We start from the raw sequence: 102,057 nt of genomic DNA, 5'->3' as shown, positions 1-102,057 counted from the left end.
GGCTTTGGTCCCCGTAGGCGCGGCTGATCTCACTGACGGCGTCTCACCAGCATCACTTGCCAGGGTGACCTGGAGCGCAAGGAGATGGCACCTGCCTGTGACTACCAGCTGCCTGCTCAGAGCCGGAGGTGGTGGAGTGGTGTTACTCTTCCCTGGAGAGCCCTGTCACTCCCTGTTTGAAAGACACTGTTGAAAGACACTGTCATCTCACATGGGGACCGAGATCAGAAATAAATGAACACCCCATTCAAGCAGCACAGGAGCAGCCTGAAGGGTGAAAAGTGAGCTTGGTCCTTGGAAAAAAGGGCCAGGAAAAGCAAAGCCAGGATGCAAATAAAGCCCAGTGGTTTAAACGGGACAAAGTCCGTGGTGGTCTGCAGGGCCTGGCAGGGCAGAAGGAGGAGGAAGATGCTGGAGATGAAAAGCAAATCGTTGTGTTCTGCTTTGCAAGGCAAGGGGCCAGGGAGAGCCCGAGGACCAGAAGAGGAAATGGTGAGCTGCTGTTAGGGAGCACAGGCAGGGAGATGTATGAAAACCGTTGCTGGTCACTGGAGGGAAGGTTTAGGACCAGCTGGGAGGAGAGCTAAGTACCCACACAGATTGCTTGGACAAAGGCTGCTGAGTCTCCCTTCCTTTCAAGGTCTGCTCGCACAGACGCCTGTCAGGAACGGTATGCGTGTTGGGAGGCTCACTTAGTGTTTGTGAGGTGCTCTGAGGACCGGAGATGTTCTTGAGATGCTGAGCAGCACTTTAGCAGGTAATGGATGCAGCCTCTTGGAAAGAGCTGTTTACACTCTTACAGCTCTGCCTCAGGCGTTTTTCCTCCAGACAGATACTGCTGTCTGAAGGAGACAGACTTCTGCTTTGAGCATACAGGAACAAAGATGAAAGGTGGGAATATTCATGTCTCAGAGCTATTTGCTCAGTCTAGCAGCCTGTCTGCGCATTCAGGGACACCATCGCAGCATCTTAGAGACTGCAGAGCCATTGCACTCTGCCTTATGATGGAAAATCAGTCTGTTACATTTAAATCTTCATCTGATCCCAAGTATGTGCAACACTGGGTGTAAAATTGCTCTCCTCTCCAGCCCCTCCATTTGGAGATGAAGGTGCCAGGACTCCTGAATACCATGCCCACAGCATCTCTTTCCTTCAAGCAAAACAGCGTTGGGTAACGTGAGATTGCAGGCACTGTCTCAGGCACTGTTCGTTCAGTTCCAACATCCAGTAAGGCCACAGGACAACCTGGGCCTGAGCTCTCTCTCCACGCCGAGCCACTGATAGCCTTCCTCTCCTGGCTTTCAGTGCTTTTTTAGTGCCCCCCTGTCTGGGGGCATCCTGGGTTTATTGGTGCTGATGGGGGAATTCTGATGGCCTCCGCCTGGTCACTCTCACTCACTTCGCGTGCCGCATGGAAGGGTATAGTTTTGCTTGGAAAGCAACTGAAAAAGGCATGACACTCTCTACAGCTGTCTGAGGAGCTCTTGCTTCACTGCTGGTGGCAAATAAACCAGCCTGTATGGCAGGATGGGTAAAGTCCCGTGGGTCTGCTGAAGGGCAGAGTACAACTGAGAGCAATAGGATACTGCTCACCCAGCAGTGGCTGTCCCAGGCCACCAGCTTTGTGTCCCGTTCGTGGCAGAGAGCACAGGCAGGAGAAGCGCAGGCAGGCACAGCTGCTGGTGGTTACCATGTGTGGATGTGCACATCTCCAAGGTGAGGGTGTGTAAGGACCTGTCTGGGTGCTCATTTTGGCGCAAGCTCTTGCAGGGAAGAGCAAGCACAGAGCTGAAAGCTGAAGGCTGCTTTTGTGGGGACACAGTGACAGAGGAGTTGAATTGAGAGGACAGAGAAAGCTCAGTAGCACGGGAAGGTACAGGGAGCCCAGGCAGTGGGGTGACCTGCCCTTATGTCAAGAAGTGAAGATGACACTCACTGCCATTGCTGTCGGAAGGAGTGGACACCAAAGGCCGGAGCCAGTGCAGTGGTGGCTTTATGGGGGTGTACAATGTCTGCGGGTGGCAGAGGGACACTTGGGATCCCCCAGTGCTGCTGGAGGAAGGAGGACAAGGTGGAGGGTCATGGCAGCCCTTCGCCATACTGTCCCGAGGGCTGGCTGAGTAACAGGGGCTTACAGTGACAGCACCCCTTTGGCCCCAGCAGGTGCCGTGGGGAATGTGAGGAGGCAGCACCAGGAGGGACTGCCAGGAGCTGCTGATGTACTCCTGTATTCCGCCTGTAAGACACTGCTAGGTGTAGCTGCCTGTCAGAGCAACGCAAGGGGGACCTGAATTTGAACGTGTTGGATTTAAATTAGCTTTAAAGGGAAAATCTGCACCTGAGGAGGTGCTGCCCAAGGAGGGAAAATCTCTAGCAAACAGTAAGGCAGCTGTATTGTAGAGGATCACGCTGAGCGCAGAGCAAACCCAGCAGGACTCGCAAGCCCACCAGGGTCCATGTCCCCCTCCCCAGACACCTCCTTCACCGCTCAATAGACAGGCCTGGAAGGTGAGTCCTTATAACCTGTATTTTAGATCAACCTGGAATGTTTCCTTGAAGGGAAGAAAGTTTTGGTATGGTTTTACCAGCTGGCTGGTTTTACCAGCTTTCCCCCCACTTTTCATGTAGCTTCTGCCAGTTAGTGGCTAGGACTGCTAGCTAGAAGCCAGCCAGAGCAGAAGGGGCGAGGAGGAGAGAGAAAAAGGGAAGGCGCACAGGTTGTTAGAGAAGCTGCGTCGACTAGCTGTAGGCAGAAGCCTTGCTCTAACCTCATGGTGCCTGTGATGCGGTTTCCTGGCTCTGACTGTGCTCCCGTCAGTCAGCCATACGCTGATACCAGTCTTACATCAGGATGGGGGTGGTGGAAGCTCCCACCGAGCGTAGCTCAAGGAAACTTCCAGTTCATGGCAATCGCTAGCCTAACAAAGACTTTTTGCTCTACTGGGCATCCAGGTTCCTAGACTCGGCTGAGGGCAGCTGCCAGCCGAGGAGCTGAGCAGCTCGGGATGGGGGAAAGGCAGTTTTGCAGCACAGACCCCAAATTCTGCAACAGGACAATTCCTCAAACAGTAGGAACCCTTTGCTGCTTCTTCCTCATCTTTCGGGCTGGTGAGCAGCACATGGAAAGCAAAGCTGTCCTGGCTATACCCATAGCTTTGAGACAAGCCTGCCCTAGCACAATGCTCCCCTTCTTCCCACATGCCATTACCCTGTCCTCCTTATTTTTAGCTCTTCCATCTGCATCCCAGCATGCATCCTTGTACCAAAAACGCACAACCAGAATAAAACCCAATATCCCTTAGCTCCTGTTGCCTGTAACTCAGCCCCCAGCAGCAAGATACTTGGCCACAGCCGCTGCAGAAAGCCCACGGAAGGAAGCACGTTCATAGCACATCAGCTATACTGTATACGTGGTTAAAAATTTAGCTACTTTTTGCACGTCAAAGTGAGGAATAGTCCATGGGAGGCCAGATGGAAATCCCCCTTGGGCAGCAGCACAAGCATGCCGTGAAATACACACAAGTTCTCGCCTTTTCTGAGAATTGAGCTTCTCGGGAGCGGGGCGTGCATTACCACCTCTCCCACAGGGCGGATCTGAGGTTCAGTGGAAGGGAACACACGAGATGGGGCCAGCAGAGGCAGCGAGCTCGAGTCCCAAGGGTAGAAAAAGAGCCCTGCTGAAAATACCGGTTTTGCAATCAACAGAAATGGAAAAGTAGGTGACGGAGGGAAGAAATCAAACTAGCTGGAATTTGGAAAAACTTAGCTCAAATACATATGTCCATTGCTTAAAGGCCAGAAAGGGCAATAATGCCTACCCTCCAGTGCTAGCCTAAATTGAGTCGAGCTCCAGCGGGTCTGACCATTCATACATTCAGCAATGCTCAGCTTGCGTTTGGCACAAACATTTAATAGCAGAATTCAAAACTCAGTATGTTCCATTTCAGTCTTATGTGGAAAATTAGTGCAGGTGGTAATCTAATTGTACAACAACATGTTAAAAAAAGTTTATTTTACATTATATACATTAGGGAACATATTTCAAAGCATTACCAATCAAAACAATAATGCAGGCCATAAATCACTTTAAATTTAGTTTGGTTTTAGTGTATATTATCACAATAAAATATAAAGAACATATACAAAAAAAGAAGTCAAATGTGTGCATTTTGCTAAAACTTGGCATTTACATACTCCATTGGAAAATAGCAATCAAAAATACTTCTGATCAAAACTAAGTTCCTGTGATGCGTAGTAACCATTGTATTGTTTGAATGAGGTAGTAACTAAATTATTTTGGCCATGTGTTAACATCCTAAATCAAGAAGTGTGAAAATGGTTGTAAGGCCAAAAAAAGTCAAAATGGCAACATCTTCGAGCCATTTCCACAATGTGGAATGTTGCTCCTTTTCATTGTGATATGAAACTATTTAGTAAGACAAACAGTAATATTAATTTTTATCATCGTATACACTAATAATTCAAACACCTATTGCAGTGTTACAGCCAGGTACCACTAGTCTGGGACTGACACCCATCCAGAAAGTATTGTTTTCAAGCATAGAGAAGTAATCATAAGGACAGGTTTAATTAAATATAAAAATACAGGTGTTTAACTGGTTTGTTTCACAAAGAAAACTACCCGAGTAAACTAAAAAAAGGAACTTTGAAGCCCAAGTCATATCCACAAAGTCACAGCTTACCTTTGTGACTAAATACATCACATCTCAATACGTTGTGCAAACATGAACACCAGTGTGTTGCATCAAAATTAAAACAAGATTGTAATCTGATTACAGCCTTGGTTACAATTTCTAAAAGGTAAGATTTATTTGTATTAGTAAATTACATAAAATAAAATACAATAGTGTTGTTAAATGTACTATATTTGTTGCTAGCATCCCACTTTATAATAAACACAGGAGAAGTCCTTAAAATAGTACCCCGATTTCATTTTTGCATCCTCAGTGACTTTTAACATCTGTACAGGTAAGACACTTGTACTTAACAGGAGGACCGCTATCTACAGAAGGTGTAGGTCTTCAGCAAGAAGTTTCACTGAAAAATACTGCATATGTACAAAGATTACATAACAGTAAATTAAGCACTTCCGTGCTATCATGATGCTTATGTGTCCATACCACAAACAATTCTCCTCTTCCTCTCATGCCACAATAAATTATAAAGCAACTGAAGTCGGGTTACTGCAGTTTTTGTGCAATTTCAGCCAGCCACGAACGCTGCTGCAGCGGGAGTGTTCTCTTGTCGCGGTGAGCTGCCTGCCGTGCACTGGTTTCAGTAACTGTTCTCGTGCCCTGCCAGGATATATAAATTGCTGTTGGCTGTTGGGTTATCCGTCGGCCTACTCTCCAGCACCACGACCCTAAAATGAAAAGAAAAAAGCCACAACGTCAAGTAAGCCTTCATTTAAAAACATCCCTGGATATAACTGTAAATATTCTTTCCCGGGATCCATCTGACCGGTGATCATTTCTCTGTCCCTGGATGCCTCTACTCTAAAAGCTGTGCAAAGCAAGGCCAACCTCAAAGCTAGCTCAGGGTCTTTGTCCAGGCAAGGTCCTCAAGAATCTCCCACAGCCTCTCTGGGCTCCTACTGCAACGTTCAGCCACCCGCACCGTGATGTTTACCCCTCTTTTATCCAGCTGGAATTTCCCTTGCTGCAATGTATGCCTGTTGCCTCTCGTCCTTTCCACGGGGGCTTGTGAAGAGGGTCCGTCACTCCCCTAATGCCTGGCCTTTTGCTTCCCCAGAGCTTTGCAGAGCCAACCCATTAGTCAGGCTCCAGTTCTGGAATTCAGTCTGCCCTTTGCCGTTGGACATGACAGATGACCAAAGTGGACTCTTCTGTGAGCATTTCTAGTCCTTCCCTGAGCCCATATAACCTAGATCCACAGCAACTTTCTCCAGCTCTGAAAGTCCCAGAGACAAGGAACTGCAACCTGAGAGAGTTCTCAAGGAACGTATTGCTACATGCAGGATCTTCTCTCTTACTCTTTTCTTGCAACCCACTTTTTGGCCAGCATCGGAGACAGAAGACTGGGTTAGCTGGACCTACGTGACAACTGCAAAGACCATAAGGGATGTCCTAGATCAGGCCTTTCTCTTCAAAGGAGAGACATTAGCAGTCACAATTCTGTTTCACAAACCATTTGAGATATTTTAATCAGACAAGAACTGCTAAAACTGTTAAATGGACCAGGATTTTCATGATTGAATTCTCCTCCACAAATACCCTGAAGTGAAGGTAGATTGTGGGAAATTCAAATCCATCTATTGTGCATTCACCCAAGGAGAGGTTGCTTGCTTCAAAACTATTGCTCAGAAAACCTACCCTCTGCTTAATGTGCACCACAAAGGGAATGACACCAACTGCCATGAGGCATTCCCTGCTCACCAGGAGAAAGCAACATGCAAGGTCTTATTGGACTGATGTCAATTTTTTGGCTTCTCAGAACCCCAATTCCATGTGTTATGGGAAAAAGGTTTCACAGCTCAAGCACAGCATATGACAGAGCTGCAAGCAAAATGGTATCTGAAGAAACTGGAATTAATGTTTATTGCAGTACAGAGTCTTTAAACATTGTCTCAGACTTGGGAGACTATTAGTGCAAGCCAGAAATAGATGGAACCGTATTTGGGGAAAGAGGACATTATTTTCCCAAGGCACTGATTTACAATGTCATGCTCTATTGTGAAGTCAGACTTGTTTTTAAATTGAACTGTGCCATCTCTCAACAACTAAGAAAAGCTGAGCCCCAAACATACCTCACTGGAACAGAGAGGGTAAAACCCTCCGGTCAGAGATGACTATTACTTACAACCACCTATTACCAGAAAGCTATCAGAATCCTCAACCCCCAGCCAGGAAAAATTGCTGGTAGGTAGCAGATAAAGCACCATTCACTGCTGTTGATTTTATGGGTAATTACAGGGCTGTACATCAAGCTTGGAGAAGCAAAATATGGGGAAAGCCTTTCTTTGGTTGATGTGAAGCTTTTTTGGTAGTTCCAAGATGCCACAAGAGCGCAAGTTTACTGCAAGTGGCATAAGACAATTCTCAAAAGAAAAATTAAAACCTATCTTTGCACTTCATATGAATACATTACTGGTGAAACAGTCACATCAGCATGCACTCCCCAGAAAACAAAACATCTGCTGTTTTCATGGCTGTTCCAGAAGTACAAAGTTCGACAGCAGGGCAGAGAAAGTTGAGGAAGTCAGTGACGCTCCTAAAATAGCAGTTACTGACTCGGCAACTGGTATCTGATGGGTCAGGCAGGCACGGTGTTAGCGTCCTGCAAAGCAGATGCCAAAGGACAGCTACACTGGGAATTATCAAGAGCTCTTACAAGACCTGAGCTGTCATGTTGGGAGGACAACTGGTAGAGCTCCTTTCTGGGGGTGAAAGTCAGATATTTAAATTTTTAAGTAGTTTTTGCTTTTGTCTCAAGAAGGAGATCTTGATGAGCTCCTGCAGCAGAGCATCTGAAAGTGAAGTTTTCACCAAGTTAAATAAAAGAATTACAGCACAGAAAGGAAGACACTCCTGGAGACTGTGACTGCAGCCAAATAGGACCTTGCCAGCATGGCTGAGTACTTCTGGAAGCCCACAAACACATTCAGAAGAATTTTTATTTATTTTTTTTTAAGAAGAGAAGTAAATCTGAAGGGCTGAAAGGTAGACATGGACACAACGGAATGAGTAAGATGGTTAGAAAAGGAAAGACAAGAAACAAGCAAAAAGAACTTCTACAAAGTAGGAAAAACACACATTATTCTTCTATTTTGGCATGCCATGTTTACTTCTCTTCATACCTGTCAGATCCCAGAAGCCTGAATATCCTCGTATTATCAGAAATTTCTTGTGTGATCTAGGCAATAAAAACAAGACAAGTGTTTACATGTTAAGTGCACAAGTGTTTTTGTTTTTAGAATCAACCTAGAGAAAAGAATTGACTATGACTGATGCTACCATTTACTGCCGATTTAAATCGGGTTGAGAATTTAATGCAACTGCAACTTTTAAATGAGATCTAAATTTTCTGTAATTCCTGCCACAGTATGTGAATTCCTCTGGTAGCAACAGCAGGGCTCAGCACTGCACAGCATCCAAGCTACCAGTGCAATTCTCTTTACAGCCACGACTAGAAAAGGTAGCTGTAAGGATGCAGTTTGCGTCACAGGAGATATCCAAAATAGGTCAGGTAAATCACAGATAAAATGCATTTTGTTGAAATTATGAATGACAGTTAATGATGCAGTAAGTTCATATTCTGAAAAGCTTAACAGACAAACATAATCTAATTTCTGGTACTTATGCCCACTGTGAAAAAATAACATAGTATTTTGACATTTCAGACTAATGCAATAGATCTTTGTTTACTGTGAGTGAATTGTACTTACGTGATACATCTTTACGATCACATGAATACCAAACCACTAAAGAAAACATCATGTTAATAAAGTTAACCGAAGCCCACTACATACTCCAAAGGATATCAAGTCACACTGTGAACAGGCAGCACTGTTTACAAAGTTCCTTTTCTACACAGCCACATTTCACATTCTTGAGGAAAGAGATTCTTCTCTCCTTCCCAGATCCTAGTATCGTTAGCTGACTTAGTGAATTCACTTCTGGCACACAGAACTTGCAAGAGAATTGTAATTCACAACAATGAAGTTCACCGCTTTAAGAAAATTACTTCCTGCTTTTTGTGGGGCTGAGTCTGCACAATCTTGGCCCAAAGTTTGAGTGTGTTGTCTCAGAATTCATGCAGTTCCCTGTTTCATTCTTCCCACTCAATCAAACCACTGTGGAAGGCCATGGTTGTTGAAGGAAATAACTTTGCAAGCAGCTCAAATCATCCCCAATTGGACAAGCTGATATTAGATTAGGGAATCTGAACTAATAACGTCTTCAAGGACAAACGTGCTGCAAAGTCAGGTTCGTCAGGTTTTTGTCCCATGTAACTGCTTCCTACATACTACATAGTATAACAACTCCCCAAAAGTAATGAATACAGTCAAGATCTGGGCCTGGTAATGCAGGCTTTTCATATTACAGATGAAAATGAGTTAATTTTTTTTCTTAATAGCTGTGGCTAGTAGTAGGAGAGCCAGGAGAGATAAGGAATTTAAAATGTCTGAGAGCTTAGCCTAGATACACTCTACAGAGAAAACGTTCTGAGGGGCTTTGCTTTCTGACAACAGCTCAGTTCTGCCTTCTGCTCTTCATTTAGGGGCTGGCCTTGGCTTGACAATAAGAAAAGCAAGAAGACAGCATTCCTTATGCTTTACATAAACAATACAGAGCATCCACTTGTGCTGCAGCACTCTGGGGCATGTCCTCTAACAGCTGGAACAGAGCTACTGAGTGCCAACAGGGGCAGTAATCCACAGAGCCTTGCAGAATGCCGCTAGCAGGAGCCTAGAGCTGGAGAAGTGCCTAGCAGCGTCATCTCCTCCTCATGGTCTGTGCTAACAGCAGGGTGCTGCAGTTCACCGCTATGAGTTCTTCGGAGAAGGACAATCATGCCTGGGGATCAAACACGCACAAATACCACAGGAACTATTTGCAGACTTGGAAACAGGGATTGGTCTTTGGTCCAACTTGCCACAAACTTACTGACAGCACAGATTAGGTCAGCTGTGGCTTTCTGCAAATAAATGTAGTTGTGTAACAATGTGGAATATCTAAGTTTGGCATGGTGTGACTATGTGTACCTAAAAATACAATTAGTCAGAATGAGCTCAATTTCCCAGCCAATGCGACATTGATGAAACAACTAGTGAAGTTTTTAAACATTCTTTAATAACCAAATTAAGAGACTCATTAAAATCCTACAACGCACAGCATTTCCACTAACACACAGATGCATAAAGTTTGCAGCAAGAATAAAAAAGGAGTTGGGAAGATACTTTTAATATTTAACTATGTCCAAAAATCACATCAAACTGGCTGCAAAAAGGAGCTACACAGAATTTTTAGAAAAAAGTCCTTAGATCAATCTGACATTTTCTGCTGGGAATGGAAAATACTTCTTGTGAAAGCTGGGCACTAAAATCTTCGAAGTACTCATAAGCCAAGGGAACACGGAAGAGACTAAAACAATGGGCAACTCATTCGACACTGTGACAAAAAGCTAAAGCTCGGCTAAAGTGGAGCGTGCAAACCCTGCCAAAGCCCAAATTTTGGTATCCACGTGTGAGGGGCTAAAGGGTCTTCAAAGCAATTTAAGGTGAAGAAGATTAATGTTACCAAGAAATAGGACTTCTATGGCATCATGGCCCAGTCTCTTATTGCCTTCTGCTTTGTTATGTTAAGACCTGACAGGGGCTCATGCACAGCTTCACTAATTAGTTTGTAGCTTATGAAACACACTTAGAATGAGACTCCAGCTTCCAGGTCTAACCTAGGAACTTACTGAAGTGTTTTACTCTTTTTCAGACCACATGTTATGCATTTATCCTCTACTTGGCTTATATTAGAAGCTAGAATTTGTAGTAAAATGCAGTACTCACCTCATTTGACCTAAAACTCCTTCCTTGCATGCCATGTTTCCAAAACGCTAGCACGCTGTCTTGTAGACAGACTGGTAACAAAGAACACTGGAATCAGTTTTGAGGCACAATATCAACTCACATGCTTTTGGCCTTAAAAGCAGGACTGCAATCTTGAAATTTGTGCGTGTAAGTTTTATTGTATCACGTTCACCCACACAGACTGCAAAACGTCTCACAGGAATCTCTGAACCTGCCTCAAAAATAGCTGCTGGACTCGATGATCTCAAAGGTCCTTTCCAACCATGAAGATTCTATGATTCTATGATTTATTTGTTTAATGAACAGGGTTTAAAAACATTCCCACCCAACAAGAAAAAGCTCTAAAACTGTCCTTCTGTCTAGTCCTAAACATGTCCTTTCCTTTGAACGGGAAACCCCTCCTCCTTCTAATACTAGCAGAAAATACATATTGAATTTTAGCAGAAAGGTTACAGGGACAGGATACTGGAGTAGTATTTTTCCCTTTCCCAGCAACTATTGGCTAATATAGTCCTTCTGCAATAGCAACACAAAGCTTTATAAATCCCTCTACTTCCCAGCCCCTCCCCTTGTTACAAATGTGGTGACAGACGCCTGCATTTGAACCATGAAAAGAAATGGGTCTAGGGCCTTCCTCAAAGCAAGGGCAACTGTTTCAGGTCCCCAGGAAGAATCTGTCCCGCCTGCATCCAGCATCCTGCCTCTGGGTAGGTATGCAGGAAAGAGCACTCCCTGGAGAACAAGCCAGAACAGGACACTCCATAGCTTGGTTGTGACAAGCAGAGAGAGGACTACAGCACATGCAGAGGTCCCACAGTGAGCACCTTCCTTCCCCCCATTCCTAACCAACAAGAGCCAGAAAAGTAATGTCTTCCACGACAATACTTATTTTTTTTGTCCTCTTCTTTGTGGGACATTATATTTGAAGTGCCTGAAATTTTAAAGCTTTTCCTCAGAAGAAAATTCCCTCCAACTCATTATTATTTTTGTTTCCACTCTTCCTCCTTTTCTGGTGTTACGCTCCGCTCCGTCTGTGCGCACATCCCTCCTCATCCCTCTTTCAAAAGCATGTGACGCAATCCAAGTATGTAACCACTGGAGAACGGGCGAAATAAATGTATTCTTTCTGTTTCACAGATCGAATTCATTCAGATTCTTCACAAGAAAACAAAATTTACATAAAGTATCATATAATTTAGTCTTTGAGCTGCTTTATAAAAATGGACTGTATGAACACACATGCAAAATGAATTAGCCATGAGTGATTCACTGAGTTTATGTAGGTTGTTAAGGTATCCTTTTGAAGCTGAAGGTCTCCATCATATTCCCAAGACATTTAGCCTAACCCTGGAATCTCCACTGATTATTACTCCATTCCATCTGCTTCCAGGGAAGCGCATTACATGGCATGCTGAACCTTTCACTGAGCCTTCTCACACAAAGCGAAATGCATGAGATAGTCTTTCAAATGCCAAAGACTTGAGTTAGTATCTATAGAATACCTTGAGTTGGAAGGGACACGTAAGGATCGTCGAGACCAACTCCCTGCTCCTCACAGGACTTCCTCACAGGACTAAAAGCATGGTCCAGATACTCCTTGAACTCTGACAGGCTTGGTGCCATGACCACTTCTGTGGGTAACCTGCTTCAGTGACCGAGCACCTTCTGAGTGTTGATTTCCCTAATGGCCAATCTGAACTTCCCCTGATGCAGCTTCACATCATTTTCTCATGTGCTATAACTGGTCACCAGAGAGAGGAGATCATCATCTCCCCCTCCGCTGCCCCCGCTTGAGGAAGGTCTAGACTGCAATGGAGGCACCCCTCAGGCTTCTCTTCTCCAAGCTAAACAAACCAAGTGACCTCAGCTGCTCCTTTTAAGTCTTGTCCTTGAGACAAGGTCGCCCTCCTCTGGAACACTCTAACGGTTTGATGTCCTTCTCATACTGAAGCACCCAAAACTGCACACGGTACTGGAGGTGGGGCTACTACACCAGTGGGGTGTAAAGTGGGACAATCGCCTCCCTTGACTAGCTAGTGATCCTGTGCTTGATGCATCCCAAGCCAGTTGGCCCTTTTGACTGCTAGGAGACACTGTTGACTCCTATTCAACTGTCCATCAACCCAAACGCCCACATCTCTTTCGGCGGGGCTGCTCTCCAGCCTCTTGTCCCCCAGTTTATATGTATAACCAGGATTAGCTCATCCCAGGTGCAGAATCCAGCACTTTCTCTTGTCAAATTTCATATGGTTGGTGATTGTCCAGCTCTCTAGTCTATACAGATATTCAATATTAATAATGAAATCCAACTTACCTATTGATTCAATCTGAAAGTCAAACGTGAGCTCCGATGACAGCTTGCGGCTGGATTTTAACCTGCCTTGCAGATTCACTATTTTTATGCAGCCTAGAGAATAAACAGAATATGTCAACCAAGAGTTAATCCCCAATATACAACCTAATTTGAAGACAGGCAGTATGCATGTACATGCATAAGTATATATTTATTTAATACTAAAACTTACAATCCAAACACACCAAAATGGTATCTCTCTCCAGCTGTGTTACATGTACAACACTTGTCTCTGTAGTGTCTATAAAAAAATGACAGTGTTAGTTCATAACATAAATTACCATGGAATTTGAAATGGAAGTTCCAGATATTGAGACAGTTTAATGGGTTAGTGTGTTTTTTATCTACTTAAAATAATCATCTTACCAGCGACATTTCTTTTCTCTTAGAGAGGCATGTCCACTTATCCAACATGTTGACTATGACGGGAAAACTGAAGCTGTAATATTAAAGTATGGACTTAATCCAGCCTTTTCTGAGTCATGTCACAAAAGCAAACTCATGTGTACATTGCTCTCCCTTCATTCTCTGTTGATGTCATTTAATATTGCTGTTGCAAAAAAAGGCAGATATATGAAACTGCCCACACTGAACCTGAATGCTGTTTCATTTGATTTTTCTTCTGCCTTTATTTCTAAATCTTGCTAGGGACTTCTGCGAGTACTTAATTCTTGCTGCTATTTTCAGACTTTCCATCCCCAGATCTTCCAAAAATAGGGGATTATTTCCTTCTCCAAACTCTTAAAAGAAGGGTTACCTTCCTCTCTCTGCATTACAGCTGCAGCAGTCTCCATCACAGCAAACAGGAGGATCTGACCCACAAGTGATTAGTGGACACGTCAACTCAAAAGAGAAGTGTAGTTTTGGTCCTTTGTTTGTTAAGGTTAACATTACACAAAAAGCAGCTCTTACTAACTCAGCATTACTGCCAGCAATTCTGTAGGCATTCTTTTGTACAGAAAAGAGAAACTCATTAAATTTGTTCGAGATGTTAGAGATTAGAGCATGTTACCTAAAATACAAAAGCAGCTTTCAGTTCAATAATAAAATCCACGGTCCTGTTGAGAAGCAAAAAACCTCCTCAAGGATGATGGCTGTTTATCTTGGAAGGTATACATTTATGATTTTATCCAGTTTCTAGTGCATGATCTTAACCAAAAGTCGATGTAGCCATGATGAAAGCATGCAACAGAAGGACTGGAAGATATACATCTGTGCAACCACATTATGCAATGTGCAAACATGCACTGCACTGGTTGAAGCTAACACAAGAAGGATGGCAAGGGGGAAAAAAACCCCTGCAGTAAGTCTCTGCCAGCTAATTTTTTAAAAACGTCTTTATGAGACATTTACAAAAAATGTCCAATGTCAAATAATGAAAACTACTATTTGATGGAAGCTATTTGTGACCATATGGTACACATTTTCCTCATTTAAAAAACTGAAAAATCTGTTTTATTGCATTATCACTCTCCTGCCAGCAGGGGACAGGAATAAACCAATACAACATGAGGCTTTAAATTAGCGTCAAACAAAAAGGAGAAAATAACAACAGGACAACAAGAGAACACACAAGTGATTCAAGGAAGCTAAAGTACTGGTTTTGGAAGGCACAATGCAATGTTAAATTTTTCACAAAAAAAAAAAAAAAAGAGAGAACCAGGAAGGGATTACTATTCTTGCATTTACACACAGACAATTGCAGACAATACAGAGAGAAAAATGACAACAGGACATTGTGTGTCAAAGAATTTCTCTTCAGCATGCTATTTTTATGGATTCTACTGAAGTCATGCATATGTATGAGTTTGAAAATAAAATGCACTAACTCTGAAGTAGGCAAGTACATTAATTGGCCATCCACTGATCACTTTGTCTCTTGCAACTATGTTTTAAACTGTGTCAAAATCTGACGGGCTTTTCAGCAGCGAGAAGGTCAGCAGGCACCTTCCTAGTGGAAACTGTCCTACTTAGTGAATTCCACAGTATGCAATCAGCCGGACTCATACACGCGTATATGCCAGCACAGGGCTATGTATAAATTCATCATCCATCAACAAGGGCTCTATGCCTAGTAATAGCAAAGCTATTTACTGCTTTTAAACCTGCAAGCCTATGACTGCTGTCAGCTCACTACCGTGTCTAGGTTTAGGGGGAAACCTTGCAAGTCTAGGAAAGTAGTTCTTAGCACATTTCCTTCTTAAGAGAATTTCTGTTGTTGCTCAGATGGTGGCTTTCTCGCTCACAGCACCCAGACCACTGACGGACAGGTACTTTTTTTCCTGCTACCAGTGGTCCTAATCCCTCTCGCTTTCCTTAAACATCAGAATAATATAAATATGCTCTCTCTCAGCAGGAGGCTGATAACACCATTTCTAACCACACTGGCTTATTGCGGGAGAGCCAAACCACACCTACAGTGATGTTGACAGAAATTGCTCTGAGTACAATTCTATTAAATTCCATTAAATAAACAGAAGTCACAGTGCCAGCGTAGAGCACAGAACAGCACAGTGGGTAATAGTCAAGTACAGCCTGATTTATGGAAATACAAGAAACCACAACTCCAACCTCTGCTATACTCAAAATCTCATGAAATCAAATCAGTTCAACAAGTAGAAACATCCGAGAAAAAGTGCATGTGCAAGCAGGTACAACCAGATACCCCTTTAAATGGAAAACTTAAATTGATCACTTAGCCTTAACGATTTAACCATTACTTTCCTCAGAGGAAACTACCTCTCTAGTGCTTCAGATATAATAGAAGAGCAAGGAACATTTCTGAACACAATTACAACAGCACACAAACCTGTTTCTGTAAACCATGAGGAGGTAGAATTTGGGTTGACAGTCTCAAACTTCACCACCTGGTTGAAGTCTCTTCCTCTACTGACACCGACACAAACTAAAGGGAATTCCTGCTCAGGGACTACCAGCATTTCAAACAATCTCAGTGGACAAGGTACAGGAAAATCTATGTGCTAGATTAAAAAACAAAAACAAATATTAGAAGGGAAACAAGTTTAGTCTGAGTTGCTATTAGCTATTTAAACTGTACAGTAAATTTTATGCCATATATTTTGTAACATGAAGTTTACTTCTTTCAGATAACAGTAACTGATAGATACAAAAAGCCCAAGTTAAGAAGTTTAAAGAGTCTTCATGCCAATTCAGTTAAATAAGGTAAGATGTCTTTCATCACGTGTGTCCTGTGCAGACGCACACAGATGACAAGAGTGCTACACCCGTCATTGCTCTCCACGGCTACGGAGTCTCTACGTCTTGTTTCCCATGCTGACCAAGCTATAGTAGCTGCCTCTCTACAAACATGAGTCCACCCTGGCTCCATCTCTTCAGGTTGTGTCAGATGGGGTGGTAAGACCCATTTCTGGGCACCTCCAGTGTCACAAAGCATAGAATAAGTGGCCACCTTCTCTCTGGTATGGGAGCAAGCCTGCCGTTAACCCCTGTTAACACTCTACTCCGCCATGCCTCAGTCTGTCAGCAAGAGTTTTTTTAACGTGCAACTAAAAAACAATGCTCATGGAGAGAAGGGTTTTGTTCTTTAACTGAAGTGCACCACAAAACCAAGAACATTCCTATTAATATTTTGAGCCAGTTAATACATATTACACACGTAAATAGCTACTTTCAATGTAATTTAAGAAAAACCAAGAAAAAAGTCTAATAACTCAAGAAATGGCTCTTAACAAGTCATTACAAGATAAATAGAATGGAATATGGGAGTATTTCACCTTATCATAATATTACCTTGATTAACATAAATTTTTGCATTGGTTCAACCCATTCTAACAAAACAATGCTAGACTGTAGTGCTCCACAAAGGTACTTGTGGCCTGTGTAGGGATTCCTCACTGCCAAAAAAGGAGAGGTAGAGTACATTAGTGTACTAAGCAAATACAAATTATAAACATTTTCCAACTAAGTAACATGCCATACACTTTTGGAAAACACCCACCACCACCACTCTAATCTTTTATACATGGAAGCTGCTGAAAAGTCAACATTCACACTATAAAAATGGTGACAGTAAGCATGCTTCTATCAGGCATGAACTGCTAGTAGCTGGTACCAAATAAGCCATAATAAACACGACTCTTACAAGAGCGCTGTGGTACGTTTCACCTCTCCAATTCAAAATAAAGTTAATTGTTTGGGGGTTTTTTTGGTTTGGTTTTTTTGTTTGTTTGGTTGGTTTTGGTTTTTGTTTGTTTGGGGTTTTTTTGTTTGGTTGGTTTTTTGGGGGTTTTTTTTTAGACCAGTAGGTGGGATTTACTATTTTAGATAGTCTTAAAAAAAACAGCTGACTGCACACACATTTGAAATATCGTGCTTCACCATATTAGTTTGCCTGAACTATCTCCACATCATCATAAGAAGCTGTTAAAGAATGGCTTTTCCTGTGACACACAGTCAGGTATGCAGCAAGCACTGAACAATCACTGTCACTTGAGAACCGCTCAGCTGCCTTCCAAGCACTGTCACAGCAAGTCTGAAATCCAGGAGCTCTGTATTTCTGATGAACATTTCTAGATCAGCAGGAAATTCAGGTTGGTTTGTGTTTTTTTTTTTAAAGTGCGATCATCTATTTCCACCCAACTGCTCCTCTTCTATTGTTTGTCAGAACTCAATGAAAAATTGAAGGAGAACAATTAAGTTGTGAAATTGAGCACTGTGAAATCTGAAGTTTCCCAACTTTAATTCTATATTATTGACAAAATTCCACTCTTTAAGCACTGTTCAGTTAAGACAAACAAGTGTTACTTTGCACTTTGTACAATAACATCTAAAGACCAGATTTTAAAGTGCAATAAAGTGACTGTGGGCCATCAGTCAATTAACAACACAGTTCAGATAACGAGCTTCTACAATCCAGTACTATCTACATAAGTGAAATATGCTCACACTACCTTACTGCCAAGGAAATCCACTCCCAATCCCTTGGCACCTTAAACATTAAAGCTTAATTTCATTAATCCAAGTTTTCCCTCAGCATCAGTCAAACCAACAGCAAACTGCAGCAAGTAATGGCTTGGTGTGACCCTTGGTAAGGCTGAACTCAGGAGCAGAAACCAAAAAACATGCAATTGCCAACACCTCTAAGGTGGAAAAACAAGTCCGGAAGTTCTTTCTCTGCCTCCTGTGGCAATGCTACTTCCCTCAGGCCAGAAGGAATGGAGGTTCAGGCTGCACAGGCAGGAGACAGGAATCTGTCGTTTCTCCCCTTAGACCTGCCTTTTGCAGCTGCCCTTGTTGCCATCACAAATTATCACTTACGCCTCTCATGGAAGAAGGACTGCACGCTTATTAAGCTAAGCTATCTCTGAATGCCAGGACCCACAGCACGCTTGTTAAATTCTGTGCCTGTTAGTACAGAAACTGTAAGATTACAGAGGAGCACACCACCAGGTTTCTCATTTCATAAACACTGTCCTGAAAACATATGGACTTCCAAATTTTTGCACCAGAAAGCCAGCATTTGTACCTACTCTGATCCCTGCCACTCCACTCCTCCGGCTGTTCCCCTCACCATCTGTTAACATTCACACCTCGACTAGATGCCTCAGTGAGGGCAAGGCCTGGACCTACACAGTACATGTCATTAACACCCTACCACACCCTACAGCATTTGTATCCCAGAAAAAGTCAAGTTTTAACAGGTGAGCTGGACAAAGAAGCGCTAACAAACATCAGATGTTTTAGCAACATCAGGGAGATTTTTGTCAGGGTAAGTGCTAGATCTCCCGTATAATACAACTCCTCACACCAAACATTCAATTATGGGACACCAGGTGAAACATGTCTGCACTACGTGGGGACAAGAGCTTGACCCCAAAAGATCATCCACAATAACCTTTCAGGGTTTTTTTTTTTGTTTGATTTGTTGGGTTTTTTTGTTTGCTTAAAATCTGTCTGCCCCCATCCGCATTCTAAAACGTGTCTTAACACAGTGCATTTTTGACACTTCAGTAGCTGGCACTTTGAATACACTCCAAACGCTTCAGAGACAACACTGTCCTCAATGAATTGAAAATACTCCTTGCTTTTTATCAGCCAATATTGATAACTGGAACTTGTGCTAGGAAGTGAGGCTACTTAAGCCTGATAACTGCTTTATGTCACTCCATCAGGTTCTTCCTGAGGGTTCGTTTAAATTTGACATGCATTCTGCTTCTCTGCGTTTCCTGAGAATTGTCTTTGAATATAAAGAGCAGAATGGGAAAGTGTTCAGCGCTTAAATGCAAGGCCTAACCTGAACGAGCTCACTGTCTGCAAACACATAGTTTCATAATAATGACAAAAGTCTCTTCAGCTCCTAAATCTGACTCAGTAATCTTAATACCACCCCCATTTGTACTACTTTTTAGCGTTTATTCTGCAGATCTTTACTTACCAACACAACACTTCTGACACCATTTAGTGTCAGGAATTTTTGTAGACACTGCAAACTTCCTACAAGACATAAATACAGAATTATTGATCAACTAAAACAATTTAATGAATTTGCTTTTTAGAGAGTTGTTGGTGGGAAAGTTCTATTTGTCCCATGGAAAAGATAAAAATATATTTATTTGTATATTTCTTCTCCAAATGATATGCCTAGAACATACCTGGTGATCCCTCTGTTAGCACTGAGATGCTGCTTAGTTATACAGCATTACAAATGCAGTTAAAAGTCAGGAAAGGAGAGGAATAGGTACTCCAGTACCTTCAAGCATCATTTACCACTATGTCTTGTTATTTAATTATATGCATTTATATGCATGCCTGGATAGTCTATTGTACTCCCATAATCATTCTTCTTTGTAATGCTGTAACTCACTGCATCTTGTGCTGGATACTACATAGACAACGTAGAGGTCCACTCTTGTTCCAAAGATGTTATAGTTCAAAGGCAACACACGTGGACCCAAGGGGTGTGGGAAATGATGCTGTACTGGGTAGCTTGCTAGGCCATGGTCCTTGCAAAATAACAGCTTAAGTTTTGCAAAACTTTTCATAGGCAGCACAGCATGCATTTCAAGAGAAGGCCTGAAGGAGGTCTGGAAAGCAGCTTTGCAAGATCTTTTCTCATGTGCAGGGGACACTCCCTGAGAAATCATGAAAATAATTATCAGGGAAGATGATGTTGTTTGCTGGTAGTGGGAATCAGTGCTTTTGTACAGACTAGAAGATGACAGACAGTATGGAGATTGGCCACAGTAGTCTTAACAGTGAAAATAATTAGTTTCATGCTGTAGAAAAGATAAGAATAAGTGGACAGATGCTGCAGTCAAAGCTATGAATTATGAAAATACTTGCACTGCATTTCAAATGAAGCAGTCCAGAAGTGACTGATCATGCAGCAGGACTGAGCAACACGAAAACTGAGCACTGGCCACAAATTTTGGTTGGAAGAAGTCATGGAAGGTTTGAAAGGAACTGCTCAAGGACATTCAAGGGAAAGAAGCTGGAAAGGAGACCTATCACAGACATTTTCTGCTACTGAATGTTTGCCTACCAAGTATCATAAACTGAGCTTAGACTGTTTTGCCGATGAATATATGAATGTCACAAATTACTTTGAATTCTATTTTGCTTTGTATTTTCTCTGCTGAAAACTTTGCTTTTAACATATCTACATTTTTCATGTAACACTCATCATCACAGTATATCCAGGAACTTGCTGAAGAATACAGTTTGTGGTCTGGTAGGAAAAAAAAATTATGCTCTTCTACTTACTTCAACTTCTGCTGCTTAATAATTCTGCCTGGCTAGATGTTACTACCCTGATGATTTACAACAAGGGGTAAAATAGCAAAATGGATTATCTAAATGAGTCTCTCCTGACTTCAAATGACTGGCTCGGCACTCACACATTCAGGTTGTGCTGCGTTTTTGTTGGGAAGTGACATGAGTGGACAAGAAATTTTCTGACTCCTCTGCAACTTAGGTGAGGTGTCATTCCAGGCTGAATGTAGTCTGGACATTTTCCTCCCATGATTCTTATGAGAATTATGGTTATTAGTCCACTGCTGATGCAGTCCTCAAGCCAAAGTCACCCAACCAAGGTTAGTTTGGAAGGGAGGAGCAGAACAGTGGTGCAGGCACAGAGAAGACAATTCAAAGCACAAATTATCTCTTAGGTAATTAGAATTCAGTCTCTAGGAAGAAAACAGTTTTCAGAAAAGTGTTGCACCATTGTGTTTGCAGATGACCGAACAAGAAGCTTTTCCAGCACCCAAGAATTAAATGTTAATAGGTTGTTAAAAGAATCAAAGGTAGTAGAAAACAGATCTTCCAGAATACAATTTCCTAACAGAAAGCCTATTATATGAGAAAAACCAGTGATTCACTGTGCATTTTAAGAATCAAAGGTTTCTCTGCAAACTAGATTAGTGTTACTACCTACCTCCTCTTGGATTTCAATGGGCTCCAAAAGCTTGTTTGGCAGCCAGCACTGCACCCAGTCTCTGGGATTTTGTATGCAGTTGTTAGTAAATAAAGTTGGGGGGACTGCATGTACAATGTGCTGTAGGCATCTGGGGACAAAAGTACTTTCTACACTGGCCTGCAAAAAAATGACTTGCCAATGATGAATGTCATACCTGTACTCCAGTTCTACTCTTCCTAGTTTTCAAAATAACCCATGAGCAGTAAGAGATTCTCTCTGCGGTAAGAGATTACACATCCCCACTTTTTTTTTTTTTTTAATAGAACGGAAAGATAGTGCCCAGAGTAACTAATGTAGGATCACCATTTCTACTTGCCTGCAATATCACAGGTACAATACTGACCCTAGATTTTGTTTAGGGTCAAGTACAACCATGATTTACCATACTAGACTACACCTGAAGAGAGCTATGCCCAGAAACAAGAGGCTTCATTACAAGAAGATAAGAGGTACCAAACCCCATTTCTTTAGTAAGAGTATATTCACATATTGATTTGTGTAAATTTAGGGGTCTACCCTCTCGTTAATACCCATGAGTTATTAACGGCAATCTGTGAACAGAGCTACACATTATTCGGTATTCCCAGAGTTTCACAAGCATATCCTGAACTCACAGAATTAAGATATTCTGATATATCTGGTGATTTGTATTTACCTGGGAAGTATTCGGTCAGGAAGTTTATGTGCTGGAATAGCAACAGGTAACTTTTGCATTTGCCTTGCATAATCAAAGAGTCCTGGAAGATTATGGGAATAGAGCTGAGAAGCTTTACCTAGAAATTAGAAAACAAAACCACACTTCAAATATGAACCCAAATGTTTACCTGCACTACCATTCCAAGACAGCACAGTAACTTACCGGATATTGATAACAAGCAATTGTTCATGACATATAACCATGTACACCTTCGAGGAAATAGCTGATAAAGGGAAAGAAAAACAAAGAAACAAAAGCATTCACTTTGATATACGTAAAACGTGAGCATATTAAGTTGATCAATTAATATCTGCATAGACAACAGGATAAAATTAACATTGACTTGCTTTTTGTAGCAGAAATTAGCTTAAGCCAAGTAATGTTTACCTGGATTGCAGAGTTAATTCAGAGTAAATCTTAGGCACACACACTATATTCAACATACATATTAACATTTAGACAATTAGCACATTTTATATTCACGTCTTCAAGTATACTATAATTAGCCCACAAGACGTCATTATAAAGACCAATCCATCCTTTTTCAAAAATTTTAAAAACCACCAAACTTTCTCCTTCAAATGAGAAAAGCTTAACAACATAAACCTCAGTAAACAAAGCATGGTCAACAAACCATAGCCATTCTAAATCCTGTGATAGTCCAAATCTCTTGAAACAATTAAAACTTGCACTTGAAGGGACTGTCCATCTACATATGATTACACATTTCAAGTGATCAAGGAACGCAACAAATTGTCAAGACAGAACTGTTATTTGACAAATGCCTCAATTACTAGAAAGATGCAGCTGAAACCAACAGGAAATCCTTTAAAAAAAAAAAGGAAAGATTAAAAAAAATTATGGTACTTTTTTCCAGCCCCCTCACATAACTTCTGGAGCTTGTTGCCACAAGAGGTCATGGAGGTGAAAAGTATCAATGGGGTAAACCAGGAATTAGACATACCCCTGTCCAACAAGTCCACAAATGGACACAAACAGCAAATAGGCAGGGATCCTTCAACATCCCTGATTCAATGATTCTAGTGGAGTCTGAGAATGGACAGCAGAGTAGCCAAGTTCAAGTGCCTTTCCTACTGCCACTTTAGGAAATAGACTATTGGGCTAGACAGACCACTTGGGAGGACATTTCTTTTGCTCCTAAAAAAACACAACCAAAAAAAACCAAACACCCAAACAAAAAATTCCCACCAAACAACAAAACCCCCCCACCAATCTCACTGCTGGTTTATTAGAAAGATTTGAAGAGATCGGTAAATTAATTGAAAGATTTTTCTGCCAAAGAGCAAGAGATTCATCTTGAAGCTGTGCTAACTCCTGGAAATGTATGTTATCATTGCTTTGTTCGTTAGTGAAACAGAATGTAGTAAAAAATAACCATGGATACTACTTTTGCTTTTACATTGAATTGTATCAGACCTAGAGAGTAAAAAAAATAAAATGAAGTGCACCACAGAACTTGAAAATGCTATTAAAGCCCTATTGCCTGTAATCATAAATAACAATGTAATAAGTGGTTAGCATGGCGGGTGCACTTCGATTCCCAAAGTCTTCTCATAACCTAAACACACTGTAAGAAAAACCTATGGTAATAATCTACCAGCCTGGCTGCATCCAAATTTAAGTGTGAAAGTTGATCTTCTGTAGCTGCACAAGCATATTGTTACTTAGTAGGTTTGGATCTGAGGACTAGAGAAGAACAGCAATACTTCATATTTGCAGGTTGATTGACCTCAACTCATTCTTCCTGTTCCACACGTGACTGGCTGTTTTTACAAGCATCTGTTCTTAAGTGCTTATTAAAACATTTCCCTAAAAGCTCAGTAGGCGATGCACTACAGAACGCGGTGCTTATCAAAAACAAAGATGGATATGAGAGCACGAGTTTCATTACACCTATTCTCCTTGCCAATTAAAAAAAAGGTGCTAACAAAAACCACCAAATAAAGAAAACCCCACCAAACTCAAACAAAACTTTCTTTGGTCTACCTGGCCTACAAGAATTATTGTATTAGTGATATTTCTCAGGGTAGGTTTTACACCTGCGGTGTAGCAGCAGGGAGGTACCTGAGCTAAGTTTGAACTAGCTAAACTCAAGCACCGGTACGATTATGGGTCACATGGAGATCAGTGCAAGCTAGCTAGGCTGCCTTCTCAACACAACAGACATATCTACAACGTCTGGACCCTGGAAGATGAACAAACACCAGTGCCTCCAGCTTACAGTGTGAAGGCTGTCCTTGCAAATTCCTCCATCTTGATGGCAGATGCATAGCTCCCTAAATTAGGGAGAGGGCAGGAAAGAAAACAAGTCTCTTAGAGATTAACAAAAGAGCTGGAGAAGTCACCATACAGAAAAGCCTGCAACTGGCATTTCCCCCTCCCCACCATCCCCTCAAAAAAAACCCCAAACCTATTTATAAGATTCAGCAAAGACAGAGTTTTAATTGGGATTCAGTATGCTGAGTCTCATCAGCAAAGCTGCTTTTGAGACCAAAAGAATGAAATCTAGTGTATAAAAGATCTCCTTCCTTCCCTGTAGCTGAAACACATTTGGTGCAAATACTCTATCTTGTAACAAAGCTTTAGAGAAAATAGAAACTTTCATCCAAAATACATCAGGAAAATTCCATACAATTTAACAAATCATTTAACTGCACAACAATGCACCACAATGAAGGTCAACACATTGATATATGCAGATCTCCTACTTAAAAACTGTTCAGCCTACAAAAAGCTTAAACATGACTGAAAGGTGTCCTCAATAGTAAACATTTAAGGTAATTCCCAGTGTAGCTAGTGCCTATGTAATTGCAGTAAGGACAATTTTTACACGGATTATACGACATTAATCTGAGTGGCTAAAAAAAGTGACAAAGATGTAATTTTTTTCCAAAATACCAAAACAGAAATATACCTGCTCCATTGATGTTTCATGAAGTTCATTGAGGTTCAACGTGTAAATACCTTCTTCTGCACCAAATATCAAGTACTGATCTGCAAACACAAAAAAAAAATCTAGAAATTCTGATTTAAGGAAGGCGTGTTTTTTAAGAATATGCAGCTCTTTACCAAAAAAAAAGACTTAAAACCATTACATGCATTGAAACAAACCAACCTAAAACAGCTATGGTGTTTTAAAGCATGGAAAATTAATCTTGCTAAGGAAGCTTAAATTTGTGGATGGGGCTGTTTTAAGACACTAGGAAAGATCAGTCGTCTTTTTTTTGTGACTAACAGTTGGAATAAAAACCCAGAGTGATACAACCATAAGCAAGAATTCATGTGAATAATTTCCTCATATACAGATTATCCTCCTTAGACATTTCCATATGTTTTGTGACATATTCATCGTCTTCTTTTTGAGTACTTCAGCAGCAGTATTGACTGGAACTCAGTACTGGTTTTCTCAGTGCTTTGGGGGGTGCCTCATCTCTTGAACATAATTAATACCCTGGATTCCATTTAGGTATGCAAAAAAGACATCTCATATTGAGAAGATGTCAACTGCAAAAAAACTGATTTCTGTAATTTCCGTTTCTAAAAAAACTTAAGTATTTTCTTGCATACTGGCTCAGTAGCATGTCTACACAGCCTATAATCAAAAGGTGAAACTCAGGCAATGCGAGTACAATGTTACCAATTACCTCTTTCATCAGGCTATTTAATAAAGCACTAAAATGTATGTAAAAATAAAGAGAATTGCAGAAACACCTGTAGGACCAGAAGGATTTATGGGGGAGGAAAAAAAAACAAAAACAAAACATAAATCAAGTGAATGATAAAGAAATCAATTTCAACTAGGGCCTCCAAAAGTCATATTTTTTAAAAATAAATTAGGATTGGCATATTTTGGACCAAAAATGTTGAGAAGAGTCTTGAATCAAAACAAAAAAAAAAATTTCTTTTTTACTTTTGATATGTAATTTATTCTTTTTAATCAAAGCTGAAAACTGCACCCTGTATACCTTAACATAATTAAAAAAACCCAACATTGAACTTCAGACAGCAGTGACATAATTAAAGAAGAACTTCTGCTTATATGAATAAACCTATTTTACCATATGTCTATTTTAAAAGGAATAATCTTGCTCATCTTAGCACTCTTGAAATCGAAGGAAAGAACAAAGTGGGTAAAATATACATAATATATTACCTCTTGTATCTGGATTTATCCATGATGTTGCACAATGAATTTTTAATGGACAGCCATTGAAAACCTTTGAAAAGCAAGCACCCATCTGTAGAAGTGAAAACAATTAAAAATTAAATGAAACAATGAAAAATTAAAATGTGACATTTCCAATAGGATTATTTTTACTTAAAGTAGTAACAAAAAGTTAAGAGTAATTTCATTTGCTATGTGGAAAATAACCTCATACAGACAAGTTGACAAAGGGATTTTTTTATTTTTTTTTAAGTGATTTTTCCTTTATGCGTAAGACCTTTCTGAACAAACATCCCAGAATTAGCATTTTGGAATTAGCTCTTAAATTAACAGCCTAAGCACATGTGTACTACATGTACTACAAAGGTGACAAACCTCAAAAAGGTTCCTGAATTTTGTGACTTCAGAAAGCCTCAACAGAGAAACATTATTCTTGCCATACTTCACGTATTTAAAATAAAACTCCAAGTCATGCAACAATCAAATTTTTTGTCTCCAATTCTCTATTAGTTGTTTCAAATTAACTCCTTTTCAATATTGATTGCTTCCTTCCCAAAGGGAAACCTCTGGCAGAATATCCCGCTCCTTGTTCAGTATAACTCTAATAAACTCAGTTTGCCTATCAAGTAAGTGTCATGCATAGTATAATATAATCGATCTCTTCATCTTCCTCCTAGTGAAGCGCAACCATTTGCAGGCATTTATAAGAATATTTAGTAAATTTGCTTCAAGATGACAGAAAAGCAAAAGCCCAGGGCTTCCTCCTTTCCCCTCAAACATAACAATTACCCATACTATTTTTTTAAGAAACAGAGTTGATGATTGATAGTACTGTAGATGAAAATGAATGATGCAGTAGTAAACAACAATTAGTAAAATGAAATGATATAATTTATCAAATAATGGTCAAACACAAGAACCAGTCATAGCCAAGGGCTGCCATCCTGCATATAAGCAGGTGTCGCCTTTATGCAAAGCTACATACTCTGTAATACGGCTACAGAATGGCAATGTTTCCACTTTATGTTAATACTATGTGAATTATTATCAATCTATAACCTGAATTAACCAGATAGCTCTTGTGTTAACATTTGGAGAGGTTTTTTTGTTAACCTGTTGCTGAATAAGGAAGTCTGCGCACATTTCAGTCATTTCTGAACATAGTTTAGTTCAATAAGAAAAGAAAAAGAACTTCATAATTAACCCTTTAAAATGAAAAGCAGCAGAAATTAGACTCTTCTTTGTGCTTTGGACATCTCTCGCTCTTGCATCACTATAACGAAGTCCATGAGTTTGTCCATACATACTTATGTGAGGCAAGCATCAAATTCATTAAGGTAATCAGCAAACCATGAAAGACCCCATTGCACAGAGACAAGGGGAAAGACTTCAGCACTGCTAGTACCGCTGCAGAAATCCGAGTACCAAAGCAGGGAGCTGGCTGCTTGCTAGACGACGAGATGATCCTTCTGCAGGCATTAGAACAGCAGTAAGGGAAAAGATAGGCATGAGGCAGGAATATGAGCACATACTGATGACTGAGTGACCTCAAGGCAGTGACAGCTTCAATGTTGTCAAATCCCTTGGCAACAAGGAGTTTGAAAGAGGAATGATGTAAAGAAAAACAATAAAGGGATTTTTTTGGGATTTATGGAAACGTCATCCCAAGTGTGCAGGGTACTGAAAGGCCCTCAACAGAAAATACACAAGATGACATTTGCAGCACTGACCTCCTAGAACATTGCCAAGTGTTTCTGAGCCTCCCATAACCAGCTACACAATTCTCCTTGACCTGAGAGAGATGCTGCACAGTGGAGGGAAGCTGCGCTCACTGCTAAGACCTAGCTGAGCTCTGCAATGGGAAGTTGGATAAGAAAGGAGGAGACAACAGAAATCTGAAGAGACTAATCATTTTCCTCTGGCCATTCTCAGCCCCAATCTCCAGGAAGCCTGCAGAACCAAGACACTGCTGCAAATGCCTCAGAAGGCTAAACGGAACCTAAGGGTATCATCTCTAAATAGCAAGTAAATCTCAAGGATACAGCTGAGAATCAGACAAATTATTAAACTGAGTCGCTAGTGGGGAAAAACACCATAAACACGAAATAAAAGGTTGAAGCAAGGCTGCTTAATCTGACTGCTGCCATGGAGGCATTTAAGTCCTAGAGGAACTTCAGCAGGCAGGGCATTCCCTCATTAGTAGGATCTAACGGGTCTCCCTGTGCTGCAAGCCACCTAAAACAGCAGGGAAAAAACTACCAAACTGGGTTATTAAGAAAGTTGAACAAAACATCTAGTCACAGGCAACCATGCACAGATACAATTTTAAACAGAGCCCCAGAACATCAAACTATTTTACAGGACAGTGAGGACGCAAAACACCACTCGGCAACACACTTAACAACAACAAATCAAAAAAACCCAAACAAACAAGAATCAGAACAATGATGTCCCACAGAAAGAGAACAGAAGAGATTAAAATATTGTCAAAGTTTTACTTGCAGTAGCAGCATAATCATTAAATAAGACTCCCACTTGATGTTAGGATGCAAAACGTGCTCCACAATAGAGGAAAGTAAAAAGTCCAGTAATCCCAATGACCTGGGAGAAAACCCTTTCCTTACTCAAATTTTTGTTATTTGGCAACCAATGGAGACAGCAGGTTGAGGGCAATATGTGAGTGCCAAATCAGTCTTGAACACTGAACAAGAAGGTTAGAAAGTTTGTTGTACATAAAAGGTGGGGTGTGATGAGTGAAGAGGAAGAGAGGGGAAAGAGTTTCTAACCTGAGGACCATCAGAACCAGAGAATTAGTGTACTACAAAGATGCAGGAACATGTGGAGAACAGTCCAACACTCAAAGACTCATTTGATCAGCTTCAAAAGTTTTCCTATTTTAGTCTGTCTCTTTTTACAGCTTCATTATATTAGCAACTCACAGTCATACTCTGATGGCCTGTCGTTGAAGTTTGTGGCAGAAGTTCAACATGTATGACTTCATTTTGAGCTATTCTATTTTCTACCTTTTTTCTCATTCCAATCACTGAATCTATCTTATTTCCCCTCCCCAGGATGATTTGGTTCTTTTCAATGCTAGGAGCACTTCCAAATTTCTGTCATCCGCTAGTTTAAAATACACACTCCTAGGCCACACATTTAGTTTAATATTTAGTTTATTAAAACAGGATTGACCTCAATAAACAATGCTGAACATATCAAGAATTCAGAGCTCCAGAACAATCCTGTGCATTTATGCAAGAGATTACAGTTCTAAGGCACAGAAGCGTGACATCTACCTTAACCTGTCCTGCTTCTCTAAAATGGATAGGAAGCAAAAAATAGTGTCATTTGCACTTACACATCCTTGTGATTTCTGAAATACCATACCTGTATGGCTTAACATTTCTAAGAGATACTAGCTTTTATATTTTTTAAAAATACGACAAACATTCAAAAAAGGTACTCTCTCAGCTTCAGCAAGAAAACATGTCCTGCCTCCAGCACGCATTTGGTATGACTCAGTAATACTCACATGTACTTTAGGTGTGGGAGGAAGGCCGTTACTAATTGGTTTCTAGAAAATAAAAGTTAAAATGTTTACATCCACATGTGCACATATGCATGAACATGCATATTCTCACGTCACAATACAGTATAACCAAAATACAAGTCTAAAATAATTTTTTTTTCAGAATGCAGTTAACAGCACTTGATAAATAGTTGAGCGAAATTATATAAGGAGAAAATAAAAAGCCAATACTTGTATCTACAGAAGAAATAGATACAAAACCCTCCCCACAGATTTAAGACGGTAAATAGAGTTGCATATTTCTACACTACACTAAATGGAAGGCACTAGGCACCTACTGGGACACTCCGCTTTGTCCAATGCCACATGTACCAGATCTGAAAGCCATGGCTGAGCTTTGGGTACAGTGCCAGTTTTAAGCATGAGGTTAGGCTACAGACCCCCCCTTGCAACTGATACTTCCATAATTCTGTGTGAGTCTGCTAACCACATGTCTCTAGTGACCACACACCACAAACTACCTGTATAATTTTTTTTTCATTAAAACCTCTACTATGATTCCCTAATACCTGCTCATTGAATGTCTGCATGGTCTATTGTGCAACATTTTCACATTATGATGATACCTGAAAGAATACCATATCCAGTATACAAAGTTGAAGCAATATTGCAGCAATTGTTCAATATTACAAGCAACGTTAAACTCTATCAGTCAGCACTAGACCCACTTTCCTGTACCAGTATTAATTTCTCTTAGTAAATACATACTTCCGAAGAAATTAATTTTATAGGTAACGCAGGAAACTTCAAACACACAATTTCGAATGCCAAGTTCAAAGCAGTTCAGGAAATCATGCTTTCCAAACTACTGCCAGTATTACTGGCACTTCCTTAAACCAAAACAAAAATGCATACAATGTTTCTGCTTTATTTTCTCTTAACTTCTCTCAAAAGAGTGACATTTCCAACCTCATCCTCAGAAGAGGCCCCCAAAGAGCGCAGTTTCACATTATATTTAATCTGATCTAACTACAGATGTCCCACTCTCTCCCATTTCACATTCCCACTTTTTGCATCATAGTAACTGAGTGACCACTCTGAAAGCCATTTGCTGCTTTGATTGAAAAAACTCACTCGGAAGAGGAGAAAGAAATGCAGGAATATTCCCTTTCCTCAGTTTACAGCTGAAGGAGACTACACATGGTATAAAACTGCATTCTCTCCACGAGTGCAACTTCACATGAGTACACGTAGCTCAAGTCTGACACTAAACCCAAGCTGCTAAACCCCGAAAAATCCAGAGGTCCAGAGGCCAGCAGCTTGCATATCTGGACCCTCAATCTACATTTCTCCATCTTTTTTTCCCCCTGAACACCACAAAGCCTGTATGCCTACATCTGGGATAGGAGGACGACTCATTCAGGAAGAGCCCCGATTCAGCTCCTTTCCCAGGGCCGGCCAAATCCTCCAGCAAGCCATCAGATGGCAGCACATTCCTTAATTTCCTCATTTGCTTAAGTAGTCATTGCTCAGTACAAGGCATTATATCTCAGTCATAGGATCTCACTCTCATTACACGTCTCTCAAGTATGTGAATACAAGTAAATCTTGTACATCCATGACAGTGTTAATTTCTAATGAAAATTAAATACTGACTCAGACTTCAGCTTAAGACTATATCACAACCAGACAACCTAGCAAAACTGTGCTTTGATTCAAAGTAAACAAGATGCCAAAGATGTGTGCCCTCTCCTTTTCATTGTGCATGCAGTTGAGACTTTAAAATAACACCTAGAAGCCTAAATACTTACCAGTATTTCCTTCTTTTCCTTTCTTGAAAAATTAGTGTCTCTAGCTTCATTCTGTTGATGTGGTGACCCCTCTCTTTCACCATTTAATTGTACAGAAGTGACTCCATTACCTAGAAAGATTAACATTTTAAAATGTGTTCTTCTACCTCCAACTCAAATAGCAGTCTAGCCTAAAAACAATTTTGAAGGACCAAAATTTCCACTTATGTCAGAACATGTTCCAATACCCTAATCTATTTCTGAAGCACACATGTTCCTGCATGTGCACATATAACCATCTCTAAAGCTACATTCAATCTCAGCCCATGGCTTTTGGTAATTAATATAACAAATCTAATGTGGGCATAGAAAGGGATGTGGTCACAGTTATAATGGAAAATGTATTTAACATATCTGAATAAAAACTTGGCTATAGCTAATGTTTCAATTATTCTTTATAAATAGCCTTAAGGCATTTCTTAGCACTGTATGCTTAAGCATTACGGTCAAATCTGTAACACAGGAACAAAGCAGGTAGGCAAGGAAGAACTAGCACGATCTCAATTAAAAGTCAGACATTAAGCTTGCTTAAAACAAGCCAGGCCAAGACAACTTTTAAAGCACCAGACTTCAACAAAAGCATAAAAGGAATCGCCTGCTATACTACCCAGCCCAGTTCATTACCTACAAAAGCGAACTTTGAAAGCAAAACTCTATTCTTCATACGTCAAATGACAACAACAATTGACATTCAGGGCCAGAATTTGAAACCTACATACAGGAAAACTTTTTTTATTCCCTGCGACAATCCTGATAGACTACATTGTAAGCCCGTTGCTTAGAAAAGCCATTGTGTCACTAATGGCATCAGCAGGAATTGTGTCAGTGACTTTACCGAAGGTACATTTGACCCTCTTAAGACTTTAAATGTGCTTTCTTCGTGCATTTTGGCTTTCATGCACTTTCTGTTACTTGCCCACCACAGAAAAATTACTACAGTATGTTTTAATGTGTGCATAGGTGAGGATGTAGAAATAAAATCACATTAGATTATTTAAGAAATATTTGTATGTTTCTTGGTGTCACTTTTATTACCCAAAGCATTAGATTTCTGTGGAGGTAATCGAGGAGGTGGCGGCCTGGGTGGAACCTGAGATGCAGATTTTGCTGGACTCTCTGATGTTGGGCATCTCTTGATTGTCCCTTGACTATCATTTTCAGAAGATTGAGTTTCTTGGGGGATAAAGATGGATTTAGGCTGAAAAAAACATAGTAATAATAAAACCATAGTGAAAAAAGATTTAAAGTATCCATGCTACTTCTCAATGAGAAAAAAAACCACACGCAATATTTGGATCCTAGAACCTTCACAAGTAAATTGCATAATTGACATGTTCTGCCATGTAAATCTCTTTCAAAAAAACAAACTAGAAGGAAATGCATAGGAATAAGGAAAACCTTGGTATGGACAAATATTATGATTTTGAATTCATCCTTTAAGTCATGCATTAAACAATTATTTGGCATGTGGAAATGTCACTGTTTATGACTACAGATAGCCAAACCAGACATTTAAGTAGAAAGCAGGGAACATTCAATGACTTGGACAGAACTTTGTGTAAAGAATCTCAAATAGGGGATGTAACCACAAAGGCCAACGTCGTCTAGACACTGGCTGTGCTAATGCTGCTTGTAAAATCCTTCTCAGTAATGCAAAGATAGTGCAGGAGGGTAAGTACTCAAACCTGCAGGTTTTGCCTGGCTGGAACTGACAGCCAGACAAAAAAATATGAAGTTTTTTTTCCTTTTTATTTTTGCTCATATTAAGACAATATCAGTGTGAAAAGATTCACTTGCTCTTCAAGTGGTAGTAAGCCACTGATCCAGACATGCCTCTGAAGATCCCCGTTCAGACACGGGAAGTTAGCAAGCAGATGTTTTATTTGACAGCTCTTTATTAAAAATTAAAGGCTACGAACATATAGGTCAACCCTCTGGATATACCCTTGACTTAAAATTTGATTCAAGTCTTCAAGTCACAGCTCAAGTGACATAAACATCAGTATAGCCATTTAGACGCTTCTGCATTTGTTTATTTAAAGTGCCCTTTTACTCTGGGCAGCAAAATCCCCCTCGCTTACCTTTGGTGGTAAAGGAGGTGGCACTTTAGGTTTCATAGTAGCACTATAAAGAAAAGAAACAAAACAGATTGTTATCCAGTGTAGCTCTTTGAACCTCATATTGCACTGTTCAAGAGGATACAGGATTTTATAAATGCCATACCAATAAACACTATTAACTTGTCAACAGCACTATTATATCCAAATAACTGCATTCATGAATACTTTTAAACATTGTGCTATTGCTGTGCATACCACGGATGGTATCCAAAACCTCAAGTATCACAGACCATCCCTAGAGAGGGCAAAGTGGCAGGAACTGATTTAAGATACACATACTTGAGCAGAAAAAAAGCAGGGATATGCAGAGCAAGCCTGATACTTACTCTGTTGAGAGAAGCAAGATTTAGGTTATGAGTGAGCTTTTCTAAAGGGCCATCTGGAGGTATGTAGGGGAAATAGGAGTTACAAGAAAAACATATTCCTTGAAAAATTTACCACTGACTTCTTCAGAACAGCCTTACACATGGAAAGCAAAATCCATCTGCAATGGACAGCTAGCCTACCATCTGGGTTGTTTTGTGGTTGTTTTTTTTCTTCTGTAAGTTTCTTTTTCCACAGAAATCTTGTGAAAGACAACTTTAATGCAAGAATAATTCAAAAGCTTGGCTCAACAGTTCAAGATATCAGCAGGAAACAAGAAAGCTGAAGCATCAGGAATATTCTTCCTCTGCTGGTTCTGTGTTTTAAAGAATATGCTGCATTTTTAAAAAATCCTAAATACCTAAATATTTTGTGTTTTTATAAACTCTTATGCTCTCCTGTTTCCTAATCTTTTAGAACAGAAGATTATTTCCATTAAATAAGTCAGGAATACAGCTGTGAAAGCTTGACATTCTTGCTCAGTGTTTTCCTTATTTTTAAATTATGTTTCAAATTTTTGGGAAAATGTCCAAGTAGTAAGATATCTGTTTGCTTGTTTACAGATCAACAACTTGTCTGCTTTGCTTCATTCTTTTCAGGAGGTTCTGTCCTGGCATCTTATCAGTTGCTTTGATTTCAGAGAAGCTGGAATGGGACTTATGAGAACGGGTTACCCTGCGTCGTGCACTTCAGCGGCTATCGTGGTGGAAATTATCTTCTCTTCATAACATGGGACCAGGCTTAAGACCTCAGTCATTTATGTCCAAGCTCCATTTGTAGTTTCTTTCACATTCTTCCCTGCATCTCAGACAGCCGTCACAGTATTATTGGTCAGCCAAACATTAAAAAAAAAAAAAACACCAACAAAAAAAAAAGACAAAGATTTGGCATAAGTGTGACAGATGTTTGTACAAAGGACTGCGTGCCCTGGTTTCAACCGCAAGGTTTATGTGCAGTTTGTCACTGTTGATCATGCAGGGCAGTGGCCCGATAACTTCTGCTTTCCCAGCTTCCACAACCAAGAAGGTCAAGCATCATCAGCTTTGCTGCACATGAAAGAAAAAGAAATTTCAAAACAATCAAAATTGTTAAATGAAGACAGGTAATTTTATATTGGTGCCTGAAGCATGTGGATTTTCTGCTGCTATGAATCACCCAGCTTCAGAGTCATGCAGTTGCATTAGTTTGAATTGGAAGGTGTACAACTGCTTCATTGTTTTTTTTCCCTGGATCTGAAAGGGAGAAGTGACCGATATCACATGTGCTTTTCAATTGCAGCTCCATCTCACAGAATAGAAATCAAACAAAAGCCTTGAATCTTCAGTGGGCTCCAGAGAAAGGTATCCAAGACTGAGCTAACGAACAAACATACTGCAACAGAGCTTTGGGCCTGAGCAGATACCAAGGGGAAAGGCACAGATGCAGAATCTGTCTGATCCGAGGTTAAGGCATTCAAGGCTTACCCCTATGCTTACAGGAAATTGTCAGGCCCTCTCTCTGTAGGGCAAGAGTACTTAGGATGAACTATGGGAAGCAGTAAAAACTGCCAGGACCATTGGTGACTGTCCTTAGGGTTAGATGAATTGGAACCTCTCTGGAAGCTATCAGGTTCTTTCTTGCTTAACCTGAAAAAGAAAATCCACAGAAACACGACAGCAATAGGAGCAGCTAAAGCAAATGCTGTCTGAAAGTTCCGATGGACCTTGTGCAAGGCACAAAGATCCCAAAGCACTGGATAAAGAAATCAGTGGAAGCACTTCAAGACAGCAGGGATCAAGAGGTTCCAAACCCTGGAACATTACTGAAGTTGATGATACTGGCTGCAAACAGAGCAAGAAGTAGGGGTGGGGGGAAAAAGAAACATTAAGCAAAAATGAACAGACAGACGCAGAGCTGTACACAAACATCCAGAGATTAGTACGGAGTGAGGAACCAAGCTGAGCTGGCTTGCAGCAGTGCAGATATTCAGAGCATCTTCACTGCAGGCCATCAGAGTGGAGCTGGAAGTATGGAGCTACAGGGGACCGTTACATCCTGCAGTGCAGGAAGCCTGAGTTATCATTACCAAGGTCTACCCTGCTATGAGCAAAGCGGGTTCTCAGCTTGGTCCAAATGCAGAGGAGCAAATCAATGAGGAGCATTATCAACCTCTTCCTCTCAAAGAAAATACATGGGAGCTTCATATTATTGACGAACTGCATAATCAAACATGCCTTTAAACAAACTGCTTAATAATGAAATATGAAGAATTTCTTAAGGAATTAGCAAGGGAATAAAGCCTGCTAAAAACTGAAAAAAATAATTTTTCTTTTATAAATACCACTTGCGTCAAACAGCAAACATACTTGTGTTTCGAGAAGTTGATCATTAAACAACCCAAGTTTAATGTACTTGTCACCTAGCTGACAGACACTATCAGTAGCTTTGCCCTTCTTGAAGGGGGCTGTCCCTCATGCTCAGTACAGTGATAAAATCTTTGTTATAAAAGAACAGCAGTAAAATAACTCTAGATTAAAAAAAAAGAGAGATATTTGGTTCTCTGTAAGAGATAGATGCCAGCAATAGATAAGACATGTTTTACAGGTTTCTGGTATGAAGCAACAGCTCTCAAAATTACTCATTAACAGAAAGCAAACAGGAATTCTGTCTCAATGGCATCTTTCTTTTTGGTTTTACATCGTATTGATTTAGGAATGTAAGTTTCCACATACTGGCTGTGCTTTTTAAATTGTTTCAGCTCTCATCTGTCAATCAAAAAGAGCCCAAGAATACTTACAGCAGTGGAATTTAATATGAATGAGCATAATTAACTTAACACTGCCTTTGCAGTCACATAACCTTGCTCTCTCTGTGGTGAGGGAGCCAGCTCTATTCCAAAATCAGGCACCCATACAAGCACCTTCCTAGCTAAGAATGTGGACAGAATAAACTCAGTCATCTAGAGAAGACAGTTATGTATATATTTTATGTATTTTTAATGAGCTTTATTTTAATATAGAGTCATCAGTTCTAAAGAAGACACCAGGACCAAGGTCAGACAAATTACTGTCTCAATGTAACTATGCCAAGATTTTGATCAATAATAAAAGATAAAAGGACAACCGTATCAAACGAGGAACAAGATTTCCCCCCTCAAATTCATCACAAGTTTATCATCAGACTAAGAAAACTTCTGGTGATTAATCTAGGAACAATCTTTAAAAATGCTATAGAAGAATCCTGAGCTATTAGGGATAGAACGAGATTCAACTTTTAAAAAAAAATTCATCTATTCGAGAATCAGCTTTTATATATTTATTAATTTTTACAAGAAGAAAGGACTTACTGTTTAGCATCATCGTCTGCATCATCATCATCTTCTAAATGTGCCACATGTCCCCTAAGAAAACGAGCAAGGTACTATGGCTGAGTGAGTTGTATTAAAATTACCTTGGCTACTGTGAAAAATTCTGAGCCCAAGGGCTACTACCTCTTTTACAGAATTTTACTGTCTTTTAGCTTCTTATGACTGTTATTATTCCTTAAAGCACAGCTGCAATCCAGACAACTAAGCCTCTCCCATATCCTCTCAGCAAGTACAGGGACAAACAAGAACTAGTAGTGACAGACATAAAAAAAAAAAAAAAATCAATGCACAAATGACTTTGAAACACACAAGAGGGGAAAAAAAAGAATAGAATTACCGCTGATGCAGTTCTTCTTCAACTGATTTTAAGAGACTCCTTCAGCATTAAATAAGAATAAGAACACAGTTTAATTGTGGCACAAACTTAATTATCAAAAGCCAGGGCAAATGCTTCTAAGATTCTATCGGTAAATAATCCAAAGCATGTTATTTCAGCTGGCTTTCAGAATATACATCGAACATGTGCATACAAATGAACATAGCTGTATTTTTTTATTTTTTATTTTTCACACAACACACTTCCATATGTGTTTATTAATGCATTGCTATTAAGTGCAATGGTCCTTGTTCCTCATACTCTAAAACAATGACTGCCTTAGCTTGATCAAATTTAAAACAAATACACACTATGCAAGAAAATCATAATCATTAAAAAATATAAATCAGACTGACAAGAGGATTAAACTACTATTGGAATAAATTCATTCGTCCCTAGTTAATTTCTGTAACATTCAGAACATCTTAATTTTTGTGTCTTTGTCTGAAAACAGACAGGAAAGAATAACAGGCAAGACACAGGCATGAGAAACAATAGGATTTTGGAAGATATCAGTATTCGTATTTCCCCAACTAAAAGACTGCATAAAAATATCATGTTATGTTCTATGCTTAGATAGTCTGCACTTTTAAAATGTTATTTAACTTAGCAAAGCAAAGCTAGGCATGCTAGCCTGTAAATTAAGAAATTGGGTGAAAAGGAAGAACTACATGGAAAACTATTTCATATGATTAATACAACAAAGTAATTAAATGTATGAACACGAAGTTATAGGACTTTGCTGAGACAGGCAAGTTTTATTTTTTAAAGCATCTATAACTGAATGTTCCTAGCGCCCTACAACACAAAGGAGGGCATAAAGCAATGTCAAAGAGCAGCACTGATACTTCCTAGATGGGGTAAAATTGTGCTCTGTGGGACCTTTCCGGCAGAACATTTTGTTAAGAAGCAGACCAAGATAACGGCCCTTAAAAAGAAGCTTACAGCACCACAGAGACAATATGGCCAACACAGCCTCTAATAACGAGAAGTGCTGTAATTCTGTGTCACTGGAATTACTATTATTTTAGAAATAGTGATTTTGGAATTGTAACTGATATAAACAAGCCTGATATATTTTACTACATATGTTTAAGTTAACGTGTTTAACACACATTTGTGAATTTTATATTAAAATAGCCCTGAATGAATTAAAGACAAAAAATGCCATTGCTTACTTACTTATTTGCACCCAAGAAGTAGCCGCACTGAGGACCATGACCATATTCTAGCTGTAGATCCTACAAATATAAGAGAATGAATCTTTAAGACAAACATCAGCATCAAACACATACCCTGTGTCATGCTGCTGTTATCCCCTCTGCCACAAGCTCATTCCTCTAGCACCTACCACCACTCTCAGGCCAATCACACCCAAAAATGTCCTCTCTGACCTTAGCCCCTTCCTTGGACACACAGACCCTTTCCTCAAATAAAGCTGTCTGCAGAAAAGGAAACAAAACAAAAACAATAAGATAAAATAAAAAAGGACTCTGATCTACCAGACCCTATAGAGAGCCCAGCCATCCCTCACTGGCACATTATAGTACTCGTTTCAGATGAGGAGTAGTTCTGGCGGGGAGCCCAAAATGCCTTTAGCACATGGGGACATTAAAGAAATAAGCAGAGAAGACAGCAAGTGTGTTTTTATAGCTCCGGTTATAGCAACACATATTTTAAGGATAACTATATATGTTACCATGTATACTTTAAGATCACCTTTTGTATCAAAAAGAAAAATACAATAGTAACAGCCAAGTTGAGCACTCAAGCAATTGTGGAGCATGGGCTCCTTAGAAAAAGAGTGGCAACAGGGCTCCAACACTACCATTCAGTAGACACCGCACGGCATACAAATTTAACACATTAATGGTTACACAGGGACCACGCTGAAGGACCATCAAATCTCCATCTGCCAGGAGTATACTGCTATAATTACAGGGTACTTTTTTCTTCAGGTGGATCACAACAGGAAAAATCTGAGCATAAATTTGCTCCCAAAATACTGAGTGCGTTCACCAGGAGAAATGAATTATTGATCAACCAACTTAGTGATAAATTGAGCTACGTTGCTCTTCTCCAGGAAACATTTTAAAGGTCTCCCAACATCTGCTGTCGAACAGGCCTCTTTCAGCTGCAGCCCATATCAACAGACACCCAGATACCCAAGCTAAAAGAGCAATAAGCTTGGATTAGATGGCAACTCACGGGGCTGATCTCTCAAAAGGGCAAGGCATGCTCCAAGCTGATGAAGCAGAAGCCACCGCAGCTTTCAGTTCCAGACTGAAAGAAGCGCAGAAGGGCAGAAGGGCAATTACTTTAATACAAAGCTATGTTTATTGGTTTCTGCTCAGCGAGGAGTTCCAGGTGGTTTACTGCACCCTCAATTCTGCTCTGTAAAGCTAAGTAGTAATTTCCACTTGGGTGTTGCTACCACAGCTGTCAGTAGCATTTGATTACTTCAGTGACTTTCCATATTTTCCCAAGACAAGTGAAATATTGTGGAAAAAAAAAGTATGTAACTGATAATTACTTGAGGTAAAAGGATGCATACATCAGAGGGATGAATAAAAAGGCGAAGGCAAGCCAGATGCTGGCATTTCCTGAACCATGGAGGGACTGATTTTCCAATCTTTGTACTGATTACGCATCTTTTTTTTCTGGAATTAAACTAAGAAACTCCAAAACCACCAAACCACCAACCACCAGATCAGCTTCTACGGATCCAACTCACGAGGGGCACCCGACTTTCACCCTAGACTTCTGTCAGTGGAGCTAGAAAGTTAGGTGACAGGAAAGAATGGCTCACAAGTGGCCATGCTGGTAGGAAAGAATGGCTCACCCCTCTCCAGGAACGTGTCCCGGGCTCTGCGAGGTAGCAGGTGGAAAGGGTTAGGCCTGAATTGTGGGTATCTTTGACCCCTTCTGCTATCCTTATCTTCCTTCTACAGAGTTTCATCCTTCTCTTATGCCCCAGTCCCGACTCTCCTGCTCCTTGCTCCAAACAAGCTCAGCAAGTCTCCGTCCCTCAAGAAATGCCATACTAGGTCCTCTGCAATTTCAGCCTCTTCATCACTCCCATTACGTGTCACCTTATCCAAGCAATTCCTTTCTGCTGGTCCTCAGCACCAGCTGATGAACTCCAATCCACCACAAAGAAACACAGATTTAACTACTTTTACTGTGAGTCCTTATATTGCTTCTATGTGATCTCAAAAACTTGCACATGTAAGCAAAGGTATTTTGAGGATTCAGGCTCTAGAGCAGAAAATAACAAGACTGGAAAAATAAAATGTCTCCAGACTTCTCTAAACTACTTTTGGTTTCAAGAGCCTTTATTTCAGGTAACAATTTACTCACAAACAAGGAGGTTAAACAGGTTGTGTGAGTCTACATGAAAGAACGCCAGAAAAAAAAGACTAAAAGGCTGTTGAGAAAAATAACCCCAGATCAGTATAATGAAATCTGAGATTTTCACCTTGAAGTGACAAGCGTTTCATCGCAAAATCACATTTATCAAAAGTGGGAAACCAAGACCTTATTTATGCTGGGTAGAGCCAAAATGGCTGTCCATTTTAATGTACATACTGTGTAATATATGGCTATATGTATTTTACAGCAATTACAGGACAATTAATAAGAGAAAATAGGCAAACCCCCATAAAACATAAGGAGCCTTCATCTGCCACCAGACTTTTTAAGCCTTACTGGAATTTCTGTATGAAAAATGGCATCTGCCAGAATTACTGATGTTTAAATGCTTTAAAAGGACAGCATCATAGAATGGTTTGATTTGGAAGGGACCTTCAAGATCATCTAGTTTCAACCCCCTGCCACGGGCAGGGACACCTCCCACTAGATCAGGTTGCTCAAAGCCCCATCCAGCCTGGCCTTGAACGCTTCAAGGGAACTTCTCTAGGTAAAAGTTTTGTTTTGATTTTTTGTTTTGACACTGCCTCCCCATAATGTCCTCACAGGTAAGCTTAGGAAGCGTGGGTTAGATGAGTGGGCAGTGAGGTGGATGGAGAACTGGCTGCATGGCAGAGCTCAGAGGGCTGTGATCAGTGGCGCAGAGTCTAGTTGGAGGCCTGTAACCAGCAGTGTTCTCCAGGGGTCAGTACTGGGTCCAGTCTTGTTCAACATATTTATCAACGACCTGGATGAGGGCAGAGTGTATCCTCATCAAATTTGCAGATGACTCAAAACTGGGAGGAGTGGCTGACACACCAGAAGGCTGGTATGACACTTGGAAAGCCACATCTGTGTGTGGTGTCCAGTTCTGTGCTTCCCAGGACAAAGACATTGTAGGTGTCAAATTTTTAAAAGGTAATGTACATGGTGACTGCATAAGCTGCCATATGATCCATCCAGCTGTGCAAAAGGCTAGTGATAGGTAAAAACACTCTCAACTCACTCCCCAAATTTGCTTTCAGCTTCAACTGTATACTTTTTGTGACTCATGCTGCCCAAAATATGCCTCAATTTATAATAATTTTTTTTGGTAGGACCTTATAGACACACATAGCTCTGCAAAAGAGTTGTTGTTCATAAGGTAATTTATAAAACCAGGAGAACAACATGGGAGAGAGCCCAACAGCAGTAGGATATATATTATGCTTGTGAGAAAGTATACTCTTTTCCCCTTGATGATGTTTGAAAAATACACCTATCGCTTCTCACTGAACATATCTGAAGCCAACGCTGTCAGAGCAGGAGGGAGGAGTCAGGGAAGGAGAGAGACAGAAAGTCTGATTAGTATGTCCTCGTCCACAACAGAAGAATGAACCAACTACTAAATATTTCTTCTGATTTCCAGAATGATTAGATGTTACTGGAAAAAATCTCACAGATGGGTAAAGCATGACCACCAAATCAGAATTCTCCTCTTTGATTCACAATGAACACAGAAGGTTGTAAAGAAAGCAGTGAAACACACAAAGTGCCATTGATTGACTTTAAAAACCCTCTCACGATTGTGACAACACTAGTACTTTATAAACTTTATCATAGTAACCACTTTTGAAGAGTGCACTGAATAGCGTGGGGCAAAAGAAGGATGGGAAAGGACTGTCCAGTCAGGAAAGATGTTCTCATTCATCTTACGTCCACAGACACTAGGCTAACAAGACATGTGACAACACTGAAAGTAACCTGAAAAAAAGACAGATTTTAAAAAGTGCTAAACTGAAAAGACAAAACCAAAACCAAACCAAACTTAAAAACCCAAACCATGCTCCCAAAACCTGAGCAATTGCACAGGATGGAGGTGTTCCCACCGCGTACAGAGAAATCTAAGCTACTGATCTCAAAACAATTTGTGAAACACATTTATAATCATGCAGTACAGGAAGTTCCTTCCAAGAAGGGGGAAGACAGTCTAAGCTCTTAGTAACTATGGTATTGGCAGACTCTAGTCACAGCAAGCCAACTGATGCCAAAACAAACAAAAACATCCCAAACAAAAAACACCACATAAAAACCAAAACAAGACATTCCCAAACACCCCAGTTTTCCATTTTCATCTCAATGCACTTGTATTAAACATCTCACAAATCACAGCAAGTCAGCGGAATAATGCTTTTCATTTAGTACAGAGTGTTTCTTCATTTTTTTTCAACGGTGTATGAAGATGTCCAAGATTTAAATGCATTACTTTTCTAACTACATAGTGCCTAAAGAGCAGAGAAATAAGAAAACTCACTGTCTAGAGTAATTTCTACACTGCAATGTAAGAGAAAATTTGGAAAATGTATCAGACTACAAACAATGCCAAATGCCATTGGAAACATGATTGCGCTTTCTGTTATTTGTATTAAGTGTATATTCATTCTATAACATAATTACTGTCCAGAGAATTCAGAGATTTACATTTATATAATTTTATAGTCTTTCATGAGACTATTCGAAGGAACTACCAGTCAAAAATATGAATAGAATGTGTCTTCTATTTTTAATCCCCCTCCAAAAAATTAACAAGTTATGCATTATAAGGCAGCTAAATAAAGAAATTAAAATGACTGCATAATACTGAGCCCCTTCTATAAAAGTAATTCAGCTAAACACAAATATGGGTTAAATACTTTCAACACTGCACATACTAAGAATTCCTTCCTACATTACAGAAATACACATATAGACTAATCCTTACATTGAATGACTTTTAAACAAATGAAAACACCAGTACAACAACAGAACAAAACACGAGCTTTGAAAAGGAAAACAAACACAAAACTAACACTGACAAAGAAAGTCATAAGACAAAAAATACCAGGTTAGATCTTGCAGTGTAGTATATTTCTTCTGAATTGTCCAAAAAATCGCTACTGTCAGGCTGTTCATTAGATAGAGATCAAAAAACTCAAGTTATTTACATTGCGACTGAAAGCCAAGTATATATAAAGGGAAATTTTCTTGCTAGAAAAAAAGTCATTAGTTGAAACTCAAACCATGTTAAGACAGTTCTGGGAATGGGGGTAAAACACAGCTAAGGGTATGGTCACATTACCAAACACTATCAAATCACAACAAAATAATGAATTATTGTTCATCACCTGAGCTGTGGTAATGAGCAACAAACTGCCTCCGTAAGAGGCAAGTATGTGCCAGTTCAACATCTCAGTGCACCACAGGCAATAACTCATCATGCTGCAGTGGTCCAGTCCTTTCGCTTGTGCACTCATACCCATAAGTAAATAAGCATGAAGTTTAAGCATGCTTTAGTGAGACAGAAGCAAAAGGGTTAGAAGAACAGCCTTAACGAAAAGGGATCCACACTGTTATTGCTGGCATGTCTTGCTCCCGCTTCCATTTATACAAGACCTTCTCTCCCAGAGCGTGTAGATTCTTACAAACTTCTCCCTCAGCCTGCTCTGTGCTAAGGCTCTTTGTTAGAGTATATACGAATAGAGCTCTTATTTGCATTTGACGTGCCAATTTAAATTGTCCTTCATTCTATATCTGACAAAATAATTTTTTTTCGTTGGTCCCTACACCCAACATCATCACTTTCAAAATCATAGTTCTGCTTCCCTCTTGGCTAACAGAAGTTGTAAGAATCAAGCCAACTCTTTAACTCTCAGTCTCCAGTGGCAATATAGTACAAAAACATCTACCATAGATTAGATGTAAGCAGTTACTTTTGCTTACAGGAACTATCTTGCTTGCAGAGGCATTTTTATGTATGTCACAGTAATCCTATGACAGACAAACCTATTATTGTTTCACAAATAAGCATTTTTTCCCCATTCATGCTTACACTGAAAATAAACTCAAATAATTATACCAGTACTACAGAAAAACTCTTGCCAGGTCATCAGAAATAACATATTAATCTTCTAAAGATAAGACTTACGTAAGCTTTCCTAAAATAAAGGAATTTTATCTGGAAAGGTCAGGTCAGTTCTGCATGCTTCATCCTGATAAGTGCAGTGGAGCAGCTAATTTCCCTCTTCAATAAAAATCCAAACAAGCAGTTACGGATGTTCCTTATAGACAGGGAGTGAGGCGAGTTCTTTGGATAGGTTTCAAATATGCAAACTCTGACAGGAATAGACAATACTAAGAGATTTCCTTATCAGGAAAAAATAATCTGGATCATGGACTCCCTTCTTGCTAAGTGCAAAGGTCCAGATTGCTAACACACAAGGTCAGAAAAAGCTCAATTCCTCCCTTCCAAAGACATCTGCCAAAGAAGTGCTCTCAAAAGTTGTCTTTTAATGCCTGCAGAAAATATCTCTCCCCAGTTTAGCAACTCTGGTTCCTAAGGTGCAATGAAAACACCCCATGAAGTTGTCCACTAACTGGTTTGTATAGTCAGTGACTGATAAAACAAGAAAGAAATGGAAAAAGTATTTTTAAAACTTCAGCTTCTACATTAACATCTTTTCGCAATTATGATTCTGGGTGTGTATAAATAAATAAAATTCTTAAGGAGCAAAAGCATTATAATTTGAACTATACGTTGCTACCAATTTTATTTTCTTTTAATCCAGACAATGCAACAGGGAAGCAAAGCCAGGATAACTTGGAATCAGTTCAAAAATAATTTTGAGTTAACTGATGAGTTTATGGTAGAAACATCGACTTCATTACCATATTTAATAAACACTTGTATAACCAGGGATTCTAAACGATGTTGTTATGCAGTTATGCCAAGGTCTAAATAACATACCTGAAATAATTGCCTAAGTCCTACGTGTGATTTGGTAAACTATTCTCCCCTGTCTCAAACAGGCATCAGAAACTGCAGACTACCTGTCCAGCCAGTTGCCGAGGAAGAGCAAGATTATATACAACCCCATACGCCCAGAGCCAGCTGAGCCACTACTGAAGGACAAAGCACCGGGAAGATTTTAGTACAACTACAGAGCAATACAAGGAAACCTGTGTCAGAAGTCCCACTCACATGTGGTTTGTAGACTATAGAAGAGGAAGTACATTCCTAGGTACACACCCTTCCCAAAACCAACTCAGAGCAAAGCCAACGTCCCTCCCACCTATGTATTAACTTTTTCACCTTAACACCTGCCTTAGAAAAACAAAGAGAACACAGAAATCTGCAGTGAGGAAGCAAAGGAGTGTCTTTTTTTATCCAGGAATATGCAGAAAACTGCCCAAGTGCACAAATGGGGAAAGCAACAGTCTCCATAGAAGAGAGGAAGCTACTGCAGTTCTGTGTGTGAGACTGCACAAATGCCTCTTCCCTCACTGCTTGATTTCTCATGCCTCTTGTACTGATTGATGGGTCCATAAGGAGAACGCATTGGCAATACACCTTTACAGAATACCTCAGCTGCCAGACTCCGTGCGGCTCAGGTGTGAGGCAGCCACAGAAAGGTTGTTTGCATGGGAAAATAACAACCCCACAAAAATCCAATTTTTTAAAATGCATCATACCTCTTTCCCAGGCTCTCAATTTTATTATTTGCATTATCAATCATTGTCAACACAAGCACAAGGGAAAGAAACATTTGTGTATGCACAGCAATTCTACAATTAAAAAAAATAAGTCTATAAATAAGGGGAATTATATACTTGGCAATGAGGTATAAAGGATAGAGGAAACCCACAAAACAAAGGATTGTTGCTTAGCACATACATCACACCTGGCAGAGCCTGCGAGTAAGGGGTCTTGCTTTAGGACCAATGTTACAACTTGCCAGAAAAACTGCTACCAAATTTAGTGGGGCTAAGGAAGTATGCTACACAACTTGGACTCCTCATCCTCCACAGATATTTACGGGGAATAATGTGCGGACCATAGCTCATGCTGCTTGTTACTCACAAATTCATGATGTGGCTCCGTCTCTTTCCTCAAGGGTGGATCAAATTTTACTTGACCAACTATTTAGGGGAAAAGGAAAACAAGGATTTAAGTTGGATTGTAATTAAACAAAATTTACCTGCAAAGGCTAAAAAGAAAAATCCAGTTTAACGAGCATATCATATCCCCACTGATGGAAACTTCTGATACATGCACATATCGAACTTGTGCCTGCTAGAAACTAAAAGGCACAGAAGTAGTCTTCTATCACAAAAGGATCACAATCACCATTTGCCCCACCTACTCATTAGACGGATCAGGAAAACCATTCAGCAAATAGGGTAGTGAAGTGCCCTCTTTAGAGGAGCAATACAGCTGTAATTTATAGAAAACACATCCATTGTGTGAATTCACTCATGGATCTGTTCTTCTGGGAGATTCGCTAGCACTAAAGAGCCTTGAATGAAGTTTGGAGAGAGCTAATCGCATCTTCTAGGACAGCTCTTTAGCAAATACTCTTTAACACTCCTCCCCTCAGTTTTAGCTTAAGAAAAGACAACTAAAGCTCCAAGTATTGTTCTGATTTAATTCAAGCAAAAGGACGACTACAATTTGGGGGATAGAGTCTGCTTTTAATGGACAGTGATCGACCTCCTCCCTTCCTGATTTCTCCATGACTGTTTCAATTCAAAAGCAGAAACTACAACAAGATACTAAATTAAGGAAGAAAAATCTTCCTCTGCTGTTATGTTACTCAGCAGAATCTGGCATCACTCAGAATATAGTTGCATGAGTGGCATATGAGCTCTGAGACCTCAGGTTGTGTCTTGTTCAATTAAGATGAAGTAATAGTGGGATTTGCTGAAATGCTGACAAAGGGTGTATTCAAATATTTTACACTAGCATTTCTTTTGCATAATCACCTAGAACCTATATCCGTAAGTGAAACAGCATACTTTTTTTCTTATATATCACTAAAAATATGTCTATATATGTCAGATACCCAGAATACCAGTTGAAATAAGCAAATATCAATGATTATTTTAATATATATATTACACATGCTTACAGTTTATTTCAGAGCGTGTCTTTTCTTCTCTCACATTTCTACTTGTTGAATGAATTCTATGAGGCACTACAAGAGGCTAGAAGAAAAAAACAAAATACTTCATTACCAAAATATACTCAATTGAAATGCAGTAATGTCTACCTAGTCTTTAGTAGGTTTATTAGCACAGTATAAAAGAAGAAGGAAAGAAATCAAGCAGAAGCTAAAAATAAAGATTGCATGTATGTTTTTGTACATTAAAGTTAAAATTATTGGAGACACTTTATCTTTAGAGTATCTTCAGCTCCAAAATAAGGGTTTTTAAAACACTGGATTTGAGCAAATAAAGACAATGCTGGCCAGCATTGTCTTTGCTCAGATAACATTTCCTTTTTGAGCCTTTCAGTTTAAGGGTATTGGCAGTTTCAAAAATAAGCAGTAAGACCAAATCTGACTTACTGACAGCATTTCCTTTGTTTACATACCTCAATCATTTATGCTAAGCGTCTAAGCTAAACTGATTCCTAAAAAGTCAAAGGTTAGTTTCTCTAAGTAGATGAGAAGTTAGCCTGAGGTTTTTAGAGCTGAATAGAAGGGAGCATTCGGGCCCTCTGTGCTGTGTGACAAGAGCAATGCCATCATTTCTACAAATTCACCTTTGTATTTATGTTCCACTTCTATTTTTAACCTGTATCTCCGTTTCATAGAATCATCATAGAATGGTTTGGGTTGGAAGGGACCTTGAAGACCATCTAGTTCCAACCCCCTGCCATGGGCAGGGACACCTCCCACTAGACCAGACTACTTAAAGCCCCATCCAGCCTGGCCCTGAATGCTTTGAGGCATGGGACATCCAAAACTTCTCTAGGCAACCTGTGCCAGTGTCTCACCATCCAAGAATAAAGAATTTTTTCCTGATATCTAATCTAAGTCTCCCCTCTTTCAGTTTAAACCCATTACCCCTCATCCTATCGCTACCCTCCCCAATAAAGAGTCCCTCCTCCACCTTTCCCGTAGGCTCCCTTTACGTACTGGAAGGCCGCAATAAGGTTTCCCTGGAGTTTTCTCCTTTCCAGGCTGAGTAACCCTAACTCTCTCAGCCTGTCTTTCACAGGAGAGGTGCTCCAGCCCTCTGATTATCTTCATGGCCTTCCTCTGGACCCGCTCCAACAGGTCCATGTCTTTCCTGTGCTGACAACTCCAGAGGTGGACGCAGTACTCCAGGTGGGGTCTCACCAGAGCAGAGAAGAGGGCCAGAATCACGTCCCTCAACCTGCTGGACACAATGCTTTTGATGCAACCCAGGATGCAGTTGGCTTTCTGGGCTGTGAGCACACATTGCCAGCTCATGTCCAATTTCTAATCAACCAACATCCCCAAGTCCTTCTCCTCAGGGCTGCTCTCAAGCCATTCTCTGCCCAGCCTGTTTTTGTGGTTGGGATTGCCACAACCCAGGTCCACGACCTTGCACTTGGCCTTGTTGAACCTCATGAGGTTTGCACAGGCCCACATCTCAAGCCAGCCCAGGTTCCTCTGGATGGCACCCCCTCCCTCCAGCACGTTGACTGGACCACACAGCTTGGTATCATCAGCAAGCTTACTGAGGGTGCACTCAATCCCACTGTCCATGTCACCAACAAAGAAGTACCAACTTCTGAGAAACGCCACTCATCACTAGTCACCATTTGGACTTTGAGCCAAATTTTTCAGGCACGATTTGCCCTTAGTAAAGCCACGTTGGCTGTCACCAATCATCTCCTTATTTTCCATGTGCCTTAGCAGAGTTTCCAGGAGGATGTGCTCCATGATCTTGCTGGGCACAGAGGTGAGACTGACTGGCCTGTAGTTCCCCACGTCTTCCTTTTTTCCCTTTTTAAAATGGGGGTTATGTTTCACCTTCTAGTCAGCATGAACTTCACCAGACTGCCACGACTTCTCAAATATGATGGATAGCGGCTTAGCAACTTTATCTGCCAGTTCCCTCAGGACCCACAAAAAGACTTTCTTCTCTACTTTCTGTCATGAACTTTTAAAACTAGACTTTCTTTTCTTTGCCCCTGTTGGATTTTTCTCTCTTCTTTCTAAATACGCTACTGAAGGTTCTCTTCGAAACTATAATTTAGCGTTTCTTAACAAGATTACAAGGCCAGCTGATTGCTGAATACAATCAGGCCCCAAAATAAGCACCATAAATCCTAAGTGTGCTCTCAGTACTTCCTCTGCAATGAAATCTTACTCTTTAGAAAAAAAAATGTTCATTCTCCATGCTGTTAGCCTAAGTAATCTCTGAAAAGTGTGTACTCACTATGTTTCTTTGTTGAAGATGTGGCAGCAAAACAACTTTTAATTAAGGCAATCTGACACAGTAGTGTTAGAAATTTGATGTGCTGGTATACTAGCTTTGCTTTTATATATACTAATTATAATCTTCACTTGGCAACTTTTGACTACGAAGTGATGACAGAGTTAGAAAGCTTCAACTGCTCTACTATTACAAAGAGTCACGAATGGCTCAGCAACTCTGTTTATCCCTGAGATATTATCTGAATATGTATCTCATTGGCAGTTTTTCGTTTCTTGTAACTTACGCCAATCCTCCCCTACCTCAGTTCTGGTTTGTCTGTTGTGCATTCTTACGAGCCTTAAAAACGGTTTGCTATAATTCAGGATGTGTTTCAAGGTTTGACCTGTTTTTTTACTCGAGGATTTCAAACACACTGAGTGCTAAAAGGTTGCTTATTTACATTCTGTTAAGAGGCACTGCCCACTTGCACATGATGTGCGTGCATCTGCAAGGCCAGCACCAGGAGGCCGATTGTAGAGGTGGTGGGAGGTATTTTTGCCTTTGCAGTGATATTATGTGAGTTCCTTGCATCCTGCCACAGATGTTTGTACTGCACAACAGGCAGAGCCTGCCCTCATACCTCCTCCTCCATGACCACAGAATTACTGGAAGGAGTCAAATCTTCATTTCTCAGTCATGAGGACAAAGTCCTCAAGTCACCTTGCAAGAAACCCTGCTGACAAAAACCCAATACAAACAGCTGACAACTGAGCTGTCCAAGAGGACAAAGGAATGTAGGTTATCTTCCTGACACAAATGCCACTTAGGCACAATTTGAGTCACAGTACAGATCTCGAGAGCAATCTTACCCCCAAAACTAAGGGTAAAACATGCGCTAAGGATAAAACATGAGCACTTTCCTCTTTACAACCTTTTCAACTAATATCACATCCATCACGAGAGCAACTGTCACAGAAGTGTGGCAAACAGGCAGCTGCCAGCATCTCCAAAGGTTTATTCTTAAGTGAAAGCAGAGTCCCAAATGGAAATCAAAAAAACCCACACAAAACAGAAAAAAACATCAAAAAACTATCACATCAAAAATCCCAAAATACCTGCTTCCCCCCCACTCCAACAACCAAAAATCAAAACAAACTGGAAAGCAGGTCTGAAGCTCAAGATTCTCATCAATGTTGTTTTACCATGTTATGTTGCTTTCAATTTTCAATGGATGCATTCAGGTGACTGCCACAAGTATAGGAGTGGTCAATACCCAAGTTTGGATTAACATCTCCAGCTTCCTCTGTGAGATGGCAGGTACTGGAGAAAGTTTAATCGTGTACAAAAGGAGCATGTATACTTCTTATTCCCTTTGGTTTTTTATAGGAAAGGCCACAATGCCAACAATTGCTTTGCCTGTGGTAGGATTCTTCATCTGAAATACAGACCTTGCTCCAGATGCATCAGATAATTCATTATCACCTGCTTTATTCACAGAGATGGGTTCTAGACTTGATTATTACAAAATAAAATGTTTTCCCAAGTGTCACTACCAATCTCATTCTGCAGGTGGCTTAAACAAGGAAAATTATCTCGCAACATGGCTAGGGGAGAAACGAACAGAGACATCGAAGTTGTCTATCCAATGAAAATGATCCAGCACCACAGGTAAATGGTGTCTGAAGCTCACTGGAGAGCTCAAGGCCATGTGATGAACAAGGACAGAGAAGTAGCATTATGCCTTGCACAGAAGCTGACCATTGCAGCAGGAAACCCTCAGCAACGTAAGAAAAACAACAAATGAACTAATATCTGACAAGATGCTTATCAAAAGACACGCAAGCAGTCTGCTTGTCCTCCATACTGTCAGCCACTCTAGCTCCTTTACAAATGATGAAAATGGGCATTTTCTGATTACTGCTGTGAGGCTGTGAGGTTTTTTTTTTCCCCCTCTTCATTTTCTCCCCAGACAAGGCATAGCTTCCCCCCCACCCCCAACCCCCATACCACACTTCATTTCAGGATAACCAATAAGTAATAAAATAGACAGCAGAAGAGCCTTCTTAATGCTAAATCAGAAGGGACATAAAAAGAGTGAACACTATTTTGAAAGCTATAATTAACTGTCAATAAAACGTGTACTGAAGTGACTCCATACAGGAAGATATGTGAGATTATCCACCTGAGTGGCCCAAAATGAAGGCCAAGATTCTTACTAAGAAGATATACAAGTGACACAGGGGAATGGAACATCAAGGTTTCAGTACAATTTCCAGGAAAGGTGGGAAGACTTGCAGGGCAAGCTACTCTGATCTGAGCAGCTCACTCACAGGAAGCCCACTGAAAACAGCAACCTTCCTTCTTATGACAGCTCATGAAAGCTTCCGTTTTCTGGTTTCTACAGAGATACCGCTTGTAATGAGTCTCGGAGCTCTCTATCATCACTGAACAGACAGAGAACTAAAGGACACCTGATCCTTAGAGCTCATGCTGAGGAGAAGATCCAAGTTCCTCAGTGCTGTCTCCATCAGGAATCAGACACCTTTCTCTTAACACTGACATGGAAGTCAACCACATTAAGGGTTTTCTTGTGTGTTTACCTTTCCTAAATATTTTTTTTTTTTTTTTAAACAGAAAGATTTACTCAGTGTGCTCTGCTATTTGCAATTACTTTTGAAAGTACTGACCATTCAATCCTTATGCTTTCCTCTCCTTCCCTCCCATTTAGGAAATACGTAAACATTGCCCTCTACAATACAAAAAAGATCTATTTCACTTTGGCTTCTTTCCATGTTTATTTATTCAGCTTCTAAGGAAGACAGACTTGGGGCATGTCAACTTGTCTTTGCTGTTCCAGAAAGTAAAAGCTCATTTAAATTGTAAAACCTGAAAATTAGTATCTTAAAATAGTTGCTTCTTTTAAGCTTACTTTCCTTTGCAGGCATTTTTAGACTAGTTTATCCATTAAAAAAAAGTAAAACACAAGTATGCAATTAATGAATCAATGCCATTTGTGTTAAAAGGATTAATCTTTTCTCCCCAAAAGAGATCAACAATTAGGGAACTATAAGCATTTGGAAAGTCTTCACTAACATACAGTTAAGTACAGAGACAGGATGCAGAAACAGAATATCTGTTTTCTCTTACTTATGAAACACTTCAGTCTTGCGCTGTTTATCGCCCTACGTAGGCATGCCATTTTCCCCAGCTAGTAAAGCAGAAAATCAGAAGCTTTGCCTTTGACAAAACTATCAAGTGAAATCAAGTTTCAGAGTATTTTAAGACAGAAAATATAATCTGCATGAAATACATAGCAAACCATTTGACAAAAACAACTATAGGATCCTTGTCTTCTAATAAGAAAGCAAATTAAGAGCAAAAGAAGTTCTACATTGGTTTTATGAACCCATTCTTTGCGGATTAATGGAAACATAATTCCACAAAGAAAAAGACAGTGGAATGGATGACAGAAGACAGGACTGGAGTAGTCATCCATATTTACTGTTGCAAAATTGTTGAAGGACAACAATAAACAAAATTTTAAAGTCTTTTTTACTTTCCCTCTCCCCGCCCAAATAGAATGAATTTTGGAAAGTGCCTGTACACGTGACAGAGTAGCACAACCAAAAGTAACAGCAACCCTTGAGACTATTCACAGACCACAAAACATTCTGTGGCCCAATATATCATAATCGTGTAGTTTTCTCAGCAAACAAAACCTTAATCTGACTCTATAATTAAAACATATTCCTACCTCAGGATCATCATCATCAAAATCATGGTAAGTGGAATGATCGGGATTATTCATTTTATCCAAAAGCTCAATAGCAAGACTTCGATTTAATGGCTGGGTCACAAAAGGATGCTGAAAGATAAAAGGAAAAAAACCACATATTAAAATTCCCACCACTCATATTAAGCATATTTTAATTTTAGAACTTAAAAAAAAATCCCATACATAAATTTATACCTGTAGTAACTTCTCGGCTGTAGGTCTTTTTTTAGGATTTTTTGTAAGTGCCATTTTCACAAAATGATGGAAACTATTGGACCTGAAAATGAAGTGGTAAACATTAGAATAAATTGTCCAGTGAAATACATGATCATTACCTACTGAAACAGAGAAGTACTTACCATTTCATTTTGTCCTTTAATTTAGGAGGCTGGAAATTGCTTTTTGTCATTAGAAAAAGTGCTCTGAAAAAAAAACAACCAATATTTCTGTGGTTTATATTGCAATACATATATAAGATGAATTATTAAATATATTACTTAGTTGGCAGGAAGAAGTCCATCAGTTTAAGAGATGCTGCCAGGACATTACACATTTATGCACCGAAAAGTGTTGTTACAGTTTCTGTCATGTACATTCAGAACACTTACAACCCGATACCCTGGCAGTACCCCCAAGCACACATAGCCACTACTTAAAACAGAGTATTTACACACCAAGCTTTAACCCCTTACTAACCTCATTGGATGTAGGTCAAACATTGGAGGCTGAAGTTCTGCAAGCTCTATAGCAGTTATTCCAACTGCCCACAGGTCACAGAGCTGGTTGTAGCCACCTTTTCTTTCTACTGCAGCAACTTCTGGCGCCATCCTAAAAGGTAAAAGACACATTTAGATGAAGTTATTGCCACAAGTCAAACATTCTTCTGTACATAGCAGCTTACTACTCTTTTCCCTAAAGCTCTCCCTCTCTAAGCTCACAGCATATACATTTATACGTGTGGATACATACACATGTGGGTAAAAAGTTCTGCAATGTATAGACGAAGTTTTCCTCAATCGTCTTCTAGTAACTAATAGGCAGTTTCCAAAAGAGCTATTTAGCAGTAAGTGGATGCAACCAATCTGTCTCAGACTTTTTTTGCAGGCACACAATGAACTACGACTCAACAACCAAAGAGATTAATGTATAATTATTCAACTACAGTAAAATCCAAATAATAACCAAATTCACACATTACCCCAGAAAGTGATCAACTGACTTTGAAGGGAAGAATTCTAACAAAACAAAAAAAAGTAACTAAATGTCAGCTTTCTTGTATCCTGAAAGCATGAAACCTGAAGACTCATTGTCACCTCTGCACAGAGCACTACTTGTTTGTAAAGTCCGCCTCACTGTAACTGTAATGTCAGAAGACCTCATTTAAGTTAAAAAGTTATCCTCAGGTGGCAAAAATAACAAACATAACTGACACATGAATAGGAATACCTAAAGAAAATTATTCACTAGGCATTGTCACATGTTCTGAATGGCCAAAGTGAATTATGGATTTGATTGTCCTACATAGTCATATCAGATGGCAAACATGTTAACATTTTTTAGCTTTGAACTTTATTAGTTCAGATCACCTGAAAAGTACCAGTGGAACTGGAGATGTTACTCAATATAGGTAAGACAGATGAATGTCACTTAATGAGTGTTCCAGCAAAGCAGCAGGCAGCATATCAAATGATGCATTATTTAAACACAGACATCCTTATCTTTCAATACGAAAACATCATCAGGTTTGGTGGTACAACTTATTCCAAGTTTGCAGAGTTAAACTATATTTACATAAGCTTCTTCCAGAGTTCATGGAAAACCCAATCACTCTAAATCAAAAAGGGAGGGAGTTACTGAGGTAGAGGGGGAACACGGCTAACTTCAGAAAAAACATGGAGGAGAAGCGCAAATGTAAACAGCAGGGTTACTAGAACTGCACAGCAGTTCTGCCCTTCATTTCTCTCCCATCCAAGCACCATAGCCTTACCTGCCCAGACACCTCTGATGATCACTAAAGCCTTCACACTGCCTGTTTCCACTAAATTTTCTTCTCCACAATCTCAACAATTTTGCTTCCTTGCTTCTCCTCTCAAATCTCTGAGAAGCCTTGCAAAGAAAAACTGATGCTTTTCATCAGCGTTTAACCTATGTAATGCTTTCAAAGTTATTGTTTAAGGTTATGACGCATTATTTGACAAGCCTGGCACAATTTGGAAGTCACACAGAGATACAGGCCAAGACTAAAGTCACCCAGACATCTCAGGAAAGAGAGACACAAATCAATTACATAATCATGACTGATGGGTGTTTGCGTTATTCCGAAAGGGAAGTGAATCCATGCCTTGGCTGACTAACACTGCAGAAGAATGCTAAAAATGCTGTGCTTTATTACTGCAAGACTGAATATTTGAATGTAGGGGTTTTTTCATTATATACATTTTTATTTTGTACCTACTATGCTGTCAGACAACAAAATATAGACTATCTTTCTGAGAAACATACACAAAGGTGCTATTTTACAATGAAGAATGTGTGTCATTTACTTGAAGGTGAAAGAGGAACAACCACTTCCAGTACAAAGAGGAGAAAATAAAATGCTCAACGTTAGGAAAGATAAGTTATGCAAACTAGTTTACTGAGGCCAAAATGAAGATGCAGTACAGATCGAATAGAAATGTACGTTTGAATTCAATCAGCTTAGGCAAATAAGGGGAAAAAAAAAGAAAATGGCTTAGAGGAAACATTTCACAAGTGTCAAAAGAATCTGTGGCGACAAATGAAACTCATTATCAACTGAAGAGTTGCAGAAAAAACATATCTAGGGTGAAAGCAAAGAAACATAAAACACCAAGACAGAAAATCAGGGAAGAAAAAAAAAAATAATCTAAGATTAGAGTTAAAAACAAGTAAAATTGTTGACAGTTTTTGACTAAATTGATTGATATACATTAGTCAACAGTGACAGTAGCACACAACCAGCTTTTTAATTTTTCAGATCACTTGAGCATTTTCTCTGATACTCAGCTAATTCAGGATTTAGCATAAACAATACAGAGATGATCACCAGAAAGTCTGACACAGCCTTTAGTGATTAGTCTACTCAGTAAGTGACATAGCATGCTTTTAATCACAATTTTTCAACAGTATTATGTATGTTACTATTATATTAATGGCCAAATAAAAACACAGTTACCAATATGGTGTGCCAATGAATGATTTCCTTTTGGCAATTGTAGCTGTTATCTGTGCAGATACTCCAAAATCAGCTATTAAAAAAAAAAGGCAAAAAAATAATGACAGTTAATAACGGATTTGATGTAATTAATTGTTAGTGAACACAAGTTTGGTTTCCCCACTGTAAGAGTTTCTTAAATATACTGGAAATATTTAACAAAAAACAGATAACAAAAGCAAATAATGGGAACTTGGTGTATCTCTGATCCCATTGGTCAGCCTTCTCTCAGTCACCTACCAAACATGCAGGCTGCACACAAACATGCCCCTCATTAACACAAGAAAGAACAGGTTAGCACAGGAGTCCTAACAGCTACATGCAGTATTTTAATATGATGAAATACATTATTTAGTATTATCCAAAAGACTCCTTTAGATAACCTTTCAAGGTATGTTTCACATGTAAGCACTTGGATGGTACATATTATTAAAAATTTATAAAAACCTGCGATTTGATTTTTACCTCCCCCTTACAACATTAGAAAGTCTTTTACCACAGCGTCACAAACTACTCCAGTTACTCCTCAGACACTAACTGGATGGTGCAGTTAGAGATTACCAGCAAGAGAAAAAGAATTCTCATATTCGTTAATTCCTTACATGAACCATTATATCATTAAACAAAATACAGAAGACTGTTTCTTAGAGCACACAAAAATCTGTTAATAACACTAAATTGCATTAACTCACCTAATTTTACATGTCCATTATCCGTTAAAAGAATGTTTGCTCCCTTGAAAAAAGTAAGCATACTTGAATTAAAACATGAAGATGCCTCTGACACCATATTTAAAAAAAATAAATTATGTGAAATCGTATGGCAAAATAGGGGCCAAAGACAAACCAAGGATTGCGTGGTCAAGAAATCTGCATCCTTACCAAGGAAATGTTTGTGAAATTAGCAAGTTTCCATTCTGTTATATAAAGAAACTCGGATATACAGGGTTTCTCATTAATTGTTATTTCAGTACTCTTTAGCCTATGGTACTACAGAGTTTCCATTGTACACAAAACCCTCTCAAAAAGCAGAATATGATGATTTCCCTACGCTGATGAATCCTTACTTTTTTTCTATTTCCACTGACTGAAAGGAAACAGGAATTCTAAAGGTCAAAGCGGAAGTAATTTGATTTTCTTTTCATATGTAGGATCTGGTTTTGTCTTGTTTGAGAGCCATGATAATTATAATTATAGCCTTAAGGATCTGCCTTGGTATTCAAGTGTTTAGCAAAACTATTTCCACTATTTCCGTCGCTATACAACAGAGATTCTGTTAGTGCTAGATTTGAAGAGATCACTGTTCTGTGGCTACATGTACCACTCACTCCAGTTCAATAATCAAAACTAAGCTGAAGCAGTACCATAAAATTACGGCATAAAAGGACTAAGAACAAACCTGATCTGAAGACTGAAACCAGGTGCAGGCTGATTTGAGCCAAGGCTGGAGCTGGTTAAACACAGCTCCAAATGTCAGCACTGCCCATAAACTAGATGGGAAGGCAGCACGGACAGGCCTCCAAGAAACTAGTTTTTTTACAGATTATGGCTTTTCACAGAGAAGGAGAAGTCAGGCCTGCAGTAAAATGCAGCTTACTTTGGCAAACCTCACACAAATACAGTTAATGAGCCTTATAAATGGAGCTTGGTAAATAGTGTGACAAGTCCAGTTAACATACTCTTGACCCTGTTCACCTTTCAAGACTAACAGGATAGATATTCTAAATACCTAACTTAGCTACTGAGGGAAACAAACATAACTCAACAGTCAGGAGATCTGCAGATGAAGATAGTATTTTTCCATGCTCATGAGAACAGCTCTTTTTAAAAAAAAAAATAAAAAATTTCTCAATGTATGCACTATAAGAACTTCTTATCTGTTTAGAAACAAGTATCTGTGCACTGTATCCTTACAAGCATCATTTTGCATTCTACAAAGTAGAATGAAAAATGTTCAATTTTTGTGTCCAAAGTAACTTTTCATTCAGAATTTATTTTTATGATTGCTTAAAACCCAAAGATCCATATCAATGAGAACACCTTGGAATCAGGCTGCATTAAGGCATCTGCAGTTGAAGCTACTATGTACGCTGCATCCCTAGTCTGAAAAAAAAAACCAAACCAGCCAACCAAAACCAATCCCCCACACAACAAAAAGGAATGTGATAATTTACTGTCAGATTTCCAGGAGGAAGCCTGCCAATTTTAAGCCGCAGTCTAAGCAAGGAAGAGCTTGGAAAGGCAAAGAGTATGTAGTAAAACCCTAGGGACAAAAAGTCAACGGGAAGCACCAGAAGGAAACTATAACAGAGAGTGTTAAGAGTCTGAACAAGCCACCTTTGATACAGCTTTGTTGAGGTGAAGGTTTAAATAAGTCAGCGTTAAGAGCTTGATTTGCTGTACCCTCTCTAATTTTAGCATCCAAGGGAGGGGACAGATGTAGTCTCCAAGAACCACACAGAACAGCAGCCCTGCAATCTGCTCACCAAGAAAATAAGTAAGAAGCCAAAGCAACAGCCCTGCTCACTAGCCCGTGCAGAGAGAAGGGTATGTCGAGCTTCTTGGAAAGGTGTGGGGAAGATCAAACCTTTCCTTTTGCACAGATGACACCCTTACAGCCACCTGAACTATATGCTGCTCTGGACACTAGCTGATGCTTAAATTTTACAGCACTGGTCTAAATAAATAGTATGTTTGGCTGCAATTAAAAGAACAAACTATTTCCATGCATGCATTTTAAAGAAATTTTTTTTTTCTTCCCTTGGGCAGAATATTTTATTTTGTTCTAATAGATAGGAAAAGCCTACATATCTAAAAATATCCCCCATACATATCCCCCCCAATACAAAACAGTAAAGACCCATAAGAGGTGAGGTAGCCTTTTTCTAAAAAAAAAAAAAAAAAAAAAAAAAATACTTTCAGCTTTTACTTACCTTTATATCTCTGTGCATTTTTCCTTTACTGTGAAGGTAATATAGTCCCTGCATAAAATATTTAGACAATAATTTAGTCCAATATTTTTCATTTTATATGCATTTCTTATTTAATTACCAGAGCAATTTAGGATCCGATTCAATCATCTAAATGGCCTGTTGACTGAAGAGCATTCTTATATTTCAGTGTATCTGAACTGCATTTGCAAATTCAATGTACGTAGTAGCATAGTCTCAAAACCACAGGGTACACGGAAAGAATACCAGTCACCATATTTATTGTAAGAGAAGCATTCCCCAACCAAGTTTTCCTCTGGACATGATAACTGTCACCTTTTTAGACTGAGTTAATTACTTTTAAATTGCCTAACAGTCTTCTATTCAACAGTCAGATTACGGGATACCTAGTGCAGTTATCTCCTATATCATTACACACTTCAGGTAAGTCAAGAAGCACGTTAGCAGGCAGTGCTTCGGGTCTAACCCAGGAGTTCAACTCCAGTTCATGGATTCAGAAGCATTAGGTTATCTTTCTGGGTCTCGATGAGAGTACTAAAGCATTTTAGGACTCAACATGAGTTAGAAACTTTAAGTTTAAATTCTGGAAGAACTCTATGAAACCAAATCTCTGCATGACAAATCACAGAGTAGGTAACTTCTGACACTCCAGGTTTATCTTCAAAATTCTCTTTTAGGGTAAAACAACATGCAAATATCTTCCTCGTTCTATGGTCATGGACCATGAAAATGCAGACTTGATGGAGGGAGATACCCATGTCAAGAAACTTTTGGGTTTTTTGCCAGCTCATGCGAGACATCACAGAGTTGACTGCAAAAATAAATTAGGATTGTTTTCAATTATCAGCATTTCATCAGCATTATATTTAGGATGGTCCTAAATATACCAAAAGGAAAAATGAGGAAACAATTAATTACATGACTTGGTACTTTTTTTCAAGTGAACAACATTGTGCAGATAGACAACAGTACCACTGAAGATAGAGTTTTGGGGTATTTTTTTGTCAGTTCATGAAAGCCTGAATGATTAACAAGACCCTGTTGGTTCAACGGTTTTTCAGAGTCATCACTGCAGGCGTGCATGCAGACCCAAAAATTGGACTCAATTTGCTTTTGGTACGGAGTGCAACTAATCAAAGCATCTACCTGACCGTTGCAACAACTGACATTAGCTAAAAAAGTCCCTTGTACACACCTAGCATTTAAATCTCTGGATGCTACCGGCACAGTGAGCCATACAACTCACTCATTTTTACCACTACTGTGAAAGAATGTGAGGTCACCATTTTCAAAGCTGAACGCCTGAAGGCAGGTACTTTAGAAGCCACATTTAAAGGACCTATATTTTCAGAATGAGTCTTACCGATTCCAGCCAGAACTGATAGCAAGTGTTCTTTGAAAACAGACCATTTAAAGGGCTTCTAAATATGGAGATCAAACATGTAAATTGACGGCAAAATTAACATTGGACAAATTACTTTTATGGATGGTCAGACTGCTGCATTATAAGCTACAAGAAGAAATCAGAAACTATATACAGGGGGGACCTTCAAGGGTCCGTACTGGGACCAGTACTGTTTAATATCTTCATCAATGACATAGACAGTGGGATCAAGCACACCCTCAGGCAAATTTGCAGATGACACCAAGCTAAGTGGTGTGAGTGACATGCCTGAGGGACAGGATGGCATCCAGAGGGACGTGGACAAGCTTGGGAAGTGAGCCTGCGTGAATCTCATGAGGTTCAACAAGGCCAAGCGCAGGGCCCTGCACCCGGGCCAGGGCCGCCCCTGGTATCAATACAGGCTGGGGGATGAAGGGATTTATCGAGTAGCCCTGCCAAGAAGGACTTGGGGGTGCTGGTGGATGAAAAGCTGGACATGAGCCAGCAATGTGGGCTCACAAGCCAGAAGGCCAGCCACATCCCAGCCTGCATCAAAAGCAGCATGGCCAGCAGGTCGAGGGAGGTGATTCTGCGCCTTTATTCTACTCTGGTGAGACCCCACCTGGAGTACTGCATCCAGCTCTGGAGTCATCAGCACAGGAAAGACATCGACCTATTAGACTGGGTCCAGAGGAAGGTCATGAAGATGATCGGAGGGCTGGAGACCTCTGCAGTGAGGACAGTCTGAAAGGGTTGGGGTTACTCAGCCTGGAAAGGAGAAAGCTCCAGGGAGACCTTATTGCAGCCTTCCAGTACTTAAAGGCGGCTTGTAAGAAAGATGAGGGCAGACATTTCAGTAGAGCCTGTTGCAACAGGACAGGGGGTAATGATTTTAAACTGAAAGAGGGTAGATTTAGACTAGAAGAAAAAGGAAGAATAAGGAAGAAATTTTTTACAATGAAGGTGGTGAAACACTGGAAGAGGTTGCCCAAAGAGGTGGTAGATGCCCCATCCCTGGAAACACTCAAGGTCAGGTTGGACAGGATGCTGAGCAACATGGCCTAGTTGAAGATTGTCGCTGCTTATTGCAGGGGGGTTGGACTAGATGGCCTTTAAAGGTCCCTTCCAAACCAAACCATTCTATGATTCTATAAGAACAAAAGGGTTTAAAGGTTCAAAAACCAAAACGCTTCCAGATGTCTGTCCAGACACAGACTTCACTGTAAGGAAGAAAAGCCACGTCCTGTAAGTCAGAAGTCAGCACTCTCTGGCATAGCATAGGGAGATGGTAAGGGAGCATGCAAGGAGCTGGCTCAGGGATAGAGCTATCTTGACAGAGCGTTTGAGAGAGGCAGCAGCTCTCAACTGAAGGCATTTAAGAGATCTGCATTCACTAGAAGCCAAGAACTGCTCTCTCACATGGAAGCAAGACATCCACCAAAAAAGCCGTTTCTTATTAAGTTTTACTGGTGAACCGAACCTTTAATTTGGGGAAGAAAAATGAAAGCTGGCATACCCATGAGTAGAGGCTGGTGACCTTAATTTGAACATCTCGAGAATACAGGCAATTTTTTTTTTCTTATTGGCACAGATCAACTATCAGATATGCAAAACTGAGTCTTAAAATTTTTCCTTCAAACTTCTAATAACTAATTTGTACCACAAATGTGGATAAATAAATATGCTGCTCCCCCCCTTAAAAAAAAAATTAACAGCAGAAAGACAGTTTTCTTCAAATGACCCAGGATAATTGGAGGTTATGCAATTACCAAATCATTCTAGGCATACAGAACATCTTCAAAAGTCTGACAAAAATGCTAAGCCATGCAAACACTGTACTTCCACGGCATCGCACATATTTGTAGCTTTTATTTTTAGCTTTTAATACTTTTACATTAAGAGTCAACCACCAGAACCTGAGAACACACTACCTGTAGTGTTTCTCTGCTGACATAGGCAATCTGCTGTTCTGAAAGTGGTCCAGTCACTGCAATGAAAGGGAAAAAAATAATTCTCGAAATCAGGTAAGATGCTACCCATTCCAAACCCATACCTCAATTATTTCCCTTTGCACTAATAGGATCTTATTCTAGAAGTCTCAAAGTAAACGTGCTTAGACTTTCCCCCAGATTGAGCATCCCAAAGACCAGCAAACATTTTTTAAACTCAAAAATGTCTAGTCCTGTTGGAATGAATACTAACTCCCTCCATATAAAAAAACCTTGAGGTAATTAAGAGGAAAAAGAAACAGAAGCAGTGACTTAACAGCAACTTTTTCCCTTGCACAAACCCATTTTGTCCTTCTATAAAGGGCTGGACTTCCAGCCCAGTGACTCAGAGCTGCAGCAAACTCTGGTCAGTCCCCTTTGAGCTCTAGGAATTTCCTTCTACCCTTTGCGACCTGCTCTCTCCTTCTGTCCTTCCCTGCTGCCATGTGACCTGCTTTCTCTTCCCTGTAGCCATGCGACCTGCTCTCTGCACCTTTTCAACCCTTTTCTGCATGAGGTACCAGCACTGTTGCTCCTGGGCCTGACACACCATGCACCTTCTCAAACTCTCCCTCTGAGCAGGCTCAGTAGCTTCCCAAGGGAAGAAGTCTTCCTCTCCCTCCAGGGTCCCACTTCACTCAAGTCTCTTAAAGGAAAACAATTCAATTCTAAACAAATACACAAACCAAACACTGAACAGCAAGCAAGGAATGGCCTGTGACTGGTCCTCAGTTATCGGACTTTGACCCTGAAATTAAAGGGGTTTAAGACCAGGAAATGCAGTCCTCACTACAAGCGTCTCAGGTATTGCAGAGAAAACAAATAGACAACTTGAATGTGGTTTCTGAAAGGAAACCGAAGGAGCAGGGAGTTAAAAATGAAACAAGATTTCAGCACCTAACTGTTTAGCTTCTCCAAAACCCACAACCATAATATAATTAGTATCATCATACAACATATATCTTCAAAACAGGTCTAGATCCATCTTCCCTTTTCTGAAAGAAAAGCTCCAAACTCCCATAAAACTAAATATATTATCACCCAGAGTATACATTTCTAGGCATGTATGTTTATTTTGAGAAATTTAATTCTGATTAACCTAAATGACTTAAGATCACAGAGGCCTATAGTTCAATTGGAATAAGACACTTTGGAACGTAATTAAGATCAGAAAAGAACCTTCCACTCCAACTACCATCAGAGAAGCCAAAAATCAGCCGCAACAGGAAACCCGCTCCTGTACGACACCTGCATTTATGTGGCATGAGCTCATTTCCTACTCTACAGGTGTTCCACATAACAAAGCTTATTAGACACAATGCTTTTATCAACATTAGCAAAGATGTAAAGGATCTACAAGTCCATGCTCAAATGACTATGCCACAAGCATGGTGTGAACTTGTGAACTGGAGCCTTGTTTTAATTGCACTCAAGTTAAACGTAAAAAAATATATAAGCTGTTTACACACAAGAGAAGGATGTGAAGATCCTAACATGTAAAATCTTCACCATTTGGAATATGGATGGATTTCCTGCCTGAAAAACATCACTTGAAAACCACAGTGCTATTTACTTAGCTTATGGCGTACTCCTTTCCTAAGCAAATCTAATTCCAGGGCAATAAAATCCCTCAAAACTGATTTTATCTCTTGATAAAAAACCTGCAATCAATTGACTGATCCTCTCTTTGTGCAATAGATTCACACACGCCCCTTGTTTCTTTGACCACTCATTGCACCTAAGCCTAAAGCAAATATATAGGCTACCTTTGCTTTTCACATCATGCACCCAGCATGAGAAAAAGAGACCCTCTTGACAGTACGGCTATACAAACACACAAAAGATCACTGTTTACAAAGGACAGGAGTATCCTTGCTAATCGACATACTTATCTACGTATCCATAGGCAGTGGTATAGATTATACTAAAGCTCAGTTCCAAAGCTCAGAAATGAAATGGCTATGAAGACAGCCAGCATATCAGGATATAATTTTTTATTTTTACAATACAATATTTTGTAATTTTACGGTCTTTGAAAAGTAGTGATGGATATATGAGCTACTGAAGGAAGGAAATAACTTCCGCTGCTCAGAAAAAAACCCACTATAGCTAATTTTGTTTAAAAAACCCAAACCCAACCAACCGTGTAAAACACATAAGCTAAAATTAACCTTCAATGGATTATTACGGATACTAAATTTAGGATTCCTCCTCTCCGATTCCAAAACACTGTAATCATCTCCATTTTTGAAAATAAGCTTTACTTAGATTTTAAGGAATTACAGACTTGGCATACCATGATAAATATCCTGTAGAGAGCCACCTCCACAAAACTCCATGCAAATCCATAGCTTGTCTCGTCTAAAAAGTGAACAAAACCATTCATTAGCTGTCAGATTTGAAAACAGCACCTATGAAAGTCAAAGGACTCAAACATTATAAAGCACAACATAACAAGCTCTGTATTATGAAAAGAACAAGGCAAATAATGAATATGATTTAATCTTTATATGATACTTCACTGTCAAAACAGTAACTAACGAAATACCCAAAATATTACAGGGTTTATTGGAGTAATAAAAACAGTGTAAGTGAAACATGTACACTGATTTTTATTCAAGATCTGCTACGAAAATGAAATATATTTTTACCGAGAGTAGAGAGAGAACAGATATGGATTCTTATTTCTTCCTCATTTTCACTTCTCTTCCACTTTTTTCAGAGCAGAGGAATTAACACAAACAAACAAAAAAGAAGTCTAAACCAAAAAGCCCTCGGGATATCTCTGAACTCAATTTCTTTCACAACAAATGGGAATGAAACCGTAGTGCTTTAGTGAAAGCTACGCAGAGTGGAGCCCACGTTGTGAGTAAGGGTCTTCTCAGATGAAGTCTTTTCCCTCAAAAATACTTGTGGATATTTTTGGTGCCAAGGGTCAGAGGGAAGTTTTTTATATTCCTCTTACTAAGGGAATCAATTCAGCTTGACTCACTATACCTCCATAAAAGATGCTTTTCAAGAATAGACAATGGGCTGAAGGATTCAAAGGTATCTTCTATTATGGACACTAAATTCTATTTTCATTTCGTAATTTTCACTGGTAAGACAGATGTACCACATGTGGCTGCAGAAAGGCATTCTGGCAAGCAGAAAATTTGGGACTTGCCTAGTCATTTGTGGCCATCAAAACACAGAGGAAAGAAAAATGGCATACAACCACATTAGGGCAGACTGGGACACAGGAACCAAAGGAAAGACTGCTGGTTGTTCTGCAGTTTGCCCATGACTCCTGGTCTTGGGTTTCTTGCATTCATAAGGCACTGTCAGAACAGCTGAGATGCTCCTGCAGGCAACGCCAACATTTGTGGAATTTTGCAAGGCAATGGTGTAAGTGCCGAGCTTATCCCCTGAGCTGCAAATTGCAAGTACTTCTCACCAGCAGGTAACAGCTAGAATAGCTGCTGTTCCAAGGAAGAACTGACTTTCTTGGATCTCCTCCCCTTTTATGTCCATAGTCCAGATGGTCCTCAAAGCTACTCCCCAGCTGCTTCCCCTCATGGTGGGAAAGGTACTGTTCAGGCAATACGGAGATTTTAAGCAATGGAAGTCCCTGGCTGTTAACTCCATACATTTCTAGGGGTTAATTAAAGCATTGCTTGAAATAACATGAAGGCTTTCCACTGAAATAACTGATCAAAGTCAGACACAGAAGCAACATGACTACCTGTGAAAGAAAACAGAATTAGCGATGGCAGCAGGAGAACATGAGTGAGAAAGCAGCACTGAAGAGACAGACATCTGTATGTCCCTTGTTTATTCCCCACAGTGATGCAGGACTCAGATGTGGACACTTTTTGGGGCACTGGGCTCATGAAAGCCACTCTTTCCCATGTGGCTGCATCCTGTTTGATGCCAACAGCAGCAGCAGTGTGGAAGCGGGGAAAAAAAACAGGATAACCCCACCAGCCTTGGACAGCAGCAGGAGCACCCGCAAAGAGACATGAAGGAGGTTAAGTGCTGTAAACTCACACCTTCACTTACTGGGCATTAAACTTGCCAGTGTGGAAAAGCCCTACAGAAAAGGACAAAAAAAATGTAAGAGGATTTCTAATTCACTATCTAGCCTTCTATTACTGCCCCTAAGTGCTTTGAGACCACGAAAATCCATATAATCAACAGTAACAGTGTACGCAGTTGTACTGTGTCTGCAAAGCAAATGGCAAGCACAGCAAACAAAACAGAGACAAGACCAACAGTACCATTTAGTGTCTGCAACTTAGCACCTAGGCTAAACGCACAGCAGAAATTTGACTGACTGAAAAATCCATACATAAACAGAAGAAAAGCATGGGGAACAATATGCTGGTAGTGCCAAGTACAGGCCCATGGTATTTTTCTTCTTGTTCTTATCATTGAAAGATACTTGGAAAAGAAAAGGTCAGACAATGAGAGACCTCAAAGGACAGCCATTGGATTACCTAGACAAAGAAGCACTACACCAAAGAAAGGGGAGGGGACAAAGCAAGAGCACAAGACAGTGCCAAAATATATAATATATTTGCCAAAATTTAAATCTGGTTCTACAAAGGTATATTTCGATACCCTGAGATGAGAGGAAAACTGTTTTTTAAAGAAAAAGCATCCCCTCCTAAATGCAGCATCATGAGAAGAGGCACCATTTCAATCTAAGAATTTCGAAGAAAGTTGAATGCAACAACAATATTTGTTCACAGTCTTTTTTCCCAGGAAATCTTAAAAATCAGAAGCAGCTTTTTATTAGTTATACTAAGCAATCTGTTCCCACTGTGACTAGTTAAAAGAAGCAGCTGGTGAGACAACTGGATAGGTTGTGCTTCTGCAATACAAATAATCTCACCTCCAGAAACAAACGCAAATGGAACCCTCACAATTCTGGTCAGAAGTTCATATGTTAGAAAAATAGCTCAGGGTAACTTCAAAAGCATCCCAGAGCCCCAGCCCCCCCCCTCTGCCATTCCTCACTTACTTCTTTCTTAATTTGTCTTCTGAAAGGCTTACTAACAATGACTTTCAGGTTTGTGGTGCACAATGTCACACATTAAGAAAAATATCAACAAAACTTCCTTCCCAGTATTGCAGACAAGTACAAATAAAGCAATCACATGCGCTGGAGGACATTTTAATGTACACAAAGGTGCTCTCTTCCCTAACAAAGGCAGGCTTTGAGGTTGGGAGGAAGGCTAAGGAGGCACTACAGGAGGGCAGGCCACTATGTGGTCCCAGCCACACAACTCTCAGAATATGCCACATCCATTTAAAAAGCTTATTCACCATAACATGGAGCTTCCAAATACTGTCTTTAGGAGATCACAAGATCCCTTGCCAACTTTACAACATGACAATCTGTAAGCTGCCATCAAACAGGCTAGTTAGTAACTCCACAAATTCTCAAAAAAAGTTTAACATGACTTTGAGGTATGTAGCAGTATTAAGAATTGACTGTTCATGCACAAGAAAAAGCCTGCCAGTACTGCACAGAATGGAAGTAACGCACAATTTAGGTTAACCTTCAAATTAACCTTAAACATTCAAAACTGAAGTGCAGACACTCCTAGTTTGGAATACCAAGTCCCTACATGTACACAAGCTTTATCTGTACACACACCCACACAAGCTTGTGCATAATGCAGCTCACAGACCAGCTCAGCATTAAAAAAGCATTCAAGCTGCCAAGACAAGCACCCTTCAAGGTATGGGATGCCAGAACAGCATGGCTTGTTGATTTTATCTTCAGACTTTGATCTCTTTCTGCACATGTGTAATGATAATGCAAGCCGTACACAATCACACACTCCCATCCTCGCTCACTGTAGGATGCAGATGGTGTTCATCTAATGGGCTAGGCAATGGCTTGCTCTCCTCTTCATTCTCATACTTTGAGTGCATTTCTAATTAATCTTATTCTGAAAATACATTTGCTCTTGCAAACTTCCTTCATGCTGCACACTGTCTGCGAACTATGTGTGCGAAGTACCAATATGACCAGCTTTTCCACTACAGACCTTTGAAATTACTATAAAGCGAACATAATTCAAAAGACAGATTCTATTGACTTGAATTGTATCTGTCAGCCTGCAATACTTTCACTCACGAGACAAAAGCTAACAAAATACTCGTACTGAGAAAGATGCAATGAACCCCACCAGTGATAAAACATGGTTTCAGTAAGTGCCCAGGGCTATTCAGGACACTGACTACAAGAGGCAGGGAGAAGAAACTCCTCAGGACAGCATTAGTTAGCTGAGCTTCTCCATGAGACCCCTCTCCCTCCTCTAGCATTTATTGTCAGGGCTTCCTCTATTCCCAGACACTGCCTCCAAGTCCTAGCACGCTCAACTTGTCCAGTTTCAGTTTGCTCAAACTATGCAGACATTCAGCATCAAGGTCACTAACAGCACCACAAAGTACTCCATACTTGCCATTTCAACATCCTGTCCCAGCTCACTCCAGAGCAAAACAAGGAACACGCAACAACGGCTAAACAAGCCAGGGAACTCGTGTTAGCTCATCTGTAGCACCGCAAACACGCACCAAACCAGACACTGCTGGCTAGAAAAGGAACAGTAACTGGGATTTCCCAAGCTCTAGCTGATCTAGAATGAAAGTAAAAGAAATTCAGTACTTCAGAAAGTAACTTGGTCAAATTTGAAAGGATTTTTAAAAGGAAAAGATGCACTCCAAATACAAGAGCCAAATTCTGGCATACATTCCTGCTTCAAAGATGGTAAATTTTTGTTGAAAGGCTTTATGTACCATGATTTTTCATGTGAAAATACCACCTATATCTTCCACCAAAAGCATTTGGCCTGTATTGCTGAAAGGCTTTTTGCTGCACCAGATAACCACCATGGAGAATTTCAGCTGGAGTCGCTGAAGTCTAATACATGCACAAGTAAACTCAACTTGGCATCTTCCCGTTATGAATAGGGTCTAGCAGCCTTCACAACACGCAGAACTACCATGTCCTACCTACATTGTCCCCATGCAGACACAAGATATGAGAATATCTGAAAGGAATGAGAAGCCTCTGCCATAAAGAGCATCACGACTTTTCAGAGCCTTTTAAAAACTTTTTATTGCATGGCATGATATGCCTATAATTATGACAACGTTAGATTCACAAAATCCAGCATTAAAAGGTCAAGTCCTTGAATATCAAGAAATTGCTATATTTTGCATAAAACATTTGTGAGGATGTTTTAAAAAAGAACTATAATAGCAAACGTTGTTAGAAACTAGCCATCAATTTTCTTAATACTGAGACTTTGTGTGGAATACAAGTTTACCGTACTTGTTACAAGTAAGCATAATACCTTACAAAAGGAATTACACAAAAGAGTAATGAGACAGAACAATTTACATATACTACATTAAGTGTCCCAAACAACTCTGCAGCTCAAGAGAGAAAAGCAAAGACAAGCGCTAAAATATCAATAATTTTTAGATTTTAAAATAAATACAAAATACAAACCACAAGTGGGCTTTTCAAAGGCTGCACAGTTTACACTCTTAGGTACTTCAGTATGAAATTGTCCTTAAAGTTTAACATAATACTACTACTCTTTAGGAAGGAAAAAGCCAATAATTTTTTTCCCCCTATTTCCCCATAACGTCCAATTTTGAGTTCTCAGACAATTTTACATGCCCACACCAGTTAAGTGAGACCATTTCTGAGAACTCTGTATTATGCAATATTTATACTTCCCAAAGTTTTGCAAATTTAAGAGACATTTTACGGAAACATATTTAAAAGATACTATATACACAGACTCTTTGTTCATACTTGTCATACTTCTGCCTCATTTTTTATTTATGTATTAAGTTCAAAGCTTTTAAACAACAACTAAGTTCCAAGGAAACGTAAGTACAGGGTCACTGAAAGATTTTGCTACGAGAAACATTATTTAGAGAGACACTGTAGTAAACAACAGATTTTAAGGTAAATGAAGAAAAAAAAATATAAAAGTGGATAATACCTATTTGGTAAATTATATTTTGCTTAAGCCGCCTTATAGACCTGTCCTTTACAAAGAGATAGAGAAGCATTTTTAAGTAAGCAAAAGAAACAAACTGTACCTGAGATAGCTGCCAAAATAAGCAACAATATTTGGATGTTTACAGTCTTTCATCATTATGATTTCCTGCTGCACAACAGCAAAATCTTCTCCTGAAAAGCAGAATGAATATTTTCATTGGCCTGGTTCATACTCACATCCCAACTAGACTTTCAGTACGTGTTTATAAAATAAACATTTTAAGTAACTAAAATTAATTATCTGACAGTTTCAAAGACATATAAAGCAGTTGTAAATCAATATTTACTTAGTAATAAATTACTATATTCTTAAAGAGTTTCATCCTGGGGCAGATGGACACATCTGCTGTCTGATACCTCTTAGGATATTGGCCACACCTCTTTCTAAAGTCTTTACTTTTCCTAAGACCCCACTGTGTCTATCTGCATATGCCCTGCCAATAGCCCAAGCACTTAAAAACACAACAAAACTTTGCTATTTTTGGCCATATGTCCAACACACATCAGATTATCTTCCTGAGCAAAAAAACATTCAACAGTACGCTGCTGATGCAACTTTTCAGTAACCTTGGTAAGGACATGAATTTATGGACTTTGCGTAACTTATGTCCAGATAAAACACTGACATAGATGTGGTGTTTATCTGAGACTTACTATTTGGTACCTCTGTTGGACCTGTCTTCCTATAAAACCTTCTTACCAGATGCGCACACTGAAAAAGTCATGTATGAAATTGAAAATTTTGTTTTGGGGATGTTGTTGCACGGGTTTTGTAGGTAAGTTAGAGAGAGAAGGCAAGAAGGATATCAAATGTAAGAGAATGATGGCAACATATTTGATGGCCTTTTCAATTAATTGTTTAAGAACTATACGTCAAGTGCTCTTTTGCAGTTCAGTATCTTACACTGGGGCTCCTACAAAACTTCTTAAGTCATAAGGGCAAATTATAGCTAGTTTGGTATGTTGTTGCCAAAGATGCTCTTCTGAAGTTTGTTTAGTTAGTAGACATACACAGTCCACATAAACCAACTTATTCTTAGTAACCTCAAGGACTTCATAGGTGAAACAAGCCTGAAGGCCTAAATTAACCATTTAACTTCACAAATAACTTAAGAGGTTCTATAAGCTAGTTGAAAAAAAAAGGAAAATTCGATGTATGTCAAAATCCTGCTTTCAGTGTACTACTGTAGCACACTTCAGCATTACTCAAGATAGCTTTTAAACCAGAAGCCAAATTATTGTCCAAAAAGTTGTATACAGACACTAAGCTCATATTTATCAATTTTTGCAACCCAAAATTAGTTCTCAAATATTGCCATTAATAAATTTCAAATGTAACATAACAAATTCCAACCGAATTGGCCAAGGCATTACCTAAGAAAATGTGTTTTAAGTTTCTCCCTAGATGATCTAACCATTTGATACTTTTTAACCAGAAATCCGATATTCGCCTGTATTTTATTTAACTGAAAGCAAATTTCAAACTACAAGCTGCAAGTTAACATCACAACAGACTGCCTACTATCTGTGGTGTATTGCTGATGGCTTGCTGTATCCTGACTACACCTTCAAACATGCAAACACTGAGGAGTAAACAAGAAATTATTTTCACGTACGGACAGGTATCTCTGTGAAAGGACACGATTCCTCCAGTATTTGACCGATGTTTTCATTGCATCCAAAATATTAAAGTAGCATCAGCTTTAGAGTAAGTGCTTAACATTATTAGTTAGTCTTCACAGTCTTCCCCAATCTGCAAAACTTGCAAAGAAAGCCAGTGCCACACTTCTGGCATGTGGACACTGCCCATCTGGAGCTGACTGAAGCCTCTACCCCAACTGGAAGGGACAACTCCAGAGAGAAACAGCTCGCTGAGCAAACAGAGGATAGCGAGAGCGCATTCTCTGTGTACCACACTCATGTATCCCAAGGCTGCTAAAAATACTAGATTGAGCTGCAAGATGACAGTTGTCTGCCTCATCAGCATAGCATGAGGGCAAGTTACCCCTGCTGCAGTGCACCTCCAGGCTCTGGCCGCAGCTCAGAGAGCATACACAGCATGATTCTCCAAGTCCTACTCAGCACAACCCATACAACGCTTTTTTTAACCAACGCACTTCATGTTTAGAGTGGAAGTAGCTAAGTAAAAAGTTGCATTATTTTAAAGGTTGACATCATCTGGGTCTGCTGAGTCCTATGGTTTTTCCCCCACTACACAAGTCTCCTTTCCCATTTTATCCTTACAGTTCCACACTGAGACACAGCACGGCTGCTCATCTTAGCTGGGCTGGTTGTCCATGTCATGCACAGCCAACTACTCCAGCAATGGGAACTGACATAAAAAGCCAAAGCAGCAGAACTAGACAAGATAATCTGGGACCACGGTGTTCAGCATGAATAAAAGAAGTGCGATGAACATACACTTTTGGAACTACATGGTAACATACTGTCCTGTCCCAAATTTTTAAATGTGCATGCATTATATAAACACAACATTTCTGATCACTTCCAGAATTGTAAGAGGAAAAAATGGAAGAAAGTAGCAACTTCTTTCCCTTCTTGCCTGCATAGACCTTAAGGATCAAACCAGGTAGTAGTAAAGATATTTCCCCACCCCCAACAGTTACAAACTAAACAAGAAGTCTGGATATTTTACTTCCTAGATTACTGTACCCTTGTTCAACAAGTCTAGCCATATTAATAGACCAGCCCTCACAGGCTGATAATTGATCTGTAGGGCATATGGCATTTGTGACATCACAACATAAGCACAGTTCAAGCATAAACCTAGCATACAACGAAGTCCTCATCAGTCTCCAAGAGAATTTCAGGAAATACACTCAATTCCTGGATGCTAATGCTCACCTTTTATTACACCCTTCCTTCTTTTTATTTCTCCCTCTATGCTCTCTCCAGGTGAGTTCTTTACTGCCTTGCTGTTTTCCTCATTTCTTTTGTTCTATGAAGTTTTTTGTATCACATGGGTTGAAAAAATAGTACTTAAGAAAAAAACACAACCGTGACTGAAATTTTAATCAGCTTTCCTTTAACTGTTCTCCAGTTACCCTTCTTCCTCTCACATTCTGCTTGTCATGCTTGTTATTTTTTAGAACACTGTATTTTATAATACACTAAAAGGCAACAATTATCCCTTATTTCAATAAGTAGACTCAGTTTGGTTTGTACAATTGTATCTTAAGCATGAAAATATTTAGTTTCCGGGGCCTATTTCAGTTAAGAAACACTTACCTGGTTCTAGTTTTATTACTTTAATTGCTGCTAGCTCACCCGTGTTGACATTTCGAGCCTACAAAAAAAAAAAAAAAATTTAGACAGCAAAACACAGCAACCAGCTCTGCATTCTCAACTTGACATTCTGTCACAACACAGAGTCAAAGAGCAACCAAGACACTTAAGGGTCTAAAACAGTAAAACCACTCATTGGGATTTTTTTTTTTGAAGCAAAAACAATCTCAGGAGGAGCCAATAAATTAAACCACCTTGTATATTCACATTTCATGCAAGGTTAGATTTTTTTCCCCCAAATACACCATGCATTTTTTTGGGGGGGGCTTACAGCATATATTTTCATTAGATAAGCATCCTTATTGAGTTCTGTTATATCCAAAAGACTTATTTAAAATAATCCATGTCTATGCTGTCTGTGCCTTTACTGTCATTAAGACAGTAAACCAAACAGTAAGAATTCTGTAGCTAGCATGCTCTTCTCCAGCACTAGTTTGTAGTAAGCACTCTTATAACAAAACTTCTCATCCTAAATCTATTTTCTAACAACAAAGCAAGCTATCTCAAAAAAAAAAAAAAAAGAAAAAGAAAAAGAAAAAAGAAAACCAGGTAGCTAATTCATACCAAGATCTGAAGCTTTAAGTATGCCCAGGAAACCCTGCACTGCCACACAACGGTCCTAACTTATGCAAGTTCTCGACCATGCTGTACTTCCACATTAAAACCCATAAACAAACAGACCACTGAGATACTGACTGCAAAGAATTTATAACATGCACAGATCTCGCAGCAGACAAGCAGGGCCCAGGGAGCATCAAGGGCTGTACCCTGCAGCATACCTGACTGCTTCCAAGACTCCCATTAGAGCAATGCAACACTTCCTGCTCATTTCACTACATGGTCCCTACTCTGCGCCAGCAACAGCATCCTTCCCTTTCCGCAATGGTGCGAAGAAAACAAGCCAGCAACAAAGGAACTAGAAAGCATTTCCCTTGTATATACGGCAGCTCTGTGGCCAACTTCACCAGCAATTACTCAGCAGCTTAACTGCATTTTGTACGGGGCTCTCATGCTAAAGCCTACATTCCACTGAGCAAACAAGGAAGCTAGTTTTTTTTTTTAAAGCCATTAAAAAGCAACATAAATTATGGTGATAATGATTTCTCTTCTAGAACCATTGCGTTTGGCTACAAACTGAAAACCAAGTATCCATTTACCCAGTGCTTTCAGGACGCTTCTGTGCCCCTGACCCCAGCTATGGGGAGAGGGCAGCAAAGCTGCACCCCAGCGCTGCAGCAGTAGGTCCTGAAGGATGCTCAGCTACAGCCTCTCCTCTCCCCAGGAGAGTCTTGGTACCCAGCGCTGCGCTGGACCACCCCCGTGCTGAATGCTGTGACAGATCCACTCCCTGCACAGCAGCTTTACAGCGGCTTATGGTCTTGTTTAAGGTCTTACACCTTTACAGTGGCTAATGGTCTAATTTAAGTCACTTCAGGAGTTCGAGGGCTCACACCTTTTATGAACTGTCCGTGAGACTCACCGAATACTGAAAGGTATTGATTCTTAACATGGCAGCTTGAGAGCTGGCTGTTGAACCACAAGTGGAGGGGGGAAAAACCATAAGACTATAAAAAATAGCTAGTAATAAAGTCTGGAAATAAACACAGTGTGTATTTCTGGGTTCAGAGATCTACTCGGGTTATTGCTAGCGCAGCCAGTCTCAAACCTCCCACTGTTCCTTGGTGTGGCGACACTCTTCCGCAATGCTGGGAGCACTGGCATTTGCAAATAATTTCCAAGCAGACGTTTATGGATAGATCCCAAGACCAGTGGGTATCCTGTAAAAGTCAAGGAGTAGTCCAAACTTGAAAGACTGTAGAAAAAACAGTTTAAAAATAAATTTTCTCTGGCAGCCTTCCCCGTAAGTCATTATTTGCCCATCCCACTGATGGCAGCAGCGTCCACTCATCACTGTATGGTGGAACAAAGATGCAAAGACATTAAGAACCACAAAAATAGTAGTTCCTTTTATTTCATGTGTCGCCTTCATTCTCTGGTACACAAAATTGGCACCACTAAAGCATGAGCTAGGATTTTTATTCTTTTCTTTTGAGAGCAGGACACTGAAGAACTGTTGAAAATCATGGGCAGGAAAGAACAAACATGTCTTTTCACCTTCAGCTTAGGCATTGCTTCCTTTCTTCAACACCAGCAGTAGTGGGACTCTTTGGCCAGCTGGTCATTCTCTGGACCAGCAGATGCCTGGGCTCATGAAGGCAAGAAAGGAGGAGCAAAATCTGATTCAATGCAGGTCACCAATGCCTTCAGGAACAGCAGGCTACCAACCGCTTAAGGGCATGAATTGTTACTTAGGAAAACATGACTTAAAGTTGACAATCTGAATAAGTTATCACTTTGCATCATATTTCATTTGGGTTATTAGCATTGAAGGTGTTATCACAAGTAAGAATACGAATTGCCTTTGTTAATCTGAGTATGTGAAAAAAGAGATAATTCTGATTGTAGTGATGCAAGGGTTCCTTGCAGAGGGTAAGGATGAGGATTAGGTACCCCAGAGAGGTTTTACCAGATCTCATCAAATACCTTTGAGATCACCCCTTGTGAAACAATTCCTTGCCTAAGCTCACATGAATAAGAGACTAAGAAAGACCGAAGTACTGTATGCTTTTCAACACATGTTGGAGCTGGCTCTGACCCTTACTTTGAGGGTGCTCACGTACATACCATACGATACGTCAGTATTTACAGGACCTTACCTTTTGCTTTCATTTGGCATAATCACACTAAACTTGACAATTACTTATGGGTTTTGAGAATGAAGCATCAATAATGAGTAGGTAGCTGAAGAACAATTTCAAGCAAGTATTTTGGAGTTGGCAAATGCAACCAAAAATTTCAGAGGCTCACATAAGAAAACACACTCATTTTTTGTTTCCACTTGCCCCGTAAAAGCTCTAACTCCCAGCCTTCCTGATGATGAGGTTGCCGACAATAGCCAAGAGATCTTCCTCCTATCCCTGTTTCCATGAGCAAGAGCCTGCAACTAATTCCTTCACACGCAGGTTTCGCTATGTCCATGGGAATGCATTACACAGGTTTTCCAGAAGCAAAGATCAGCCTATAATGCCTGCATCTACACGCAGTCACTTTACTAAATGTGTACAGCATTTATACAATGTCTGCTCTGGAAAACCATATAAGGATCCACATGCTACCAGCAGCTAGAAGAATGATACTCTTCCAGAAATCTAGACTGCTGTATTGGGGGAGGAGTTTAAAAAAAATCCACCAACTGCTAAATCAGGCTGGAGAAGCACTACCTAATTAAACAGAAAATAATTACTGGTGTCTCTGTGACAACAGTAGGATATCAGATCAAAATGTTATACAAAAAACTGCCACCCACGAGAAGTAAAAGCTAGAAAAATCCAAGTTTTGTTCTTATTGCACTATACAAAAAATTCATTAACCAAAATGTCTCACAACTGGAAAGACCTTATTACTTTGAAGCAGAGAAGGAAAGAGCAATGGAGTGGGGCAGTACTCAGATGGCCTCTATTTAAGAAACACCAGCCAAGCAAAAGATGTGCATGGTGTGTGTCTGAAAAGGAGTGGAAAAAGAAAAGGAGGAGGAAGGCTAGTACTCAGCACTGCCATTAATATATGGCACAACAGTAGATTCATAAGAAGGAGAGGTCTGTGCAGCTGAAACACAGTCATAAAATCCAAGGAGGTAAACATCTTGCCAAGTTTATATTTGTCCTTCAAATGGAAGCTGATACTATAAAGTGTACAATGCCACAACAAAAACTAGGCCAAAAAGCAAAGTCTTGGACAGTAACAACAGGGTGCTTTGTTTTTGACTACCTCTTATGTGAATCGTTGAGCAAAATGCAGGCGAGTGACCTCTAAACAAGTTGCTACTTCACGCGATAACTGGTCCCAAGGCACAGACAGGCTTCCTGAACCTGGATTAGTTCCGCTCTTCAGGAAAACGCACCCAAACGGCTTCCCAACACCCTTGCTTCCAGTCCTCCCCTCCAGCCTCTCTCAAACCCACAGGACTCCCCCAGGGGCTGATGGAACTCTCCAAGACAGCAGAAAACCACCTGCCTCTCTTTTTTTTTTTTTTTTTTTTGTTTAGTTTTCTGCCAGGTTAGCTAACTGCGCTGGCCCAGGCATCATGCTGAGCACCAGAGCTAACATGAGGTAAGCAGGAAGACAGCCAGGAGCAGGGTAAGGAATCACCCCTCTCAGGCAACAGTGAGCTTTTTACATCAGTTCAGCCCATCCTACAAAGTCACAGCTGTAATTAACAGGAACTGAACTGCTAAGAATTATGCTAAAAGTAATTAGGTTCCACATTCTGGCAGGAGACACGATACCTAAAAACGCAACAGAGCTGCAATTTTAGAAAACAATGCTTTGATAAAGGTGATGTTAAACAAAAAAGATCTGAAACGAAGGCAAACAAAAATCCCTGCACAAAGCATGGATTCTTGGTTAAGTAAACCACAGTTACGGAAACTAAGCCCTTTAGTACTTACTCACCACAGTAAAAACAGGATGGCCAAACATCCACTCCTCTCTGCCTGCCTGACGTGCTTCAAAAGGCAATTAAAGATGAAATACAGAGCCTTCAAAACACAGACATATATCTCCAGCCAAGACAAAAGGAGCTTCAACAGCTGTAAGGTCAATCAAGAAGAAAGGAAGACTAAAATACATATCAAAAAGCACACAACCAAAAGGCGCAGTTTCAGTATTTCAGAAGCAGCAAAGCTGTAGAAGAATTGATGTCTAAATGGATCACCCCAGGAAATACGGCACAGACGTGGAGAGATGAGATTTGTGCGTAGGACTCCGCAAAATGGGAATTCATCAAAATTCAGGTTCATCTGTTCTGGACACATTCCCTTCCAGCAACACATAGGATCTCTATCAGAAACCAGAGACTCCGAAACACAGTTGACAGCAGAAAGAGTCACACCACCTGTTCCCCAGAGATATCCACAAAATTGGAGAGTTTCAGCATGAAGCAGTTGAGCTGGTAGCTGTATGACTTCCCTCACCAAAACTAACGCTCACGCCAAAGGGCTGGGGAGCAGAAAATTAGGCTTTTTCTTTTTTAAAAATGAGACCTCAAGCAAAGCGCACCCTACTGAGTTCTGCGTTGTCTTCATTTGTTAAATGGCTGAAGCCATAAATGACAAAAAGAAGTTAAATAAGGTAGACATGGTATAACTGATACCTTTAAAGGAACAATAATCTCACTAATTATCACAATTATTTGAATTTCAGTCAAGGGCAAAGTAAAAGAAGGGCTTTTCATTTTGGAAGATGCTGAAAATCTTTGGAAGGGTCCACTCACACTAGATGAATCACCTGTGAGATGGCAAATGAAGTTCAACCTTTATTAAACCAAAGCAATGATTACTTTTTTCCCCCCTCAGGATATGCTGTGATATAAATTGATCATATGAACAAAAGAAATGGACCTACAATCACCTCAGAATGTACTTCAAATCTATGTGCAGTTACTACCAAAACCATAGGTATTAAGATGGGGGTAAACAGTAAAATTATAGTATTATTATTAATACGGTCTCTGTCAGAATACCACGTGCAGCACTTGTAGCCCAAACCGTAAAAGAATGGCATAAATTACAGAGGACCTGGGACTAGGGATAATTAGAATAGCCGTCTCATACCAAGAGACAGAAAAGTCTTTCTAAATGAGAGATGGAATAAACAAGAGCAAACAAAATTAAGCAACCACTTCATTTAACTCCAGGAATATCTCCTGCAACTGAGCAGGACAGGACGGTATCTCTTTTTCACAATCAAAAAGACATAACTCTTCTTTTACACTTTGCTGACCACCCTACACAATTAAATTCTTTGTAACAGTGAAATAAAGAAACACAAAAGACAGAAATTACTTGTACAACAGCATAACTAATTTTCATCCTTTCTAGCAGTTGTCATTTTGGACAAGAATATTTGACAGAAACAGAAGGTGAAATTCAAAAGTTTTCCTGACACACAACTGCAATCAGAAAAGCTATTTTTGTGTCAGTCTCTAAACTAGACTTTAGATGAAGCTAAAGTACTGGACAAGTTTACTGAGGCATAGAAAACAAAACCATACAAATGAAAGTGTGATATGCAACACTCAACTCCAGAAATAAACAACACTATTAGCAGATTTTCTGTCCGTGTTTTGTTACATCAACCATCCAAAGTAGTAACTCAGTTTCGCCATTAACTTTAGCCCTCTTGAGAGGAGACATCTCTGGACAGATTTGAAGTCCTGTGTTTTACTTAAACTTCAAATGAGAACTTTGCAATATTAACTTTTTACCTATCTAACATGGAAACATAGCTTCACTGAAAAAAAATTAAAAACCCAATCAATCATCATCGCTCTTTCAGACCCTCATCAAAAACAGTGTTATGTCCAGTGTTTATGTCCCTGGGATACATTAAGAACCAAGCAATCAGATGCCTGGCATACATTAAGAACTAAGCAACCAGATGGAGCCTCATCTCCTACAACAAACTTACACTTAGTTAGAAGAGACATACTATTCTTAACTGTGCATATTTGACAGAGAGCTAATGGTATGAACAAGTTACCCATTACCTTTCTTGTGATGAATTCATTATCATCTTCCCCAAGGCCTCTATGAAAGCTGAACTTGGGTGGGAGGGCAGATAACTATAAAATCCGTACTTGCAGTGCACTAGCACATTTCCAGGTACCAGCTAAACAGCAGGACTCATAGCAGCAAGATCGTATCAATCTGATCCATATCCTTGTTCCCTTCGAGTTTACATAGTTCAGTCTGCACCATGGGCTCTTACTTCAAATTCAAAAATCTTCAGAGTAGAGACTCTGCCTCTTTTTCTTTTTTTTTTTTTAATATAATTTTTTCTTCTAAAACAAATCAAGCATTTAACCTATGCCCTGTTGTAGTTCAGTTCAACTAAAACGAAGCAAGGAAGTAGATGCCAGTCTGCTGTTCTGCTTTCAGCTCCTCAACTCTTTGCCAGGAAAGCAGGTTACAGAAAGGTCAACATTTAGCAAGAATGTCAACATAACAAGCAATAATTCCTACCTACTAACAGCAGAAATACCTCCCTACATGGCTCTTCCTGCTAAGGGGAGAAAATCACAATTTACAAAGAACAGTTTGAAGATGCCAGAGTACATCCAGCGCTTGTATCCACTTCACTGAAATCCCACCGCTGATGAGCACCATCGTCACACAGCTAATCTCAACTTCACACAATTATTTCATCAACCACAAACTTCACCTACAGGTGACAGAATGAACCAAATGAAAGTAGTTTTACGAAACCCCTCACAACTTTAAGATAAAGTCCTAGTAAGCTCACATGTGGATGACACATAAGACTATATTACTTCCTCTTTGTCACATTAAAAGTAACCCGCTTTCATTATTATTTTTGGGCTAGTTTTATGCTCCACTTTGAAGGTGCCCTGGGCAAGACCTTGCCTCAAAATGAAACGGCAATAACCCACCCGGGGGAAAAGCACACTGCATTTTCCCTACACCATCCACACCCTAATCAGAAAGCACTTACCTCTCTCTTATCTAGAAGAAATAAACAATACCAGCCTAGTGTATTCTGGTCCTGATATACCATCTTCTATCTCAGCTGCCACAGGCAGATTGTAAACATAAACAAATCCACTCTGAGGAGGGAGTCTTGTTTGAGCTGCCTCAAACAAAAAGAGTCACAAGCAGTGCCAAACACTGGCCACTCATAGAACACTGAAATGAAGGCTACTGCAACGTAAGCATGACAATTGTCAAGAAAACCTTGACAAACCAAACGAAACTTGAGAGGTTTCAGATGCATAGTGGTATTGCAAATCTAAATACTCACTCTACGGTTAGAGGTAACATCCTTAAAATTAAACTGTAAACACGGATGACTTGGCTAATTCACATCCATCAAAATCGTGTACAGACCACTGAAAAAAAATCTGTTTGATATCACAGAGTCAATATGCCAGTTAAAAACTGCAACAGAAATAGAGCTGAGCACATCAAGATAACAGTTTGCAGAAAAACATTAAAACAGAGCATAAGGCAATTAGACTCAGCATAGTACACAAATACTCAAAGAAAGCCAGCAAGGTGGGGAAAGCAATATAAACACACCTTTCAATTAAACAATAAAGCAGGGACTTAGCATACTAAGAACACCGTAACAAGGAGATTTAGGTCCTGAAAGTTTCGTAACATTTAAGCGAGCTGAGATTAAACCAAAATCACCCCAATCCATACAAGACTTCATTCTAGGCGCATTCACTTAGAGTCAAAGGCAGCATCAGCACCAGCTTTGTGCACCTCAAATTGTGGAATGGCTCTGCATGTTATCCTACAGCCCTGCCTACCAGAACAAGGTTCCTTAAACACACACGCGCACCCTCTAACGACAAAATCAGACCAGAAGACACTTGGAAAGCACACGTTTAAAGTGATGGTTCCAACAGGCTGCACAAGACTTCACTTCTACCCTCTGCTCTGCCACCAAACAGGAGCGGCTCGCAACCAGCGCCGTCCTACCTGACAGGCTGCCACATCCCATCAGGCAAGAGTTCAACTGGATACACAAATAACAACATACGCTGCAGAGCAAAGTGTCAAAGGAAAGGCCAAAAAGTCAAACTTACATTCGGCTGCTGTTGCTTTAGCTTTGCTTTTCCTGCGCTTCTGAAGTTAGGACAGGATCATGAAAGACTGATCCTAACGACACCTTTCCCCACTCCCCAGTTTGCCCTCTGACTGCTCGGCCTCACGTTTTACAGAGACACAAGAACTGCTGCTTCCACCCAAGACGACGACGGGAGCGGCAGCCGGGATGAACAGGCCCGGTCGCCCTCAGGCACGCGATTTAAAGTGCCATTTGGGATGGAAACGAGCGAGCGAGCGTCTGCTTCCCGCAACCCCCACAGCTCCCGGCTCGGCCTAGAGGGCAGCCGACCCGCAGGCTCCGCCCGTGAAGCAGACGCCCGAGCCGGCAGCCAGCAGCGGCAACAACCGGCTCCCGGGGCTGCTCCACGGCTGAAGGAGCCCGAGAGAGCGCGGCGGCCCCGCACCGCCAGCCCCGCGCCAGCGGCGGGGCCCGGCCGCCCCCAAGCGCCGAGGCGACCGCCGGGGGCCGCCCCCTCCATCACCCCCTCGCACGGGCCGGCCAGGCCGGCGGCAGGGAGAGACACGGGAGGCAAGGCCCCTCCGTAAGGGAAGCCGGCCCGGTCGCCCACCCGCCGCCATGAGGACCGGGGCAGACCCCGCTGGGCCGGGGGAGACCCTCGCTGCCCGCAATGGCGGGAGCCCCCTCAGGGCCAGGGGGGGAGGGAGGGGGAGGAGGGCGTCGCTTGGCAACGGAAGCCCCCCTCAGATTTCGGAGGAGGCCCGACACAGTTGCTTGTCAACGGAACCCACCGCCTTGGGAAGGGGGGGGGGGGGGGGGGAAGAGACCACACGCGTCCCCATCCCCCGAACCGCGGCGCTACGTCTACCTTGTAGACGTCGCCGTAAGTGCCGCTGCCGATGCGCTGGATGAGCTCGAAGTCCTCCTGGGGGTTGCGCCGGGACAGGTCACACACGCGCCCGCCGCCGCCGCTCATGGTGCCGGGGGAGGCCCCCGCTCGGCCGCGGCCCCCCAGGCCGGGAGGGGGTGGGGGGGGGGCGGGGAGGCTGAGGAGAAGGGGAGGGGAGCCGGTACCAGAGCGTTCACCACCTCCCCCCGGCCCGCTCCGGCAACATGGCGCCGCACCTCCTCACTGCGCAGGCGCCAGGGTCGCCGCGGGGCAGCGGGGCGGGACAGCGACCCTGGCGCCTGCGCGGGCCGGCACCGGGCAGGGCGGCCTTTCCTGCGCATGAGCCTGCTGCCTGTGCCGCCCGGTTCCCCCGCCCCGCCCCCGGCAGGTCCCCCCCGCCTCTTCCCGGTTGGGCGTGAGGGGAGGGCGTCGCGCTCGCCACCTCTCTCCGCCTCCGCCGCGGTGCTGGGCAGCGCCGAGCCTCTGCGCGATGGGGCCGCTGGCGGCAGCCCTCGGCACCGGGCGCTGCTGCCAGACCGACCCCCGGCGGCCGCCCCTGCCGCTCCGCCGCTTCCCTCACTGCCCCCGCCGCTTCCCTCACTGCCCCCGCCGCTTCCCTCACTGCCCCCGCCGCTTCCCTCACACCCCCCGCCGCTTCCCTCACACCCCCCGCCGCTTCCCTCACACCCCCCGCCGCTTCCCTCACACCCCCCGCCGCTTCCCTCACCGCCCCCGCCGCTTCCCTCACACCCCCCCCCCCCGCCGCAGCCGCCTCTGGGCAGCGGCCGTCCGGTGTTGTCCCGGCACGCTGCGTTATGGCGGACCTGCTGCTACCGAGGCACCGACTGCCGCCTCGACTGCCTCGTCCGCAGGCGTGAGCGTCGCTGCCGGCTCGGGCACCCTTCTGGGTTCGGTCCCCTGTGTCTGCAGCCCAAAAAGCCAGCCTTATGCACACCCACCGGTACCCACCCCACCCCCAAAAGACAGCACCCCAGCATGCAGCCGGCACCTCCCAGAGCTAGCCCCTCCTCGGCACGGGAACCGCCATCCCTCCCCGGAACCCACATATGAAGCCGAGGACCCGCAAATCCTGGAGCCCAAGGACTGCCTCATGCTGTCCCCTCTCCGCGGGTTCCCAGACCCTGGTCTGTCCCTTGGGACGGGCCACTTCCCCACATCTCAGTGCGTTGGAACCCGGCGCTCCCTGCCCTGGCGCGCAAAACTGGGAACGCGCTGGGATCCCAGCATTGCCCCACTGCCTGCAGCTTCCAGTGCCAGCTCCCACGGGAGTTCCTGGTGCCCTTGCTGGCTGCCGTGGGGTATCTGTCACCCCAGCAGGGCGTGGGAACCATGTGTTATGGATGTCCCCACATCTGCACCATGCTCTGCACCGGCCAGTCCGCTGCACCACTGGTGCAACACCTGTGCACAGCCACCCAACACACCCTGGCTGGGAAACATCTTCCCTTCATCCATAGGACCGCTTCCCCTTACTTTGCACCTTTTTGGAGCGTTGTACATGCCCCCACGGGGTAAAGTGTGCACTCCCTCTCCTCTTACACTATCGCTGCCAGTCCTGCTTCTGCTCCCATCTTGCACCCAGCTTTCCAGCATGGAGGAGGCATGTGGGTGCTTGCCTCCATCCCCGTCGCCATGCGGGGAACAAGTGACAGATGGCTGTGGGAACTCTTCTCCCCATACGTGCAACCCCTGGAGCATGGCTCTGCAGGGCGCCTCTTGGGCTCTGTACCAGCGAACCAGGCACGGCTTTTTGCACCACACTCCTGCTGCCAGTGACTGATGGGTGACATCAAGAGTGGGGCGACAGGGGAATTTTGGTACAAAGAGGCACCATCTGCTCGTTGCCCCTGCCTGCCTTGCCAAGGATTTTGGCATGGGGCACGCTTCTCTCCGCGGAGAAGGTGTGTGGAGTCAGGGAGCTGGGCACGGCCCCATTTCAATGCGTGATTACCAGAGCAGAGAAGGAGCTAAGGGGGCTGAGCTCTGGCAGGTGTAGTGGTGATGGCTGTGAAATTGCACAGTGACCGTCTGTGCATTTGTCCCTCCGGCCCTCCTGAGCCCTGACATCCCTGACCTTGGCTTTGTTTTTATGAATTTTGATCTCACAAGTAAAATGGTTGTAAACATGCCAGGATCAGCTTCAGGCTGCTGTGATTTTTCCTGGCACGTGACTGAGGTCTTTGGGGCGTGCTGTGCTGCTTTCTGCTGTGGAAGAGCTGTGACAGGCAGCAGGCATAGATTAGCTGCCACAGATGCTCTGAGAGCTGATCCAAGGGGACTGGGCTCTGTGACAAGTTCGGGAGTAGCAGCAGCTCTGAACGAGTTACGGAAGGAAATGCTAGGGAGTTGAGCTCTGTCCGGAAAGCCTAACGGACATCCTGCTGGGGAGCACCGATAACCTCGTCACCCGCCTGCTCTTGCCTCTCAGTCTTCATTTTTATCTCATTAGAAGGGAAATGGGTGATAGTTGTTCCCATGTTATGTGTTTGCCAGGTTCTGCTTGGGTAGAAATGGTTATGAATGAAGCAAGCAGCATTATTTTTCTCCTTAAATCCTGCTTTCTATCCCCAGCAGCTGCCTGCGCTTCCTCTGTTCTTGTAAAAACACCCACAGGTTTCTCCGGGAGTGTCTGTGTCCCTTCTCCTTGGTAAGAGGGAGGGATGAAGCTGAGAGATGTGCCCTCCGCTGCCTTCAGAAACCAGAATCAAATGGGTATTGATCACCATTTGCTTCCCCAGGCTTTGGGGTGACTTCTCCTGCTTTCTCTTTTTCGTCCTGCTCCTTAGATGTGGCTATGGTAGGACAGTTGAGCCGTGTGCTGCAGAGAGGCAGGCTGGGCTTGTCCACTCAGAAAGATCAAAAAAATTCAGTACAACTGCATTTGGATGTTAAACATTTCTGCAACAGTTCAGCCAGTGCTCTTGCTTTAAGGGTTCTTCTGGTGATGGTGGGGGATTGGCTGTGACATTTGACTGCTGTGCCTCCAGGGATCATGAGCCTCAGCTGTAGTCAGCGGCACCCTACAGCCACAGAAAATACCTTGCTGAGGCTGGATGCCTTGTTATTTCCAGCACTCACAACTCATGCATCCTGCTGCTGATGCTGCTTAGATCTGAAATGCCACTTTGTGCTCTACAGTCCTAGAGCTTGAAGCGGGAGTGCTGGCTCCTTGGCCAGCATGCATTGGCAGGCTCCACCTGGCTCCAGCCGGGTGATGCCAATGTGATTTGCCGCAGTTGGAGACCTCTTCCCACCCCTCCAGCATCTTTCCATTCCAGACAAAAGGGTGAGGCACTGCATCTGCCGGCGCTGCGGAAAGAACCTGTGGCCTAGGGCCAACCTGTCCCTGTTGCTTATGGGACTGGAGACGCTGCAAACGGGAGAGTGACCTTACAAGGGACACAGACCACCTGCTTGAGCCCAGTGGGATCAGACATGGAGGCAGGCAAGTATTTTCTGGAATGCTGAAGGCTGCCTTGGTCAGGGGAAAAGCTGTGCTTTGTGTCAGCCCCAGGGCAGGTTCATTGTGGTTGTAAGCTGTGCCCCAAAGAAAGTGTATGAAGGAAAGTTTCAATTTAGAGGGCCCAGTTGGCTCCAGATGTGGGAGGCCCACGTACACAAGTCCCATACTGGTATACTTCTGTTGCGGTCACTCCTGAAGTCTGGGGAGAAGAGCTAAGCCTCGAACTTTCAGGGATGACTCTAAGAGTGTAAAAAAGCAGCAGTGGACCCTGGACATTTTTCAACTCTCCTCAAACATGAAGCTTTTATGTTGTGCTTCACGGAAAACAAAATAAAATCTTTCCAGCATGATGTTTTCGGTCTGAAGACTTGGCTTCTTCCACACTCTTTTCCTCTTTAACACCTCCCCAGAGCAGCTGCCCATCCTCCGGCCCCTCCTGACTGCAGCCAGCATCTCTTGGGTACCACTTCCTTGTGGCATCCCGCATCAGCTCCTGTCTGTTCTGGGATGCCTTTCAGTGGTTGCTCCCCATTCAGCTGACCAAGTCCAGCTCCATCCTCCCAAGCACCCAGCACCCTGGCTCAAGGAGAGGCGCCCACGCAGGGAGAGACCCTTTGCACTGCATGCCTACTTTATCTGTAAGTGGCTGCATGGCCCGAGACTGCCTTTTATAGCAGCCACCTCCATGGTGTCACGCCGAGGAGACAGTGACAGCTCATGCTGGGATTTGCCCTGCAAAGAACTCAGAAGGCAAAAATGCCTTTTTTAGGGAAATGGTGCCCCAGGGCAGCGATGGCTGCAGGGGCAAGGCAGGGCACGTATCCATGGCGTTTGCCAGATGGTGGCCCTTTGGGAATACCGATTGGTGGTGCAGCGTGTGGCAACTGGTTCCCAGCCAGACCCCTGCACTGCTTTTTTCCTTTTTTCTTTTTTCCCTCCCATCTTACAAAAAATAAAGCTGCGTGAGGTCCAGGCTGTCTTCCCCCTTCTTCCCTCTCCCCTGCAAGTTCCATGGCTCAGCCAGCGCTGCCACTGGCCAGCACAGGCTGCTTGGGAGAAGTCAGCAATAGCCAGTTCCCAGAAGGCTGGGTTCCTGCCTGTGATTTTGCATTAGTCAGAGCATTGTTTCTTCTGCTGCAGTGCAGGCCTCTTCTGGGAAGGTTTTGTCCTTGCCAGGAGAGGCACGAATATAGCCTGAGAGGAAAAACACTGATTGCCTTTGCTCAGCAGTCCAGTAGGAAGCATTTCCCTGTGTTTCTACATCTTCACGTGGAAATACTCATCTGTGTATTTCAGAGAGAAGCAGTACCTTTTTGGAAGGGGCGAGGGGGAGGGAAGAAGTCAGGCTTGCATGTAATAGATAAGATTTTACCAGTGCTGCTGGCCATCAGTGGTCTCTGGAGGATCCAGGACATGGGTGCCGGTACTTGGAGATGCTGGGTAGAGCTGATTACCCAGAGGAGAAAGGGTGGGCAGGAGCTGAGCAGATGCTAAAAGGGATGAGGATGAGGGCAAGTGACAAGGACTAGCTGTGGGAAAGGGGGCAATTCCCAGGACTGAGAGGGGAGACCGGTGCTGGTTTTGGTTACCTAGTACAGGAACATCTCATCTTCATCTCCAGCAGGCATCGCTCAGAGATGCACTGCTATCAAGTACCGCTTTTCCCAGCTGGCACGCTTGTGCAATGTCCCCTTCAACCTGGCGAAGATGATCCACCAGGACAAATGGCATCTGTTCCCATGGTGCGTGCTCTCCCTTTCACATGAAAAACACAGCAATGAGACACTAGTTTGCAGAGGAGCGGGCTGAGGAGGCAGGATCCCATTGGGGCCTGGCCATCAGCAATTTTCTCCCTTGTTTTTACTTGCAGGCCGCTATGATCGGTGCAGGAAAATATGAGCACCACACACAAGAGTTTTTAAGTTTGTTGAATGTGACCTGCTTTTAGCCACCTTTCATAGGTAGGTCACATCTCCCCTCACCTCTCCAGGGGTCTGCTAACACCAATTTGGAAACCCATGTTCTGGTGTGGCCAGAAAAGCTCCATCAGGAGACATGTCAGAAGCTGACAACAGAAGCCACGTGCTAAACAATTATGGCAGAACCTGTCTGCATGGAAACTTACTGGCCTTTAGAAACTGGAGCATTTCTGTCCATACAAAGCTACTTTAAATTTAAACTCTAGAAGGAAATAGAGAACAAAGAGTGTATCACAGTGTCTCTGCATAAAACCATGCTGCACCCACATCCTGAAGCCCTATGATTATATGGCTTATATGACAGCAGGAAGATTACAGCACAACTACAAATCCAGTAGTTTGTAGCAGCCTTGCTACAGGATCACTTTCTACTTACAAGCACTCTCTCATCAGCCTGGGATGACTCCTACTGTGGGTCTGCCCGGCACAGGCCAGCTGCAGTCGTGGCTATTTCTGGGTGTCCCTCCACTTCCTCCTGCGGTGGAAGGCTTCTCCGTGGTAACACCTGCTCTTAATTTCTCAGGTTTGGTGGAAACAGACTTGAGAAGGATCACGGCTGGGTTCCTGGGCATGGCTGTAGTTGTTCTCTGCGGGTGCATCGCGGCAGCAGTCAGCTTCTTTTGGGAGGAAAGCCTCACCCAGCATGTTGCTGGTCTGCTGTTCCTCAAGGTACTTAAAAAAAAATAATGTTTAGTTGTAAAATTAGAGGTTGTTTAGAGGGGAAGGAAAGGTAAAATCCACAAACACGAAATATCCAAACTAATGAGGCTAAGCAAAACACACCACCTCTTGTGCCAGAGGAAATATTTTCATTGGAGCAGCTGTAAATGCACCGCACAGCTATATTTTTTTAATACATTTGGAAAGCACAGGCCCGAGGAAAGGCTCATTGTGCATGGCTAATTGAGCTGCTTAATGAAAAACATAGCCTAATGAAAAACGCTTAAGGAAAAGTTAGCCAACAGAAACCCTAGGCCGGGAGAGGAGTGACGGCAGAGAGCTGGGGAGCGATTTAGCCTGAGCCGTTCCTCTGCGGAGTTATGTGGAGGGCCAGCCGCGGAGGCAGATTACCTGCTCAGTAACCTCCAGATCAGATAACATGCAGCACAAGGCAAAACAATTTCCCCTGGCTGCTCTGAGGCACGCAGCAGGCTCTGCGAAATCAGAGGTGACTGAAGTCACTGAGGAGACTCCCTTATTCTTAAAAGTAGCAAACACGAAGTTTGCTGGATGCAATTCGCAAGCACAGAGCTGAGGCTTAGCCTTACGTAACTGGATAATACACAAAAATTTATGAATGCCAGTAATTATCACCTGTGTGCTACCCAAGATAACTTATACCAACAAAGCTGGGAGCAAGTTATTTGATTAGTAAGGCCTAATATTTATTTTGTTATTCATGCTATGCTACATCTCAAAATAACGACATGATTATTTCATTTACAGGAATATTTTGCACTGTATCTCTGTGCATTTATGCAGCTAGCATAATATATGACTTAAACCACCCCTCCACATTCGTCTATAGTCTCCCTGATGACGTCGAACACATCAAACATGGATACCACTGGTCTGTAGTTTGTGTTTGGTGCAGTCTAGGATTTACAGCAGCAGCTGGGTGTCTTTGCATAGCTTACCCATTTGTTAGCAGGGGCAACGTTATGCAGATGAAGTCCACCAGAGACTCCTCCATATGACTCTCCACCTGCCACAAACACCATTTATTCACGGATGAAGGGCATTTTTCAGAACTTACTCGAAGAAGCAGAACCCAGAATTCCAAGCACAATAGTCTGATTCTTCAAAATCTGACCATAGCGTTTTACCGGTTCAGCAAGCCGTTCTCTCATGCTGCCCAGCAGAGAGATTTGAAAAGGAGACAGTTCTCGGAGGACAGAGATGGCTCATGAGAGATGCTTCAGTTCAGCATGACAAGTCCATGCAGAGGAAGATGTTTGCACTGGAAAGTAAAAGGGGGAGGAAAGTTGCTGAAAGAATTAAGGGCTATTTCTGTTTTTCAAGGATCTGTACATAAAGAAATTAAGGAAAAGTCTCTGTTGCCAAATGAATCCTCGTCAGAATTATAACCCCTTCTCCCTGTGAGGGGAGGGAGCCAGGCTTGGGTAGTCTGGTGAAAAGGAGGCAGGGGGGGCATCTACCAGGAGCCTGTGACTGCTTGAAAGGCATTTATAGACATGGGCGAGCCAAGCTCCCGCAGTGTCAGACAATGCAGTGAGGGATAACAGCCACAGATTGCAGTTTGGGAGGCTCACACATAAGAAAAGCTTCTCCCCCAGGAGGGTGGTGTCCCCTGGGACATGTACCCAGAGAGGCAGCCATCTCCATCCTTGGAGGTTTCAGACTGGGCTGGACAAAGCCCCGGCTGTTGTGATTGGCAACCAGCCTGATCCAATGTGGAGGCTGGGAGCCACCAGAGGCCCCTTCCCACCGGCACAACTGTATTGAAAAGACACCTCAGCATTGTATACAGCTGGGGGGGGCTCCACAAGCAGTTCTCAACAACAGTAAGTTTTAGTCTCCTGAGATACAATTATCCTTAAGATTAAAGCCTCTTCCTTTACCCAGCCAAAGCACCTTGTCAGAATCAAGAAAAAACTCAGACAAGAAAGCCAAAAAAAACCCCGCCCTGCACACCAGACACACTACTAATCGTATCTCCATACTAATCACAGCAGAGGAACACAATGCACGAGTCCATCCCAGCTTGCCAAGTTGCAAATGCTTGTCCAAAATAGCATCTGAAAACAATCTGCAGTCATTCTCTATAAAAATACTTCCCTGTCAGCTCAGCAGCCATGGGAAAGCCTTGAATTAGACTATTCCCTCTCCCCCCCCCGCCCCCCCAATACCTTTTGCATAGACTAAAAGAACTGCTAAGACCTCTCTCTTCTCAGGAGAATTTTTTCAGGTGCTTCTTTGCAGGTAGAAGGAAGTTCATCCACTTGGCAAGTTTTTCCATCTTCCACATTGTCCCCTTGAACTAACTTTACCAAGTGCGGAAAAGCATTATTTATTATCCCATTAGATACATGCAAACGCTGCGAAGAACTAACACAGAAAATAGTTAATTTTCCACTCCAAGCAATCTGAATAGTGACATTTCAAACTCATCAGACATGAGCTTTAACGTAATACTACAAGGCATGTGGTAAAGCACGCACCCAGCCCGCAAAATGAGCTGGAGACTTCTTCAGAGAAGATGTGCTTCCTAAAAACATTGCTGAAGGTGAAAATCCATTTACATTTAATATTACCACATTTGTTTCTTACAGTTCTGCAAATGAAGTCTTTCTCTCCCAAAGAAACTCCTCCCAATACTGAGAGGCTTTGCCTAAACAAGGATTTGAAGACTCCTGTTTCATTACAGTATTTTACAGTAAAAACATCTGAAACACTAGTAGGCATCTTCCACCTCTCCTGAAAACCAAAGAGAGAAAAGCAATGCCTTTGGACATCCAAAGAAAGTAAGGTGAGCTATCAAATGGCACAGAGTTCGTTCGGATCATCAGGGCCCCGTCAGACCACTGCCATGCTGCTCTTCAAGTGTACCAGGATTCAAGTTCACTTTGGCACAATGCAAGAAAGCTATCGATTCCCAGCAGTAGAGATCTTCCTGTATTTGTATATGAAAGCATCCGTCTTTCCAAGACTAACTCCATAAATGCCATCTGGCACCAGAGACCCAAAATGTGTCTGTTGGCTGCTGAGACAGGACTCTTCAACACCACTCACGGAGGAGGAAGAATTCCCATCAACATTCAGGGCTTTTGCAGTGGCAGTCTCACTTGCGCCATCAGAAATGGCATTAGGAGAGTCATTTTCAGCACACCTGAGGCATCTTATCCATGTTCTCACAGAGATCTTGGCTCAGCAGCAATACAATAGTGCCTCCAACACGAAGTACTCTGGCAATTTCAGGAAAAAGAAAGGTTAAGTGTTCATCCTGCCTGGCACTCATTCATCTGTGCAGAACTCAACACTGCTGACACTTCAGATGCCAGTTGCATTTGACAAAAGGTCTAAGCACTTTAAAGGTCATAGTTCAACTCAGTAACCTATATCTCCAAATGTCCACCTCTGGAGCCTGCCCAGGTTCCTCTAGATGGCATCCCTTCCCTCCAGCATGTCAACTGCACCACACAGCTTGGTGTCATTGGCAAACTTGCTGAGGGTGCACTCAATCCCACTGTCCATGTCACCAACAAAGACGTTAAACAGCACTGGTCCCAGTACTGACCCCTGAGGACCCACAGATGAATCTCATCAGTTCCAATGGACTTGTGTACCTTCAGGTTCCTTATGTGATCTTGAACCTGGTCTTCTCCTACAGTGGGCAGTTCCTCATTCTCCCAGTCCCTGACTTTGCCTTCTGCAACTTGGGTGGTCCACTTCTGCGTTTCCTGGAGAATATCTGGTAGGAACATTATGTCTTTTGTGATCTTGAACTTCTTCCCAAACAGAATATCCAAAATCACAGTGTCAGATCCTTCTGAAGGCAATGGCAATGCAGCAGAATAAAGGCAGGTCTTTACATCTAACTATCTGAAAAATGAACAGCAGCTATGTCCCCTTCACCTTACAAAACTGCCTGCCAGCTGTTTTGTTGGTTATGAACTCAGATTCACAGCTCCTTCTGTGCTTATCCTTGCAAACGGCACTATGAAGCCACCAACCCAATGGAGACTGGTAAGAGACAAATGCGTTAGACTGTGCTTTAGCTTGTAGCTTCCCTGTTAGGGGTGGTATGGGAGTAAGACTCTCCTAACAGGGGACTGCATGGTTCCAAACCAATTGCTGCTTCTCAGCACACAGTACATCTTTACAAGCCAAATGCAAAAGAAGAGGTAAGCTTGCAAGCACTTTACTTGGCACAGATGTCAGATACACACATCTGAATGGCAAGGAACCACACATTATTCTCCGTCCCCCTTTTCTTCTCCCAAGAATCCAGTTACAGCCAGAATCACTTGGATTCTGGCAGAGCTAGTGTCTGAAGTAACTCCCCAGAGTTCCTGCATACTGGGAATAGTCAGTTCTCTTGTCCATGATGCAGCACTGCACCCTTGTGGTGATGAAGGCCGACCACATACCAGGTTGTGCTGGCCAGAGTGTAGGCAGCACGTGAAAGGACAAGACTATGAGTTCTCCATCCCTCAGGATGCTCAAAATTCGACTGGACAAGGACCTGAGCAACCTGACCCAGCTTTGGGCTTAGCTCTGCTCTGAGCAGATGACAGGACTAAAGACCTCCAGCAGTCCCTTCTCACCTAAACCCTGCTGTGATTCTATGCCAGCCTTTCCGGAACTAGCTGGAGATGTTTCTTGGACCATCCTTGGATCAACTCTTGCAGCACAACAATTTTATCTACAAGGGGAAGGACAAGTTACTTACAGTCCCTCTCAAAACATGCAGAAATAACAGCTTCTGACCACTGACAAAGACAGCAATTACTCATTCAGTATTAGAAAAGCTTGACGTAAAAGTACCTTCCATTATCCAAGAAGCCAAGCCCAACCACAGCTTTTAAGCAAGAAATAAATCTATATATAGTCTTATAAATAAGAAATATTTATATTTCTTATAGTCTTATAAATCTTATAAATATAGTCCTGTAAGTCTTATAAATAAGAAATACCATTCTTACCAGAATGGTAAGAAATAAATATTGCAAAGTAAAAAGATATGCATACTTCATCATCCATGCACAGGGAAAAACACTCAGCTTTTGTCTGTCGTGAATATCATATAGGACTAATTTAGACTCAGGCTCTGAGGTCCAGAATAAGGTCATAAAATTATTACGTTCTCCCCAGACTAGCTCATGGACTGACAGCAAATCGATTCCCTCTTGCAGGAGAAAGGCATCGTCATTTAAAATACTCCTACTGCAAAACATCAACAATTCAACACTGAGCTCAATGAGTCCCCACTATTACTCATTTGGTACATTTAAATTACAAGCTACATTTTATCTGGATTTTTTTTTTATTTGTGTTTTTGAGAACGACAAAATTTGTCATTTGTAAGCCACACAGCCCTTCCCAGCTGAGATCAGGAGAGTGGTAGTGTCTGAAAAGTTTCTGCAAGACTGGAGCCTGCAAACTACCGTTCTTTCCTTAGCACATTTGTTTTATTATTTTACACATTCAGAAGCATGAAAGAAAAAGGAAGAAAGGAGATGATTACAACTAAACTAAACTAAGGGAAGTATGTCTTGGAGATGCACACAGATAGACAGTGTTATCTGTAATTTCTCTTTCATGTTTCTGCATTGATCTCTAAATTATTTCCCCTTTTCCCTGTGGAGGGAGCACCCCATCAGCAGGAAACAAATAACTGAATTTCTCTTATCACCCTCACAATAATCTTTCTTCCTAACAATTATTCATGTAGCAAGGGGCTCATCCACACAAGCACAGAAGGTTACAAACCTACAGTCAGCACCCAAAGAGACTCTCACAGATATTTTCCAAAGGAAAAACTTTTGCTAGCCCTTTTGACTCTTTAGTCCATGGCAGTGGTTGTTCATGACCAGAGCAGAAATGGGATTGGCACAATCTATTATTTTAAATAGCGTGGCTGTGGTCGGTGTGACTGGACTTGCAAATTGGATTAAGGCCGTAGACGCAACATTTCTGTTGAAGTGCTTTCTCTCTCATCTTCCCATCTAACCAAGGTCATGAATCGCATCAAAATCAGAATGCCATTTATTAAGGTGCACTTAAAGATCTGTGAACGTGTTTTCTCAAATGCTAAGTGAATAGTAATTTGTCTTTTAAATCCCCAATTAAGAGCATCAGTAGATAACCAATCTGTTTGTATAATCATGGAGAATTAATGTCTGTTAAGATGTGACCAATTTACATCCTGTTGTCATCTGTTCAATTCAATGGGATTTTACTAACTTTTCTTATTTCTATACGTAACCCTAGAGAAGCAGAGAGACCAAAGTCAGTCTCTTGTTGTTAGAAGACATAAGGAAAGGGAACATCCATAAATGCCACTGCATGCACAAAGCAAGCAGCTGTGTATTGCTGAGCTGGATGACACGGTTAGCAGTCTGGGTCTTGGCTATAACTATGAAAATTGCATGATTTGTGCCTCCTGAGAAAAATAAACAACCTCTAGATAGAGAGGGGAGACAAACCAGCTGCTAGCTTTAAGCTCTATGTAATTTATTTAACTTCATAGTGCCGTGGGCTCGTTAGATTGGCCAGTGTCACAAGCACTGAGTGTGCCAGTGGGCTAACAATTAATCCCATTAGCATTAGCTGCTTAGTTTCTAAAACTGGAACCGAAATACTGGATGACAGTCTTATTCGGCTTCATTATTTTAGCTAGACTTCTCCTTCAGATTTGAAGACCTACACAGCAGGAAAAATAAATTCTCAAAAGAAATGAGGTTGGCAGGGAAAGAGTTTCTCTTCGCCCTTTCAAACTGTCTGCACAGAACAGCGTGTGTCTGTCATGCAGAAAGAGAGTGCGATTACAGTACTTACATAAATGGCTTTCTAAATTGGGGTTTTAAACAAACGTTTCACGATGATCCTGTCTAGATATACCTATTATACTAATTTCAAATTGTAAAAAAATGCTATCCTCCTTTTTATGCAACTGTACTTGTATAGATTTCAGGAAGAAAATTTTATTTCCTGCGGTTTTTATTTACGCCGCTAACCTTTCGAGAGTCTATCAGAGCATTGCGTTCATGAAGCGGAGGCAAACTGAGCCGCTAACGCAGGCACCTCTTCACAATCTCATCTCAGAAACGGCAGCGATTCTTTTTATACATCAGCCATGTGGCTCTGGGGAGAAGAGTTCTGCGGCATGGACATCAGTACCTGAGCCTTTACATTTTTTTCACAAGTTCGGGAAAATAACACACTTTTGAAATTTGGCTTGGGAGGGTTTTTTTGGTAAATGCGAGTGCAGCTGCGATCCACTCAGTAGCAGTCAGACTTTGCCTGGGTGCAGGAGGTGGAGCTACTGAGGGAGGGAATAAATAAAGAAAAAAATCAACCTAAAAGACCCTTTCTGCCCTAGAAGGGTTGTTGTGGTTTGGTTTTAAAGTATGATAGTCGTTGGAGGGAAGACTCCAAGCTATAGTACTGATAGTCCTTTACGTTTCTGATGGCTGATTCAGATCACCGGAGTGATGGCTGATGGGCAAAAGCAGCATGCCATTTGTCTTCTAAAGCTATAGGGAAACAGAAGTAGCACACGCTTTGGAGTGACAGGAGACAGGAGGGTGCGCAGCTCAGAGCAGGGTCTGGTCCTGTGTTTTCTGGCTTACTCCTAGAAACCAGTATGTGATTCCTACGTATTGCTGTTAGAGGGCAGCAGATATCCTCAATAAAGTCCCCGGACACTATGACCTAGTTCTGCCAGGGCTTTGTGGCATCAGCCATCCAGGGAAACGTTGCCCAGCACTCATTTCAACCTCTGGGTCTAGTCAGCTATGACTTTTCTAAGTTTTAATTTCTCAGGTTAATATTTTCCATGCTCCGTCTGTCTTAGCTCAGGTTTTCTTGGGAATTTGAACAGTTTTACAACCATCTTCAGGATGGCAATTAATCTAAAATCTACCATTCTGCTACTGCCAAAAATATTCCTACCAAGCATTTCTTCAAATCACCTAATGCTTCTATCATTCAGGAGTGGAATTTTTAGGAAATTGTAATGCTGGACTCTAGAGATTTTTTTTAACTTTTATAATCATACCAAATTCTATTACAAAGTTCTGATACAACTACTTAAACCTGTTGAATATCTGCTTTTTAAGCTTGCAGATATTTCATCAGTCCTCTGCTTTTACTCTCTTTCTCAGGATACACGCACGTCCTTCTCCTCCTTCAGCTCTCACCACACCTGTGATCTCGGGGGTGGGGGAAAAGCAAACAAAGAAACAAAAAACTGGCCTAGGATGCTGGAAGTTTTTCGTTTCAACTCTTTCAATGACAGTAATTTAACAATTAGTTAAAGTGTTAAGCAAACCTGACCAAGTAGACCATCCTGCGGCAGCTAAAAGTCCAGCAGATTTGATTCCCCAGTATAGGAACTACATATTTCGTTTAATTTTTATCGATTTAACTACACCGCTTTCCAAAGGAAATTGTCCTTATGCCCGGCTCTGATACCTATAAATAGGAGTCTAAAAAAAGGTATTTCATTGGCTCCTCTGGATTTTTTGTTTAAACAGCAGAAAGTTCAGACCTTAGCCTTCAAAAGACTTTTTTTCTGGAAAAGCGTAGGATCTCCCTCCAAAGGTGTCATGCAAAAAAAAAGGGACAGCTTATTACTTTACTGGCTGCTTGAACTCAACAGCGCAAGAAATTTAGTAATTGAATCCAGGAGACACTGTTGTCCTTCCACATGAGCGTCATTGAGTTAAATGTGTGAAAGCTCAGTTTTCTTTCAAAGGTTGCGCAGGCAGCATAATCAAGATCAAGGTGGGTTTGTTTGCTATTACTTTACATAAACAATCAAACATCAGGCATCTGAAAATGCCGCAATTAAGATCGTAGCCAAGACTTGCAAGTGCACTTCTCCCCACATCTCAGGACTTGTCCTCCGCCAACCCACTTTCACGTGTGAGGTAAGAAGGATCCTATGGAAACCAACTCATCCCAAACACGGTCCTGCCACACTCTCTGTCTGCCCTGTACATCTGAGAGAACAGGTGTCTCCTGGAGAAAGCAAAACATCATTATATAGGCTGTATTGCAACACACGCATGCAAAGGAGAAGAAGAATTGCACACACGGCCTTAATTCTGGCATTTCTGATTCCAGGTGCTCAGCTTTTAAAGTGCTGGAGTTACGCCTTCTATTAAAAAAAAAAAAAAGACATCACTTTACCTTGCTGACCCAGGATTGACCCAAGACCTCACAGGTCCTGGTTCCATTTAAATAAACATCAGGAAATTCTCATCGATTGGAAGAGAAGCAGGACCAAGCCCGTATTAAAATAACGGAGTGCCTGAGCCACTTTGGGAGCTGCTTCTCAAAGCTGGTGGGGGAAGTCACAGCCCCTGTGGATTCTCCTCTGGCCACAGCAGTGCTTTGATGGCAAGGGCAGCAGCATCTCCCTGGTGTCTCACAAAACAGAAGGTGTTATTAATACCGTAGCCAAAATAATGCATATTAAAAACATAGGTGTTTTATTGCTTTCTGGTTTCTTGACCGCTAGAAAGTACCACTAAACAGCTTACAGTTAGAATTTTAATAACGCCAGGTTGTATTAAAAATTGGTTATTGCACAATATCTTCCTAGTGGTAAACACTTAACATAAAATAGCAGAAAAGCCAAAGTGTAACTTACTATTTTAATATATTAATACATTTTTTTTTCTTCTAGACAATGAAAATAAAAGCCCTTTTAGCAATGCAGATATTTATAAGTTTAGGTACCATTAAAATTTCTCATGTGCATAATGTGCATAAATAAATCTAATCAAGTTCACTGCTGAAATAAAGTCGTTTTTGCAGTTGGACTACTTTTCATTGTTTATGTCAAAGAGAAAGAAAATTCAGCAACGAGCTGATAGAAAACTTCGCTTTATGCAGGCCACATTTTAACTTGGAGAAAGCAGATGCAAATCCTTTGAAAATCTGTGCCTGAATCAGAAGCGAACAGTAGCATTAATTGAGAAATATATGAGTATGGCAAAGGAGTGAACCATTTTAGTAAGGAGTGGGTATTTGCTAGATCTCCTGTGGGCACTTGTAACTTCATTCCATGGGAGCCCAGCCCGATGGTTCTTCCTACTCAGGGTCCTTCCCAGGAAGCTACTGGGGACAGTGTTTCTGCAGATCTACGCAACCAAGCCAGCATAAAAGAGCCGACGTAAGGAAACAGACGTCTGCATTATTCCACATTTAGCCCTATGAGTTCAGAATCTCACCTCATCAGGTTTTGAGGGTATTGTTGTTTGTTTTGTTAATGCAAACTTAGGATGCAAACTCTGCCTAGAAGTTTAACTTCATCATTAAATTTTAAATAGAAACACGCATGTTCGGGAGTCATTTCTTCTTCCTCCTCTTTCCTGGTGAGTCTATTTTGAATATAGGTATTGTTTCTTCCTGTGATTTTGCACTTCAGGGATTGTTATTGCTTTGGAAGGATTGCTGAGAAGATTTATGCTATACAAATAATTAGTGATCTGCACTAAGAGAGACCTTCAACAGCTACTTAGTTTCAGACTGCTGCTCTTGGAAATCCTGACTAAACGTATCAGCCTGATTAAAGATACTGAATATAGAAAGTTAAGAAAGTCAGAGTTTTGCACGTGCGACGTCCACTTGCACCTCCAATATTTAATAAATCCATTTCACAAAGGATGTTAGTGAAGAAAAGTGCAGGGAACGCTGCGCTGTGAGAAATTTTTCATCTGGACAATAACTGGGGGGCTTTTTTACAGGCTCAGCCTAAATAAAAGTTCAGTTTAGGGTTGAGAGAAAGAAAGAGCCTGGAGAGCTGCAGCTGAGGTGGGGCTGGAAAGAGGAACCCAAAGGGAAGTGTGGGCTGAGGAGAGACCTGGGTTGTAAGAACCTTCTTCTGGGTAACGGCTGGCTGCCCGTGTGGAAGGATAATCCTCAGATTATAGTTATTTTTAGGGTTAAGATTCAGGTTTAGGTTGAGTGAGAGCCCTGAGCTGCAGTTAGAGTGGGACTGCAAAGGGGCTGCCGGAGGAAGCGTGGGCTGTGAAGAGAACGGGCTGTGAGAAGTAAAGATGATACAGGGTGGACATCAGCCGGTCCAGTGAAAATTGTCTGCTCTCCTCTTGAATGAAGATAATGCTCGGGTTCAGCAAAACATAATCTAGTGTCGTCTTCCTCCCCTTTCTGGCATTCATTTCTGCAGACGGTTAATAATCACGGCCTATTTAAC

The 102,057-nt window shown here is 41.4% G+C and overlaps 2 protein-coding genes across 16 annotated transcripts; one reads left to right on the top strand and one right to left on the bottom strand.

Moving 5' to 3' along the window:
* Nucleotides 1-4,565: 4,565 nt before the first annotated feature.
* On the bottom strand, nt 4,566-84,842 carry MAP4K3 (mitogen-activated protein kinase kinase kinase kinase 3). 15 transcript variants are annotated; one of them, XM_054193873.1, is made up of 34 exons: nt 84,663-84,840; nt 75,086-75,143; nt 71,878-71,968; nt 66,059-66,123; nt 63,706-63,761; nt 60,373-60,420; nt 58,133-58,175; nt 57,402-57,474; nt 54,905-55,036; nt 54,568-54,630; nt 54,404-54,485; nt 54,188-54,298; nt 48,171-48,246; nt 47,123-47,181; nt 44,108-44,170; nt 39,022-39,080; nt 37,801-37,839; nt 37,443-37,496; nt 33,716-33,758; nt 32,670-32,832; nt 31,596-31,705; nt 29,788-29,829; nt 26,244-26,328; nt 25,005-25,084; nt 22,232-22,292; nt 22,028-22,145; nt 19,333-19,391; nt 16,689-16,792; nt 15,727-15,898; nt 13,090-13,158; nt 12,879-12,971; nt 10,544-10,614; nt 7,838-7,893; nt 4,566-5,383 (listed from the first exon to the last, which is right to left on the bottom strand). In XM_054193873.1, the coding sequence occupies exons 1-34, from the start codon at nt 84,768-84,770 to the stop codon at nt 5,296-5,298; spliced, it is 2,694 nt and encodes an 897-aa protein (XP_054049848.1). In that variant the 5' UTR covers nt 84,771-84,840; the 3' UTR covers nt 4,566-5,295. The 15 variants fall into 15 exon arrangements, with proteins under 15 accessions (XP_054049848.1, XP_054049849.1, XP_054049860.1 ...); XM_054193874.1 differs by having other exon boundaries at nt 22,028-22,139; XM_054193885.1 differs by lacking the exon at nt 84,663-84,840 and adding an exon at nt 83,814-84,627.
* Nucleotides 84,843-88,139: 3,297 nt separating this feature from the next.
* TMEM178A (transmembrane protein 178A) lies at nt 88,140-91,843 on the top strand. Its single transcript, XM_054194667.1, has 4 exons — nt 88,140-88,149; nt 89,792-89,905; nt 90,685-90,813; nt 91,587-91,843. The coding sequence occupies exons 1-4, from the start codon at nt 88,140-88,142 to the stop codon at nt 91,841-91,843; spliced, it is 510 nt and encodes a 169-aa protein (XP_054050642.1).
* The last annotated feature ends 10,214 nt before the right edge of the window (nt 91,844-102,057 follow it).

This window comes from Rissa tridactyla, chromosome 3 (genome assembly GCF_028500815.1).
Source record: "Rissa tridactyla isolate bRisTri1 chromosome 3, bRisTri1.patW.cur.20221130, whole genome shotgun sequence".
Taxonomy (NCBI): domain Eukaryota; kingdom Metazoa; phylum Chordata; class Aves; order Charadriiformes; family Laridae; genus Rissa; species Rissa tridactyla.
Note: the sequence above shows the minus strand (reverse complement) of the source record. Positions and strands in the feature narration are given on the sequence as shown.

What these genes read in the sequence shown, in the direction of transcription:
- MAP4K3 (XM_054193873.1), bottom strand. Translation starts at nt 84,770, where the DNA reads ATGAGCGGCGGCGGCGGGCGCGTGTGTGACCTGTCCCGGCGCAACCCC. An exon ending in AGGAAAAGAAGGAAATACTG is followed by an intron (nt 29,830 to 31,595) that starts GTAAGTATTTAG and finishes TTTATTTTCTAG; the next exon opens with AAACCAATTAGTAACGGCCT. An exon ending in AAAAATTTATGTTAATCAAG is followed by an intron (nt 15,899 to 16,688) that starts GTAATATTATGA and finishes TTTTTAATCTAG; the next exon opens with CACATAGATTTTCCTGTACC.
- TMEM178A (XM_054194667.1), top strand. An exon ending in GGACAAATGGCATCTGTTCC is followed by an intron (nt 89,906 to 90,684) that starts CATGGTGCGTGC and finishes TGGTGGAAACAG; the next exon opens with ACTTGAGAAGGATCACGGCT. An exon ending in TGCTGGTCTGCTGTTCCTCA is followed by an intron (nt 90,814 to 91,586) that starts AGGTACTTAAAA and finishes TGATTATTTCAT; the next exon opens with TTACAGGAATATTTTGCACT.